This window comes from Sorghum bicolor, chromosome 1 (genome assembly GCF_000003195.3).
Source record: "Sorghum bicolor cultivar BTx623 chromosome 1, Sorghum_bicolor_NCBIv3, whole genome shotgun sequence".
NCBI lineage: Eukaryota > Viridiplantae > Streptophyta > Magnoliopsida > Poales > Poaceae > Sorghum > Sorghum bicolor.
The window spans coordinates 20652920-20759293 of NC_012870.2; the positions used below are offsets into that span (position 1 = coordinate 20652920).

Genomic DNA, 106374 nt, shown 5'->3' on the forward strand with positions numbered 1-106374 from the left:
GTAGGCGACCGGTCCAAAGAGGTCCATATGTATCAACTCCAATGGTTGAGTGGTCGTCATGATACTCTTTGGTGGGTGTAGTACACCTACTTGTTTCCCGGCTTGGCAAGCACTACATATCCTATCTTTCTCAAATTCAACATTTGTTAGTCCAATGATGTGGTTGTCCTTTTGGAGTTTGGCCAAGTTCCTCATGCCAACATGTGCTAGACGGCGATGCCATAACCAGCCCATGCTAGATTTTGCCATTAAACAAGTCTCAAGCTTGGCCTTACCTTTGTTGAAATCAACTAGGTAAAGCTTGCCCTTCAAGTGACCCGTAAAGACAATAGAGGAATCCTCCCTCTTAAATACTTCCACACCTTTCTCCGTAAAGAGACAATTGTAACCAGCCTCACACAATTGTGAAACTGATAACAAGTTGTATCCCAACGGATCCACATGCAAGACATTGGAAATGGAAGAATTTGTTGTGATAGCAACCTTACCAAGACCGACAACTTCCCCCTTGGAGTTATCACCAAATATGATAGATTCTTTTGAATTTGTAGTTGGGGAATATGTTGAGAACATACTCTTCTCTCCGGTCATATGATTTGTACAGCCGTTGTCAAGCACCCAACTTGACCCACCGGAGGAGTATGCCTGCAAAACAAGTTTAGTTCCTTGGTTTAGGTCCCCAATCTTTCTTGGGGCCTTGCATGTTAGTCACAAAAATTTTAGGAACCCAAATGGAAGTGTTAAGATACACATTTCTGCCCTTGCCAACATATTTGGCAATCACTTCCCCTTTGCTGTTATTTTTCAACACAAAGGAAGTATTCACAATTGGGCTTTGTGTCTTTGCCTTTGTTTGATAAAAACTTTTCTTTGGAGTCCCCCTGTTCTGCTTTCTGAGTTGCTGGGACTCCCCCTGAGGCTGGCATACCTTCTTTTGTGCTTTCACAGGCTTAGGTTTGAGGTTGGTAGCCTTCCCTTCTCTGGGGAGGGCGGCACTGCCGCCCTTCAGGGCCTCACTGCCGCCCTTGGCTGGACAGTGGGCTCGGGACAGCTTTTGTGCCCCCTTCTGTGCAGGCTGCTCTACACCAACCTTGCCTTTACTCGTGAATTTAACACACTCAATGCCATTCACCAGGTCTCTTCCATTTGTCTTTCCTCCTTTTGTGTGGCCAAGTCCATCCTTGACTTTGGGATTTCTCCCATCCTTGTAGTTTGGCCTATTTTGCTGAACTTCTTTACCTTGTGGTTTGTTCTCATACTTGGTGTTCAACAGATGTGTGAGCCTCGTGATCTCCTTTTTCATAGCCTCCATGTTTGCAAGATTTGTGGAATACATGTTTAAGTCAAGATTATTGCATTTTCCACAACTTTCACTAATGGAGGGAGTACTAGTCTCATTTGACTTAGAGGACTGTGAGGTACTCTCCCAAAGAAGATTATATTGCTGCTCAAGACCTTTATGCTTTTCATCTAAGCCATAATACTTTTGCTTGAGTGCATCTACTTCCTTCTTTGTGAGAGTGTGGCTTTCTTTTTCTTTCTTTATACTTTTCTTTAGTGCAGCCACCTCACTTTCCAATGAGTCAATCTCTTTAATTTGAGCCAGATTTTTCTTAGCTTGCTGCTTGATGTCATCATTTCTTAAATCAATTTCATTATTGAGATCTAGTACTTCCTTCATTAGCCTAGAGATGTAGACTTTAGTTTTATGATCACATTTTTTAGTCATTTCATTAAATTCATCATCACTAGAGTCATCATCACTAGAGGAGTCACTTAGTTCACTACTAGAGATTTCTTTGGGGATTGGAGAAGATTTGGATTTGGTTTGTACCTTCCCACCCTTTGCCATAAGACAAATGTGGGAGCTGCCATCTTGCTCATCATCGGTCATGTTGTCGAAGAGCCTTGGTGAAGATGTTGATTTGAGGACAGCCATGGTAGCCACCTTCTCATCTCCACTTGAGGTCTCTTGAGTTGAGTCCCATTCATGCCCGATGTGTGCTTCTCCAACCCTCTTGTAATTTCTCTTGTTGTCATGCCTTTGTTCCTTCTTTTTCTTTGCCTCTGGACATTCTGCAACAAGATGCTCGGTGCTGCCACAGTTAAAGCACAATCTCTTCTTCTTGTTTTGGAACTTCCTTGGAGTGAACTTGAATCCATGTTGTTTCAGCCCCCGTCTATGCTTGCTTATGAAGAGGGCAATATTATCTATCTTCTCATAATCACCATCATCACCATCACTATCACTAGAGGATGAAGATGGATCACATTCTTGAACTTGCTTTGCTTTCTTGGGCTGACTTGTTGATACTTGCTTGCTGCTCTTGGATTTGCTGCAGCCACCTTGCTTGTTTGATTGCTTTGCCTTGAGTGCTATATCATTGACCTTCATGCCTTCTAACTTGGCTTGCAGCTCGCCAAGCTTTCTTCTCTCATTAGCCTCTTCTCTTTGCATGTCAAATGTCAACAATCTTCCAAGCACATCACTTGGGGTGAAATGCTCGAAATTCTTCTTGTCTCTAATGAGAGTGACCACGGTCTCATTCCTTGGTGAGTATGCTTCCAACATTACTTTCACAACTCTATGGTCATCAAGGTCACCACCATAGCCTCTAATTTTTCCAACTAGCACCATCAACCTATCAAACATTTCTTGTGGCCCTTCATCACCAATAATCACAAACCTATTGAGCTTGGCCATCATCAAATCAATTTTGGCCTTCCTCACTTTGTCAACACCTTCATGAGCTAAAACCAAAGTATCCCAAATCTGCTTGGCCACATTCACATTCATCACCCGATTGTACTCATTTCCATTGAGAGCACTAAGGAGAATGCTTGTGGCTTGATTATTGAAGTGGACAGCAATCATTTCTTCATTTGTTGGATTCTCTGGATCTGCAGGTTCCTGAAATCCATCACAAACAACATCCCAAAGACCGGGGTGAAGAGCTCCAAGATAGCGACTCATCAAATGCTTCCACTTAGCAAAGTCGGTCCCATCGAAATGAGGCAACTTGCCAGCGGGCACGTTGACAAGACACTTCTTGTCTCGGTTAGACAAATAAGAATAGTTAAAGGATACAGCGGAGTATTTCTTTTTGTTGTTGTTGTCCTCCTTTGTTGATTTGCCCTTCTTGTCCTTCTTGGAGCGGTTATATGATTCATCATCATCACCATCATCCGTACTAGATGATAGCTCACTTGATGATGCATCATACACCTCCTTTTCTTTCTTCTTCTCTTCTTCTTTCTTTGCTGCCCTTCTTTTGGCTCGCTCTTCTCGTTTGGCTTTTCTTTCTTCTTTTCTCTTTTTCTTGGCAGCTAGCTTTTCATCTTCTTTTCTTTTTGCTTTAGCTTCTCTTCTTGCTTGCCTTCTCTCGGGGTCGGTAGTCATACCACCATCAGGCTTGAGGGTGGAGTTGCTGGCTGTTGAGACTGATAGCTCACTGCTATCACTCTCAACCAGCACATCCTCAGCTTGTGTAGCTGGAATGGACTTATCCTTTGCCCCCGAGCTTCCCGCAACTTCCATACTTCACGCGGTGAAGCGTATACGAAGCAACTCAGCTCTGATACCACTTGTAGGATCTCTGGATGTACAGGAAGTGGCCTAGAGGGGGGTGAATAGGCCTGTTCAAACTTTTTCAGCAAAGTTTATCAGTCACACAGGCAAGGGCGGCAGTGAGGCCCTCCCAGGGCGGCACTGACGGCCTCAACAAAAAAACAGACAGAAGCTTAATTGAATTGATTCAAAGTTTACCCAGGGAAATTTAGATCGACTAAATTTCCAAGCTTCCTGCAAGATGTTAGAGCACAGGTACGTGGCTAGAATGTGCTGGAGCCTCTCCACCAAGTAGATCGGCCTCAAATCCTAACACAAACTCATACGCAAGTGAAAGCACACAAGACACACGATTTTTACCGTGGTTCAGCAGTTGCCACAACAAGGCTTGGCCTACTCCACGTTGTTGAGGTGCCCACACTAGGACCGGCTTAGCCACACAGGCTTACCTTCTCCTCGTTCTCAAAGCAAGGATTTTACCCCTTGCAAAGAGTAAAGAATGTATTAGCTGCAAGGGTAACCTTGCAAACCTTCCCTTGGCTGCCACACAAGTTGGCAAGCTCTAGGGCGACGCCTAGCCGGCTAGGAGCAAGCTCCAAGAGTAACAAACTCAAGGCTGCCGGCCAAACGTGAACCAAAAGCTCTTTTTGACACTGGGAATCAATGGATCTGCTCTCCAATCGAAGTTTGCTGCCTTTTCCCTCAAGTTTTGATGGTTGGAATCAAGGATTGGCTTGGGGGCTTGAGGAGCAACAATGGAGGGAGAGAGAGGTGAGCTCTGGTCTGTTTGCAACGGTTGGGAGCGAGGAAGAAGAGCAGGTTACCGTTTGAGACGGTCTGGAAGGGTATTTATACCCAGCTCTCCAACTGTCATAGGGTAGGGCGGCAGTGCCGCCCTTAGAGGGCGGCAGTGCCGCCCTTGCCTGAACCAGCCTGAAAACACCAAAGTGTAGAGAGAAAGATATGCTGGCTAGGCTTGGGTCTGAGGATGTTGATGAGCTTTTGAGCCTTTGGTTCACAATTTGATCCACAACCTTGGAGTCCCTCTTTATAGTACGGCTTTTCCTATACTCAAATTCAAACCGAAAATGAATTAAACCTCCTTTGGAGCTAGGAAAGCCATCCTTTAGAAATGGGGGATCCTCCATGGTATTCAACAACCTCTTTGTTATATTCCCTGCTTGTCATCTCAGCAAAACTCATTAGTTCCCTAATTCGGTGGTCATCAACGCCAAAACCCACAATAGGCTTGATTGCACTTACAACCCATGACACGAACGTACGAGCTCGATGGCATCCGCCACGGCCGTCGGCCAGTAGAAGCCTTGTCGAAAAGCGTTCCCTACATGGGTCCGCGGAGCAGCATGGTGGCCGCAAGCCCCCGAGTGTAGGTCCTCGAGGAGTTTTCGGCCTTCTTCCACGGTGATGCAACGCTGTAAGACCCCCGTCGGGCTTCGTCGATATAGCTCATTGTCTTCGCCATAGATCACATATGATTTGGCCCGTCGAGCGATACGACGGGCCTCTGACCGATCTTCTGGCAGCTCGCAGCGGATTAGGCAGTCGAGGAATGGTGTGCGCCAGTCGAACAGTCGACCGGGTCGCTGTTCCACCTCCATCACCTCTGCTGAGGTCAGCAGCGTGTCGACGTTGTCGGTTGGCTGGGCGGGAGCGGCGTCGACGCCAGCCCCCGAGCCCAAGTCGACGGATGGCTCGTGGAGATCTCTCGAGAGCGCGTCAGGTGGTACCGTGCCTCGGGTCGACGCGATTTTGGCAAGTTCGTCAGCTGCTTCGTTGTAGCGTCGGGCGATGTGCACGAGCTCGAGGCCATGGAACTTGTCCTCGAGTCGACGAACTTCTTTGCAGTACGCCTCCATTTTCGGGTTGTGGCAGCTCGAAGTTTTCATTACCTGGTCGATGACGAGTTGGGAGTCACCTGGGACGTCGAGGCGTCGGACTCCTAGCTCGATGGCAATCTTGAGACCGTTGACGAGGGCCTCGTATTCCGTGACGTTGTTGGATGCGGCAAAGTGAATCCTGATGACATACCTCATATGGACGCCCAAGGGTGAGATGAACAACAGACCAGCCCCGGCCCCCGTTTTCATGAGTGACCCGTCGAAATACATCGTCCACAGTTCCGCCTGGACCTGGGTCGGGGGGAGCTGGGAGTCTGTCCATTCCGCGATGAAGTCCACCAGAGCTTGCGATTTGATGGCCTTGCGAGGCGCGTAAGTGAGAGTCTCACTCATGAGTTCGACTGACCACTTAGCTATTCTTCCCGTGGCCTCCTTGCTCCGGATTATCTCGCCCAAAGGGAAAGACGAGACCACCGTGATGGGGTGGCCGAGAAAGTAATGCTGCAGCTTGCGGCGGGCAAGGATTACGGCGTAGATCAGCTTCTGGATTTGGGGGTAACGCGCCTTGGTCTCCGAAAGCACCTCGCTGACGAAATAGACTGGCCTTTGGACCGGCAGCGTATGACGCTCCTCCTGTCTTTCAACCACCACTGTCGCACTGACGACCTGGGTCGTCGATGCAACGTAGAGGAGTAGCGGCTCTGCAGGTTGAGGTGGGACCAGGACTGGTGCCGAGGTCAGCGTTTTCTTTAGTCTTTCTAGAGCTTCCTCAGCCTCGGGGGTCCAAGAAAAGCGCTCGACCTTCTTCAGGAGTCGGTACAGCGGTAACGCCTTTTCTCCTAGTCTCGAGATGAAACGGCTCAGAGCCGCCAGGCATCCCGTGACTCTCTGCACACCCTTGATGTCTCGGATCGGCCCCATTCTTGTAATGGCCGAGACTTTCTCGGGGTTAGCCTCGATGCCGCGCTGCGAAATGATGTATCCTAGGAGCATGCCTCGAGGCACGCCGAAAACGCATTTCTCAGGATTGAGCTTGATCTGGTTGGTGCGCAAGCAGCTAAAAGCGATCTCGAGATCCTGGATCAGGTCCCCTCGCCGTTTTGACTTGACGACAATGTCGTCGACGTAGGCCTCGACCGTTGACCCTATGTGTTCGCCAAATACGTGGAGCATGCAACGTTGGTACGTGGCTCCCGCATTTCGAAGCCCAAATGGCATGGTCACGTAGCAATACATCCCAAAAGGTGTGATGAAAGAGGTCGCGAGCTGGTCGGACTCTTTCATTTTTATTTGATGATAACCAGAATATGCATCAAGGAAAGAAAGGGTTTCACATCCCGCGGTAGAATCGACAATATGATCAATACGTGGCAAAGGAAAAGGAACTTTCGGACATGCTTTATTTAGACTAGTATAATCGACACACATCCTCATTTTCCCATTCTTTTTCTTGACTAACACAGGGTTTGCTAACCAGTCGGGATGATGAACCTCCTTGATGAATCCGGCCGTCAAAAGCTTGTGGATCTCCTCGCCAATGATCTTGCGCTTCTCCTCGTCGAATCGGCGCAACCGTTGCTTCACTGGCTTGGAACCGGCTCGAATCTCCAAGGAGTGCTCGGCGACTTCCCTCGGTATGCCTGGCATGTCCGAAGGACTCCATGCAAACATGTCGGCATTTGCACGGAGAAAGTCGACGAGCACAGCTTCCTATTTGGGGTCGAGGTCGGCGCTGATCGTCAGCACCTTACCGTCGGAGTTGTTGGGGTCGAGTGGGATCTTCTTGGTTCCTTCTGCTGCCTTGAAGCTGCCCGCGTGGCGCTTGGGCTCTGGGGCCTCAGCGGCCAGGGCCTCGAGCTTCGCGACGAGCTCGGTGGAGTTTTCGACCGCCTCCCCATACTCGACGCACTCGATGTCGCACTCGTACGCGTGCTCGAAGGAGGAGCTGACGGTGATGACGCCTTTGGGGCCGGGCATCTTCAGCTTCAAGTAGGTGTAGTTGGGTATAGCCATGAATTTGGCGTAGCCCGGGCGCCCGATGTTGGCGTGGTATGTGCCACGGAATCCGACCACCTCAAAAGTGAGGGTCTCCTTCCTGAAGTTGGCCGCCGTGCCAAAGCAGACTGGTAGGTCGATTCGACCTACTGGCAGCGCCTTTTTACCTGGCACGACGCCATGGAAACCTCCGGCGCTTGGCTGGAGGCGTCCCCTATCGATGCCGAGGAGGTCGAGGGTCTCGAGGTAGATGATGTTGAGGCTGCTGCCTCCGTCCATTAGCACCTTGGAGAGCCGGGTGTTGATGATGATTGGGTCGACGACGAGCGGGTAGACGCCTGGGGCGACTACCTTGTTGGGGTGGTCCTCTCGATCGAAGGTAATGGGGGTGTTCGACCAGTTGAGGTACTGGGGCACCGCCATTCTTGCCGCGAAGACCTCTCGACGTTCCCTTTTGCGCTGCCTCGTGGTCAATTGTGTCGAAGGCCCACCATAGATCATGTAGCAGTCGTGGATGGCGGGGAAGCCGTCGTCGTCCTTGTTGCCCTCTTTGTCACCGCCCTTGTCCTTCTTCGAGTCGTCACGCTCATCCCTTTTGAGCCCTAGACTGTCGAAATGCCTTTTCAGCATTCGACAGTCCTTGAGCTTGTGGTTGGCGCCTCCCTTATGGTAAGGGCACGGTTCTTCGAGCATCTTGTCGAAGATACCTCCGTCTGGGGGGCCTCTAGGCTTCTTCCGCTCCATGGCAGCGACGAGATCGTCGTCGAAGTTCTCCTGCTTGTACTGCCGCACTTTCTGCTTCTTCTTGTTCTTCTTGAGCCCCCGACTGGGGGTTCCATCTTCATCGACGGGCCGCTTGCCTTTCCCCCCTTCACAGCTGAAGAAGGCGCCGACTGCCTCCTCCCCTGCCGCGTAGTTTGCTACTAAGTCCATCAGCTCATCGACGGTCTGAGGGCGATTTCGGCCCAGTTCCCGCACTAAGTCTCGACTGGTGGTACCAGAGACAAAAGCCAGGATGACGTCATGGTCAGGAATGTGCAGAAGCTCAGTGTGCTGCTTCGAGAAGCGTCGAGCGTACTCTCGAAGAGTTTCTCCTGACTTCTGCTTGCATTTGCTGAGGTCCCACGAGTTCCCGGGCCGTATGTAGGTCCCTTTGAAATTTCCCTCGAAAACTTTTACCAAGTCGACCCAGTCGTGAATCTGATTTGCTGGAAGTTCTTCGAGCCATTGGCGGGCGGTGTCGGAGAGGAAGAGGGGTAGCTGTCTGATGATGGCTCGATCATCACCTCGACCGCCACCTAGCTGACAGGCCAGCCTAAAATCGGCCAGCCATAACTCTGGTTTGGTCTCTCCATTGTATTTCGCGATGCTGGTCGGGGGTTGGAATGGACTGGGCAGGGGCGTGCTGCGGATCGCCCTGCTGAACACCCGTGGGCCCAGTGGCTCGGGGGCCACCCGGTCCTCGTCGCTGTCGTACCTCCCGCCGCGATGCGCGCTGTAACCGCGCTCTTCCGCGTCTCCGTGCTGGCGGCGTCGATTTTCTTCGATGTCATGCCGTGCGTCGTGTCGACGCTGATTGTCGATGGGGAGAACAAGAGTGGTCTTTCTGCCTTGAGGTGGAGGCTGTTGATGGACTGATACCTCCTTTTCATTTCGAGGTTGCTCGTCGTGCTTTTCTGTGGCAGCCCCTCGCCGTCGAGAAGCTGAGCTTTTGGCCTGTTGAACTGCCGCCACCTGGAGCAGTGTCTGTACCTCGTCTCGAATGCGTCGAGCCTGGGAGTTCGACGGCTCTGGCATGTTGCGCAGCAGCATCGTCGCCGCCACTACGTTTTGGCCTGCTCGAGGGAAGCGGCTGACGGGCTGCTCTGGCTCTGCGTCTCCGACGATCTGTCGATGTACCTCTCAAGCTCGTCTGCGAACACTTCCGCCTGGCGGGTACGGCAAGTCTTGCTCAAGGATTTGCTCAAGCAGAACGAGGCGCTCTCGGTCTTCGTCGAGCTTCATCTTGAGCTCTCGCAGCTGCGCTAGCTGTGCAGCCTTGTCTTCCTGTGGAGGGGGGTCGACCTGTCCGTCATTCCCTGGCGTTCTGGGGTCTTCTCACGCGGCGGGGGCTCGACCGCCCGCAGCAACATCCCGTGTCTCGTCGGTAGTTTCTACTGCCCCGTCGATGTGATAGCACTCCCTCGTAGGGTCGTAGCTATCAGTCTCGGAGTCGGAGTCTGGCTCGGCAGTGTAGAAGCATCCGCGTCCCTCCTCCAGCAGTCGTTGCCTGAGTGAGGTGATCGTGTATCGCCCAGGGCCTAAGCGGCGGAGGCCTCGCACCCGGGAGAGATCCGGCAGTTCGGACGTCGGCCGTAGTGTCTCAGAGTCACGAGGGAGGACCATTGGTCTCTCTACGTACGTCTGAGCATTTGGGCATATTGTTCTGGCGAGCGATGCCGCGGCGTTGTCCAATCCGAATGGCAGTACCCTTCTTGGAGTGAACAACCCGTGTGGAAGTAGCTTAGCAGCGGTGGGAGAGGGTGCGCGAGACGCGTCCCCTCCCGTTGTCGCGCGGTGCTGAGCCGTCGTGTCCGCAGCTCCGGCACATGGTATCGCCGGCTCGCGGTCCGCCTCCTGCCTCGCGCGAGTTGCCGGTCGTGATGAGGCAGAGGGGCGGCGGTGGTGTTGCCCACGCCTCTTCTTGGGTGGGGAGGCGTGGTGGCGAGGGCGTCTCGGGGCCCTCAACCGTGCTGGCAGAACACGGGCTCCTCCCGGTCCTTTGACTGAGAGCAAGATCATGTCGTAGCCGGAGCCCGTGGACATGAACTCGAGACTCCCGAACCAAATCACCGTGGAGCGTGGAATCGGCGAAGCAAGAGCTGCCATCTGGAAAGGAGTGGGAAACCGATGAAAAACACGCAGGACCCGTACCTGGCGCGCCAACTGTCGGTGTTTTCCCACCGAGGGTCACACCAACGAGTAAATTTGTATGCGTGCTCCCTTTCCCAGATGGTGATGCAAGAAGACACAGAGATTTATCCTGGTTCGGGCAAGAGAAGGCCCTACATCCAGCGGGGGGAGAGAGTTTGTATTATCTTGCACCGAAGTGCTTGTACAGGGGTGAATACAAGCGTGGTATGAAGTGTGTGAGTTCTACTGCGTATGGGTGTCGTGTCTCCTTTTGATCTATTCCTGAGTCCCTCCTTTTATAGTGCCAAGGAGAGGCCCAAGGTACATGTATAGGCGTCAGAATAGGAGTTGATAGCAGTATGGAGCGCTGACCCACTCGATGCTTCCGTACCAGCATAGCCTCGAGCCGTCCCGTCTTAATAGCCCGGTGATGATTACACGTGCCTCTGCATTCTGCTCTGCGCGCCGTCTTGGATTGGCTCGACGGATGCATGCTTATACGATCCGGCGGCAAATCCGGAGGAGTGGTTGGGATGTAGTCAGTCGACGCCCAATCCGTCCCCTGGAAGGATCCCTGTCTGGTCGAGGGTCAGATGCCGTACATCATGCTGATATCCGGAGCGCTGACTTTAGACGTCTCGAGGGGGTCCCGATTAGACGTCCCATCCTTGTTTCCCGCGCCCTGTCATGCCCTGGGTCGTTCGGCGGGAAGGCTGCAAAAAGATCGATGGGACGGAAGCCTGTTCCTATCACGCCTCCCGTGACCTGTGTGTTAGATGGGGAAGCGTCAGGCGCATTTAATGCTCCGACCCGCGTGCGCGCGTCAGGCGGCGGGCGGCGTCCTTGCGCTCGACACCCCCCGATTCGCGTGAGCCTGTTCCATATTCGACGGTATCCGGCGCTCGACGCCAGATCGATTCGCTCGACGCTACTTCCGTCTTCGAGGTTGCGGCCGTTGATGGCGGCGCATACGTAAGACTAGAGCCTCGAATTGAGGGCCTCGACCTGCGTACGGGCAATCTCATAATGCGCATCGCTGAGGGTACCCCTTACTGATACCCTCGACAATTCTTGCTTGGCTTTGCCCTTGGATGTGGAGGCCTTGAATGCCACACTCTTCTTCTTTTCATCATCCTTCTTCTCACCATCCTTCTTCTTTTTCTTGATCAACTCATCCTTCTCATCATCTTCTCTATAAGCATCATCGGTCATCACTTCTTAGAAGACTTGTTGGGGAGTTGATTCACAAAGTGTTGTCTTGACTAGCACCGTGATCAAAGTGTCAAATCTCTTGGGCAAGCTTCTCAAGAACTTCATAGAGAATTGACTATCTTTTACTTCTTCCCCAAGTGCCTTGAGTTCATTCACAATGACTTGCAATCGGTGAAACATTTCCGGCACACTTTCATCTTCTTGCATCTTGAAGCTTGAGAACTTCTCTTGGAGGATGTATGCCTTGGCGGTCTTGGTACCTTTGGTGCCTTCAAATGTTTCATCTAATTTTGCCCATGCATCATGAGCAACCTCAATGTTCTTGATTTGCTCAAAGGTATTGTCATCAAGAGCTTCATGAAGAGCACTAATTGCAATGTCATTGCATTGAAGCTTCTTTTTTTCAACCGGTGTTGGTGCATTCTCATTTGCAACCTCAAACTTTGTTTCGGTCACCTTACAAACTTCTCTATTGATTGACTTGAGATGGGCGGTCATCTTGACCTTCCAATAAGCATAATTTGTGCCATCAAAGTAAGGTGCCTTCTTGGTGTTGTTGATATGCAAACTAAGAGCCATTTCTTCACCGTAGGTTGTTAAGCCTCAAATAAACGGTGCCTCGGCTCTGATACCACTTGAAAGGTCCAAATGGCTAGAGGGAGGGGTGAATAGCCTATTTAAAATTTCTACAAACTTCACTAAACAAGTGAGTTAGTAAAACAAATGGCGAAGCAATTCTAGCACTAGCTCAACTAAGCTATGCAAGCCACCTATACAAACTAGTTCAAAGCTAAACACTAAAGCACAACAACAAGAGAAGGCTAGTTACACTCCTAAACAAGAAGACTAAACTAAACATGCTAAACAACTAGCAAGGTATACAAGTAAGTAAGGAGTGGAGAGTGATTGTTATACCAATGTTGTAGAGTAGAGATATATCCAGTCAATCACTCACAATCACAAGAGAATCCACGACAAGAGATAACACGAGAATTTTTACCAAGGTTCACTTGCTTCCCGGCAAGCTAGTCCTCGTTGTGGCGATACACCCACTTGATGGATCACGAGCTAATTGGCAATCCAAAGTCAAACCCTTAGCGGGTGCCGCACATCCACTCACAAGATGGGGATTCTCCAAGCCACGAGCAATCCACTAGAGTAGCCAATTGCGATCTCCCGCGGGGAAGGCTCAAGAACCCCTCACAAATCACTTCGGTGAGGCTCAAAACAATCTCCAATCACGAGCTCAACACCACCGCTGCTCCAAGCTGTCTAGGGCGTCGGGAAACACCCAAGTGTAACAAGAAATCCGCAGCAAACTCAAGAATCAAGTGCCACTAAATGCAACTTTCAAAGCAATGCACTTGAATCTCACTCAATCTCACTAGAATTAGCAATCAAGCAAGGAGATGAGTGTAGGGAGTGTTCTCTAGCTCAATGTATGCCTCAAGTATTCAAATGTGCAAGAGAGAACCTCCCAAAGCCGGCCACCAACTATTTATAAGCTCCCTCAAAGAACTAGCCGTTGGCCACTTTTACTGGGCTGAAAACGGAGGCACAGGACTCACTGCAGGGAGCCACCGGACGCTGGAACAGTGCGTCCGGTGCTCTAGAAACAGTCACGTGTCCCCTACTTGAAACTCGCATGTTGATCTCTAACGGTCATATTTGAACCACCGGACGCGGTCAAGTAGAAACCGGACGCGTCCGGTGCACACGCAGAGAGTTTGTCAAAAACGCAGGATCACCGGACGCGACCACCGGACACGCCAAGTCGGCACCGGACGCTTACTCAGAGAACACCGTAAAAGCTCAGGGACACCGGACGCACGAATAGCGTTCAGCCAGCGTCTGGTGCTGATCATCCGGTGCACAGCTCTCACCTAAGCCAACAACCGAGAGCGCACCCGACTCTCCAAGGCAGCGTCCGGTGCCTCAGGACAGAGCGTCCGGTGTGAGTTTTCAGTCAGAAACTTTCTACTGGTGCACAGGAAACTTTCCACTGCCAAATAAGAAACTTTCCACCGGTATAAAAAAAACTTTCTACTAGCGCACAGGAAATTTTCCTCTGGTAAACAAGAAACTTTCCACCGGCATACAGGAAACTTTCCACTAGTGCACAAGAAACTTTCCACCGGCACAAGGGAAACTTTTTACCTCCTTCTTAAGGTGTGCCAACACCACCAAGTGTACCAACAAGTGCAAGGGTGTTAGCATTTTCACAGACAATTTCACCAAAGGAGTTAAGTTAGCACTTTACTAGATCCTAATGCATATGCTCAAGATATGGACCTAGTAGCACTTGATTCGAGAGATGACCGTGATTTCCCCTCTTGATAGTCGGCTATCTATCCTAAACCCGGTCAATCACTTCTCTACTCATCTTAGACCGGCAAAAGTAAAACCCTATGTTTATACCTTTGCCTTGATAACTTTTCTCCTCGTTTATCACCATGATCTTCACTTCATGCTTCATCCCTTTGTGATCATGTGGCCACCTTTCCATGCCACCAAGCACCTTCATCACATGTGTTGCTATGCCTATCTCAAATCACTTAAACACAAGGCATTAGCAACTTGGTGTCATTAATTACCAAAACCAAACTTGGGCTTTCACTTGGTAGTTATCCTTTTCCTTTCAATTATTTAAAATAGTTTGCTTAGTTAATTAGGTTCATATCATCTTGAAAAAAAATAAAAATGTTAAATATAGTAAGCCCCATGTGAGTATGCTCATGGCATAAAACCCATAAGTACATTCACTGTGGTGGCATAAAAATAAAATAAATATATTTTTGTTCTATAAAAATAAAAATATAAAAATAAATTTATGATCCTACCAAAGAGAGTAATATTTATTAGAGGAAGCTCAACATGATAACGGCTAAGAGATTTTATGCTAACACTTAACTAGTTCCACAAAGCTTTGTTGTCTATTTGAGCTCCACAGAATTCAAGGATGAAAGAAGACTAGCAGACGGAAGACATCCTAATCGCTGTCAGGGTGCTGCTGATATTCAAATACACCTCCACCACCTGCTAGCTACATCAGAAGAAATTGTGTCAAAATCTAGCTTGGGGGAGAGCACCCCCATTTATCCAGCTAAGTGTTCTACTCACGTTTATACTTTACTCAAATAATAAAAAGATGCATAATCATAAAAACCCAAATAAAGATTTTGTGCTTATATATATATATCTTTGCTTAGTTTGCTAAATAAATAAATAAATAAAGTTTGCTATGAACCCTCATGATAAGCTCTCACATGGAAATGATGAATAGTTGCTCTGCCATGACTAGTTCTCAAAATTGAAATCTCTCTCAAGTTTAAGCATGACTGTTATTAATTAAGATTTGCTCTAAACCTGAACTTGTGGGAAGAGTACTTGATCTAAAGTCTAAGTCGTTAACGGATACGATATGGGAAGGTTGAGCTGTTGTTTATCTGTTCCTTGAGATGCTAGAATTCTGGAGAATTTTATCTTTGAAAATCTGTAAAATATCACATTATGAGTTCCTGTATGATGAGAGTTTAAATTCCTACCATAGCCATATATATATGCTTGCTAGACTTTGAGCCACATATTTACTTTTTACTGCTTATGAGCATTCAGTGTGGTCAAGCTGTGTAGACCCTTAGGAGCTTGTCATGTGGTTAAATCAAGATTCACTTGCACGTTCACTCACACATGCTGCTTCTACTCCGGAAGTACGCATCCACATATATCCACCCATTTCCATCTCCAGAACCACCCAAAAATATTCTACTCCTAATCCGGGAGAGAATAGCCAAAAACATTCTCCTATTTCTTTTTTCCCCTGTGAAATAAATGCTCAAGTTATTTCAGTTACTACCACTTGCTACATTATTTAAAGAGGTGAGTGCTCTAAAAAAAGAAGATACGAGGAAATAAAAAGGGGCAAGTGCCCGAAACCTCGAAAGAAAAGAAAAAGTGAGACGAGAGGTAAAAATGGACAAGTGTCCGACAGTAGAATTAGGGGTACCAGATACCCACCTGAGAGAAAAGAAAAAGAAAATATAGAGCATCTCATTCTCCTCAAAAAGTTTCAAAAGAGCAAGAAAGGTATGTATCCCCTCAAAAGAGCACAAGTAGAATTAGACTTTCACCATTGTTATCACCATCATCACCATACACCATTCATTCGCCACGCATGCACATCTTGATTTGACTTATTGACTTGTTCTTCTAGATCCATAGTTTGACTATGCAATAAATGTCTTGTAAGTATGTATTAGCTGTCTCCCACCTATGAGCTCTAGATATCAAAACCTTATTAGAGTAGGGTGAGAGAGAAGGCAATGCCACTATGCCTCATACCAAAAATACCACATACTTTGAGAGAAGGCATACACCATTACTGCCTTGGTAAGGATCCAGAAATACCACAAAACAGAGACTAGAGAGAGTCATACAAGGAATCTCTGAGTTTTATTTGAAAATCTGCAAAAACTCCAGAGCTATAGTTAATCGAAGAACAAGAGACATGGCGTTTGACTAAGACTGTTCTATCTTTTAACTGCTCAAGACATAAGTGACGGTTGCAAGCCCCATGGTGGAAGGTAAAATGAGTAAGTTTAAATCTTAACAGTTTACCCTAACCCAGAGATGAGATCTTGTTTGAACGCATGTGTACCTTTAAGGCATGAAACCACTGCAGAAACTCTTGACTTCATCTTTGCTCAGGGACGAGCAAAGGTTAAGCTTGGAGGAGCTTGTTGACGGTCCTTAATGCTCACATTTAACCGTCAACTAATCATGGAATAGGATCCAAATGCAACTAACACTCAGACTTAGGGTTTTATCTGACAGAATTCCACGAGTTTTGGTGTTTATCTATTTCTGCAGGGGGTTATCAGAAAATATGGAAGAAAGGCCCACACGTCGGATTTACATAGAGATATTAATGTGTCGCGTAATTTTCTATCATCTAGAAGACTCCAGAAGCCACGGGAACGAAGCGGAGGCAGAACGGGGCCTGGCCTAGGGCGCCCGCCCACCTTCTGTGCCCAATCAGAGTCCTTTTCGGGGATCATGCTCCACCGACCTAAAGGATCAAGGATAACAGTTCAATCAATGTCGGTTTGATCCGACGGCCCAGATTCATCTGAAAAGACTATATAAGCAAGGACCCCTGGCCCCTGGAGAGCATACCTCTTCTACAGAATCAAAGCTAGGGTTTCAATTCTTCATCCAAGTAGAGAGGATCCCTCTAGTTCATCTAGTTCTAGTTCTAGTTCCTCTAGTTCTAGTTCTAGTTAGTTCTAGTTGTAATCTAGAAAATAGGGAGAGAGAAGAGGAGAGCGGAGGAGGAGCGGATCTGTCGGATCTTCCTCAACATTATTCTTTTGCAGCAACTGGTTCGTTCTTCATCGTTCTCCAAGTTCTTCAATTCATAATTCCTGAGTTCTTTAATTACTTTTATTTACATTCAAGTTATTTATTGGATTCCCGCTTGCATCAAGTGCTCTAGTCTTTATAATGCTAGAGTAGTAATTAATAGATTAGACGTGGTGTTTAGTCTTGCAATTATCTAGAATTGCACCCAATCCTACGGATTGTTGTGGTAGCCCTAGGGTAGTGACAGCCCTAACGGTCGACGTATTCCACCTCGTTCGGATCGGTGTTTGTAGGACCGTAGTCAGAGCTTCCTAGCCCCCTTCTCATCTCTTTCTGTGGTTAGTGTTCTGATGTCCCGAAATAAATAATCTTTGAAGTAATTCTTGATTCTAAGATCAACTAGAGAACTCTCAGGAAACTTCCTCTCTTCCCACCAAAAATAATTATATAGTTATCCTTGGGCGATCTTGATTCTTAATTAGTACACTCACGTTCTCCGTGGAAAATCGATACTCTGGAATACTCCCGGGTGAAGGCTACATCGGTATCCGTGCGCTTGCGGATTTTTCTGTTTGCGTTTAAAATACCCAACAAGAACCAAACTTTGTTTTGGAAAGTTTGCGATTCGATAAAGTTTTGGTGCTAAGACAGCACCGGACGCTAGCACCGGACGCAGCAGAGCCATTGTTGGCGTGTCCGGTGAGTGTTGACTTGGGTTAGTGTGTCAAAGTGCCTAGGGTTAGGCACCAGACTCATCGAGGTGCGTTCGGTCCCGTACCCAGAGAGGTCTGCATTCTGCCTCCTCACCGGATGCTGTCTCGACGGGGCACCGAACCCTGTGCTGTGCGTCCGGTGCTCGGTAGTTTGCAAGTACAACTAGCCGTTAATGGGGCACCAGACGCTTTGCGGAGCGTGTCCGGTGCAACATTGAGCGCGTCCGGTGCACCCGTTTTCTGTGGAATTCGAGTGCCCGACCCTTGGACTTGATGGGGAGTATTTATACTCTACCTCGTCCATAGGAGGTCTCTTGCCCATTTTTTCAACTGAGAAACACCTTGTGGTGCAAGAGAGAAGCAAGAGCCTAGAGAGGATTGAGAATTGAGAGATTTCTTGAGTGAATCCTTCTCTAATGGGTTCCAAGAGTTCAAGTGTGCATCCATCACTCTCTAGAGCCTTGTTTGGGTCAAGTGAGAGTTCTTTGCTTGTTACTCTTGGTGATCGCCATCACCTAGACAGTTTAGTGGTGATTGGAGGCATGAAGACCACCCGGAGTTCTTGTGGGTGGCTCGTGTCAAGCTTGTAAGCGGTTTTGGATGATTCACCGCGACGGAGTGTCGAAGAATCAGCCTGTGGAGAGCACTTGGTCCTTGCGCGGACCAAGGGGGAGCAAGACCCTTGCGTGGGTGCTCCAACGAGGACTAGTGGAGAGTGGCAACTCTTTGATACCTCGACAAAACATCACCGTGTCCTTCTTGCTGCCATCCTTTATATTCTAGAATTTACTTTCTTTACATTCCTAGAATTGCCATGCTAGTATAGGATTGAAACTAGGTTGCAAAACTTTTATCCGGTAGCTCTCTAGAACACACTTAGACACAAGGGGTTGAATTGGAGCTTATAGGTTGCTTAAATTTTTAGAGAAGCCCAATTCACCCCCCTCTTGGGCATCTTGATCCTTTCAAATCTAACTTGGTTTAAACTTTTGACAAGCTTCTTCACACATTCTTCAATGGTTATCTTGACAAATTTGAGTTAAACACTTGATTGCTCATTAGCTAGATCAAACACTAGGCTCACAAGCCAATAAACAAGTCATATGCCACCAGTAGATCATAACAAGCATAGAAGCAATAGTGGTACTGTATGCACTTCAAATTTATTTAGTTTGAAATGAATGACGTAGCTAGCACTAGATCATGTCTATATGCACTATGTCATGCTGGTAAGGTATGAATGCACATGCCAAGCAATTTTACCTTTGCTTTGTTGGAGGAGAGTCATGTCACATATATTCAACTCATGTTGGAGAAGTCAAGGATGTTCATCAATTCATTTCTTAGCTTGCAAAATCTTGCTTAATCAAGTGGGTTGATGAATATATCGAAAAGTTGATATTTAGTGTCCTCACTCTCAAATACAAACTAAAATACTACAGTAGCTAAATCCAAAAATTTTCAAGAAGCCCTAGTATTTTATTTGATTGGTTTCTGTTTAGCGTAGCTGGGCCTAAGCAAAACTCAGTCTCAGACTGTCAGCCCATGAAGCCCGACTAGTATCCTCTACAGACCACATGCCACAGTCCACACACGCACTTGTACAGTGCGATACGCTACCCGAAAAGGAAAAAGTCACTGAGCTCAGGCTCAGCCGAACTGACGCCATTAAAACCATGGCCACCGTGCCGTCGCCGCCGCCGTCCCCGTCGCCGCGTCCTCCCCCGCGCACCGCCTTCTCGCCTCGCTGCACCGCCCTTCAGAACCCATCGGCCTACATGTACCACTGCCAGCTTCTTAACGGCGCGCCCCAGGGGTATGCGTCGCCGCGCCACGCGCGCGCGCGGCCCCCTCGGGAGCGGGAGCTGGACCTCGCCGCTTCCTACGCGCGTGAGATCGGCGCCTGCGTCCGCGAGCGGCGCTGGGGCGCAGCGTGCGAGGCGTTTGCGTCCATGCGCACCGCGGGAGCCGCGCCAGACAGGTTCCTCCTCCCGCAGGTGCTCCGCGCTTGCGCCGGCCTTGGTGCGCCCCGCCTTGCGTCCGCCGCGCACGCGCTCGCCGCCAAGGGCGGGGCTGCGCTAGCGGGGGACCCCGTCGTCGGGAACGCGATCGTCGCCATGTATGCGGCGCTGGGGGACGTGGCCTCCGCGCGCGCCGCGTTCGCGTCGCTGCCCGACCGCGACGTCGTGGCGTGGACCGCACTCATCAGCGCGCACGCCGACGCTGGGGAGCTGGAAGAGGCCTTCGACCTGTTTGAAGAGATGCAAGAAAGCGGCGTTCGCCCGGACGTGATTTCATGGAACACGCTGGTGTCTGGATTTGCAAGAAGTGGTGACCTCGTTGCTGCTCTGCATCTGTTTGACGAGATGCGGCAAAGAGGTGTCGACCCGGGAGTCAATTCTTGGAACTGCATCATCTCGGGTTGTGTGCAGAATGCACTGTATGACGAGGCTTTGGAGTTTTTTCTGGAGATGTGTGAGAGTGAGAGGCCTGATGCGGTGACTGTGGCTAGTATTCTCCCTGCTTGTGCTGGCTTGCAGGCACTAGGCATTGGAAAGCAGCTGCATTCTTATGTTTTGCGGTGTGGAATCAAGATCAATGTTTATGTTGGAGCATCTCTGATTGCCTTGTACTCTGAGTGTGGAGAATTTGATGATGCGAGAGTTGTTTTTTCCACCATTCAGGAGAAGAATGTCAATGTGTGGAATGAGTTAGTTCAATCATATATCAGAGAGGGGAGCATGGACAAAGCTTGGGAGGCTTTTGACTTGATGCAGGAGGATGGATTGGAGCCTGACATTGTCACCTATAACAGTTTCATTGCTGCATATGCTAAAGTGGGTCAGAATGAACAAGCATATGAACTGTTTTCACGCATGGCTGATGTTGGCTTAAAGCCAAATGTGGTCTCAATGAATGCATTAATTTGTGGTTTGCATCGACATGGCCTTTACACAGATGCACTTGAAGCTTTTAGATACATGCAGCGTTCCAGTGACGGAAAATCAAAGGGTTGGGCATTTCTTGATAATTGTGACCCAATTCAACCAACTGGCACAACCATTACTGGTGTCCTTTCATTATTGGCAGACCTCAAGTTAGATCGTCTCGGGAAGGAAGTACACTGCTACGCTTTAAAGAATGGTTTGGCATCAAACATCTATATTTCAAGCAAACTAGTCGACCTTTATGGTAAGATTGGTGACATGACGTCTGCTGCTAATGTCTTCCAGAAAATTGGGAACAAGAATGTTGTCACATGGAACAGTCTGATGGCAGCCTACAAGCATAATAGGATGCCAGAAGTAACACTGAAGCTGCTCGGTGAAATGTTCCAGTCCAATTTGCATCCCAATTTGGTTACAGTACACATAGCTCTTATGTCGTGTGGTGTGACAATGGCATTGGGATACGGTAGAGAACTGCACAGCTACATCACAAAATGCTGGCCTGGTGGTTACCCAACTACTCTTGCAAGTGCTTTGATAAATATGTATGGCAAATGTGGTAATATTGAGGATGCCAGGTTGGTTTTCAAGTCCACGGTTCCAAAGGACATAGCAGTATGGAATGCAATGATGAGTTGCTACTTGCTTCATAGGATGCCTATGGATATTATAGATCTGTTCAATTATTTGGAACAGTCTGGTATTCAACCAGACCACATTACTTTCATTTTACTTCTTTCAGCTTGTAAGCAAGAAGGTCTGTTTGAGGAAGCTCAGAGCTATTTCTACAATATGGAAGATGTATATGGCATAAAACCATCTTTAAAACACTATACTTGCATGGTTGACATCATGGGATCAGCCGGGCTACTGGCGGAGTCACTGACACTTATCCAGAAGATGCCGCTGAAACCAGATGCATGCCTATGGTCTACTGTGCTTAAAGCTTGTAAGCTGCACTCAAATCTAGAGATTGGGGAAAAGGCAGCAAAAGCTCTTTTCGAGCTTGAACCACATAATCCTTCAAACTACATGGTGCTTTCGAATATATATGCAGACACAGGCTTGTTGGATGCCAGCGAGGCTGTGAGGGATGCCATGACAGAGCAAGGGTTACATGTTGATAGACAATGCAGCTGGTTATACAATGGTACAACTGTGCACTCTTTTGAGGCTGGAAATTTGTCACATCCTGCAATTGATGCAATTTTGAGTACATGGAAACATTTAACTGTCAGGATGGAGCAATCTAGGTACTCCACTGAAGATATTGGCCCCTATTACAATGTAGAAGTTGACCCACTGTCATGCCACCACACAGAGAAGATTGCGGTGTGTTATGGGCTCATCTCCACATATGATCACCAACCGATACGCATCTCAAAGAATTTTAGAATGTGCATGGAGTGCCATTCATCCATCAAGTTCATCTCAAGGGATATGAACCGGGAAATAATCGTTTCAGATGGTTGCACCTATCACCATTTTAAGGATGGTACATGCAGCTGCAGAGATGCATGGTAAAAGAAGGGAACTGACTAAAATTGTGGATCGTGTATGCCATGAAAATTGTGTTTAGGTACACCAATATCTGCCTGGTGACATTTGCACACTTGCACTATCAGTTATGGCCGGTATCAACAATCAATGTCACCATCTTGAACCATTCAACATTTCCGTGTATATCTAGTTTGCTCTCCTGGGAGCCAGGGCAACAGATATGACCAGCTTCATGTGAGAATCTGGAGCTTTTTACTGTGAAATACTGATTTTTGCAGTATATTTCCGCAAATTTGCAAGAGACAAAGGCTATAGTAACAATCTAACAATCAAGACTGGACAAGGTATACATCTTTCCCATGTTATTTAATGTTCTATAAGTTTCATTGTTGCATGTTTTGAGTATATTGATTTGCTAAGAAAACACTGATTTCAAATAAAATAGAGTATGCATCCTTCATATTAGAGACAACGGAAGATAAAAAAAACTACTGATACGTTTACAGATAGAAACTGCAATGAAGTTTTTTTTTGTGGAGAAATATTAAGACCTCCCCTCAGTTTTTTTTGTACTCTATAATTATTCTATAAACTAGGATTACAGGCAATAAGTACTGTTCTACTATGTTTCTTTCTGTCACCGTTCTAGAGGATTTGAGATACGGTTTATGTTCACCTTATATAGATAATACACCTCTTTCAGTTCCTACAGATTTAAGTGAAGCAACTCATGGGACACATTTTTTATTAATTTAAGTACCGACTTCAGTCTTGCCAATATTTTCTTTTCCAATTCATGCTTCTAAGAAAAGTTATTGATTTTTATAATGCAGGTTCCTCACGAGATCCAATCAGAGGCCAAGTATTAAAATTATTTCATATGTTAGCTATCAAGTAATTAATTTTACTAATATTTTGGGTGTAAATCAAGCTCAATGCCTCATTGATTAGAGTTATGCACTTGTAGTCAATTATCAACACATATATATTTGAAGGTTCCAGTTACCCTGTTGTAATACAAATGTATAAATAGGTTGTTCTAACAAGCTCTAAGTTCTATGACCTTGCATGCACATTTTAATTGGAATTTCAGTAAAATTTGGATTGTGATCACCCGCTTTTGGTACAAGATTCCTATTAAAGAGATTATCTGATAAATATTACAATATGCAACCTCAGACTGGTTGCACTATTTCTGAAAATAATGGTTACGACCATTTGTTCAGTTCCTCCTTAATTGATTTCTGCAATTTGTTTGAACATAGTGCCATTGAAACATTCTTTGCTCATTTATTGGCATTAATATGTAAATACATTTTTGCCTTTTTGCCGTTTCAGTTTTTTTTTGGTACCACATTTTCTTGGTGCTCTTCACTCCATTTATGATAAATGGGGCTTAACCTTTTTAGCGAACTTAGTCTTTATTAATACCTTTTTCAGTTGGATATTCACCAAAGTGCAGATGTTGCATGACCATTCTCCATGATTGGCCTAGGTAACATTGTAACACCTGGTTGGTAATAAATGTTTCTTGAAATGCATCTGCTACTTCGAATTGGTTATTGAATATTAGTCGAAGCATACTATCATCTCTCAAGCTTCCTTACCTACAAGAAATTTCAGAGTCCACCATTGTAATTACACAAGGGATCAGTAATTCAGGGTCACCCTGCTACAAACAAAAAGCAGCAGCACAGAGCACACCCACTACTAAGTGATTTACCCTTTTCTTTTGATTTCCTAATTGCACTTCACCCTGATGGTGCCTTGACAAAAATTGTGATCTCTTCGCTGATGCTATTGCCTTTTTGGTTATCATCTCCGTGACTTGGTACCTACCTGTGATGCATCTGAACCAACCGGCACAAGTGGCCTCCATTCAATACACCATAAAAAAGGATTAGGCGCCTCAGCTCTATTTTTTTTTTCCAGTTGTCCTTGCTAGTGAGCAACCAAGTACACTTGCAAGCTTAAAACTCCAGGAGTTTCCTAAATGAACTCCCAATTTAGATTTTTTGGCAAAAAGATAAAAAGATCTTTTCAACAGTTTGGTAAAAAATTACTCCTTAAAAGTAAGAACTTGGTAAATCGCCTCTCCAACTTGTAAGTTCCCTCAGTCGATAGGAACTCTATATCCGCTCCCCGGTGTTTTTATCAGAGTAAATTGGACATATGAGTAATTTAAGAAAGAAAAAGGTATTAGGTGAAAAAGCAGTAAGAAAAAGAAACTATTAAAGAAGGCTTGTTTGTTAGAAATAGTTCGAGTTCCCAATGCAAAATCGTTGGAAATCTAGTATAGTAAAGTTTTGAAAAGGGAAATAAATTGAGGTTGCTATTTATTTTTGTTAACTCGTTAAACTTATTAGTTTAGCAAGTTAATTATAGGAAACACCTATATTACTCTTAGAATAGAAAGGCAGGGAAATGCCTTTACACAAAACAACTTTCTTTATTCTTCTCTTCTCAGTTACACTTAGTTTATTCTTCTCTTCTCAGTTACACTTAGTTTATTTTTTTCACATTTCCTACGTCTCAAACGCCTGAGATTACGGAAAGCTTCAGGCGATGATGCCCACTCCCCATGCGCTCCTCCCCACGAGGCTCCTCCCTCGGGCCCCTCCGGTGGTGGCAACGCCAGCGAGGTAGGCGGTTTCTCCTCCTAGATCTTTGAGTTAGGGTTCCAACGAGCTTCTCCCCCCCCCCCCCTCTCTCTCAACTCCGGCGAGCTTCTCCTCTCTCTCCCAACTTTAGTGACCTCAGAAAAAGGAGGGCCCCTGGGAAGGTAGGCAAGCTAGACGGTGAGGATGGCGCCCGGGTGGTTTGATGCCCTAGCGGCGGTGGAGGTGGCCAAGCCAGGTCGTGACGGTGGGAGTCATGGCCGTTCGCCGGAGTTAGAGAAGAAAGCGGTGGCGGGAGGGGAGAAGGAAAGAGAGAGGCTGCCGCAAGCGCGGTAGGGTCTCTCAAATGGGCTGATGCCACACTGGTGGTCTCTTTATAAACTCACTCACGCATGCGGCTGACCCAACACATGTAAGCGCGCGACAATGCTGCACATGATTTTAGTGAATGCATTATAGCCTATAGGCTATAGGTGACAAGAACAAGTCTAGGTATTCTCCTGTAGTCTCGTGGCATCCTTAGTTGATGCCAATTCAGGAAGTCTTGTTTTCCAAAAAAAAAGACATAAAAAATCAGAAAGTGTTAAAGTTCTACACAAGCTTTAATGGGAACGATGATGAGAACATGGCCTTCTCAATAAAGCAATATTCGGCTGGCGAAGAACCAAAAGTTCAATTTTGATGGACTTCTACTTTGAGACATATTTGAATCTATCAAGTAATGACATGTACATGTGGAACCAAGTGAACTATACCAAAAATCACTATATAAATATATGAATGACTCATCTTATAATCAATAGTTATATCCGTAGGTATCATGTCAGGCTTACTGTAAAAAGGAAAGGTATGGACATGCATCTTACTAACTATGGCTCGTCCATAGTGTAGATACCGTCATGACTGAGACTCGAGACAGTTCTACTCTTCAGTTTCTACAGGTAGCAAGTAGTCTAGACGTGTTTATAGCTGCTTTTATTCAGCTAATTGGCCTTCTTTTACATAAGCATTGGCCTCACGTACACGTACACAATTGTACTACATCTGCCGTCAGTCTTGGTACGCTAGGTCACTGTTCTCTCACTTTGCTAGGTCACTGTTCTCTCACTTTGGCCTTGTTTAGTTCCTAAAAATTTTGCAAAATATAAATAGTACCACTTTCATTTGTATTTGACAAATATTATCCAATCATATACTAACTAGACTCAAAAGATTCGTCTCGTCAATTTCGACCAAACTGTGCAATTAGTTTTTATTTTCGTCTATATTTAATACTTCATGTATGCTTCTAAAGATTTAATGTGACGGAGAATCTTAAAAATTTTGCAAAATATTTTGGGAACTAAACAAGGCCTTTGTCAAAACTATTTTGTTTGTCTGAGAAGCCATGACAGAAAGTACTGTTGACTGATTTATTATAAAAGAAAAATAATGCTGAATGGCTAACAGATTCGGCTGATAAGCTCAAGCGAATAACAGAATATATCCTCCTTTTCCAGAACCTGTGGCGAATCTACTTACATTTGAGCGGTGCGGATGCTCTCACGGGAAAACGTATTAACAACAATTACTACCAAGGCCTTGTTTAGTTTCAAAATATTTTGCAAAATGGACACTGTAGCTTTTTTGTTTGTATTTGACAAATATTGTCCAATCATGGACTAACTAGGCTCAAAAGATTTATCTCGTCAATTCCGACCAAACTGTGCAATTAGTTTTTATTTTTGTCTATATTTAGTACTTCATACATGTGTCTAAAGATTTGACGTGACGAAAAATTTGAAAATTTTTGCAAAATTTTTTGGGAACTAAACAAGGCCCAATTCTTCAACATATATGTGTATGGCATAAATGATAAATCCATGCAACCACAGGACACCTTTATCCAATGTGCTCAACTTACCTGCTTACATTGAAGTGCTTCCCGGTTGAGATTTGCACGTGAGTAGTTTCGAGTTGAGGACCCGCAGCCTTAAGGCTCTAGGGCAAAACACATATCCCAAAATGTGCGTACAGTAGTTCTTTCAAGTAAACACCAAATATACTTACTACAGACTATACCAAATAAATAGACATGAAACACCTAAATGAGCCTCAAGATTAAAACGAAAAGAATGTTTATTTCCTAACCAAACTAGAGAACAGACTCCAATACCATATCTGTAGAGACAAAAAAAAGGCCTTGTTTTAATCCAAGCCTGCTACATATTTGCCGTATCCTCATAAATAATCTATCTTCATGTGGGCGGTAGGACTAGAAATAATGACTGGACTCTATCTCAGGAGCTATGGGTCGAATCATTTTGGATGGTGCAGCTGCGCGTCACTTCTCGGCTTCTGAGCAGCAGATGCTGGGAGAGGAACAGGGACTCGAACAAAAAGAATTACGTGCTGGAAACATGCGAGCCTGCTTCTGGTAGCCACAACTTCTTCCGGATGATCAAGATCATTTCGTTCTCCTCTGATTCTGGGTTGGGCTCAGCATCTACAACAGTTATTGCTTCCCAGTGAAGTGCGTGGAGGTATTTCTTGATGAATTCAATGATAGTGCTCTTGTCCCTCACGATGGCAAACCCAGTCGGCCTGAGGATACGATCCATTTCAAGGAGCAGGTCTTCGGCACTGCAACCTCTTTTATCAAGGTCAGAGAAGACTGCCCATGCGTGGAGAAGATCATATGTTCGAGGATAGGTTGAAAAGGCTTCACACCTGCAAACACATTATTGTATTTGAGTAAATTGTAAATGTGGAAGCACAATATTCCCGCTTCTATGGAAACTTGCCAATAATAACAATCTTCCTTGATTGCAAAACAATGCGGGCCTAATGATTAACATTTGCAATGGAAAGGCAACAAAACCTTCACTCAATCCAGAAAAACAGGAAATGTAACTCAAGAATATAGTTTCAGTTGCCCAACTCTGGATCTGCCTCTTTCTTATAGAGCTTTAGAGGCCTCAACCATAGGCTCAAGATCGCACTGCTAAACTTCATGCTAATTTTCACAACAAAGAGTACAGCATACAAGGCACATCACAACACTTTTTGAGAAGCTAAAGAATAGACACAACATAAGACTTATTGGATGGGAAACTGACCAATAGACATACAATGTTAGCATTACAGGCCAAATACCATTGCAGCAATCAAAACAGATTTCCTTTAACACAAGACACCCAGTATTTTGAGATGCATCAAGGGTAGAACAGTAGCAGAATGGTTCTAATGAGCTTCATCCTAAAGGTACTTGTTATGTCTAAAATACCAAGGATAAATTCTAACAAGGAAACACTCCTCACAAAGTATTGAAGGAATCACTCCCAAGTTATAGTTGCATAGGTCGGCACAGCCAATAAGTTCAACAGTGTTTCATCATAAAAATTCATCCGATCTTGTAAATTGTAACCTAAAGGTTGATCAGAATATAGCATTGAGATACAGCATTCACCATCAATATAAAGTTTTAATTTGCACTTTTAATTACACTAAAACATAAGGGCAAAAGTCATGGCAAAGTGGTACCGTGTTGATATCTCTTAGCTGTAGAAAATTCAATAATAACAATGGATAAATTTATAGGTGCTTAACACATACCAGTCGTGATTGCTGCCTATCAGCCCTCTATCATAGATTATCTTGAGGGTGCTTGGTCCATCATGTGGCACAACATTCATCACCCATACGTCTTTTTCCTTGAGTGCAGCAGCAAATGACCCAAAGTTTGCTTTCATGTCCATGATGTTTCTAATAGCATCTGATTTTACCTTTGGGCCCAACAAACTCCAATAATTTTCAACTCTTTGCTGCCACATTTCCTGCACAGCAAGAATTACATCAGTAATCTTTATGCAGTTCTTAAGACTCAAATAATAAAGTTCTGAATGTAAATGGTATGTCATGATCATAAAGACATTGTAAGGTCAACTAACCGTGTCCTTTTCAAATGTGTCTGCAGTAACATACAAATCAGCAAGACGGGGTGGCGGGGTTGTTAATCGAGCAGGCCAGGGAGCTAGCCCAGTTCCCCCATCTCTGTGCATTTCTGAAAACATAAAATAACTTATTCAGTATTCTTCTTGCATCCCAAGATTAGAGGAAGTGAAGTAATAGGGGCAGAGAGAATTTCTACCCTATGGCTAGATATTACTGACAAACATGAAAAGTATATATTGAAAAAAATACAGTTGTTTCCAGAATTGTTTATCTGCAAAAAAGGAATCATGCCTTGACCAAAAAAAAAACATAAGACCATGAATCAACAAAGAAACTAATTTAGTATTATATTCACATCCCAAAGTCAGAAATCATGCATGACAAATGAGAGAAGCAAAATGTCACGAGTACGTTCTTTTTTTTTTCTCAGGAAAAAGCTGGGTACACCCTTAGTATCAACTAGGTGGGAACAGGATAATTACTCACGTTCAGGATATGGAGTAATGCAAGCTTCCATTGGCACTCCCCATACTGAATCTGGATCATCACCACTTTTGCATAGAGGTGGCTTTGTACCATGTGCTCGTCTCTTGTAACAATCATTGTTCAGAGGTTTCACCCAAATAACAGTTTGGTTTCTTTTCTCTGCAATTTTCCAGCACATCCTTTCCACAAGGGCACTCATTTCTTTCCAGATTCGGAGATCCTCCTCATCCTGTGCATATGCTTCAGGAGAGGAGTAAGCAAAATAACCTCCAGGTCGTAGCAATCTGTCTAGTTCAAGCAGAAGAATTCCATCTCTTTGAAGCCAGTCGATCCTACAACGTGAACAATGGGCTAGTTCAAATGATCTACTTGGGTACGGAAGCCTTTTTGTTCCCAAAACACCAAGATATGCAGGGATCCCTCTTTCAAGTGCAAACTGAATCTGATTCTGATGCACATCGTTTGGTGCCAAAGACATTGCTATCACATTAGAAGAAAGTAGGTATCCTCCAAAACTAGCAACTCCACAACCAACATCAAGAACTGTACGAAGCATCCCCTCATTGTTTATATTGTTATCTTTGAAATTTAGCATCTGCCAAATAGTAGAGATGGGTCAGATAAAAGAATTTCAGGGCAACTTGCAAAGGAGTCAAGGCAGAAGGCTTACATTTGCAATATTTGATATATATTTGTCAGCTCCATGGTGAAAATGGGTCCCACCACCTGGAAACTTGATCTTTTCACCGGCTTCAACCATCCAATTCTGGTCTGACTTCTCTTTTGCAAGGTGAGTGTGTGGAATGTTTGCTTTCCACACTACATCACGACTTTTTGGCCATTTTATAGGAACCTGAAAAAAAATTGTGGATCTGATACAGCTCAGCAAGGATCCAATCAGACAGAACTAATTTCAGATAAGTATAGATTGGAAGGTCAGTGGCTCAGTGCACGTGTTATTGACAAGGAAAAAATATGAATAAACCAGAAAAGCACAGGGAAAACATATAACCATGTCCCTGAGACAATGAAGACAAAATCATCTTAGTCAACTTGCAAAAGAGCTTATATTATTGATTGAATGAAGCACATACTACTATACACAAGATGCAGTTGCTGCAATTATTACATTAAAAGGACTGGTTGAAAGCTTGAAATGGCCAGACTATGAACTCAACTACTCAAGTCAAGTGAGATATATCGCATGCAAGATCTAATTGGAATAAACGAACACTTTGAGAGAAGAGTTAGATCTGTAGTGACCTTATAGCCATGTGGTGGAGGAATCAAGCAATTAAAACGCCTTTCCGGTGGAGGGCAATGCCTCTCATAGTGCTCCATCAGGTTTAAATCCAGCTTCAGCCTCATTTGATATATCAAGTTCCTATCCAAGCAGGGGATCAGCTCAGAGTGCCGGTCATCACACACCTAAACACCCAAGAAAACAAACAATTAAAATCATGAACAGACAATCCACAAAAAAAAAAGGACTGATCACTTGTTGGGAACTTACAGGAAAGCTCTTGGGCTTGACATCATCTGCATCCCCAGTTCCAAAAATGGACTCTTCAGAGCCATCGTCTCCATCATCACTGCCCCATCCAAGTGACCTTGAGAATTTGGTCCCGTACTCAAATGCAGTGGTCCCAGCCTGTCCTTTGGAGCCCGAGAAATACAAGAAGAGGAGGCATAGGCACACAATCATCACACAGCACAGCACAACCGGCCTCTTGCTGTGCCCCGAGTCATTTCTCCCCCTCATTTCGGATCCCAACTTGCCTTGCCCTCCCTCTACTAAGCACAGGCCTCAGGATTCATAAAGAACTGACTTGAATTCCTCCCTTTTCAGTCACACTGATCTGTAAAGAAGAACACCAGTCCTTAGAAACAACCCTATCACTATCAACAACTATCAGTAAGCAGGAAACCCTACCACAAACACACAGCCTGCAGAACTGAAACCAAGATGGAAATCGTTGGGAAGAATTAAATTCTCCCACCAAACGCCCCAAGACTCGTACAAGATGCAATTAAGCGGGGAATTTCCTGTCCAAGTAAGCCAACCTTCAGTGCCCCAAGGTGAAAAAGAAACAGCAGCAGCAGTGAAGTTGGGGGACAGATCACAAAGAGGAAAGATCACCACCTCTTTAAATAAAGCTCCCTTTTGCGGCTTATTTTACTAGCGGATTCCGATCTCGGGGGCTCTGGTTGGAGGAAGCCGGCTTGGAATTCGGTTCACCCGCACCGAACTTTAAGAACTTGGATTAGGCGGCCAAGCATACACGGAAAAGAAAATTTGGATTTGACGCAATTTTTGGATTAGGCAGCCAGACACACAACAGACGCATAAAAGGCTTTGAATTTGACGCGGTTCAAATGCGCAACAGCGACGGGCACCACTGCGGCAGGGTGTGGCAGTGCGACGCGTGATGGGAGTGGAATACGTCCGGTCCGGCGCGAGAGCAGAAACAGAATAAAAAATCGCAAACTAACCACTTGAACGGGGCAGACTACTCCCAAAACAGACGAAACCAAACGAATCCTAAGAAACGAGAAAAACACCGACTGGAAAGCAATCGCAGCACGGGATAGACCACCGCCGCGACCGCTGCGCAGGTAGGGCAGCGGGCAGAAATCGCGCAAGCGAGCGCTCGTATCCACGGCGGCTGCTCCCTCGGGCGAACCCCGGCGGCTCCGAGGGCACGCCGGGCCGTGCGAACGGCGGCAACAGATCGAGCAAGCAAGGCCGCCCTGCCGCCGCCTGAGCCGAGGCGGGGGGACCCGCATTGCGGCGCGGGTGGAGAGGAGGGGAGGGATGGAGGGACAGAGCAACGCACCGTAGCGCCGGGTCGCAGCGCCGCCGCGGGGAGCGGTCGCCTCCGGTCGCAGGGCAGGGGCGGCGGGGCGGAGAGGCAACCGGTCGCGGAGCGAGCGAGAGCCAGCGGAAGGCCTCGACTTGCGGGGTAGAGCGAGCGAATGTGCAGAGGGGGGGGGGGGGGGGGGGGAGAGAGAGAGAGGTGCGTATTGGCCTATTGGGTAAAAGCTGGGCTCCGTTGAGTTAAGGTGGCAGGATGACGACGACGCGGGGATTAATTAATCGATAATGATATGACAATTAACTGACCACAGCAGATTTTCACTGCTCGCGGCTTGGTTGTTAAAGTAAAGTAGACCCAATGCAGAATTACAGCGTGCTGCCGTGAAGGGGAGGGAAGGGAACGCGTAGACCAACCGCGAGGACTTGGCCGCGGATGCGGAGAGGAACATACCAAATCTTAGATTAGCATCAGATTTAGCGGCGTTTGGTTGGGAATTTTGGATGGACGAAGATCTCTGTCGGCGTCCGTCTAATGGGGCCACTAGTAGAATAGTGACGCTACTGTTTGCCGGTGCGTCATCCAGTGTCGCTGCCGTGCCCTTGTCACGTGAGTCTCAGATTCCACTGTTCACGCTGTATCGTTTTTCAATTCTAAATTAAAAACGGTTAGTGTCTCCATTTCGACATGCTGGTATCAACCAAATCGCACGCCATTGCTACAAGAATCAGCGGGAGCATTTTGTTACAAGAACTGCAAACAATTGCGCAGAAATGGATCTTCGACAAGAGAGAACCGACCGAACAAACGCAGGCATGCGAATGGACGGCCAACCAATCGAATTCAAAGAGATTGGCCCCAGCACACACAGGCATGTACGATCTGAGATCTGGCCACAGCTTGTGCACGCAGGCACCGACGCACAGGCTGCCCAGTGGTGAGGTATGGACTGGACTGGAGTGCTGCTGAAGCCTAGAGATTCTGTATCACGCCGGTGCAGCTGTGATCCCACCGAGACATATGTGGTGCCCGCCAGTTTTGGCATGCCTCATACCTGTTGCCTGTATCTGCACTCGGTGTCATCATAACTCCAGGCCAAATTTGGTACATAAGATTGAAAACCTCTCGCAATCATACAGTTCAACATTTGGCTGCAAATACCCCAGCAAAGACGTCTTGAGAAAGAGTAATAAACCCATCTGGTAGTTACAGCAAGCAGTGACGCTTTCTCCTCCTGCGAATGAGACACGTCGAAGTCAAGCAGTATTTACATCAACTCAACATCTCGAGCTACCAAGCTACAACCAATTCTACCTTCTCCTGTTTGTGGGAAACTGCCGGACATAACAAAACGAGTCGCCACAACAAAATTCCCACCGTTTCTGTGTAGCACGTCTAACCAACACATTTACACGACGATCTCATGGCCAGAGACGCCTCCATATTGTCCAGCAAACGTGCTATGAATGCCAACCCTAAGAATAGCCCATCTCCCTATCTTTTCTGGTGACACTAGCCCTTCAAGATCTACTGGATCAAGACAGTTGTTGTTATGGCAGTCCTCGCTCTCGTCGATCCACCGCCATGTGGTGCCCACATGCACTCCTACCACAATGGTGAAGTGCTTACTCAGGGTTTAATTGACCGGTCAAACATCACTGGTTCCATGCCATCGCATCTACTTGATCTGCATGAAGCCTGAGACATCCACCAGGAAGCTAAGGAGGTTTTTCCTGAATCTCTGCCTGTTTGGCCGGTCGAGCGAGCTTGAGAGATTGTTTGAACTTGTGAGGTTATGGAACGCAGTTGCCAGCCTTGATTTCAAGGTAGGATTCTGCTGTTTCTCGAGCAACTCATGGACCAATCTCTGCAGATAAAATCAAGGTGAGGATATGTATCAGGTTTGTGCTCTATCTGATGACTATCAGTCCATTACAGAATAAAATGGATGTAATAGTTCTGAGTTTAGCATTAGCTTCCAATTTATTGATATAACATTTTCTTCAGGTTACTGAGATTACAATATGCATAATATAGTACTTATTTTTCAGATCGGAGGGGAAGGGGAGGGACCTGATATAACTCCTGTTCACAGAACAATAAAGGAAGCAAAGCATCTGCAGCATAACCTGCCAACTCCAATCTGCAAAAATAGCTTGACAGCTTAGAAGTTTAATTTATATAAAACTAGAGCTACTAAATAATTGGCAATTATGCCAAATAAAATTTACTTCACTTAAGATTCAAAGCAGTCAAAATCAAAATCAAATAACTGATACACAGAGCTCACCTGAAATCTTCAAAAAGAAATATTTGCAATAGAAGTCTCAAGAAGTGACTTGATATGCTTTCCTGCAGTTTGCCATTTGATCCTTCAGATTCCATGAGCTGCGAGTTCAGTCCTCCTCTCCCTCCTAATCTCTCTTTGAAATGGTATGAAGCAAGAGCATTTACTGCTGCCAGGCACCTCTCAACAACATCGCTATCCTGCAACAGACAAAAAGTCTGAACTATATCAGCTTGAAGAACAGAAATTCACACTAGAGGGTAAATGGTGTGGGACAGCAAACAATGAGCATATGACACACAGTTCAATTTATAAGAGACGCCAGAAGTGAATGGAGTATGGGGGTGAGCTGCATTTGACTGATAATATTAACATGAAACGCATGGTCATAATTCAAACAAAAGGTGACAAAAAGCATGAAAAATAACACCAAAATGTCCAAGGTTCCATTCGTTTTTTAAATATATGACATTCAGGGCAAGCTAATCTTTTTCATTTCTAAATGCCATTCAAAAACGAACCAGTTGTATCACTCACATAAATGGAAGGCCACAAACTAATTGTCTAGCCTTCCCTAGCACAACAGTCAAGTTTTGAAGTGAAACAAAGGATCAAGAGCTACCAACTCTTCTGTGGCTGCAATCAATATGCAGAAACTATACCATGATTACTGCAAGCTATGCTGCTGCAATCCGAAATCTTAGAACATATAGGAGTGATTTTTGTTCCGTTCAGAAAATTCCTGAACTTAGTGGTGCTAACCAAAAAAAAGAAAAAAGAAAAACTGAGTTCATGCAAATTTAGAAAGTGCACATGCCTGATTACGGAGCCCAAAGTCAAGACTTCCAATAATCCTCGTAAAAGCGTCTCTATTTAAGTGAGCAACCTTTTCCGGGTACACTTCCAACAAGTGTGACATAAGCACAAAATACTGCAAAGAAACCAGACTAAGATTAGCATTTGATTGCTATTATCCTCTATTACAAAAACTAAAGGAGAAAACTCAAAAGGACTTACATCACGACTAAGTTTAGGGTATTTCAGAAGGTCCAAAGATATCAAGGGGGTCACAATATCAAGGCCAACGTAGATAACCTGTGAAGGTAACATCTCAGTTATTATGTTTCAAATTAATTAATGTTAGTTCTCGATGCGAATAAATAGCAATACACTTGGCTAAATAAATAAGTTATATGACCTCAGTAAGTTTTTCTTCCCTGGATGGAAAATACAACAGCTAGCAGAATGCAACACCTTACGGTTTCAAAACAAGCAGAGTTTGACCCTTGCATTGGTTTGTCAATCTGTATCCTCAAGGTTTTTTTTTATTATGAACCCAAGTACAGAGGAGTTGGCTAAAAATGCCAAGGACGAATGAAGGCTCTGGTGTTTGCTGTGGGGATTACAAGTCTCAACAACCCGACACTCAACAGGAAAGATAGAAGGCCAGTAACTACATACTTTTTTTTGCAATAAACATCAGCTGCGTACCTCTGCAATATCAGGTGAACCTTCACCGTCGCAATCAGACAGAAAGCCAACCTGCACTTGACAACTGTGTCTATTAGTTATGCAGAACTTTTGGCCAAATTAAACAAACAGGGTGTAACAGAACAAAAGTTACCAAATCCTTCGAGCATATATTTGTCAGAAGACGAAGCAAAGCTCGCAAATCCTTATATTTTTCTGCTTGTGACTCACTACGCAGACTTGAAGAAAGAGAGAGCATTACCTAGAAAATAGAGACACCATAGGGTCAGTCCCTGAAGAAAATTATCTACAAGCACCACAAAAATGGTAGCATTGCTGTTGGGAAACTATACAAACTGCAAGCCATATTTAACCTTTTTAATGCAATATTGCTCACTCGGCACTCGCGTTAATTTCTTTAATTGCCTTTATTCAAGTTCAAGGCATGCCCTTAGTTATCAACATTAGATGACTAAATAAATCTGCACTAGTGTCACTTGAACATCTCCAGTTAGATCTTTTCCATGTCTAAGTAGATTAGCATTTCTGCAGAAATTAGCACACAAAGCACCAGAGGCCAAACAAAAATAAAAACAGGAAAATGTCTTTAGCTGACTTTATTTAAGGAGTGTCCTTACTTAAGTTATCAACATTAAATGACTATTTAAACCTGCACTAGCACCACTTGGACAGTCTCATTGGATCTTTTTCTATGAATAGAGTCCACTAAGGAGATCAGTATTTCTGCAGAAATTAACAAAAAAAAAAGCACAAGCACAAGCTTAAAATGTTTTTTGGCATAGGGAAGCTCTGAATGGTGAGATAGGGGTAACAACAGAAAAGAGAAGGAAAATGTAATTAGTATCATGAAGTTACTACAATGGCTGACATCATTTCTTTGAGAATAGTAATAGTCAGAGTCATCAGTCACATTGGCAAAAAAAAAGGAATATTACGATACAGAATAAAATAGAAGTACTCATATTCTGACCTTCCCAATGTTATGAGAGGAGTATATCTGGAGAAGTCGCAAGCAAAAGTTCACCAAAGCTGATGTTTCTTTAGAATCCAGGAATACAGCTTGACCATCAACAAAGTCCACCACAAACTTGAGTATCATGTATACGACTGAGGACTAAATGGATGGGGAAAAATTAGTTGCATGATCTTCAACGTTCACTTGTGGATTATAGTATAATGCTTGAAAAATAACATTACATGATTTTTGTAGACCTCCAGAAGAGTCAAAAGTGGGTTCATCACAGTACGACCCATCTCAAATAGAACTTTTTGAGTGCGGGGTTGAGTAGCTCTAGCAGCGCCTCTTAGTCGTTCCAATAGGCAACAGACCTACAACCATTGACCTATTTCCTTTATTCTTCTCTAAAAGAGCACAAAGCAAAGACCATACATACTTACCATGTAAACAACATCTGCTTGCTGTGCCACAGATTTTAGATCACTTCTGCTAGCATTTTCTACCAGGCACCCCGCCACTGGTCCCATTAGATCCCTCAGGTACCTTTAAAGGAATAAATACAGGCACTGTTAAACCTCTCATCTCTGTTTGTTAGAATAACAGCCAGAAGTAAACAATAGTCTTACTGTGCAGATGCTTCAGGATCTTTGATGCAGGAAGCAGCACAGGCAAGTGTTTCTGCTAGAGATCTCTGTAAAAAAATAGCAATAGAAGCATAAGATCTCCAAAAATATGAAGCCATAGGGTAGACCAACATGATTTGCACATGGTACATCACTTACTTGTAAACGTCCACTCAATGAAAGCAAAGAGCGTCCACTTGCAAAAGCTCTTGTAAGATCACGCCATGAATCCTAAAAGGGTACATGGAACACCACAAAGATTAGGAAAACAAAACAAAAAAGTTTTAGCAATCAATACAACATAGTATGTTTTTCTTGTTCAGACAGAAACAAGCAGTATGTACAAAGATATTCTAGGTAACACATTTAATGCAGTGCATGTGGAAATTGAAAGTCACAGCTTTGTGACCGTTACCAGCATAGTCCTTTCTTTACAATTATTACTATCTTCTTGGTCATTAATATTTTAGTTTTTTAAAAATATAGAAATTAGTATAAGAATCAATAATTCCTTCTAAATATAATGATACACAGCTCCCCCTTGTCTTAAAAAAAAGGTAAGAAACAATAACTGAACTGGAATGTGTTCACTAAAACATGCAATTACTGTACATCAGATGACATAAACGCTACCGAACTTTTGTGTGCTCAAACTAATGTGCATTGTACTATATGAAAATGCAAGCATCAGTAAGTTGTCATTGATTGTAGCAGTATATTTGGGCTTACCAGTTGAACAAGATAAGTGCATGTGTGTTTCCGGCGAACAACTGTAGCAAGTAGCTTCTGGCATGTCAGTGTCTGTGAACAGGAATCAAAGCAACATATAAGGGATAACCGAAACTTGGCATGTCAGTGTCTGTGAACAGGAATCAAAGCAACCGATAAGGGATAACCGAAACTTTTATCTTGTCTAACGCTAATGAAAACAATCTAGTGAGAAATCTTGAAAGTTGTGGGAGCTTGGTCAAGTTATGCAGTATTTGGTATTTTGGATCAATCGTATAGTATGATGGAATGATAAGGCTAAAGTCACATCAAAGATATCATGAAATCAAAAGATCAAGATGTTTCACAAGAGCAATTTTTGCATTAGGCACTGCAAATTGAACTGGGGCAAACATGTCTGGGCACTCTGCACAATTCCACCATGATTAATAAGTAAAAACGAAGCTTACCTGCAACTCAGTTTCTCCCTGATATGTAGTAAGTGCTAACATTGAAATGAGAACAACAAAATCAAGAACAAGCTCTCCTTGGTTATTTTCCCAAGCAAAACTGTTTAGCAGTTTTCTGGAATGTTGGGATCCATTTGTACCCTCACTATCAATTTCTCTGCTTACTTTTCCTCTACTCACATCAAGTGGCACTAAGTAGGTTGCAACCCATCTGGCCAAGAACCAGATGACAGCCTGCCAACATCAATAAAGAACATAAGACAACCTCTTTCTAAAATAAGTATAAAACAATGTCTAAGAACCATTCACAGAAAATAATGGTTAGCTTAGGTCCAGAGCAAAAGGGGCTTCTTTTACATAAAGAAAACGAGGACGATAGATAACAGTACAGAGAAATACCTCCATTAGTCGTGGACTGAAGTATTTTGCCCTAATTCCTGGATCTAGACACTGCCTGGAAAAATTTATTATAGACCTGCATTATCAAGAGACAAATATTCACATTATATTGATACAACAGTATTAATACTGTTAATACAGTCAAATGGGTTATCAGAGCTGCAACTGGCCCCAAAACTACAGGTCAACCAATTGTCTTCCCACTAAAAACAACTGGATTCCTGATTTCAATGAAATAAAAAGGGGAATAGATTGAGGTAAGATTTTCACCAGGAGAGTGTAACAACAGGATGCTGTGCTGCTTCAATCACATTAGGGAATCCAGCCTGTAATGCTTCAGGGATCTGTTCAAAATTAATTAACAACAGTGAGAACTTTTAACTTTAAGACATATTTCTTAGCTTATAGAAGTAATAAATGACACAAACCATAAAAGAATGCAATGCCAATATAGTTTGCAAAATTACGTGACAATTGGTGCATTATGTTAGTAAGTGGCAACTCAATGTATTCACAGGTCCAAAGGGATGTACATTGTACAAGTGTTACATATGTAGGAAAAAACCCTCCAACTAGAGGGGAAATACATCTGCATGTATAAATATAACCTCCCCACCCCACCCCTTCCCCCAACTCATGGTGGATCTACAACACTAAGTTTGGAGAGTAAAAGGCTATGATGTGCCCTCGTCTGTGCCTTTGTGAAGAAATCAGCTAATTGAACCTCTGAAGGCACATGGAGAGTCACAACCTGATCATGCACCTGCGATCTCATGTAGGAAGCATCAACTCCAATGCGCTTGGTGAGTTCATGCTTCACAGGATCTTGAGCAATATTGATGGCACCAGTGCCGTGAAAAGAGAGACTTGGTGCAGTAACAGGCACACTGAAATCCTTGAGAAACCATCGTAGTCATGTCACCTCCGTACTCACAGTTGCCATAGAACGGAGATCAACCTTAACACTCGAACAGGAAACAGCGGTCTGCTTTTTGGTTTTCCAGACAATCGAGACATACAATAAGCCAAGAGGAAGCGATGATCAGAGTGATCACTATCCATTTTCACATCAGAGTAACCTGGAGTGAGGAAAGAGAAGGCGGCGAGAGTTAGTTCCACGAAGGTGTCACAGAACCCGAAGAACGTGAGCATAGTGGAGCTGGGTAGGAGCTCAGACAAACTGGATATGAAGAGTGAGAAATGTCAGGATGAGTGATCCCAATATAGATGAGGCTCCCAACTAGCTGATAATAGTGAGTTGCATCATTCAGTGGTTCAGCATCAGTGGGTTGTGGAAGAAAAGAGGTGAAGGGGCCTTATCTTGAGTAAAGGTGAAGCGCCCTCGAGAGCTTGGAGGATTGGGCATCTCAGATCTGAAAAGCTTAGGACGGGCACTCTGAATGCGCTGGTTATGGCTGGAAAAAACTGAGTCACACTGGCCATGGGGCATGTTTCCAATCCAGGTAGGGGATGGAAAGCACACTTTTTTGGAAGATAGATGGTTACATGGGCAGCATATCATAGACATCGCTCCTTGCACTCCGTGGTGGTCAAGAGAAATATCAAGAAAAGAACGGTGGCAGAAGCTCTCAATGAATACCTATGGATTTCAGATGCATGAGGAGCTTCGTCAATTGGAGCTCTAATGGAGTACCTTGGTCTTTGGGATCTCATCATGGATTTCTCGCTGCAGACTGATGTAAAAGACATGCACAAATGGCGCTTATCCTCCTTTGGTCAATATTCAACAAACTTGGCATATGATATGAGTATCTTTTTCAAAGAGCAATTCAGTTTAGGCCATGGGAATGAATTCGGAGAAGTTGGGGTCCTGGCAAGTGCAAGTTTTTCTCTGTGGCTTGTAGCTCATGATAGATGTTGGACAGCTGATCAGCTTGCGCTCATGGTCTGTGCCATCCTGAGCAATGCCTCTTACGTGACCAGGAACAGAAGACAATAAAAAAACTCGACCTGTAGGGGGTAAGATAGCCCCCGGATTGGTCGAGGTTGTATGTACTAGGAGGGTTTAACCCCCCCCCCCAATTATGTACCTTTTCTTTTTAATGAAATGATACACAGCTCTCCTGCATTGTTCGAGAGGAGGGGGGAGACAGCCCCTGGGCATTGCATTAAAAGGATCTTCTCATGCAGATCGAGAAAACTCCTGAACCCCTAAACCATTTCCTAGTATCATGCCCCTTTGCAAGGCAGCACTGGTACTCCATCCTTCGTCATGTCGGGTTACAACAAATTGCACCTCAGCCAGCTGATACGGAGTTTGATGATTGATGGGATAGATCTTGGCACATAATTCCAGAACACCAAAAGAAAGGGATTAATTCTCTGGTCACGCTAGGGGCTTGGATTATCTAGACACATTGTAATGCTTGCGCATTCGATGGAGCGACTCCTAGCATGTCAAGAGCTCTCAGTGCTACTAGTGATGAACAGCATATTTGGGAGATAACAGGCACACATAGCCTCTCTTCTTTGACTGGTGCGTCTCATGAAGGTGTGTTGGTCGCTTGTTTCAGTCTTAACAGGCACGCATGTAATCACGAGACTTTTGCCATTATAAAAGTTCGAAATTCCATGTGAGCCACTGAAAAAGTTTGGGCGACTCTAGTGACATTCGTGAAAACTTTGCCCTCCATGCCGCTTCCGTCACATTTGCCACGTACCGGAACTTGGGCAGGAGCGACTCGATCAGTTTGGCCTCATGGGGACACACATGCCGAGTCCGACAAGGAAGGCAGGAGCGGCTCATGGGGCGAGGGTGTCGTCTCCAATAAGAAGCTGTCCGAGGGTGTCGAGGGCGCTGAGGAGCCATTGTCTATGATATCCATCGCACCATCTGCTTGGGGACGAAGTGCATCTTGATCGGAGGAACAACATCTGCTTGAGGACGGGACGAAGCTTTTCAGTTACTGGCTAGAGGTACTCAGCATTTACATGCATCAAATTCTATGTACTTTAACCCAAAATACTGCTTAAATGCAAGCAGTTTTTGGTGCCAAAAACTTTTGCATCATTCTGTGTACTTCGTAAGCAGGTTTTTGGCACCAAAATAGCCGACCGGCTAGTGGCACCGGAGGGACCCAGAAACTTTTGCACGGCATTAAGACCTGAGGGCATTTTGGATTTTTCCCACCACATTACCACAGTTTGACACCATTAGAGGCAAATGTGACGGAAGCGGCATGGAGGGCAACAAAGTTTTCATGAATGTCACTTGAGTCACCCAAACCTTTTTAGTGGCTCATATGGAATTTGAACTTTTATAATGGCACACAAGGAAAAACAATAGAGTGGTGTGTGTGGGTGTTCATGTTTGTTTGTGGTTGTGTTTGTCTGTGTCCATTCACATGGGTTCTTGTCCTATTTTTCTTCTTAATATATTGATACACAGCTCTCCTGTGTCCGAGAAAAAAAAATAGTGGGTTGTAGGTGAACACCAAGCTCCATAGGAGTATCGACAGTGGGTGATCATTGAGAGCAGCACGAGAAAGGTGTTCTGAACAGATGTGGAAGAGACCTCAAGACCAAGGAAGTAGCTGAGGAGATCCAAATCAGACATCAAGAACTTATCACCGAGGCGCTGCTTCACAAAATCAATATACCGAAAATCATCATGTGTGATGAGCATGTCATCAACATAGAGAAGAAGTGTGCGACCATGAGGGGAAGTGTGGACAAAGAGAGCACGGGCAAGGGCAGGGGCAGGCGCAGGCGGAAGCGGGGCGTGCACACGGGCCCGTGGGAGGTAGCGTGCGGCGATGGCCAGTGCCATGCACGGCGTGCACGGGGGCAGTGGGCAGGCAGCCACAAGTGTGGGTGCACGGGTAGGCACATGTTGACGTGGGGCCACAGGGAGCACAGCAGATGCAGGTGGAGTTGCTGGCTGGCAACGCTCACTGGCAGCGCGACCACAACAAGGTGTGAATCTACCTAACTCTAGGCTGTGATACCATGTTAGGAAATGGCAACTCAATGTACTATTCACAGGCCCAAAGAGCTAGATGTACAAGTGTTACAAATGCAGAAAACCACTCCAACTAGAAGGAAAATGTGTGTGCGTGTATATATCTAACACATGAAACCATGTGAAATAAATCAAACTGAGCTACAGAAATAATGAAAAGATGATATGAAGAACAATGAGGGCATTCATGATATGCTAATAAAGAAAGAGAAACATGAGTACAGAAAGGGCTTTGTAAATGCTAGTAAAGAAAGAGAAGCTTTAGAGTAGTTACAAGTAGTGTTTCTCCTTCGCCTGAGTCAGTTAGGACATGACTAGTAACCAACAACAGCCAATAGAGCTCTTCCAGTGTTTGAGTAGGATCACTTTCACCATTTCTCTGCTAAGAAAAATCTATTAAATGTTAACTACAAAAACAGCACCACTTTAAAACAATAGAATGTACAAGGCTACAGTAGCAGAGTAGCGTAGTAGCTTCTCCTTTCTTAATAAATGAGGTAAATTACAAGATAACAAGACGACCTGATTTAGCCGGGCAAATCGTTCTGAAAACAACTGTGCAAGAAATGGAATAGTAGTGTCTGCAGCAGCACGTGCTATTAGAGCATACAAGGCTAACTGCTCATCACGTTCTGGAAGAAGTACTTCATTAGTATGATGAATCCAAAAGAGTTAAAGAGATACTAGAACAGATGAACTGTCTGTGGAATTTAAGCATACTTGAAACAGAAACATGAAAATATTCAGTATCATCAGTATCCTCGAACGCAGAATCAGCAGCAGCTACGTCAAAGAAAATAAGAGTAATCAGTATGCAGGATGTAAACAAGATAGAAAATCTTTTACAACATCTGTAACATTCTTCAAATCTGAGGTTACATTTAAATGAAATATAAAGAGATTTGTACCCTTCAAGTGTGACTCCACAATGATCTTAAACAAACTTGAAGCTGCAAGTGCTCCATCAACTGAGATTGGACTTTTGTCGGCATCTACGTCCTGCCAAAACAAAAACTTTATGTTGTAGTTCATGGTGATGTAATAAACAAAGGGATGAATGAGCTTTACAAACAAAAAGGATGAAACCCAATGAACAAAGTGCAATATAAACTACTCCCTCCATTCCAAATTATAAGACGTTTTAGCATTTCTAGATACATAACTTTTGTTATGCACTTAGATATACACTATGTCTAGATACAGTCATATAATCCAATAAAAGAGTAAAAATGTGACCAATAGTTATTACATGCTAATTACTACCAAAGCTTATGAGAAAAAACAGAGGCAACAATCATATCACACTGGAATTTTGAACTGATTATTGCAAATAAGTGTTTAATTAAGTTGTGTAAAAAGGCAATGACACAAACATATTTCAAATTTGGTGCAAAGGTCAAGGGAAGTACCCCCAGAATCACATTCCATGTTTCTAACAAAATATCAAGGGAATCTATGCCCCATGTTTCCTCTTCACTCTGGTTATTCAGAACGGACTTGACAGCTTCTGACGTCAAAGCAGAAAGCAGATTAACTGTACCGTAAGGCCTGCAAACATGTCCATGTTAAACAAAAGAGAATAGCAATCTCAGTCTACCTGATATTGTAATAATAAATGGCACGAAGTGTACAAAATATTCTGAATATACTCAAAACTAGAAGAATACCCCGCACGTTGCTGCGGGAATGCAGATTAGTGGATTGCGTGGCATGATGACATGGACAAACAAAATACTTATGTGTCTTGCTGACATCGACATTACAATTGTATGGCTAGTGGATTTTAGTTGTGTGATAGTGCATTGCTTAGTTGCAAGCTTGTATGTTGAGAGAAATATAGTGACTTTGCTGACGTGGACATTACAATTGCATGGGCTAGTGGATTTTTAATTGTATGTGATAGCGGGTTGCTTAATTGGACAACTTGCATGTTGAGAGAAATAGGTAGTGGGGTTTAGCTTAGAAATATAGTGACTTTGTTGACGTAGACACTACAATTGCATGAGCTAGTGGATTTTTTATGTGATAGTGGGTTGCTTAGTTGGACAACTTGCATGTTAAGAGAAATAGGTAGTGGGTTTTAGCTTTATAGGAGTACTAGGAGTATACCCCGCGCGTTGCTGCGGGAATTGCGGATTAGTGATTGTGTAGTATGGTGATGTGGACTATACTTATTTGTCTTGCTGACATGGACATTATAGTTGTCATGTATGCTATTGGATTTTAATTGTATATGTGGTAGTGCATTGTATGTTGAGATAAATAGTTATTGAGGTTTTACTTAGTGGATTTTAATTGAATATGATAGCGCATTGCTTAGGTGGATAGCTTGCATGCTTAGAGAAATAGTTAGTGGGATTTAGGATTATAACTTTATAAGAGTCATAGATAAGATAAGATATGCATTTTCACTATTACAAAAAGAGCCAGATACATTAAGGAAAATGAGAGATGTAGCTATAGTATCTTGGTTATGACACCATCTTACAGATTGGACAGACTAGTGTCACATCGAGGACCAATTGACTAATATGTAGGAGTACAAGGGATGAATTAAGTCACCAAAGTTGCAATGTGGAACTAGACAATGTACAAGAAACTGACCTTACTGACTTTAGAAGGTTGTCAAAAAGTGAGCCAGTAGTTAAAGACGCCATTGAAAGAAGGGCGTGGCAACCATCTATGAACTCACTGCAAAACAGTGAATATCTCGCATCAGCATTTCTCAAGTTTTTCCTCAGGTTAAATCAAGATTGCAAAGATGGATCCTGAGAGAACCTTTCACTTCCCCCATTTCGGATCGATGCTGCAATTACATCAGGAGGTTCAATCCATAGAACAACAGCAGATAATATCAGCATAAGGTGTTTAATCTGTGCATCCCCATTATCTGGCAATAGAAAGAAAAGAGGAAATATTACATAAAAGAGATCACATGTAAATCATTAACATGCTTTCCAGTGATACATTGAATATGTAAATTCTAAAAGAAAAGATTCAGCTTCCAACCTTGAACACTAACCTCCGTTCTTCAAACCCAAACTCAGAAACAGTCTAGTTTGCAACCTCAAACTATTAGAATCAACCACTCCCTCCCATCCCCACCCACCACACATGCAACCACCCAAGGTGTTTCTGTCTGACAATAGCACCAAACTGGGCAGTTGTGGGCATAAATTCTACTTCCTTCAATCAAAAATTTAAGTCCATCTTGGTTAACCCTAAGTCAAACTTCTTTTAAATTTTGATAATCAATATCTAACAATTTATATAGGTTGACAACAAACGATTGACATCAATAGATTTATTATGAAACCATTTTTTTATAATATACGATTCTTTTCATTAAGATGATATATTTTCATAAATATTGTGAATCAAAGTTAGAGAAGTTTGACTTAGACAAACCTAGATGGATTAATGTTTGCAATTGGAGGAAGTAGCATGTCCATATTTTTATTTCCTCATTGTATGAGGAACCACGCCTGCATATTTCTGTATACACTCCCCCAAACCTCATAATGTGTATGCAGGTGCTGCTGGTAATGGTGGTCTAACTAGGATACCATCTGTGATAAAAATATATATATAAGAAACTACGGAGGTCTAGTATTAGGATTGTGTTTCATAGTAGTCTGAGGTTGTAGTAAACAGTATTGGTATCAGGTAAAAATCAAGCTGATGCCAGAATTTATGGATGGAAAGGGAACATTTCACAGATCTTCAATAAATAATGATTGTTTGGAATAAGTATGTACCATTAGGAAACACTGAGCCTGCCAAGGAGCACAACTGCACTATAAGCTGTCTGCAAGAGACAGCAATTGGAGAATCACCCCACAATGTATCATATGAGTACTTTTGGCGCAAGGTGGTGTAAAAGTTCAAAACCCAGGTAGGGTGTCCGTTTGATATTAGAATCTCTCTCCACATAGACCCTGGCTACAATAGAAAATGCAAACATTATAAACTGAAATGGAGCAAACATGCAAGTAATTAGGATATACCTTCACCAACGAACGTTCAAACTTCTTCAGATTTATCGTATCAATCCTCAAGCCAGAATTTATCTTAGCATCTGAACTCTCATGCTCCACAGTATGCTTGAAATTCCAGCTTAGTATCTGAAACATCAGGCGCAATGCTGCTGAACATGCTCTCTCGTCAGGTATTGTTACAGTTGAATTCAAGATTTTGTCAGCAGTATTGAACACAGCAGCTTGTGCCCAGCAGTAAAAATCCTTGCAAAAGACAATAGCGTGTCATAATGATAACCGAGGGTTCAAGACTTCAAGTGACATAACACAGCTGTAGTATTTTCATGTAAGGATGCCTGCCAAAACTTCTACGTAATGGGAAGATCAATACCTTCAAAAACTGCACTTCGAGTGAGTATTCACATTGTTCATGAAATTCCTTAGGCAGGCTCATAGCAGAAGCAGTTGAAGGAGAAAATTCTGAAACCTAGGTCATACATAAAATGTAGTATGAGATCAGTTGGAAAAGGATAGAGAAAAATGTTAGAACCAATCACATCGGCCTCAAGAAATTGGCATACCAAGGTTTCCAGGAAATTGATTGCAGCAAACTGTCGATTAGGCCCATGAATACCCCGGATGGATTGCTCAACCTGAAAACATTATCAGACATACAAATACAGTGTTATACAGGAATTTAGTGTGCGACTTGATTGATTAAAATTCCAATACAAAGGACAATTTGAAAGAAAAAAAAACAAAAAGAAACAGTGATGAAGTTGGAGGTGCTATGTTTGCTAAAATGTTCAAGAGTTCCAAAAAAATAATATAAGAATAAAAACATCTTATCCATCAAGTTGATCCACTTATAGTTATAGCAACTTGGATTTCTTCATGCTACATTTTTTTATTGTTGTCTTATTAAGTGTTACCAATGAAGAAACAAGGGATGAAGTATACCAATGTTGCATAAAGATCCACAACCAAAAATATTAGGCTAATCCTGATTTGTAAGGCTGTAGCTGCCATCTGACAGAGAAGTACATACCTCAAAGAAGATAGCTGCTTTCTCTTGGTCTGAAAACTCAACCCTGTGGACATATTCCGTGTCAAAACAAATATAAATTGAACATAAAAATCTTTAACAACCAAAGTACTGGAGCAATCAATCGCCTTCAAGTGCACTGGCTAAAACACAGATAGTTTATTTCATGATCGGGATTCAGGGAAAGATGTCTCCTATTGTGTATATCATCTTGGACAATCATGTGCAAACAACCCAGCCAAACACCATATCCAACCTCTGTCCAGTCTGAGATAAGCAGGAATTAACGAATAAATAGATTACTAAAATAACAAATCAGCCCATTACTATGTGAACTCATCTTAAGGAAAGATTGTGTGCATGAGTTGCAAAACACTCCATGAACGAAACCACATCCAAATCAGCAACCCAAGCAATGAAAAAATATATAAGTATGAATATGAATGCAGCATGCCCATCATTTTCATACCCATGTCACATAAACTCAGGGAACAAAGGGCAAATAAAAAAATATGAGTAAATTGAAGCTAGCGAACATGTTATGATAAGACATAACAGATGTATTAGACATTACACTTCTAAAGTAGGTAGAAACATAGAAACTAACCAGCCTCTTTTCAGTAATCTAGCTGCCACGGCAGAAACTTTCGATTGCACATAGCCATCAGGAGAACTTGCATGCTCCATAACATAGTTTAAACAATATCTACAAATGATAGAAAAAGTTATAGTAAACGCTAAAAACGTGATGATCCCACATTAATTGCAAGTTTTCACCCTCAAAAAGAAAAACTCACATTATTAGGCTTCTTTTGTTGTCATCTGTAAGGATTCCCCACTCCCTTACTGCAGCATCACCAATTGCACCAGCAGCTTGGAATCTCGCATTAGGCATTTGCGATGTCTCTGGGAGAATATAATGTTTTCAGCTCTTTTCGAGTATCTTAACACTAGAAGAGAGAGGCTTAACTATTTTTTATGAGAAAAATAACAGAATAATTATTTTTTTCAGCACAAAAGCCCCAAAATAACAAATAATAAATGGGGTAAATTATTATTACTTGCAGTCTGCGGAACAACAATTCGGACAAACAAATAAAAATGTATCTCCCTTCAAAATGGAAACAACATGTACACAGGTTATATGGAAACAACATAACTAATACATATTGCGATATGTTTCTGCTAGTAAGTCCTAACCTTAGTCAGTTATAAGCTTAAAAATGGATATATCTGCTCTGTTGAGAAAGAGTTCTAGTTCATCCTAGGTACATAGCAAGAGAACAGCATACCAAGAATGAATCTGCATGCTTGATAAGGCATCAGAGACGAATGCAGCGAAGTTATCACCTTTTCCGCTTCAGATGGATTCATGTGCAGCTGCAAAATTACCCATTGTCAAAAAGGATAGATGCTAAATCAACACAGATGCAATAGATGGCATTCTACAAGAAAACTGGCATGTTCATTAGCACCATGACAGTTCCATATATTAAGCTAAACACAGATACCAGGAAGACACTCTGTAACAAAACTTCACATAATTTGGGCAGCTTGGTTAATGTTACGGAATAAACTAAGGATCCATGGTCAAAATAAAAGAATATAATCACACAAGAAGTGGAAAAAGTTGAGAACAGCTTGGGGATAGATTAATAAGGGTCAGCAAATGCTATTCCGACAGTGTCTTTCTCTGCACAGCACAGTTCTACTAGGCCCTCCTAATTCCTAAGTCCTAATAGATAGCTCAATTGCCACAAGCAGATTCCCAAATCTGAAATGAGGAACTTCAGGTTATCCAATGAATAAATGTGTCACAAAATATCACTAAAGCCACCCTGTAGAAACAGTACTATTCCCTAGCATAGAAATTACATGCTTTAGAAACGCAATGTCAAGACAAAAAACTTTTAATTAACCAGCATCTACGGGATTCATAGCCAACTTTCAAATGTACTAGAAGTCATTAAGGCGCTAACATAAAATGTGTTAGAACTCATTGAGGTACTAACACCTCACTCCTAAGCAATCAATTAACGTGCCCAAAACAAACAAATTAAGAAAACCATTAAAATTTTCAAATGTCCAACAAAACAACCAATCCGTGGCGAAACCTCATCTGACACGCATTCAAACGGGATCCCGTCACCAAATGCACAGAGAAGCACTGATCAACAGAGCACGCCACACACACTCAATCAAGTCCCCCAGGCAAACCATCAAAGTGCAGTAAAATCTGCATAACCTAGGCAAATCATCAACGGCGTGAGCACAATCAAGGCAAGCACAAGTCCGCGCGCGCTCTCCGAATCTAACAACACCGGGGCACCGAGAGCAAAGTGCTAAAAGCACGGAACACATGGAATTCAAGCTCTTCAACGAGGGTGTGGGCTGCGGAATGGGACCTGGATGAGGGAGCAGGCCTGCTCGATGGCGAGCATGGTGGCCTGGAGCTGCTGCGGATCGGGGGCGCCGCCGGGGAAGCCCTGCATGGTGGCGGCTGATCGCGCCTGAAGCGTGGTGGGCTCTCCGCGATCGCCTAGGGTTTGGCCGCCGGCTAGCGGCCACCCCGCCGGGCGTGGAGTAGCTGCGGAGGGCAGGGAGGCGGCGGAGGTGGAGAGCAGCAGGAGAGAAAGGGATGAATGGTGGCTGGATAGTTTTGCGGTTTTTGGTCTTCTGGGGGCCCTGGGTCCGGGTGCGGAGGTGGAAGTGGAACAGAGACGACGCAGCCGGCGTGCTTTGCTGGCGCTGTGAGCGCTGTGTAATCATCGATCCAAGTGCCAGCGAATTTCCTTTTTTTTTAATGCTCCCACTGTTGGCTTTGGTCTTGTTTAATTTTAAAAATTTTACAAAATAGACATGGTACTCCCTCTGTTTCAAATTATAAGTCATTCCAAGAATCTTGAAGAGTCAAAGTATTTTCAAGTTTGACCAAAAATATAGAGAGAAATATAAAGATTTATGTCATAAAATAGGTATACTATGAAAATATAACTAACAAAGAATATAATGATACTTGGTTGGTACCAAAAATGTTATTATTTTGCTATATAAATTTGGTCAAACTTAAAAAACTTTGACTCTCCAAGATTCTTGGAATGACTTATAATTTGGGACGGAGGGAGTAGCACTTTCATTTGTATTTGATAATATATATTATTTAATTATAAACTAACAGATAAATCGTAGAATTAGATATTTTTTAACTATATTTAATGTTTCACGCTGCAAAATTCGATGTGACGTACAATCTAATTTTTTTTGTAAAATTTTTGGGAACTAAACAAGGCCTTAATACGATGCTTTGACAGTTTTTGTAAAAATACACTGTTTGATTATGTGTGATGAAAGTATTGCAGACATCAAGCATATATTATCCATCTATATAACTTTTTTATATATAATTTACGTTTTCGAAGGTGCTTTATATAGACCTTGTTTAGTTCGAAATTTTGTTGCAAAATGAATATTATAGCATTTTCGGTTATATTTGACAAATATTGTCCAATCATGTGTTCAAAAGATTCGTCTCGTAAATTACAGTCAAACTGTGCAATTAGTTATTTTGTTATCTATATTTAATATTCTATGCATGTATCACAAGATTTGATGTGATGGAGAATCTAAAAATTTTTGCAAAAAAAATTAGAACTAAACAAGGCCACAAAGGTAGTGTGTGAGCTTATGTACCGCTACCGTGGTTGAGAAAGGTTAAACAAATTTTGACTCAAAGGAGACAAACCATATTTGAAACCAAAAGGAGTATTTGTTTTTAGGTTTTATTTTATTACTCTATTCACTTTGTAGGTTTTGTATGAATCTACTGACACACCTAGCTCTTGCAAATGCACATGTCCCTCTCAAGGGGGTGACAAAGATTTAATACGCTAAGATTTTATCTCAAACAAGAAAGGGTTCAAAGGCTAAACAATAGAGGGCAACATTAAGAATAAAAAAATAAAGAGGACATTAAGTGTTAGTAGATTGTCTAGGCCATGGCTACATTGAAATCATTGTAGCGATGACCTGCGCCAGCCACAGCTATAATATCGAGCATTCGAGCACATCCACTATATCCAAAGAGATAAAATGGCGCCAGCTCAGCTTTGTACATTTGCACTAAATTATGCATCTCCTACCAAATAAATCAACAAAAAAAAAATTGTATAAAGATGATATTTCAGCTGTCCAAATAGTTCAAGGCAAACCATCAAATCAGTCGTCTGTGATCGGAAGGATTTCCGTTTGATAAATTACCTCCAAACCTGACAAATCGCATTTAACATATTGTCTCCAAGAAAGAGTCGTCCCAAAAGCAAACCAAAGGTTACCGCAAAAGAAAGCGGAAAAAAAAAGTGAAGCCAAAACTTTCATGTTTCAAGGAGAAAACTCAGAAAAGGCGAGGACCAGACACAAAAGCTGGAGTGCTCCAGCAGGATGCGGCTCAAAAGCCGGGAAAGCCAAGCGCAGTGGCAACCTGTCGGCCCATATAGCCAGCACGTCATATTCTTGGGCTGGCAGCGCGCAAACGGAAAGCCCAACCCGACTCGTGTTCCCTGGGCCATGGCCACCCTGGGCCGAGCCCCTCGAGAGCGCAGCCGACACGCGCGCGGCGCGCAGGCCGGCCCACTCCCCCCCCCCACCCGATATTCGCTTCCACTGGTGGGCGACAGTGCGACACGCCGCTGCGCCACCTCCGGGCGGCCGCGCCAGTCCAACTCCACCACCACCGCTTCTCTCGCTTCTCCGGCGTCCCCCGCACTTCTCAGACGAAAACCTCGCTTCGTGTGCTTGCTTCCGGCCCGCAACGCCACCTTCCGCCGCGCCGCCACTTCTCCTGCCCGGGAGCTCGTCCTTGCACGAAGAATCTCAGATCTTCGGGCCGTCCTCCGCGTGAAACTCCGTTCCAAGCGTTGTGCCGTTTGTGCACCAGCGTCGCAGGTGTTCCCGCTGTAATCCGCTAGAGCTCCTAAGCATCTGTGGAGGCTGTCTTTTTACCTTTCCTTCCTCGCATTTCATAGTTTTTGTGCCAACACTGGTGTACCCCCTTGTCAAAGAGATTTTACACGCTTGTCCGGGCGAAATTAGTTGGGTTTATTTGCTGCTTGGTTGTGCTTAGGGCGTGTTTTCCCTTGATTCGGCGCTAATTTCGCCTTATCTACTCTGTGCAGGAAGGAATTTGAGGGATTGCTTGGGGAACTCCTCTAGTTCGAGCGAGTTATATGAAGAGCGGAGTGCGTTGTTTCTCAAATTAAATTCCGTGCAATTAGATCTTGCCATGGTTGGTTGTTCCACAAGGAAATGGCACATTTTGTGGATATAAGCTGCTGCGGATGCGGTATTTGGTCTGCTCCAGTAACCGTAAACGCGTCTGCGCGCTCTTTGCGGATAAGAGCACATGCTGTCTCTTTGGATTATCCCAGTAGGACTGAGCAGAAGAATGAGACTAAGCTAGCGGTGGTACGACCAGACCGAAGATTGCGGGATGTTTTTGTCGATGCAAGTGCAGACCATGGAAGTGGCAGAGCAACTGCAGATTTCAAGAAGGTTGTTCCATCCTTGGATGCTAACCCGAGAAGGCTGTTGAATGAGCAACTAAAACCAAGAAGGCCCTTGGATCATAACTCGGACAAGGCGACAAATGGGGCATACTTTTCAAAGCATAAAGCCGAGTGCTATGCTGACAGCCTCCGCAGGCACTGCAACAATGGGAAGCTCATTCAAGCTTGCCGCGTCATCGATGAGATGGTCTTACATGGCCAGGTTCCAGATTCAAAGTGCTGTGTTAGATTAATTCGTGGCCTTGTGAGAACTGGTAAGACAAACAAAGCTAGGCATGTTCTTGAGGTCATGGTGCTTTCAGGTGGGGTTCCTGACACCATCACCTGCAACATGTTGATTGCACGACTTTGCTGTGAAGGGCAGCTGAGTTCTGCGATGAAAGTATTGGAGGATATGAGGTTTACTGGTTGCTCTCCTAGTGGCATCACTTTCAATACTTTGATTAGGTGCATGTGCAGCCATCATATGTATGACAGGGCAATATCCTTTTGGAAAGAGCAGCTAAAATTAGGTTGGCCACCATATGAGATGACAAGCACCTTACTTGTTGACCTTATATGCAAAAAATGTGGTCCTATGCGGGCTCTGGAAGTATTAGATGAACTTGGTTTGGAGGGATGTCAACCAGATGTTGTCAGCTACAACACTCTTATCAGTGTGTCATGCAAAGCAGGCTGTTTGAAGAATGCAAAGTTGATATTAACTCATCTTTCAGCTGAAGGCCTTGAGCCAAATGGTACAACCTATTGCATCTTACTTCATTCCCTTTGTGACAAGAGAAGATGGTCTGAAGTGGGTGATTTGCTTGCACACATGAAGCAGGCAAATCATAAGCCTGATGTTACTGCCTACAATATCTTTATAAACTACTTTTGTAGGTATGGATATCTGGATCAGGCAATTGATGTTCTAGAGGTGATGGTGAACGAGAAATGCTTTCCTGATATAGTGACATACAACACACTTCTGAATGCCATCTCTAAAAGGGGAATGGTTGAAGAAGCTCTTGGGATTTTTCATTCCATCAGAGAAAATGGATGCCAGGTAGTTCGCATTACATACAACACCCTCATAGATGCTTTAGCAAAGAAGGGTGAGGTTATTAATGCTATGACTCTATTCGATGAAATGACTGTTGATGGGATCAGTCCTGATGATGTCACTTATGGTTCACTTGTTATGGGTTTCTGTAAGAAGAACATGGCCAAAGAAGCACTGGAGCTTTTGAATCAGATGCTTGCTCTCGGCTTTGAGGTTAAAGCAACTACATTTTCCATGATGATCCAATCATTGTGCAAAGGTTGTAACACTGAAGCTGCTGCTGAAATACTAAGAGTAATGGTATCAAGAAATGTCAACCACAGGAGTGCATTTTATCTGTCTATAGTCACAAGGGTTGCCAAGTCAGGTCGGGTTAAAGAGGCTCAAATTCTACACCAGGAGCTAGTACAGAGCAAGGTTCTTAAAGAGGCTTCCCAATTTATTTTGAGCAGCTAGTTGCTGGATTGCAAGATCCTCATGTCAGAGTCATGGAAGTGATAGAACACACGAGTCAGCTGACATAGCAGATAATTCCTGGAAGTTTTGCAGCACACAATCTGCATAATGTCTTCGGTAAGGTACATTGCTCCTGTTATTTTTGTTTTGGTGGTTTTTTGTATTGCAAACATAATGGGTATGGATGGAACGGTAGTCGTGACATGGTTCCTGCCTTTTCAGTCTCATATGAGACTTCTTAGCATTCCTTTATAAACATTTTCTAGAACCTCATGTGCTATGAGTGACTAGGCTTGGATGGTCGGTTCTATACAATAGCACACTTTCCTTTATCTGTATCATCAGCGCATGTCTCACTTCTGTTTTCAACATTAGAATATGTGAATCAAACTTACAAGACAATTTGCATGGTGGGGTATCATTTTTTGTAAATATATTTATTTCTCAACCACATTGTGTATTGTGTTCATTGTCACTAGAACTGAGTTATTATATTTAGTCAGGCTAAGCCATATTTGTTACCATGCAATATCTAAATCTGTTGCATTGCATGCACCGCTGCACTATATTCTTTTTTAGATGGCTGTATTTCTCGCTGGATTTGAGTTACATGTGACTATGTATGTATATGTGAAACATCAAGACCTTACGAATGCTTTAGCTCTCAAGTCTCAAAGTAATAATTCATGCCTGTCATTTTTCTCTGTTAAAGTAAAGTCAGCTAAGATCGTGTTCCAGAAAGAATAAGCTGCATTCTTGATACTTAGAAAAAAAAAGAGGACGGGCTTCCTGATAGCTTCGACACTTCTGTACCATAATACTCCATGATCCCTTTTAGAAAAAAAAAAGCCGGTACATATGTTCATACAGGGTCACAGACTATCGTGCTGTTGTTTTCAGGTCCATATTTTTGAAGATGTTGGCCAGAACCAGACCATGATGCATTTCTTGATGGTTCATGCCTTCATGGCATAGAGTGGAGGTCATGCTCCGCATTTCTTTTTGTCTCACCAGCAGCAGCATTGTTCAGATACCGAGGTTCCGTGCTATAGTTCTGCATGCCACTAAACATGGTTATTGGCTGATGATGGATTGCAGAGTAAATTCCCTGAATGCCATTAGAATTTATATGGCTTCCCCCACTGCCATCGAAGTTCTTTTTTATGCTCGTTGAGCAACCTCAACTGAACCTTGATTCTCTAAATAAAGATGGCCGCCTCCTGTGTTTCTAGAGGATTGGCAGTCAGTGCTTCTTGCAAAACTGTATAGGGTAGTCACTAGTCAGGTTGTCCTCGCGTTGTACCTATAGCCTTCCTCCTAAAATGTTAGATCTTGCAAATTGATGCCCAAACATCTGCCTTACCTGTCTCCACTGCACAAATTTGTCATAAAGATCTGCTGCAATTGCACCTCCGTGTCCAGATTCATTTTTATCTTCGCCCAAAAATTAGTTGCTGGAATATCCAACGACTGAGGGTCTATTTTATCATAGCTTATTGTTCGCTGATTTGTTATGATAGAAAAAACACTATTGAATGACTGACAGGTTCGGTAAATAAGCTCAAGAGAACAAGACTATTAATAAACTTCCTAAATACAAGATGTTTTGACTTTTCTATTACTATATATCGATATAATGTATTTTCTCTATACCCATAAAGAAAGTCGTTTTGGACAAAGTTTTGGTCAAATATTGGGAATATAAATCATGAATAATTTTTAAGTTGTTGAATTTGGAAATATGAAAATCATATGAATAGATTTGTCTTAAAAAATACTTTTATAAAAGTATACATATATTATTTTTTGATAAATATTTTTTATAAAAATAAGGAGTCAAAGTTAGGCTTTGGAGACCGTGTCATTGTCCTAAATGATTTTTTTTACGAGTATAGAGAGAGTATATCTATAAAAGCTAAAACGTCTTATATATTTAGAATAGAATAGAGGAAGTATGAAGTAGTATCAGCTAGCGAAGTTGCTACCGATTAGTTTATTGATGAAGGCGTACTACTACAGCAATAGTCCAAACATGCACCTTCTATCAACTATCTAACCACCTAGTAGATCTGAATGTCCTGCTAATAATTAGTTACTAGCTTCAACAGTTTTGCAAATAGGTTTGACATTCTTGTTTTTTACTAAAACTCTCAAAATCTTCTATTTTGGCAATTGGGCTTGACATTTATAGCAAGTTGATAAATTTTCCTCCTTTCTTGGCATTTATGTACGCCTCGAATAGGCTAGGCATACTGTATGCGCGCGCTTTTATAGCAAGCTATCTCCAATAGTTTGACATTTTTCTTTGCCATTTGTTGAAGTTTGTCAACTCTGAAAAGCAAATGAGAAGGAGAAAAACAAGATATCTCCAAGAGTTTTGCAAAATCTAACTTGTCATTTACCAAAATGTGGACCCAACTGTCGAAACTTTTCAGCGCGCGCGGTCTCGATCCGTTCGTGGACTTTCTTCGTGTGTCAGGAAGTCTGCTGCCACTCGCGTTGAAAAGGTCCGCCGCCAGTTACTTCGTCCTATGGCTCGGTAGCTGCTCCATCGGTAAGTCTACAGTCGGTCGCTGTAAGAAGTGGCTAGAGATCGGCAAACAGTGCAAGTTCCACTTCGATCAGCTAGGGATTTGCCGGTTAAGCAAAAGCACGTCACAAGCAGAAACCTAAGAGCAGCCGCAGTGTACGCGTCGAAGGCGGTCCTATACATTTAATGCGGCTATCGTACCCAGTACGATACACTGTGGCCTCGTTTCGATGGAGAAGCAGCTCCCAGCCATAGAACCAACCGCTGTGCAATAAAAAAATATATTACTGTAACATATGGCATGGCTCCAACGGCTCCAACTGCCATGAGCAGATGAGCATTCAGATTTCAACGGTCCTTTGCAATACACGAAGTCAAGTGAAATGCAGGTCACTTGACCGTTGCCTTGAAAAAAAAAGTGTTCGTTGTTGCTTCCTACAACACAACGCTTCTTCAAAAGGAGCCCCAGCAGCTTGCTTCCTTCCTCCGAGCAATCCTCTACTGCCTCCTTGTTCCCAGCAGCCTCCTCCTCTGCTTCCAGCAATCTTTCCCTGCCTCCTCGTTCCAACAGCCTACAAAAAAATAGAGAAGCAAACTCAAAACAACTCAGTACTCATATTCTTAGTTCATATGGAGCCCTCAGAGGGAAGTTTTGGTAGGTTGCTCGCCACTTATCCTAGAAATCCAAGAGCAGATAACACAAACTTCTTCCAGCACATGCCAAATTTCGCACCCAACACTTTCAACAAGACTCAATTCCCCACCCCACCACCACCATTCAATCACTCCCATTATCCCCAACATAGTCAACCTACTTATGGCATGCACAACTTGAATCCCTTTGGTGGTGTAGGCAACCTCCAACAGTATGCCCAGTTTTCACCAAGTTATCAAGGTTTTCAACCATTACCCAACTTTGGCTTTCCAAGTGGAATGGTTGTAGGTGCTGCTGGTGGTGCATCTTCACATGGCTCAGATTCCTCAACCCCGCAATCACAAATAAGAGAGCCGGAGCAAGATGAAGAAAAAGAATATTCAAGCGCCAGCAGCCCCGATGAAGGAAGGAGGGCTGTGAGAATTAATTACACTGAGGACGATAACCTACGCCTCGTAAGTCTCTGGATTAAGCATTCAGTAGATCCAATTCGTGGCACAGATCAGAGCAGAGAGGCCTACTGGAGCAAGATAGCAGAAGCATTCAACTCGGGCCTGGCTGAAGGTGCAAGAAGAAGGTCAAAGGGACAACTCAAAAGTCATTGGGTAAGAATTAATGCAGCTGTAAACAAGTTCAATGGAGTCTATGGTCGAATGACCTATTGTAGTGGGGAATCTGATACATGCTGATGGACAAAGCACATGCTGCATTCAAAAGAGAAAACAAGAAAAAGCCATTTACACTTGAGTATGTCTGGAAGATTCTGAGAAAGGAACCCAAATGGTTCAGAAGTATACCTAGTATGGATTGTTCAGAAAAGAATAAAAGGACAAAAGTAGATGAATCTGGAGCATACACTTCATCTTCCAACCAAGACACAGACGAGGGGGAGAAATTCAAAGAAGTGCGGCCTGAGGGGCAGAAGAAAGCAAAAGCTAGGATGAGAGGGAAGGGGAAAGGAAAGGCCATACCACAATCTCCCCTAGGCTTGCAGCCAGATGAAGACATGGTTTTGTTTCATGATGCTATGTTGAAGAGAGCTAGTGCACTGGAGAAAACAGCAGAAGCATCAAAGGAGCAGGTTAGAATGGAGAAGATAAAAAACTACATGCAACAGTTTGATAAGGATACTTCGAACATGAGTCCAGCAATACTGAAGCTGCACGAACAACTCTTACAGAATCTAGCCAAGGAACTATTTCCATCTCCAGAAAACTAAGCAGATCATTATGTATTAGTGAGGACAGTGTATGTGGCACTACCTTTATGTATTAGTGTGTGGAATTTATGTTATAGTAATTGTATGTGGCACTACCTTTATGTATTAGTGTGTGGAATTTATGTTGTAGTAATTGTATGTGACACTACTATTGTGTACTATTTTTAATTATTGAAAATATCAATATTGGTTTCTGCCTGTTTCTGCAATGTGCCACCTGCTCTCCTTGTTCTCAATACCTGAAAAAAAGAGACATGAAACTCAGAACTAGCTGGTGGAAAAATATTTAATGTTGTTGGAGAAACTAGCTGTTGGATAAACTAGTTGTTGGAGAAACTAGCTGTTGGAGAATCTATCTGTTGGAAAAACTAGCCGTTGGGAAAACTAGCTGTTGGAGAAGGCAGCTGCTAGAGAAGCCATCTATAAATATTGTGAGCGACAGGAAACACACAACTCATTCATTCTCATATGCTACAATTCCTTGTACTCTATTGACCAAACTAGACATCTACCAACAAATGGCTGAAGACTCTGAAAACCAGTCCATCACTAGTGAGGACCTCCAAAAACTCATGTTGGAGGAAATCAATGACCCAATGGTGGCTCAAGTTGAGGCAAAAATGCAAGCTCGGATTGAAGCTAAACTTCAAGCACGGTCAGGCAGCAGCGTCAACTCGCGAAGGTACATTAATAGGGATCATGAAGCTGGCCATGCAAAATTAGTTGTTGAATACTTTGCTGAGAATCCTTTGTACACTGAGTACCAATTTCGTAGAAGGTTTCGGATGAGAAAGCACATATTTTTGCAAATTGTGAACGCATTAGAAAATTGGTCCCCGTATTTTCAGTTAAGGAGAGATGCATTTGGTAAGGTGGGTCTTTCACCGCTGCAGAAATGCACGGCTGCCCTCCGAATGTTAGCTTATGGATCACCAGCAGACCTTATGGATGAAGCATTTGGAATTGCTGAAACTACAGCTTTAGAGTGTCTAATCAAGTTTGTTCAAGGTATTAGACACATATATGGGGAGAAATATCTTAGAAGACCTAATGATGAGGATATCCAACGGTTACTCCAAGTTGGAGAGGCACGAGGGTTTCCAGGGATGTTGGGAAGTCTAGATTGCATGCATTGGCGATGGGGAAATTGCCCAGTTGCATGGAAGGGACAATTTACCCGTGGTGACTACAAGGTACCCACTATCATGCTCGAAGTTGTTGCCTCCTATGACCGCTGGATTTGGCATGCCTTTTTTGGCACACCTGGTTCCAACAATGATCTAAATGTGTTGAACCAATCTCCATTGTTCACACAAGTGCTACAAGGGAGAGCCCCAGAAGTTAAATTTACAATTAATGGTTCAGAGTACAATATGGGTTACTACCTAGCTGATGGAATTTATCCTGAGTGGGCAACATTTGTGAAAACAATTACTTTACCTCTAACTGAAAAGGACTCACTCTTTGCTCAGCATCAAGAGGCAGGAAGAAAAGATGTGGAGTGTGCTTTTGGGATTCTACAAAAACGATGGGCCATTATACGTCATCCAGCACGTCTATGGGATAGGCAAGAGCTAGAAGATATTATGATGGCATGTATTATTCTGCATAATATGATAGTTGAGGATGAGAGGGACTCCTATCAGTTGCATCTAGACACCACATATGAAGAGGGTCGAGCTACCCGACCAATTGAAGGACTAGACCATGGACCAATTAATGGATTTACTAGAATTCTAGAGATCAATGATATGATTCATGACAGAGAGACTCATAAACGACTGCGCGCAGATCTAGTGTAACATATATGGCAAAAGTTTAGTGGTCGACAACCATAGAACATGTAACCTGTAGATGTCCTTTACATGTATCTTTTGTTATTTTTAGTTTTTCTATTATTGTTGTAAACATAAATCTATGAAAAAGTACTGCTTAATAGATTACACAAAAAGATTCATTCATCGATGTCAAGGTCTGCAACTCTGCATCCATGTCCATGGCTTCCCTAACAACTGAAAGAAAATCATCAAGTTCTTACCCTGATTAGTGTGCTATCATCGCTGTCTTCACTTCAATCGTGGCCGTCAGTCCCTAGGACGACGGAAGAGGTCACCGTGTCGTCCTCCCTCCTCGCAGCTCGCCAACGCCTCCGCGGCCTCCTCCACACGGTCGCACTGGCTGATGCCGTCGCCTCATGGACTGCAGCAGGCGGCCATGCCCTTCGTCAACGAGAACCATCTGCTGTCGCCGAGGTCTCCCATGGGCACCATCGCGCGCCGCCCCGCGGTACACAAGGAGGATGGGGAAGTGGCGGAGGGCGGATGGGGACGAGGCAGCGGCGGATGGGAAGTGCAGCGGCGGCGGATGGGGAAGTGCAGGAGGGCGCCGCACGAGGCTTGGATTGGCCGGATTTGGCGGATCGACGAACTTGGATGGGAGCCGCAGCGAATCGGCGAAACGGAGAGCGAATATGAAGAATGGGGAAAGAAGGCTGACGGAGATATTGCGCGAAAGAAACGCTTCGTGTCCTTTTTTTCTATGTGTGGGTCCCGCTATCGAGCCGGATTCGGTTCTATACATTGTGAGCTGAGTACCAGGACCCGTTAAATCATTGGTGGAGCCCTCTATCGAACCGAACCCGGTGCTTCCCACTACGGCTGCTCTAACGTCCACCAGCAGCAGACCGAGGCGACAGCAGGTCTGCAACAAACAGGCAACACACCGGCATCAGCGAGGAAGGATCTCTACCATAATCTTTTCTGTCCAATCAGATCAGGACCTTGAAGCACACCGGCAGCAGAGAGGAGTTTCCGATCGCGCGTGGGAGTCACGGTCGCGCGCGGGAGTCACGGCACATCGATGTTTGCCAAGTCACGAACGGACTTGCATAAATGCTAAGCCTCTCTGGAATTTGCCAAGTTTCCAAAAATGCAAGACCAATATGCAAAACTGTTGAAGATGTGTTTTTGTAAATTTTAGCAAAAAACAAGAATGCAAAAGCAATATGCAAAACTGTTAGAGATGCTCAACAACGTGTTGCTTCTTCGTTGATCTCCGGAATCAACAGATTTTTTTTTTGCCAAGTTAAAATTGTCAAAAACTTGGAGATGCCTTTTTGTTTCCTCCCCACATCGTTTTGGGAGTTGACAAATAGCAACATTTGTCAAATAAATTTTGCAAAATTGTTGAAGTTGCTCGGTAACTATTAGCACTAAATGGATCCAAATAAGCCCTTTTATGCTGCACGTGTATTTAACCAGCTGTGGGTTTTATATTAATGCGCATACAAGGCTAATGTCTGTGTCAAGTTTTGGACAGGTTATCTCTATCTATACAACTAAAAATACTAAGGCCTTGCTCAGTTCGCAAAAAAATTTTAAGTTTAAGCATTGTAGCACTTTTTTTTATTTGACAAACATTATCCAATCATGGAGTAACAAGGCTTAAAAGATTCGTCTCGCGATTTATAGATGAACTGTGCAATTAATTTTTGTTTTCATGTATATTTAATGCACTATACATGTGTTGTAAGATTCGATGTGATTGGAAATCTTGAAAAAAATTTAAACTAAACAAGGCCTAAGATGTCATTGTCTGCTCGGAGTCGGAGCTAAACATTTCGGTAGAATCCCACCCCCTACCTAAAGATTTCCAAACATGCCGGCACGGCACTACACGGCCCTAGCCCGGCTGGGCACGACCCGGCTGGTGAAAGGTCCTAGTATGGCTAGAGGGGGGGGGGGTGAATAGCCTATTTACAAATTCTACAAACTCACTAGAGCAAGAGGTTAGTAAATAACAAAGCGAAGCTTTTTGCTCTAGCTCTAATGGGGTGTTTGCAAGCCACCTATCCAACAATTCTAGTTGATATAATCACTAGGCACACAAAAGCTATGTCACTACTTACACTAGAAAGCTACCTAAAGTTTCTATACAAGTAAGTAAGCTACTCTAGTTTGCGGGAATGTAAAAGAGATGGTTTGAACTTTATACCGCCGCGTAGAGGGGATGAACCAATCAATAATATGAAGTTCAATCACCGGGAGAAATCCAATGAACAATCACAATGGAGACACACAATTTTTCTCCCGAGGTTCACGTGCTTGCCAGCACGCTACGTCCCCGTTGTGTCAACCAACACTTGGTGGTTCGGTGGCTAAGAGGTGTAGCACGAACCTCGTCCTCACTAGGACACCACAAGAACCTACCCACAAGTGAGGTAACTCAATGACACGAGCAATCTACTAGAGTTACCTTTCGGCACTCCGCCGGGGAAGGTACAAGACCCCTCACAATCACCGGGAGATGGCCACGAACAATCACCAACTCGTGCCAATCCTCCTCCGCTGCTCCAAGCCGTCTAGGTGGCGGCAACCACCAAGAGTAACAAGAAAACCGCAGCTAGAACGATCCCCAAGTGCCACTAGATGCAATCACTCAAGCAAATGCACTTGGAATCACTCCCAATCTCACAAAGATGTATAATCTATGAAGGAGATGAGTGGGAGGTGTTTGCTTAGGCTCACAAGGATGTCAAGTATGTTAGAATGCCAAGAGAGTCAGCCCTAAGCCGGCCAAACACGTATTTATAGCCCCTCAAGCAAGTAGAGCCGTTGGCTCTTTTCACTGGGCAAACTGCGGGGTCACCGGACGCTCTTAAAGGGGCACCGGACGCTCAGACTCAGCGTCCGGTGCTCCAACGTCAGCCACGTGTCGCCTTTTGAAACTCTCGTGTCAGAATCTAACGGTCACCTGCAGTGCACCGGATGCTGAGCAAGTTAGCACCGGACGCGTCTGGTGCACACCGGACTCATGCGCAGAGAGATCCGCAAACCTGCGGGTCACCGGACACTAAGCACCGGTAGCGTCCGGTGCTCACCGGACCCATGCGCAGAGAGGGTCGCAAAACGCCCGCACACCGGACGCGCACAACCGGACGCTCAAGCCAGCGTCCGGTGCCTATCGTCCGGTGCCTTACCCTAGCTGGGCCAGGCACTGTCTGCACCGGACGCTCAGACTTAGCGTTCGGTGCCTCAGTGGCCAGCGTCCGGTGAGTGTTTCTCTACGAGGAACACTCCCGTGTCTTCTCCAAATTTCCCACCGGCGCAATAGAAAATATGCACTTCATTTTCTCGAAAAGCGCCGAATATGCACTAGGTTCTAAATGCATGCACATGAACAATGACACCTAGTGGCACTTGATAACCGTTTAGCAAAAGAATTCCCCTCTTTATAGTACGGCTATCTATCCTAAATATGATCACACCCTCTATGGTGTCTTGATCACCAAAACCAAAACCCTAAGTAATACATTTGCCTTGATCTCCATAGGGTTTTATTTTTCTCTTTCTTCTTTTCCAAGTTGAGCACTTAATCATCTTGTGGTCATCACCATCATCACCATGATCATCACTTGCTCCATCACTTGGCATGTACCAACCTCATTAAGTCTACACACACTTAGTATAGAGGTTAGTACTAGGGTTTCATCAATTATCCAAAATCAAACTAGGGCTTTCAGCTGGGCACGGCACGGTAGGCACGGTAAAGGAAGTGTGTCGTGCCGTGCCGTGTCACCGTGCCGGAAACCAGGCACTAGCACGGCCCTAAAATCCCTGGACCGTGCCAAACGTGCAGTGCCAGCACGCCGGGTCAACGTGCCCCGTGCCGGCCCTGGCACTAAAACTTCACTAGTATATATTCATTCAACTTGAAATTTCACAGTGCAAATTTAAAATATTAGTAAACTACCAGAAAAGAACAGAAATTGCACAGAAAAGCAAAGAATAGACACACAAATTTGAAACTAAAACTAATTAAAGTAGGAGCTGTGCAATGGCTGCCTCATTAAAAACCTGTTAGGTAAAACTCATCCTTGTGAGAAACCCTAACAGGAAAAGAGTACAACCAGCTCCTAATAGTTCATAAGTTCATTACATCTATCCAGGCATCGAGCCACCAAAATGTTCAAGTCCCAAGCTATTACATAACTGTTACAAAAATGGAGAACTTAATCAACATCAAGATAAAGAGCTTCAAAGGCCTCCTCAAGGTCCTTGTCCTCCACCATGTGCTGCAGTCTTGCTTCAGCATTCTCCCAGTCCTTGATGCAGGTAAGTGCCTCCACAGTCTCAGGGTTCAGCCTCCGGTGACGCTCCTCGATGATCCTGCCAGTAGTGCTAAAGGTAGATTCTGAAGAAATGGTTGACACAGGCACAGTAAAGATATCTTTTGCAAGAACAGAAAGCACAGGATAAGTAAGCTTGTGCTCATGCCACCACTGCATGAGGTCAAATTCATCATCTAACTGGATGACTGTGTCAGAGTCCAGGTAGGATGCAAGCTCACTAGAGTTAGAAGCAGAAGCTGCATGTAGTAAAGAGGTGGCAGAAACACCCCTGGACTCATCAAGGTTAGAAGGGAGGGAAGAACAACTAGCTCCAATGTCAAGCTCATCATCATCATAAATGTCAGCCCAAGCTGTTCTTTTCTTACCAGAAAGGGATGTAGGTACAACCCTTTTGAGCCTAACAGAGCCATACATTGCATCATACCTGTTGTACATCCTGAAAAGAAGAGCTCTAGTGTCCAGCAGCGTGTTAGTGTAACCAACATTAAAAAGAGAATTCAACTTTCTTAGGACTTTGTTAAAGCCCTTAATCTTAGCTCTTGGATGCAGTATGAATGCAATGGAGTAAAGATCAGGTATGTTCTTCCAGTATTTGTGATACTTGTCAATCATGGACTACACAACAGATCTCAGATGCTCATCATGCTGATATTTATGCAGATGAATAGCAATTTTGACAATATGATGGATCATAAGTGGAGAAGTAGGATAGTACACACCAGATAATGCAACAGTAGAGTCATAAAATAGTTCCAGAAATTGTAACATCTTCTCAGCCATTTCCCAGTGATCATCAGTCAACAGGAAAGGACCACCAGGTGCTCTAGGATAATTAGCCTCAATAAAAGTACTAAAAGTACTCCTATGAGGTAACAATGTTTTCAGCATAAGGTAGGTGGAGTTCCACCTCACATCCATGTCTAGTGAGAACTTCCTAGGTCTAACAGATGAAGCAATGCAATAACTCTTGTATGCAGCAATTCTTTGATTAGATGAGTTCAAAAAAGAGATTGCAGTTCTAAAATTGTCAATGAGAGGACTAACAGCCACCAATGCTTCCTTAACAATCATGTTAATAATATGACAAGCACATCTTTGATGCAAAAATAGATCAGCACCTAAATACTCTTTCAGTATAGGTTTCAATTTATCCATTGCATTTTTATTGGCAGATGCATTATCCAAAGTCACAGAGAAAACCTTGTTGAGTATACCATGCTCAGCAAGGACAGTTTTAACACGCTCAGCAATGTTATCAGCATTATGTGAGACATCAATCAACCTTAAACCAAGCACTCTTTTCTCTAGTTGCCAATCAGCATTAATGAAATGAGCCACAACAGACAGATAATCTTCTTTGGCCTTTCCAGACCAAATGTCAGAGGTAACAGCAACAGATGACACAACATTATCTTGCAAACAAGCAATCAACTTTTCACGTTGGGCATTAAAGTACTTAAACAGATCTCTACCAGTTGTTTGCTTAGACACAGGATTAAAAGCAGGATTATGAGCCTTTTTAATGAATTCTTTAAATGCTTCTGTTTCACCAATCATTAAGGGCAAATCTAGCCTAGCAAGCATACGAACAAGCTCCACACGAGCAAGATCAGGATTGTAACTCCAGCTTCTAACAGTTCCATCAGGATTAAAACCAATATGGGTTTGAGACAGGCGACACTTCTCACAACGCTTAACACATACCTTAATATGTCGAGTAAGATGACCAGTTCCATTAGCAGAATAAGCAGAGTATCGTCTCTTGCAGTGTTTGCAAATAGCAGCATACCTGACGGGGTTTTTTTACCTGGCACCTTCTTGAAAAGCTTCTCAAAATCATCCCAGACAGCAGAGGTAGAAGGCCGATTGGAGCCTGCTACCTCGCTTTCACCACCGTCGCCCTCGGGATCAACTGCAGCTGCAGCCGCATCCACCGGGATGCCATCATCATCACGGGGATGGGGATCAGCAGCAGACCGCCCAAAGGCCGCAACAACGTCGTCTTAGACATTGTCGTCCTCATCATCCCCGGTCATCCCGCACATCCGTAGCTCATCGTTCTGCGAGTGATCAAACTCACATTCATCGTCGCCTAGGGCCATCCTTACCGTCTCCGGTACCTCAACGGCTGCAGCAATGAACAAGGGAACAGAACAAGTAGTTAGGATTAGGGATTAGGGTTAGGGATTACAGTTAGGGATTACCTGTACAGCCGGAGCACCAGAGACGACGGGAAGGACCGTGAGCACACCCCCGGTACCTCAATGGAGACCGGAGCCCCGGAGGGTGCGCTAGCCGGTGATGAGAACGACAGACAAAAGACGGGGAGCAGTCGGGGAGGAATCGCCTCTCAGGCTCAGGGATCAAGAACAAGGGAGCAGATGCAGATTGAGGGCGAGAACCACCAAATCTGATAGAAAAGAGGGGGAGATTGAGGGCAGAGAGGAGGGGAGAGGGTCAAGATTGAGGACGAAACCCACCAGATGTGACCTCTTACCCGCCGGAGTTCGCCATGGATACGGCGGAGCAGGGAACGGCGACGAGGGAGAGAGCGAGAGGGCGACGAGCGAGCTGCGAGATGCGAATGGGCGCGTGGAGCGGCGTGAGGGAGAAGAATGAGAGGATCTAGGGTTTAGAGAGGGAGCGGCCGCAGCCGCTGGCTTATATATGGCCAGCCCCGTCGCCCTAAATCGAACGGCTTTGCTCCCTCCTACCCTCATCCAACGGCTATGTCGTGCCGCAGTCGTGCCACCCGTTGGAGCGGGCCGTGCCCGGGCCGGCACTACGGGCCGACTTCGCGGCCCAGGCACGGGCACAGCATCGGGCCGGGCTAGGCACGGGCGCGGCTAGACCGGGCTAGGGCTGGGCTAGGGCCGGGCTTTTTCGCACCGGACTCGGGCCAGCCCGTTTTACGCGGCCCGTTTGGAAATCTTCACCCCTACCCGGTTAGGTGATTCGCCTTTCTCATGTGCATCCCATGCCACGACCCCGTGCCCTCCCCAAATCCTGGCGAGCTCCACCAACATGCCAACAAGTTGTGTGCCTCCCTACCCTGCTCTGGTGATGCCGTTTGCCTGGTGATGTCTCTGTCTCAGGTGTCGCTCATTCTCCCACACATCAGCCTCAAGAATGCCGTGAAGGACAAGACCCGACCGACCAAGGATGCCATGACACCGTCATGCCTAACCAATGGTAGCGTCGGCACCACGAGTATGAGATCTGTCGAGGTCAGCCACGCCTTTGTTGAGTTTTGTCAGCGGCACCTTTGAGATTCTGCCATGCTTTCTCGAGATCCCTTTCTTCGATCAAGGTAGGCCATGCTGCCCATGCACCGCTCCTAACCTGAGCCTGGCAACTTAATCCAGCTACTACCCATGCAAACTAATTCCTGAGAGATGTTAAATAATTTGCTGCTCTCACATCTTTCTTTGTCAACTGCTCCCAAATCACAAAAGTACAAGGATATATAAGATTCCAAGGAATCTACTACTACATGTTTCATTTTGCATAATCTTTCACATAAAGGCTCTGAGGCGAGTGTCATTTTTGTCCACCAAGGTTATTCTGGGCCGGCTGCAGCCGGCCAGACAACTGCCACTGTTAATCATTAACCGTGGCGGGCAGTGTAAAGTAACTGTCATAATTAATAACTATAAACTGTGGCAAGCCTTGTAAGCTAACCGCCATGGTTAATCATTAACTGTGGCGGCTGGATCTGGTGGTCATGAGGGAGCATCTGGTGGCGGGGAGACTAGACCTAGCGGCGAGCGACGACGGCGGCGGCAACCCATGATGGGCTCGGTGGGCCTATAGATGGGCTCGTTGGGTTTGTCCATGGATTTTTTTTGTTTTTTTATTTTATTTATCGTGGCGAGCATGACAACTGTCTCAGTAAATCGTTGATTTATCGTGACCTTTCGACCGAGGCGGTTGCAAAAACACCTCGATTAATGCCTTTTGCCCGCCACGATTAAGTTTTTTAGTAGCGATCAAAACCTTCTTGCCAGATAGGCTGTTGTAGAATCAGAGTCCTCCACTTTGAATTCTTCTTTCTGTTGCTCATATTATGATCATGTAACTTCATATTATCAAAGCTTTCATTGTCACGGTAAGTCTCACAATCATCCATATATTTACCTTTAGTTTATCTATCATTTGTTACTATTTTATTTATTACCTATAGTCCACTAAAAAAGCCACAAAAATTCTATAGCCCTTTAACTGTTGAAAGCCCTAGTTTGATTTTGGATGATGAAACTCTAGTACTAACCTCTATGCTAAGTGTGTAGACTTAATGAGGTTGGTACATACCAAGTGATGGAGCAAGAGATGATCATGGTGATAATGATGGTGATGACCACAAGATGATCTAAGTGCTCAACTTGGAAAAGAAGAAAGAGAAAAACAAAACCCTATGGAGATCAAGGCAAAGGTATTGCTTAGGGTTTTAAATTTGGTGATCAAGACACCATAGAGAGTGTGATCACATTTAGGATAGATGGTCGTACTATAAAGAGGGGAATTCTTTGGCTAAGCGGTTATCAAGTGCCACTAGGTGTCATTGTTCATGTGCATACATTTAGAACCTAGTGAGCTAACTTAACTCCTTCGAAGAAAATGATTGTGAAAATGCTAACACACTTGCACATGTTGGTACACACTTGGTGGTGTTGGCACACTTTGAGAAGGAGGTGGAGTTTGAAGGGTAGAGAGGGGTTTGGGTTCCTCTCTCTCTCCCGCCAAGCTTGCGAGGCGAGATTTGGCGCTTTTGAGAAAATAAAATGCATATTTTCTATTGCGTCGGTGAAAAGTTTGAAGAAGTTGCCAGAGTGTTTCTCACTAAAAAACACTAACCGAATGCTTTGACAGCAGGCACTGTCAGTCTTTGGCAAAGTTAACAGCGAGCAATGGACGCTAAGCACCGGACGCGGGCTAGACCCTGTTCATGCGTCCGGTGTGGCATGACATCAGCAGGTGCTTCTAACTGAGAGCACCGGACGCTTAGGGAGCGTCCGGTGGTATGAGTCTGGTGATCCTGTGCGTTTGACAACCTCTCTGCGTACGAGTCCGATGAGTACTAGACGCGTCCGGTGCTCACTTGACTGCGTTCGGTAGTTTGAATATGACCGTTAGAGATGGACGCATGAGATTCAGATCGTGGACACGTGGCTGTGTTCTAAGCACCAGACACAAGTGTTGAGCGTCCGGTGGTCCCGATTTCGGTCCAGTGAAAGAGCCAACGGCTCTATTCGTTTGAGGGGCTATAAATAGTTGTTGGTCGGCTTGGGGCTTACACTCTTGGCATTCTTGACTACTAGACATTCTTGTGAGCCTAAGCAAATACCTCTCACTCATCTCCTTTATAGATTAACCATCTTTGTGAGATTGGGAGTGATTCCAAGTGCATTTGCTTGAGTGATTGCATCTAGTGGCACTTGGGGATCGATTTGGCTGTGGTTTTCTTGTTACTCTTGGTGGTTGCCACCACCTAGACAGCTTGGAGAAGTGGAGAAACATTGCCACGAGTTGGTGATTGTTCGTGGCCATCTCCTGGTGATTGTGAGGGGATTTGTACCTTCCCGGTGAAGAGCCAAAAGATAACTCTAGTGGATTGCTCATGTCATTGAGCTACCTCACTTGTGGGTAGGTTCTTGCGGTGTCCTAGTGAGGACGAGGTTCATGCTACACCTCTTAGTCGCCGAACCACCAAGTGTTGGTCGACACATCAGGGACGTAGCGTACCAGCAAGCACGTGGACCTCAGGAAAAATGGTATGTCTCCATTGTGATTGTTCATTGGATTTCTCCCGGTGATTGGACTTCATATTATTGTGATTGGTTCATCCCCTCTACATGGCTGTATAAAGATCAAACCTTCTCTTTTATATTCTCGCAAACTAGAGTAGCTTACTTACTTGTATAAAAACTTTAGGTAGCTCTCTAGTGTAGTAGAGATATAGTTCTTGTGTGCCTAGTGATTATAGCAACTAGAATTATTGGTTAGATGGCTTGCAAACACCCCATTAGAGCTAGAGCAAAAAGCTTCGCTTTGTAATTCACTAACCTCTTGTTCTAGTGAGTTTGTTGAATTTTTAAATAGGCTATTCACCCCCCTCTAGCCATATTAAGACCTTTCACCGAGTTGCATACCGCACAAACCAAGAGAAAACAAAAGAAATTCAGCAGCAAGTGGAAGAATTGATGAGAAAAGGGTATATGCAAAAAAGTCTTTCACCTTGTGTAGTCCCTATTCTTTTAGTTCCTAAGAAAGATAGCTCATGAAGAATGTGTGTTGATTATAGAGCTATTAATAACATCACAGTAAGATATAGGCATCCCATTCCTAGACTTGATGATATGCTTGATGAACTTAGTGGTGCAATAATTTTCACTAAAATTGACTTGAGAAGTGACTATCACCAAATAAGAATGAGAGAAGAAGATGAGTAGAAAATAACTTTTAAAACCAAGTTTGGGTTGTATGAATGGTTGGTAATGCCTTTTGGATTGACTAATGCACCAAGTACCTTTATGAGATTGATGAATCATGTGCTTAGATCTTTTATTGGTAAGTTTTTTGTGATTTACTTTGATGATATATTAATTTTTAGCATGTCTCTTGATGAACATGTTGAGCATATTCAAAGTATGCTTGCTGTCCTACGTGAGCAAAAATTGTATGCTAACCTTGACAAGTGCATATTTCGCACCGACAAGGTAGTCTTTCTTGGCTTTGTTGTTTCAGGTCAAGGTGTGAAGGTGGATGAGGAAAAGATCAAAGTTGTTCGTGAGTGGGTGTCTCCACAAAATGTGAGTACAAACTTCAATGTCACTGATTTATCCCTTTTCTTCAGATTGGAAGAGTCAAGGATGACCCCTTTTCAAGAGGGGAAGGATGATGAGGACATCCCAGCTATGCACACTTATTCAAGTCCAAATGCTACAAATCAAGGTCCATCTACAAGAAGCCGTGCTAAGAAGCTACAAAAGCAGGTGAATTCTTTCCTTAATAATTGTAATTTTCACACTTCTAAGAATGTTATACTACCTAAGTGCTCTACATTAGTTCTACATAGGAATATATTTAAAGAGTAGGAAAAGTCATTGCTACAGAATGGCGACATTAGAAAAGTAACACGCATGAAGGCTTAGATGTCCGAAAGTGATCTCATGAATGTTCGGACGTCAGAAAAAAGCAGTCATAACTCAAACTCTGTGAAGCTTTGGAGGTCCATGAGGACATTTTGGAAAGCTCATCAAGTCCACTTTCTAATGCCTCAATCCCCACTTCATTTGTACGTTGCAATCCAAACTTATGTTTGGATTAGTTTAAGACTGCTCAGAAGGTCAACAATCTATTGTGATAGAATGTTGGTTCAACTTGATGTGCAAAACTGTACCAATCTATAATGTTTCATGGTGCATGCCACACGTTGCTGGAAAGCTCTTGGAGTCTACTTTCACACCTAAGAAACGGTTCGTTATTTGAACTTTCCAACAAGGAGTTATTGTCAGTTTATTGGAAACTGCTCTGGAGGCCAACAGTCACGCGAAACCACTTCGAAAATCCATCCTGAGGGGGCCTTTTACATGGCCTTCTCTCAGAAACTCCATTTTATTTTCATACCTATCTAGGAGGGTTGTTCCTAGTATAAATATTTCCTACCTCTAAGCTATTAGAAACTTTTGATCATTTGATAAACTAAATGATATTGCAGCCGCGCTGCTGAGTACCTTACTTAACCTTTGTTCTTTCTTGTTCTTCTTAGACTTGTGAAGTGATTCCTTAGGAATCCTCTACTTCGTGCTTTTACGGCTTCCGTTCGGCTATGCCGTATTGTGTGGATTAGTTCTGGATTGTGGTTCTACAGTCGTTCGAAGATCGAATCGAAGTCTTCGCGGTTTCGGTGCCTCTCTTCCTGTCGCTTGATTGCATCCAACCTTTGTCAGGTATAAAGCTAATTACCCGTTGTTCAGCAAGTTATCTTTGTTCTTTCGATCTACTATCGTAAAGATCAGGCCACCCTCATGCCGATTCATATCGGTACCTATCAGTAACAATGGATAATGTAAGATCTTATCAGCTTATTGCTGCTGAAATAAAGTTGTTTTGTTTGTTAAAAAACAGTAGTTGGGAGTATGGCTATAGTGTCGTATAGTAGGTAGTATGACTAGTGCTAAATAACGAGAAGTACGAACGACTTCTGTAATTTAGATTTCATACAAAGGAAGCAATGCCGGCCCTAGGGAGAGAGCATAGGTGCGACGGGCAAGGGCTCAGGCGAAGGAGGGCCAAGTCCAGGTATACAACCTATAGTCCATTAGGCATTATCAGCAAAACTAATAAGAAGACAGAAGAGAAGCAGATAACTACTCAGGCAGCCCAAGAAAATAACTCGGCCTTTCTTTCCTAGGCAGAGAGGAGAGCCATGTCGCACACTCTGTTCAGGACTCGTGAGATTGTGACTCGTGAGTTCGCGATACGCCGATGCACGCACATGGAGCCAGCGAGCTGCGGAGAGCTGGACGAGACACAGACATGGCGCGACTGCGACAACTAGGTTTTACCCGTATGCCATTATGAAAGATTGACCAAATCATGATGCCATTAAAAAGTTATTTCGCACCGCTGTGCCCAACTTCATCTTCGACTGTACCCGTGTGCCATTCCGTCCGTTTTCTTCCGTTTAAGGGGTTTGACATGTGGGTCCTGGGTAGCACAATGTCCTTTTTGCCCTTATACCATGAGTCTTGAGTCGGGGACCTGGGTGGGCGATGTCCCTGAGGGCGCTGACGGTGTCTGTGGCGATGAGGTAGGGCGAGATCTCGTCGTCTGAGGCGGAGCTCCTACCGGCTGCCGCCCTACTGCTCGTCTCCCCCCTCGGCAGCGGAAGCGTGGTGCTGGGCGAAGGAGGGGCAGTCTAGGTCTACGGCGGAGGAGTTGAAAGAGGGCACCGTGAGAGAGCCGGCGGAGGAGCGAGGCCTGGAGGTCCTCGGTAGCGAGCGGTGGCGCCCCGCGGACGAGCAAGTGGCGGAACTCGTCCTCGAGCCGTGCCATGGCGACCTGCAGCGCAGCATCGGCGCGCGGGCCCGGCGCGCCCGCGAGGCAGGCGACCGCGGCGAGGTACTCCTCGACATCCTCACGCGAAACCCACAGCCGCCACGCCGCCGGGGCTCCCGGCTCCGACCCCGACAGCACGTCCTCCGCCGCATTCCCACCGCTCCTGTCCCTCTCGGCGGCATCGGGGTCGCAGCCGCCCGTGCCGACCTCGTCCTCTGAGCCTGAGTCGTTCCCGGCGTCGGAGAGGCAGCCGAAGCCCTGGGCGTCGAGGATGGCGAGCACCTCCGCGGCCGCCCGCTCTGCCTTGCGCCGCTGCGCCGTCACCGTCCGGAGCTGCTCCTCCAGCTCCACCACCTGCAGCGACGGGCTCGGTGACTAAGCCGCCGGGAATGCGAAGAGGAAGGAAGGAAGCCAGCCGACGAAATGCGTGCGCGCGCACTTACCCGCTTGGCAAGATGGTCGGCCCGCTCCTTGGCCGCGACCCGCGAGAGAGACGGATTGTCAATGTCGATGGCCAAGCCATTGGCAGCAATGTAATCAATATAATATCCCTAGATTGCCGGTTCCAGATGAAATCGCTAGCAGTAGCAGCACATTCTGCTTGCAATAGCATATAGGAAACATAATTTTTAGTTTTAGGTACTGTAACTTTTTTGTTTGTATTAGGTACTCTGCTTTGCTTTTGATTCGGTCTCTGAAGTTTGCTCTCTGTTGTGACTTATGAGCTGCGGATCCACCAAAATTGGTAGTCAGTGGCATTTGAGACAAGAAAATTTTGTTGTTGAGACCAAATAGTTCAGAGGCATTCAAGTCTATTGCCAGGCCATTTAACTGCCGTTAGGCTTTAAAATGGACGAAATGGCACACGGGTATAGCCGAAGATGAAGTTGGACACAACGGTGCGAAACAACTTTTTAGTGGCTTTCTGGTTTTGTCGATCTTTTATAATGGCATTCAGCTAAAAGGCTCCAACTAGGCAGGGGCTCCATGACAATGACATCTTGATTCTTGTCTTCTTACGAGTTGTGATCGTTGATTAGTTATTTCAGTTCATGTAGGTTCTAGGTATTTTTTTTCTTGTACATTTTTAATCCAAACTAATTATTTATATAGCATTCCAGACTACTACTAGTATTTTGTACTCATATAATCGTATTTTCTTCTAATTTGGGTGTTAGATTAAAAATATATTATTATATTGTTTTACTTTACAAGTAAAATTAGCATGTAGATATTATAAGATTTTAGAGAATCATGGCGACGAGTTCGCAAGAGGGCCCCTTAAAATTCTACGATCTGCACCAGAAGGAAGTGGCTTTCTGCAACCACGAACAGTTCAGTAGCCCATTCACGTGTTTATGTGTGTGTTCTAATCTCCTCTTCTTCATACTTGTGTGTGAGAGAGAGTGAGGAGTATGGCAATAGACACCCATGTGACAAAGCTGGCCAACAAGTAGTATTAGGCCTTGTTTAGTTCTGAAAATTTTTTGATTTTGGGTAATATACCATTTTTATTTTTATTTGATAATTATTGCTTAATGATGGACTAACTAGGCTCAAAAGATTCATCTCGCGATTTATAAATAAACTGTACAATTATTTATTTTGTTTTCGTCTATATTTAATGCTCCATGTATGTGCTTAGTTTTTGGCTAAACAAGGCCTTAGAGCCATGGTTGGCGATCATCAGCGATATCACGAGGAGGAGGGCATTCCCTGCCCTTGGGCCACCATGAGCATCGAATGTAGACATAGAGAATTTAAACAGGTTTGAAATAAAAAAATGTAAAAGAAAACGTTGACATTTCCCCTGCTAACTTTGGTCGAAAAAAAATCTTATTTGATTAATTAGATGCTAATTCTTATGTATCGCTTAGCATAATTATGCATTGCGATGCTAATTCTTATCCCTCTCCCCAATCCTATTTCATTAATTATATGATAAATTCTTATCCCCTCCCTAATCTTAGTTGATTAATTAGATGCTAATTCCTTATTTGGTTAATTAGATGCTAATTCATCTTATTTGATTAATTAGATGCTAATTTTCATCCCTCTCCCTAATCTTATTTGATTAATTAGATACTAACTCTTATGTATCGCTTAGCAAGACGGTGTACTTAGAGCACTCTCAATACAGAAATCATCATAGTTTCTATAGATATTAATTGTAGTGTCACCTAAGCATTTTGCTGATGTGGCAATGTAATTATTGAAGAGAGAGCAAAAATCATAGAAACCGGATCTAAGTTAGAAACCATGTCTACACGAAATCCAAAATATGAAGTGATATGGTTGGTTGACAATGAAGAAAGAATGAATGTGATTGGATAAAAAAATATTCTGTAAAAACTATCCATTAGGACCATGGTTTCTATATATAATATTTATAGAAATTAATAAGTATAGAAACTACATGTAATTTCTAATGTTGGGACTAGCCTTATGTATCAAGGCCTTTTTTAGTTCAAAAATTTTTAGGGAAAACGACACTGTAGCACTTTCATTTTTATTTGACAAACATTGTCCAATCATGGAGTAACTAGACTTAAAAGATTCATCTCGCGATTTACAGACAAACTGTGTAATTAGTTTTTATCTTCATCTATATTTAATACTCCATACATGTGCCGTAAGATTCGATGTGACGAGAAATCTTCAAAAGTTTTTAGTTTTTGGGTAAACTAAACAAGGCCCCAAGTAGCAAGACGCCGTGAAAAAACGGAACGTCGAAAAATGTTTTGCTTACCGAGACGGCATTAAAAAAACGGAACGTCCAAAAATGTTTCCCGTGAGACGACGGCCAGTACTAGTTAACGCGATGTGGACATTTTAATTAATACTCATTTTTTTTAGTTTCGTGGAAGTCAAGTTTATCATGTACGGGAGTTTGTTAGAAGATCCAAGTATATCTTTAGCGGTAATTACGATAAAACAAGTTTTAGTTTAGATAAAATTACAGGTCCAAACAACCCTAAAGACTGTTGGAAAATGCTGGTAGGAAAGTGTTTAGTTTAGGGAGTGTTTGGTGACGTGATGTAGTCCATTATCATCCTTGTTTAGCTTGAAAGATGAGACAAGTCAATCTATCACCGCGTAAACTAGTAATTGATACTAATATAAGAAATAAAATTATTTCGAGGAAGACTCATAATGCATCACTCAATCTAGAATCAGTTGATTTTCTAAACCAAACATTCCACTAAGTGTCGTTCCTTCGCAAGTGCAAATGTTACTGTGTGCGTATGGAGAGGCGCAAAATTATTGCCCAAACTGAGCCGACAAATGGAAAATATAGCCAAGCAAACATTATATCTAAAAGGAAAGAGAGCAAGAATACACGTACGAGTCAAGTTTCAACACATCACGAAATAAGTAGCTCAACAGGCAAAGCACTTTCAAGGAAGAGATCGAACCTAACGAATAGTACTTGCGACCTAAAACATTCTCTGAATTTACACCTTAACAAAAATTGAATTGCCAATGTTATCTACCTTTGTGTTACTATGCACCCAATCCACAGCTTCTCGGTAATGTTACAAAATGACAACAGTATCCAACGCTCCAAGTTCTCAGATCATTCCTCCCAAGATGCACCAAGAACGGCAACAAACCAGGAACTACAAAACACCATGCTGATGAGAAAGCAGAACCTGAAAGCTACATGCCACGATCTTAGTTGTGATGGAATTGCTAGGCCGCACTTCCAAGATTAACAAAGAAAATGGCAGCCAAACATTAACAGTTCAGCTCCAAAATTTGCACAACAATTGAATTAACTGATATCCCCCTAAGGACCAATCAGAACACAAATGGAACTAGCCGACCAGGAAGGGTCCTTCACTATAGTATCATTTGTGACTGCCGAGGTTGTTGCCTTGAAACTGCAGGGCGCCCACCAACCTCCCTCCCCAATTTTCCAGCCAAGCAAAAATGTTTGCACAACAGGATAACTGACAAATATCGAATCAGATCTGCACAGTAAAACTTGTAAGTAGTCTTTGGTGTTACTGAATCTGCTGTGAGACTACAATGGCCTCCACAGGGTAGCCACCAACTTTACAATTCTTCCACTTCACAACCATAATCATCCATGTCCAACCAGATTCAAGCAGCAAGACCTGTAAACAGGAAATTCAAAAAATATAACAAAAAACCTAGTAGGAGCACGACCACAAGTATATTTATACTTAAAGAATATCTCAGATTTGTATTCCACCAGCAAACTATTGGGTGAAAGTTCTGGTTTTAAACCCCCAAAACTCCATGCTATTTCTGGTCTTAAACCCTATAATTGTGAAGTCTAAGGTGTACAGAAGACATGAACAGGTCAGGGTTTAATTGCAAGAAAAAGTAAGATAGCAATATTTCCTCCATTGCTCAAAAGATATATGCCAATTACACAAAAGAAATAAGTCTGTCCTCTATACTCTGCAAAATTTCATGGTGTAGCTTACAAAACTAATTTAGCTATCTTATCATGTTGGGTTACTAGATTCATTGGACAATATTAGTAAACACTTACACCATTCAGAATGGAGCCTCAAGTGATTCATCCCACACATCACCACTTCCATTTGAAGCATCCTCACCATCTTCTTCCATGGACAATCTAATATATTCTCTATGCGCAAACCGATCCCACTCAGTTAGAGTTGGATTTTCACGTTCCTACAATTAAACATTACCCAATTATTTAACTTAAAATTTGACGGCAAATCTAAAGTTTATTAAGGGTTATAATCACCTGGCGAATGAGGAATGGATCACGAGTTTCAAACGCCATGAACTTGTTGAGATTGAAAAGAATATTGAATATATTCCCTGAGAGTTTACACCGTTTTAAGTCCCGTAGAGTGAAATAGCTCTCATTCTGTAGAAAGAAAAATATTTATCAGACCCAGATAAAATGTTTGTGGAATATGTATGAGAATCTACCTCTGGTCCAATCATATCAATCATCTGGCATAGTATGTCCTCAAAAAGCACAGGCTCCTGTGCCATGCACTCCATTCGGTGTAATTGCTCCTCGTAGAAAAATTGCATTTCATTGGAAGTTAAAATACCATTACCATCAAGATCGATGCACTTAAACCTGTGAAAGTTGTTTACCATATTTCAATAACAATTACAGTATTTCAATAAAATTACGACTATAACCTGAGTTAGGATACAGCAAAGATAGAAAGTTGTTTCCCTGCAATACCAAATATATATATGTCCATTCAGCCATCTCTCAAATGCATCATGCAACAAATATAAGTCCATGATAACTCCGATGCACCTTTTTGCTTCATTCTTCCATGTCTACCCCTACCTTAAATGCACATTGATCAATGCGATACACTTGATACTCATCTTAGGTGCTGTTTGGTTGTACGATAGGTAATGCAAACATAAGGGAATCAAGTTGCAGCAGTATCCGAAATGGAACAAGTGATTACATGATTTGTTTGGTTCACTCCACATCTGTAGCATTATCTGATCCTGCTGGATGGGGAGTGTAGTCATGATTCTACTAAGCCAGTATTAGTTTGACGGAACCTGATACCAGCACATCACAAGCAAACACGACCTAACGTGATTTGTTGACACTGTGATCGAACCCCAGGCCAAACCAGTACAACCAAACAGCACCTTAAAGTCTACCAATGATACAAAGTCTAATGGGCAACGTAAGTCTAAATGTACTTACATTTGCGATTGAAGGGAGTGCAAAATAATGTATATGCAGTATGTGTGTGTATATAAAAGAAAACAAGATATTATACAAAAGCAATGTCTTCCTAAAGAAGTTACAAGAAGCTGAATCTTATCTTGTTTTTTATTAAAAAAAAAAAGAAAGGAAACAGAAGTACATGTTTGACAACTTCCAAGTAACATCTGTCAAGATTACACAAAAAAATGTGGGAGTCCACCAGACCAACATTAATTATGAGTTTTCGGTGGGGCATGGACATGAAAAATAAAATATGCTGGGTGCCCCAGCCTTGGGAAAAGGATTGCATTCTTCCACTACACATTACTATATTGTGTTTGGTTTTGAGAACCACCTCATACTACACGAGTTGGTGCATCATGAGTTCATCCCATGAATTTTGGTGGAATCAACCCATTCCTCATGCATATACTAATTATTAGTTTGTGAGGAATGAGGCGGTGATGGATCAACCATTCTATTACACAAACCAAACAAAAAAGTAAGGAGTGACATGATAATGGATCAACTCATTCCTCAAACCAAACACACCCTAAGATTATAAATTGTAAGGTGGAATTATCTCATCACATTAAGACAAAAGGAACAGTTCTACAAAAAAATACAGACAACTATTCAGACCACAGCTACCACTTACCAGTATTCAAGGCTAGGCTCAGATGATTTGTCTTCCTCTGATAATATGAAGTAAACAAAGTCTTCATAACCCATCTTTCCTTCTGACATGCTTGTGAATTTCCTTGGGATCTAATAACAGTAAAAGAGTCAATAAGGACACAAGGCACAACATTTTAGTAATAAAGAACTAAGGTTTGAATGCCAAAATGGAATAGACTAACCTGTGTGAAAATTCTATCAACTATTCTATAGGTCAACGAATGATTTCCATATCTGATGAGATTTTCCTTATCAATCAAAAAATCGTGATCTGTATCCAGCTCCCAGAATTTACAGTAGATAACATAGAAGTGCTCATATGAGAAGTATCTGCATCAAATCATGAGCCAAGATTATCAACTTGGGAAACATTATACAAAGGATACTGTTAAGACTATATAAAGAAAACACAGTGTGAACAAATGTAATCCACATAAAAACAAATGGAAGCACAGGAAAGGTACTCCCTCCGTTCCAAACTGTAAGTTGTTTTGGCTTTCCTGGGTACATAGCTTTTGCTATGCAAAAAAACATATGCACTGTGTCTATATGCATAGTAAAAACTATGTATTTAAGAAAGCCAAAACGACTTACAATTTGGAACAGATGGAGTACAAAAATGCATGTATGCAACTGCAAAATGATAAATAGTCTGATAAAAACCTCAGTTCTGCTCAGAACTCGTATGGTAATACATAATGAATAGACAGTGGCGATATGTTAGGATGTCATATATAATTACCTCAACACTTTGTTGATATCTTCTTCCTCATCTAACTGCTGAAGTGCAGCAATTAAATTTCCACGTTTGAGCTCTCTCAGAGTCAGATGGCCATTCCCAGATCTATTTATGGAGTAAAAGATTCTGTATATCACAGTCTCCGCTGAAGAAAACAAGAAATGAATATGACACAGCAAACATTAGCAACAGTCCAAACATTCAGCAAATCTGATCTTAAAAACAAAATGGATAGTTGAGTTAGTTAGTTTTAGTGATGGTTGGTAATGCTCCAGATTTCATGCAACCAACACTTGTTGCCTACCAGCATTTTCCAATAGCTAAGGGAAAGAATTCAAATCAGGGTGCCATCATTGCCCATAAATTCCTATGGCAAGAACCACAAAGTGAAAGACAAGGCTGTCAGGCTACACTAGAACTACTTTAAATGAAAAGGTATCATATTATGTGTCCATGTCTATGTGACAGACAAGCTTACTGCAAAAACATATAAAAGCCCACAAAAATCATATTTAAAATATGTCTACAAAAGACCGATCGACTGTGAACACCTACCACTGTAAGGATGCTGCTCTACCACCAAGTAAAGGGTTTGCCATTCATATGTGCATTTATCAAGGAATAGAAGAACAAAAAAGCATGGAAAAGGACATCTATGAAGTATAAATTGGACTATTGGAGTGAATTAATTCTCAAGTCTGCTAATTCACTTGGACTTTGGATAGCAGGAATTACCATATCTCTCCTGAAATTCGGGGGTCCCTTGTAAAAACTCTAAGCCAGGGTGAGTTGCCAGTAGTTCTTTCAGGACAGGCTTGAAGTCATCCTGCACATATTACATCGAATATATTTTTTCCCCAACAGTATAAAATTAGTCACAGAATGAAAGAACTAAAATCTCTCCTAGATTCATCTTTGCCCTTGTTAACACTGAGAACATTAAGAAAATAACTGACCTGAGTGAGATATGTGTAACCCGGCTTTCTTAATATTTCAAATATTTGACTAGCCATATCCATTGTAATCTTATTGTCATTGATCCAGTACTCAACAAATGCATCCCTGTGTTTAGATAGAGTTAGACTACCATACTTAAATCTGATATGCAATATCAATGTTCTTCAGAATAATCAGTGTTGGTAAAACAGACTGCCATTTTACATAGAATCACTAGTACAATTTGTCACATGTAGAGATGCAAGTTTGATGAAAGGCAGGTCAACCCAAAACCCACTCTTCCATACTGAACTCTACCTCCACCTAATAGTGTTTTGTTTTTTCTTTTTTTTTTCTAGGATTTACAGACCAGATGAAGTACTGTGCGTCATTGGGTTAATTAACACATTTTTTTCCTAATTGTTCAAACATAGTAATGAAAACATTATTAAAAATAGATCACATTCCCAACTAATAATTGAGAAACTATGAAACAAAAGCAGAAGTTGAGTGACGCCAAATTGTACCATCAAAGCTATAGTGCATGTTACATGATCTGACACATTAGCAGGCGAAAGGTAAGCTAGAAGCTGCAACACTTCTCTTAATGAACAAATTCAGCAGATCATGAAGCCTGCAACCCAAAAGGTTCCAAACCAGTGGCTAAGGTACGATCTAGCATTACAGGTATGAACGAAATCAAAGAAAAGCTAGCATCAGTGATTCAAGGAGGAAGCAGGATAACAGAAACCACTTTTGTATGTATCAATGTTTTTGCAATGGCAACTTTGCTAGACCTTGTAACCACTAACCAGTAACCTATATAATTCCTTTGAAGAGAAATATACATATGAATGCAGCTTTCAACCAAAACGTTGAAGCCATTTGTGTGATAGAGAACGTATCACTTAACCTTGAAATGCCATGCCCAGTAGTCCAGGTACTAGTCAAACATGATACACCACTAGAACTGTAAGCACTTGCATGAACAAGATAAAACTAACTGACCAATATACTCCCTCCATTCCAAAATGTCAGATGCTTTAATTTTGTCGAGTCAAAATTCTCTAACTTTGAAATATTTATGGAAAGTATATTATCACCCACCCCCAAAAGAAAAGAAAAAAGTACAAAATGTAGGGGTTTTTTAGCCCTCTCAACTATTCTCAAAATGCAAGTCAACCTAGAACTTCTATGCACCTTTTACCTTTTTCTTCCATACACTTAATAAATGCCAATACTCTCACAGATGAATGAGCTCTCTTTCCCAATGCAGAATAATGAAGGGCAACAAGGTCATTTGACCTACTTTCTTAATCCTTGTGCACAAATCTTAAACAATAAGAGGGGTTTAGCACCTACTGTACCAAATAAATGCACTATCATGGCGGACTTGATGAAACAAATTTGATGCTGTGGATGTTGGTGCACTTTTTTATAAACTTGGGCAAAGCGAAGTTTGGCTAAGGTCAAAACAAAAAACACCTTAGATTTTGGTGGTTGTTTTTTAACTCATAATTATCTTAATGATCTTTTTAGTAGTTGAACAGCCCACAGTCGATTAAAGCATCATGTGGTGGCTTAAAACGAATGGTCAACATGTGATATCCAACTAAAGTGCTGAAAACCAATTATAAGTTGTGGCAAAAGCAAAGATTAATGTTTGTCTTCAAGTGACAAAGGAGGTAAAAGGCATAAAAATATATTATCGCAATCAAGTAGAACTGGCATTTAGCATGTTTACAAGCTTAAACGAGGACATAGAATAAACCAACACCCCAAAGAATAAAGAACAAACTGAAATAGGATAAGGAGACACTGGCCCGACATCTAAAAGTAACTATAGTTCCTCAACTGGATCTTTACATCATTACATGGGCGTCACCATAGACCTAGGGTTCAGATGTCGAACATCATACCTTGAGACAGTTCCAGTGCATGCAACATCAATTTTCTTGAAAAGAACACTAGAGAAGAATGAAGGAAGTTTACATATGTCCTTTGTGACCGATCTGAATTCTGGTATGGACAAGTAAAAGTATATGAGCTTCAGAAGTTATTGCAATGGCAGAAAGGAAGCCGTGAAGCCATACTCACCTTGAATCTGAAGTCCCTCCCCACCAAAAAATAGATGATCTGTTCTTGATAAGCACTGCTCCTTCAAATCTTTTGTAGGAGGACGCCCATTCTTGAAGTAAAACTATAGAACATATTGGTCCAGGAAATTTTATGCTTAAACAATGACTGTAGCAACAAAAACTTCAATAATAGTTACAAGGGCAATTGTGAAATACCTGAGGTATAACTTCTCTCACTGGTTCACTAACTAATTTTAATGGAGAACCCAAGGACGATGGTCCAGCTCCAGATCCTCGTCTCATAACACGGGGGGACCCAGAAGTGCTCCTAGGAGAAAGTGGTGGAGCACTACCAGCAGGAAACATCGACGGTAGGGAACTGCTTGAAGCAGCATTTGTGCTAGCAGAGCTTCCAACAACATTAAGCACGGCACCAGTCTTTGCATCCTCAATCAAAGACTTTACCTAAGGTACATGAAAATAAACACTGTAAGAAACTGCACATCTGACTTCCTACCTACTCCCTCCGTTCCAAACTGTAATTCGTTTTGGCTTTTCTAGATACATAGCTTTTGCTATGCATCTAGATATACACAGTCTAGATACATAATAAAATCTATGAATCTAGAAAAGACAAAATGACTAACAATTTGAGACAGAGGGAGTACACTGCAGAGTTTCAGATCACTCACATAAACACAGAAAGAAAAACTAAACAATTTACAATAATGAAAGTTATTACAAAAGATCTGCATTTGCTGGAGAGGATACCTATAGATAATCACACACAAGGAAAAAATCACACAGCAGATGTGCAAATACAGCTCTAACAGTGGTAGTGGTCGCAAAGGAAGGAGAATATTGTAGTACCATTGGATAAAGTAGCAGTATCCTCATAATTCATAAAAAAGCCTAAATCTGTAGGGAACACTACTGTAGGTTTCATAAAGCATCATATTGCCAATGCAAATTTTCCATTTTCACCCCTAGGTATCATGCATTTATTCAATCAATTCAAGCCTTAAACCCATCCACTTATATCTGCAATTGGCCATCCTTATTTCCCGATGGAAAATCTTAAGGGCAAACAGATATATTTAGAAACCAAAACATACCAGGCCACAGAAAGAGTTATAGCTTCCAATATATCTATGTTAAGTACATATCAAGGCCCATTCTATAGGCCCATATGGCCCATGAGGCTCTCTATATAATGTCATCTCCACTAATGGAGTCATTGTCTTCTGAAATCTTTGAGATTAGTAACATGGTATCAAAGTCATGGATTAGCGGTGGGGTTAGTGCTAATCCAATGTTTTAACTTTCAACCCAACCATGATCCACTCTTCCTTCCGGTGTCTTCATCCTCCGTTCAGCCGGTGCATTGTTCGTCTGCTCGCTGTTGTGCTATAGAAAAAATAACCTACTGTAGTGGTAGCACCAGTGGTCGTTACATGGTCTATTGCTGCAGCACCGCAAACGGATACTGTTTTGAATTTTGAAACAACAATAAGGTTCATATATATAATACCTAAACAAACATGCATAAACTAAGCTACCAAGGAGCACTTGAGAGCAGTCAAAGGAACAGCGCACACTCTCTCAACTCAAAAGTCATTGAACTCAGCGTCAAATATAAATAGATGCAGTTGTTCACAAAAAGCTACCGGCGACAAACCAGAAATGAGCTAAGAGTCAAAATCAGCATCACTGTTGGAAAGTTAAAATATAGCACAGCTAATTAAAAATATTCTGCATGCCTCTACCGTAATGCTATTGCAAAGAGAAAACCTCAAGTCCAAAATTTCATGTCCATGAAAAGGTAGAATCAATATATGTACTAGGCCCCCAATAAGCACTTTGCAAAACTGATGGACAACACAACCTAACTCAAATTGGAGACAGGCATAGCTAACCATCTTAAGCTAGTGTTCTTATAGTGCAGCACCAAAATAATGGCATCAATAGGAATGTACATGTTTGCATACCCAACAGATACGACCTGCCCATAAAGCTCAGACCACCTCACTAGTATCAACCGCCAGCTACTCTCTTAAACTCTACTTATACAGCAATCAGGCCCGTCCTTAGGGGCGTGAGGCCGGTGCGACCAAATTGAGGGCCCCAAGGTGACACTAATCAGATCACTGTATATGGCACATATCTCCTACAAATATGATACATGCTCATGTCACCAAGTTACTAAAATTCAGAAAACAATGGTAGCGTAGATAACAATAAAGTAATTCAATGAAGATAAAGATCACTACCAGACTCTCAGCCATAAGTTGCTTATAAATGATTCAATGTGGTATTAAAACCTTGATATCAGAAAAAAAAAAGAATAATCCATCCAACAGAGATGGCATCTACCAAATTAATGAGTTTCCAGAGACAGTCATAGAACTGTCAGACAGCACAACAGCATGAGGAAAAAAAATGTTTAGCAACATGAATCCTTTGCACTAACTGTATATGCATTTTAAGCAGTCTTCTATGGTTGTCACTTAAATCGACAAATTAACAAGTCTGATCGAATAATTAACTAAGAAAGGGCACCCCAACCTTCCAGGTTCACTAAACTACAGAGCTTGGGAGTGCAGAGTTTAAAATAATCAAAGCTCAGATGAAGACCCAGAGATAATCACAGGAAGCAGAGACAAATGCTATATCCATGCTGCCCAGTTACACTGAAATTTACATTGGCGAGTTTCCAAGAACAAGATCATATAGACCAAGAAACATAAGTACGAAGAAAGACAAGCCAAGCCACTAAATGAACCCTGCAGTTTGGCCTACCAAACTCAATCATCATACTTCATCGAAGTCACAAGCTCGTAAATGCGATATACGAAGTAACAACCTAACCAGTACGCGCCGCAGCACAAAGGACGCCAACCAAAACGTTCGAACGATGGTTCTAACTTGTCTGAGCCTAAGATCAGAGTCCATAGAAATTTAAGCACAGAGCAAAGCAGCAAGCGAGGAAAGCGAGAGGGCGCGTTGAAGGGATACCAGTTTGGCCGTCTCGGGTAGCACGAGCCACTGCGAGTAGAGCGCATCAGCTATTATGGAGTTCTCACGAAGCGCGCCCGGCGCGAGCTCCGCCAGCTGCAGCAGCTCCGGGTCCAGCGCTGCCGCGTCCCTCCTCGCCGGCTCCACCTCCATTACTCCAAAGCTCTAGAGGCCTTCTCATACACCAAGCGGGCCACCAAAACCCAGATCTGCCTCCGCGCGTCCGGACGCTGTTCCGGCGGGGAGGAAGGGCGCAAATCGGAGCTCAGCGGGATCAGCGAGGAGCAACGAAGAAGGATCGAGTGCCGGCAGCAGCGGGATCTGAAGCGACGGCTGGAGGCGCGGGGCGGGAGTAGGCGAAACCCTAGGCAAGCAGCCGAGCGAGGAGGAGGAGGAGACGGGAAGACGGCGATGTGGTAATGGTGGGCGTCGATATAACAGCGGAGGGCAAAATAAACTTGTCTTTCGGATGCCACTTTCGGTTTGGGCTACTAAGGCGCTGTTTAGATTAGAAATAAAAATTTTTTTTGTGTCACATCGGATGTGTCGGAAGGATGTCGAGAGGAGTTTTTAGAAACTAATAAAAAAACAAATTACATAACTCGTCAGGAAACTGCAAGACAAATCTATTAAGCATAATTAATCTATCATTAGCACATGTGGGTTACTGTAGCACTTAAGGCTAATCATGGAGTAACTAGGCTTAAAAAATTCGTCTCGCGATTTTTAACCAAACTGTGTAATTAGTTTATTTTTTTATGTACATTTAATGTTCCATGCATGTGTCTAAAGATTCGATGGGATAGATGAAAAAATTTTGGGTGGGGAACTAAACAGGGCTTAAGCTAGAATTGAGCAAAATAAATTTGTCTTTCCGAGTAGATCTAGGCCTTGTTTAGTTTTAAAAAATTTTACAAAATTTTTCAGATTCCCCGGCACATTAAATCTTTAGACGCATATATGAAATATTAAATAAAAATAAAAATAAAAACTAATTGCACAGTTTGGTCGGAATTGATGAGACAAATCTTTTAAGTCTAGTTAGTCCATAATTAGATAATATTTGTCAAATACAAACGAAAGTAATACTATTCCTATTTTGCAAAAATTTTTGGAACTAAACAAGGCCCTATGCATACACCAATGCACGTCTCTTTGAACTTCCAATTCCAAAATCTAAAAACAGCGTAGAAATATAACGTTATACTGTAACATGTTAGCTCGTATGGATTATACACACAAAAAAAATTGTAAGACTGAGGAGGTGTTTAATTCTCCTTTCATCCAAAAAATTATGGGTTTTGTTCCATCATTTTTTGCATAATAGAACTAAACACTATATAAATTTTTTAACAAAATGATTGTCATTCTTTATTTTGAAATTTTGTCTCAAGGGTAAAAAAAGCCTAAAAGAGCCTCACGAGACCATAACGAGGACAATAAATTCTGTATTTTGAATTGATATAAACATAACTCTAAAATTTTAGTATTTCGTATTTCATCATTCCAAAGTAGTTGTTATTTTGCATTTTGTATTCCATGAGGAACTAAACAGGCCGTGAATGCCTAGATGAAGTACAAACAAAAGACAGAGATTGGATAGGAGGAGGTGATACAACTATGAAATTTAGTATCGTGATAGAATTTCTCCAAATTTCTATGAAACAAGGCATTCTACGTGAGTTTTAGAGGATTGATTCTCTTTTTTAGAGGATTTCATTAGAAAATAGTGAATTGTGTCATGCATTTTAAATTTTCCCCCACTTCTCATATAGAGGTCTATGAATCCTTTTTCTCATCTAAGACCATAAACTTTGTCCATGTTCTACTGTTCTAGTCGTCATCCAAAACAGGCAACATAGAACTCTATCACTAGTGAATTTGATGTGGTGCCATGTGCTCTTTTTTTTCATAAACTTAAACTTTGGAAATCATAGAAAAAATAAAGAGAAAGAAATAAGTGATGCTACATTATGCATGTTCAGCGGAGTGTTTGTTTGGTGCATGGACTAAACTGTTGAAATGCTTTGACCCGTTTGTACATAGACACTACTCATTGTTGCGTATGAGTTTAGTACCACACTACTTACACAGAAATTACACAGAAATGTAAGAAGGTGCACCAGAAGACTAGAGGATAGCTATATAGAAGCAACACAACAATTATATGTTGACGCAAAACCACACTACTTTATTGACAATGAGACTTAAAATAGAGATTTGATCAATACAAAAATATTTAATTTAAATTAAAGCATGGAGTACAGAAACTGCCTGGGTCATCTAACTTGGGGGGTCTCTTATTTTGAATGAATGCGCTGCATTCCTTAGTAAGAGTAACCACTTCTGGCTTGTTAATGTTTCGAGGTAGGAAAGCTGACACTCTCTAGGTTGTTTTGCGACCAAGTGGTGTAGAAAAAGAAGAAACCATTGGACTACCTTCTCAGGAAAACCAGTGGGAGGTCACTTTAATCATTAATTAAACTAAAATGTTGTTTATCAAAAAAAATAAACTAAAGTGTTTTTATTCGGATGTTGTCTAGATTTTTATTTTGTTATATCCGAGTTAAAATATTGAACATTAGTATTTGATGCTTATAAGCCATCGTATCCGATAAAGAATTTTAAAGTATTTATTATCAAGTATAAATATTTAAATTTGTATCTAATATTTGAAAATTTGTCTAGATAACCAAGAAAAATATTTGTACTATTTGCATTCTTAGGTGTGTGTGTCTATTACGGGTACAATATCCAGATTCAAGTGGCATGAGCTAGATATAGAATTAAATGTGTTACCTATCAAGAGGGATGCAAGATTGAGTGTATTGATAAGTCATAGTGCTCAAATTAATCTAACCAAGTGCCAACTAGAGAGAAAACTTGTCACAACACTTTCGCATGATGATCTTGAAACTTGTATTTTAGTTGTGATGGATAACCCTCTACTAAGCTTTTCATAGAGTCAAGATCAATAATTAAGAGTTTAGAAAGAGAAGTTATGCCTGTTTTAGTTGGCATGTGGTAGGGAATCCAGGTTTGGCCAAAATTTTTCAACTAAGGTAAAAATTTCTAAGGGAATATTAGCTTTACAAGTCTCAGAATTTCCGATCCTGACTAAAGTTACTGATCCTATGCAGAAAGCTTTTAGGGGTTGGTTATTTATACCCTCTCTCGCCTTCTCTCCATAGAGCTCCTCAACCATGAAAAACATCACTCCATAGGCCAGAGAAACTCTCCCATATCTCTTTGTGAGGATTGATTAATTCTTGTGAAATATAGAGAGTTGGTTGAGAAATTGGGTGATTGAGAGTAAGAGAGAGAGCAATACCACCCTTAAACAGTTGTAGACTTCGTCGAACATTTTGGTGAAGTGTTTGTTACTCTTAGATACGAGGCCTCCTAGATGACAAAAGAGTTGCATGGTGAGCTTCCATGCTTGTGGTGAGTTGTGAGGAGTTTTTGAATACCCTAATTTTGCCTCCACGAGAAAAAAACTAAAATAATAAAGTGAAGAAAGTGGTTGAACGAGGCTCGACTTTCTTGGGAGCTCCTCAACGGAGACGTAGAGTAAATCCAAACTTCGTAAACAAACTAGGTGTCTTTTCTACTTGTTCTTGTGTTCTTGTTCTTCAAGATTTAATTTTGGCGATTTGCCACGTTCCACTTTTTCTTGTATTCTGGTTCTTCAAGATTCATCATTGGTGATTTGCCCCTATATCCACTTGTTTCATGTGTTTCTTGTTGTAGATTTTGGGAGGAATTAACTCACTACATGGTCAACAACTCTCGATAACAAGCAGAATTGATTAAATACGTCCAAACTTTGTCGATTATGATTTCAAATTACTTTGTGTGACCAGAATTCCGATCTTGTTATCCAAAGTTTTATATTTTCAGGAACGTCTATTCACCCCCCTAAGGTTAGTGTCAGTATGGATTCTAAGACTTTTATATGTTGGAAACATTGTAGACAAGTTTTCTCTCTATGAAACTCATTCCATCCTTATAAAGTTTCGTCATCTCTCTTTTCATTTATATCATATCATGTAGCTTATTCAATACCTATAGAACTCCAATAAATTCTCCACTAAGTGACTTTCATATATTAACCCATAATTATTAATGGATTCAAGTTGCTTGAAGGGTCTGTTTGGTTCAATCGTGAGCTATAAAAAAAAGCTAATGTGAGCTACGGTCTATGAAAATTGATGTTAGATATATGTTGTGGAAATATTGTAAGTTGTTTAACTAAAACAACTATGAAACATGCTCTCTATTTATCTCCTTTGAAATATCCATAAAACATCTCTATACTTCCATCCATTTGAAAAAGCTGGAAGCCGAAAGTAGAGTCAAGGTGCAACAAAAATTATACTACATGAAAAATTCTCCTTAAAATGGTAATTTTAGGTTTCATTCATTTATAGCGGGTTTGATAGGGATCCAGACTCTCCAACGTTTCAATACCATATTTTCTTTAAAACATTTATCTGTTGAATCATAATCACTTGATATAACTATTTACCTATTCGTTGGATTCTTGAAACTAAAACTAGAATAAGTCAGAGCCTGACTTTAGGTGTTCAATCTATACTGATAGAAAACAAAAATCAGTTTGAAATAATTCACGTAAAATAGGGCCTAAAACGTCTCACGCTGCTAAACACACACCTTTTTGTTAAGGTTCTCAAATTTTTTCAAGATTCCTCGTCACATCGAATCTTACGGTATATACATGAAGTATTAAATATAATTAAGAAAGATAGCTAATTGCACAGTTTACCTATAATTTATGAGAAATCTTTTAAGCCTAACTAATCTATAATTTGAATAATAATGGTCAAATAAAGCCAAAAATACTATAGTAGCGAAACCCAAATTTTTTCGCGGATTAAACAAGGCATAATGCTTTTTTTTGGTAGCAGCTTAAACTTCCACTCAGGAGAAAGCAACGAGGCTGCCACATGCCACGAAAAGTAAAAACACACCCAGGCCTTGTTTAGTTCCAAAATTTTTACAAAATAGAAATAGTAGTACTTTTATTTATATTTGACAAATATTGTCCAATCATGAACTAACTAGACTTAAAAGATTCGTCTCATTAATTCCAACCAAACTATTCAATTAATTTTTATTTTCATCTATATCTAATACTTCATGCATGTGTTTAAAGATTTGATGTGACAAAAAATCTGAAAAATTTTACAAAATTTTTTGGTAACTACACAAGGCCCCACACGGCCACACCACACGCGTACGCGGCATTCTCCTCGGTGCGTGTTCCTCTCGAGTCTCGAGTCTCGGCGACGACGAAACGAACACACCTAGTCGAGTCAGCGATGAATCCCTTCGCGAAGAAACCAACTCCGCGAGGTATGATCCATCCCCAATCCCCCTCCCCCGCTTCTCGACCGGAATTCGATCGAATTCGGCTTTAGTTGCGCGATCCCCACCGCGATCGTGCTTGAGTTCGGTTGGTCACAGGTCACCGGTCGCCGCTGCGTGCCTTGAATCTGAATAAATCCGTTTGCTCGGGAGGGGAGTAGGCGGGGAGCTTGGGGCTCTGCGCACCCTGGCTAACGCGGTCGTCCAGTTCTGGACTTCCGGATTCTAATTTTGGCTCTGGTTATTATGCAGAGGTGATGCGGAGCAGCAAGCGGGACCTGACGAATGCTACGCGAGGTAATTGGTCCCGTCTCTGGTGGCGCGCTTATCACAGATAAATGAGAATTGTTTCTGCCTTGCTTACTTAGAGCATCCAGTGTTACATGTAATGAGTTCACTTTGCATCTAACACAATTATGTGAGCTGGGCAGAAACGCCTGTTCCTGCTGCTACAATTGTTTACATCAACAGTAATGTTGTGATGAAACTTTCATGGCTCTTATTTTGAGAAAACTAGATATTTGTTCTATTTTTATTAACGTTATACATGTATATACCGAAAATGTCCAATCCCTTAATCTTTTTTCATTGAGTTTATTTATTTGAAACTGTACCTGTGAGGACTTGAGAGTCAGCTTGAATCATGAAACATGAAGGAATATATCAGCCTGTATCTAGGCTTAGTCTGTGGTTACATGTAGTTTTTTTTGTTTAACGTAATCGCAGGATCTCTGCCTTTCAATTAAGAAGAGAGGAGGTTTATATATAGAATTGGCAAGGGCCAACTCTTCCGCGAGCAACTCGCAGGATGGGAAAGGAAAAAAACACGTAGCTCACAAAAATAATGACTGAATGTTTATTTAATGCCTGGGATGTCTCATCTGCAGGGATCGAGAGGGACATTGCGTCATTACAGCAAGAGGTATGATAACTCAGTCACATTACTAGTGTGGTTCATAAACAAAATATCCTTATATATATTGGTGATTTAGAATTTTCCTTGAATGACCTTACTTCATATTCAACTGATGCTTAGGAAGCTCTGTATGTTCTGTTGCTTAAATTATGTCTGCATCATATTGGATCTATAAATATGTGATAACTTTAAAGTCGCCGCCTTTCCATTATGTGGTTCCACTATTCAATTTTGTTGTTGATGCAGTTGAATTGAGCAATAACAGCAGGTTTTTAATTTTTTTTTTCAACTACAGGAGAAGAAACTCGTTGCTGAAATTAAAAGGACAGCAAAAACTGGCAATGAGGTTTCTACTCTTATATTATATTCAGTTTCATCTCCTTTTTTTTATCTAGATCATACAGTATGTTTTTCCTTTGCTTCCACAGGCAGCAACAAAAATTCTAGCCCGTCAGCTGATCAGGTTAAGGCAGCAGATTTCTAATTTGCAAGGTAGCCGAGCTCAGATTCGGGGGATTGCGACACATACTCAGGTGAAATGTTGTTCCTTCTTTTGCTTTATTCCACGTGGATTATCAGGTTAGTTTTTTTATTTTGTGGTAAATCATGTCCTTAGGCAATGCATGCCAACACTTCTGTGGCTACTGGTTTACAAAGTGCAAGCAAAGCAATGGGAGCTTTGAATAAGGTAATATTCTACTGAACTTTTGCGCATGTGTCATTTCATATATATGTTTTTTGAAAAATCATGTTTGGATTTTATACAGGAACTAGCAGGGTGTATTTTACTTGTAACTTCTATTACACAGAATACACTTTTTAAGAATCAAATACATATGTATTACTGAATGCGTACTTATCTATTTTGCAGCAAATGGAACCTACCAAGCAGATGAAAATAATGAAAGAATTCCAAAAGCAGTCAGCACAAATGGATATGACTGTACGCAAACTTCTCCAAAGCTTAGTAGAATGATTTCTGGCAATTATATACATTTTACCTTTTGTTATTCTAGGGATGTTCTAATGAATGTGATGTGTGCTTACTGTTTGCGTATTAATATTAAATGATGCATGTGAGGGTACACACTGATTAATCTTTTGCATCGTGCAGAATGAGATGATGTCTGATTCAATTGATGATGTCTTAGATGATGACCAGGCCGAGGAAGAAACTGAAGAACTTGCTAATCAGGTCATTCGTTGTTTTTCTTTCCATTGTTCTTCAACAGGCCCTGTACTTTGCTTTTGATTATTCATTCTGTTTCTTGCCATTGCCTCTTAGGTTCTGGATGAGATTGGTGTAGACATTGCCTCACAGGTAGTTGAAGATGCTGATTCTTGTATTCCATATTTTATTCCTTTAATATAAACCTTTTCTATCTTTCCCCTTGTAGTTGTCATCGGCTCCCAAAGGAAAAATTGCTGGAAAGAAGGTTCAGGTTGATGAAAGGTTTGCTCTATCCTTCACCCACAACTCTACATTGTTTATTGTTTTTCAACTTCCCTCCCCTGTTTATATGGTTACTGTATTATTTTTCCACCTGAAATCACTACCAAAGCCCAGGATAAAAAATTAGCTCCCTCACTTATTTTTGCGTTCACTGAAATAATTAAGATATTTCTAAGGCTCTACCCCTGTATTTAGGGGTCTTCAAATGTGGGTTGGGCAAAACCGCTGGATGCCTAAAATTAGATTAATTTGTGACATGGATATTGCTTTGATTGCTTAGCTTTCATCTCAGACAGTTTCTAATGGTATGGAAAAAACATGGCTATTGTCTGCATTTCTTGGAAATAGCAAGCACAGGTCTGATGTAGGATTTCACATTCTTTACTTGTATTGACTTTTGAGCATTATTGGTGACATGCTGAGACATCTAGGCAACTTTCACTCATAAAATGACTGCACAAACGTTTCTATGCTGTTTTTTATGCATCTGATTACCTTACCATTGTTTTTCTAACTAATAATAAGACTAGGATAAGCATACAAGCTGTATACCAACTATTCCTCATGCCGTCTAGTGCCAGCAAGTGCACTATTTACTAAACTGCGTACAACGTGAATTGCTGGTAGCAAAGACCAACACCTTTGCCATGCTACTGAACATTGTGGTCCCTTTGGGTTAAAATAAAAAATGTTTTGCTTTTCTCATCTGCAGTTCGGAGTTGGAGGAACTAGAGAAGAGACTGGCTGCTCTCAAAAATCCATAAGATCTGTTTGCAATCCTCTCTCTGTGCACATAGCAAGCCTGCCGTGTACCTAGATTCCAAACATTCATTAGACACGCAAAGTCACTGCTATTTGTATATATCAAACGGAAGATGGTGCAAACCCCAAGTTTTTCGGCCAATCGATGTTGCTGCAGTCCGTACACACTATCGCGCAGAAGATGGGGCTGTGCTACCTTGTTAGTGACATGATTCAGAGCAAGGGATTCCATAGTTTGTAAAGAAATTCGACTATTTTACCTGAAAGCCTTTTGTTTTTGGTCGTTCGTTACATGACAGCGTTTTGTTTTTGAGCATTGTGGAACTCACAGTAACTATGGCTGCACGCCAATTTTTTTAAGTGTTAATGTTCACGTAAACAATGCGTCTCCATTAACCCACGCTTTCCTTGAATTGCTTGCTTTCAGCTTTGCTGGGCATTTCGAGATAACATTAGGACATCGCCATATGTTTTGGGTATGGCCGTATGGGAGCCGGTGTCCGTCATACTCAGGGGCTCACCAAAACCCAATTGTGTTTGCTATCTTCCATGCCAATGAATACTGCATACAGCCCTGTTCGCTTGAACTTATCAACACTATTTTTAAGCACCCGACAAAAGAATCTCTGACTTCATAAACTCAGATAATAGCCTTGACACTTGTGCCTTATACAAAATGATCAAGGCTAGGGGCCAACCTTCAGACCCCAGGGCAGTCTTCATCTGGAAATCCTTGGCACCGCCTCAGGTTAAGCTATTCATGTGGCTGCTGCTGCAAAAAAGAATCCAATGCAGGGCGGTCTTGTTCAAGAAACACATAGTGGATTCTGCAACCTGTGAAATCTGCAATGCCACAGATGAGACGCCAGAACACATCATTCACGGCTGCTCGGTTGGAAGGGAAGTCTGGATGAGACTCAACTTGCAGTCCATGATCTCCATGGACATGGGTCAACTGCACACGTTTATGAACACCACATCGACCGCGATCCCTGAGCTTTCCACTTTCATTGCGCTGGTCAGCTGGCAGGTTTGGAAGGCTAGAAATGCGAAGGTCTTCAGGAACGAAGACCATTCTGTCGACCGCGTACTTTTGGACTGCAAAGCGGCAGCCGAACTTTGGCAATTCAGAATACCAAGAGCAAAGAGGCAATCTGTAACTCACTGGTGCACCATCCTGCAGATGGCTAGGCAGGGCCAAGGCTAGGCTAGATCCTCCCTCTTTCTTTTCTTTGAATCTACTTGCAGCATAAGGATGCTGCTCTGTATCTTGTATACATGTGTAAACTCTACCCATTCGGCCGTTTCGGGCCTAATATAATTTTCCAGGTGGGGAACGCCTCCCCCCGTTGACCCTCAAAAAACACTATTTTTAAGCAGTAATGGTAAGATTCAAAATAAGTGAGTAGTAATGGTAATTCTCACAACTTCGAAAATTTTAACGGTACCAATACAAATAACCCTTCTTCGGACCCACAAAGAAAATGTGTAGTGAGAAAGTGACAGATCACTCCATTCTTCGATCCAAATGCCCCATAAATAAAATTAATTCAGGTGCTTATATACGTTTTCTTAAAAAAATTTATGGTCAAATGGAGGGATTCTGCAATAACACTTTACAAACTAGTACCAGAACGGCAGAATCAGAAAGTGAACAACAGTGAAAGCTTGCCGTGAAGCAGGATTGCATTGTACTTCAGAGTTATCTTGCCTCTTGGAGTTTGGAGAAAGCGTTATACGTTGAGGTTTGGAGAAAGCATTTTCATGGCACCCTTGTAACGAGGTCCATACTCGAGGTCATTGTGCTGCAATCCCATCCATCCATCCATTTGCCGATTTGCTTCAGCTGCAGAGAACAACGATCCCGCAAAAGTTCTCAGCCTAGTAACTGCCTTCCACTCTCAGAATTTGTCGGCGTGGTCCTCGGCAGCTCACTTCCTCCTGCTGGTGGTGATGGAGAGGCGCTCGAGGCTCCGGAACGTCGTGTTGTCCCGCGAGCCGGAGCCTCCTCTCCCAGCCGCGTTCCGGGCCACGGGAGAGCGCGGGGACGACCTGCTGTTCTCGGCGCCTCCCGAGTGGTGGAGCCTCTGCGCGGTGGACGGGCGCCCGCTGCCGCCACTGCTGCCAGAGACCCACCGGCGGTTCTGGTCACTGCAGTCCCCCGAAGAGGTCGGCCGGCCGGACGAATTAGCCGCGGGCATTTTCGACGAGCTCCCTCCCCGGGACAAGATGCGCGTTTTCTCTGAGTCGGCAGCGACCTGGTGCATGCCAGATAGATAGTTAGTAGTATTCTGTTTCCATCAAAAAAAAAATAAATTGGTGCCTTACAATGAGAAACATATATACCCAGCTCTATTTTTTTTTTTATGTTTTGCAAACAACAAAAAGGTAGTGTCCATCTATGCGGAGCGTTCTCAGCTGATTAGTATCCTCAAGTGTATGTGATAATCAAATGAGATGAGAATGGACAGTAGTGGGCTCATTGGTAGAACCAATACAGTATACAACATCGTGCCAAGTTTCTGTGAAAAGATTATCATACACTTCCTAACAACTGACCTGAGTTAGCAGAAAGATTTTCAGCAAAATACTAAGTACATGGAAAGAGGAAGTGCCTTTTCTTTTCCATTTACTAGACTCATCTTCAATTTACTGGATTTGACACTTAGTACATATTTTCGTTTAAAAAGTGTATATCTCCATTCATGTTTACTAGCTACCACAGCTAAATAGGATACTTTTTTGTTGTTGTTGAGAAGAGCTAAATCGGATACTTACTGCTTCGTTGGATGTTCCAAAGGAATCTGCAAGGCTTTTGTGCCTGGAATGATCTCCATGGCGGCCAGAGCCTGGATTTCTTCTGGCGAATGCCTCAACAGCACCAGTGAATCTTTCCCGGATCTCTTGTCCCACTGGCAAAACCGCAACTAATTAGGTAATTTGATCAGTTTTTTCACATAGCAATGGACCAGATGCAACTAACTACCACGAGACATACCAGAAGCTTTGTCTGTTCTCTCAACTGATGGTCCAACTCCAGCCATTCTTGCACTTGGTTGCTGGATGAAAAACATAATGACGTTTTTTTTCATGAAATGAAAAGACAATAGTAATTCACCAAGAATGTAGACCAAACAAGACATAGATATAAGATTGAAGACATACTTGAACAAGCTTGTTGTTGGAACCCATTTGAGGGTACTTGAGTGCAGTCCAGTCAAATACATAATCAAATTGGTATCCTACAGTGTTAATCTATAATGAGACCCAGTTTCTTAACACCAGATCATAGAATGGGCAAGAACAGCGGTCACATTAGCCACTCAAAAGAAAGGTGTGTACCTTCCCGGATAAATACATCACGAAAGAGTTTCTTCAGAAAAGAGTAATCTGGCCTGTCTTCAAATCGCAGGGAGCGACAATAGTGGAAATATGAGATGAATTCCGATGGGTAAGATTTGCACAGGACCTGGTTAAAATAATATTAGTTCAAACAGTGCCTGCAAAAACTACCATGACAGGATTACAATGTTCATGTTGGCAAAAATAAGTACCTCTGCTGAGGTAAGCATTTTCTTTTCACTAATTTTGTCATACTTTTGTTTCTTAGTGCCAGCTTTAAGACCCTGCCATGGGAGGCTAAGCATAACGAAAAAGCATGTCAAGTATAATACTGATAAAAGAGGAAATATAGTAAAATAGACAGATTCAGGACAAACCTTCCTCTTAAAAAATATAGCAGAAGATAGCCAACAGACTCCAGATCATCTCTCCTGCTTTGTTCTGGATGAAATAAATAAAGGTACATGAAAAACAACTACAATGTGTTTCCCTCCTTTTAAAAGCTTTAGATCAAGTAGCTTCTCCTTTCTCAGGTTAGGTTCATTTCATGATCAAGCATCCAAGAATCAAAATGTGTATGATTTTATTACAATTGGAGACACATGGTAACATATTTGATTTGCTCATTGTGCTCACCTATTCCAAGATGAGTATTCACACTAGCATAGCGTGCTGTTCCAGTCAGATTTTTGTTCTCTCTGTGCAGAAAAAAATAATTAATCAGTTACCCTAAAAAACAACTAGTCACAAAATAAAAAGGTTCACTTTATGTCTAATCTATCAATTAAATTTGAGCCAAGCACCCTAGTTTGCAAATGTCGCAGAAAAGGCATTACATATTTGTATGTAATGTGACACTAGAATACTTTTGACCTTGGTGCCAAAACTTATTCTTGAACCTTGAAGAAGATAGTAATACACAACATCATGAAGCAATTGGACAGGCAAACTTTGAGTAATTTGTCATTTTATGTCTGAAAATTTACATGTAAATAACGCAAGATCAAACAATCCACTCAGGTGGCCTCTCTGTACCATGATGTGATACTATATTAAATCCACTAGACCTCAGTTGGAGTGCCCAACAGTGTACCATTAGCCAGTGTCTCTCGAGACAATGTGCAGACATGCAGTATAGAGGCTGTGCGAATTCTCACATCCCAGTTTCTGCTTATGAACTTGCAGTTTAACAGAATAATTGTTTGGCACAACAAAGTCCAGGCTCAGTTCTAAGTGAAAACTTCATTAATATGCTTCACCTGTATGGGATGTGTTTATGAGTCTGAAGGTCCTTGTATTTCTTAGCAAGGCCATAATCAATGATATAGACCTGCAGAATAAAAAGGATATGTCTTTACATATTGTTCATTGATGAGCAAGAATCTTGGGGATTATTACCAGATATTATTAATATTAGAGAAGTAACTACCATGTTCTGTTTATACCGAAAACAACAAAAGCAGATGACATTGGAGGGGTTAAGTCGAACCTGATTAGCTTTCCGACCTAAGCCCATAAGGAAGTTGTCTGGCTTGATGTCACGGTGAATAAATCCCTTGGAATGCATGTATTCCACTCGGTTTATCTAAAAATGAAAGAGTCAATAATGTAAGTCCAAGCAAAAAAAAAGTCTTCAAAGAAAACTAATAGGATGATAATAAACTCTCGCTCTCCCTCCCTTGCCCACTGAGAAAAAAAAGAACAAACTTAAAATAGTTACAATCTTGCAAAGCTTGGCTGACATACACTCAGAAGAATTAAAACCCACAAGATAAGGCAACACTTATGGTAGAATGCTCATGAAACGTCTGAACATGTAACTCCTAACAAATAGCTGATATCAAATTCCAGAAAGTTGTCTTGCTTCCTAACTGTTGCGGGGCAGTGTAAGTGTTGAATATGGAATGAATAAACTCACCAGTTGATCAGCAAGCATAAGCACTGTTTTCATAGAAAATTTCCTGTTGCAGCAATTAAACAAATCTTCCAAACTTGGGCCAAGAAGATCAATCACCATAACATTGTACTCCCCTTCGACACCATACCACTTGAGGTGTGGGATACCGTCTATGTTTCAAAAATGAGTGATTAAATAAGCAACCAGAAGGTGTGGGCACAGATTACTGTAAATAAACATATAACATATAAAGTACAATCCACTTACTTCCACCCTGCAGTAGCATATAAACTTTAGATTCATAGTGCAGCTGTGGATGTTTTGTTTTCACAGGCTCCTGACAGATCAAACCAAAGAAAAGGTGAGACCTTGAACCAAACACTTCAGCTCTAAGTTTAAAAGGGTACATCCAGATTCTATAGAAGAGAAACGTTATAGTACACTAAATGCAAACATATATACGTTATAGCCAGGTTTTTTTTTTGCACATACCAACTTTATTCCTACTTCCTCTCCATTCTGTATATTAACACCTGGATCAAGAAAAGCCACACTAGAAAGAATAAAAAATTTATTTCTGGGGTTAATGAAACACAATATGCATAAAATACATAGAATGTACCGAGATATAGCTCCCCGAAGGATCCGCTCCCAATCTTCCTCCCAAGCTTATACTTCCCTCCAATCACATGCTCCATGATCACTCTCCTCTTTGATTTCTCTCTCTGCCTCTCTCTCTCTCCTGCGAATGGATTTCTGCTGCTGAAAAACACCAATGGAAGGAAAAATGATGTAACCACGTTCAACCTGAATTTCCCAATTTCCCTTGAAGGCCAGAGACTTTTTATTTACCGGTTCAGTTCAACTGCCTATTGCCCCAATGCCTCCTTAGAGAAGCAGCACTACTGTCTGCCATCAAACAGTAATGCCAAGGCACGCAAAATCTCTCCCTGAAAACCACAGAGACCACAGAGAAAATGAAACCTGAATCAGCTACCTTAGCACAAACAGAGCAACATTCCCTGTAACGCTTTCTTTATATTTAATAAATTCCTCCTGTAGGGGCTCCGGCCCCTCCACTTTTTCGTTAAAAAAAAAGAGCAACATTGCCCAGCGGGGGGCCAGGATCGCACTCAAATAGTCAAATGTGGATGACAACAAGAAGAGAACGTCCGTGGCGTGAAGCGCGTACCCGAGGGATGAGGAACCAGCAGGAAACTCGCACAGGCCGCGACGCCGCAGCGGTTCCAGCGGCGGAGAGGAGCCTCCCCCCAATTGCAGACCTCCGCACCGGACGCGAGGCCGCGGTCGAATCGCATCGGTGCTGATCCTGCAATTGGAGGGAGGGAGAGAGCGAGAGGTTGGGGAGGTGCGGGAAAGCGAGCGGTTGGTGGCGGTCCTTTTTTGGCTCTGGATTGCCGGAAAACCAGGTTTCGTTTGGTTACCAGCCAGTCAGCCACACTAGACAAGTTTCAATATCGAGCTGTTGATCGTTTAGTTGGCAATTAAATTTAGGTGGGGTTTGGACACGAGGATATAGGACCATAGGAGGTGGGATAGGAAACGAGTTGCCATGTTTGGATAATGAGAAAGGGAAATGAAGTTGGCTTAGGAAGTTCAGATGGGAAATATGGTTGTAGGACCTAGTAAGCTAAATCCGATGGGAAGAATAAATTTCGATTGAAAAATAAAACTGGAGAATAAAGATGTAGCTATACATGGAGGCGCTATTCATCTCACCGGACGTGCTACTAGTGGCCACATCCCTTGGCTCACATGTGCCGCGGCGCCGTTGGAGCACTCGCTTGCCTAAGACGTGCCGCACCGCTGGAGTAGCAGCGCGCGCCGCTGAAGATGTCGCGTGTCGAAGCCGCCGCTCACCTCACATAGGCCTAACTCGAAGCCACTTGGCATATGCGCCTTGCTGCTGGAGCGGCAACGCTCGTCTCGGATGCGCCGCCCCACTCAGCAGGCAAGCAGGGCAAGGGATGACAACGCAAGATGGCAGGAGCAAAAGTAACTAAGTTAGGCAGGCCATGGATGCATGTCTCCGGTTAGATTGGCACATAGAGATGGAGACTGAGAACCATTGAGTCCAGAACATAGGACAGACCATTTTTTTGTCAGTCAATCCACAAGGACACTCGATTTCTTCTCCCTCTACCGTATTGTACATCTTTCTTGCTCTCCTGGTTCGTCAGCTCTGACGAACCCTAGCATGCCCACAACGATGGCCTTCTTCCCTTCCCCATCCTCTTCCCACCCCCACTTTCTTCCCCGACCCCGGCGAGATCGATCGTTGCCATCTTCTCTAACTCCCGTGACACTCTCCTCCTCGATCTGTCCTGGCCGCTACTACAATTGCTAGGGCCCCTAAACTGCTTGGACACCACCCCTACCGCCTACCTGCCTGCCTTCCCCCGGTCGACCCCTTCTATAGCTGCCGGAGTTAGAGAAGAAAGAGGGGGAGAGACTCACCAAAACCCTAGCCAGTGCCGATGTTGCCCTTGTCTCCGGCGAGCACAGATCTAGAAGAAGGAGGTGGTGGTGGAGGAGGAGGAGGAGGAGGAGGAGGAGCTCCCTGCTCCCCTACCTCGTCGCGCCAGTGCCGCCGCCGCCGAAGGGGAGAGAGGGAGGATCTGTGTGGGGGCGCAGACACAGGCGTCGAGGGAGCGTTGGGGCAAAAATCAGGTTCTGAGCGAGGCTGAAACACAAGAGTGTGGTATAGCATTTATGTTTTTTTATTAGCAAACTAGTGAGTGGGTCCCATATTGTGGTGTTATCCCAAAACCAATTTGCCAAACAAGGGAATAGGAGATAGGGATATCATAATCAGACCATAACCCACCTATTTCCTTACTCGTTTCCCAAATTGTATCCAAACACCACATTAGGCAATACTTTCTTGAAGTAAAATGTACAGCAAGATTTACTTAGATACAACAAAACATGACTTGAAAATTCCTACCACACTGGTTTAAAGTTAGTTGTGGCAAATTATAACTAGAAATTATACAATCTTAAGCCTTTTGCCAAACACTAGGAACCGAGCAACCTTGACCCTCCTCTCAAATATAGAGCCATGGGAGCATAGGGGGGCAAAGACACATAAATTAAAGATGTATGGATCCTTACAACCAAGATGAGTGGTGGATAACAGGCGAAAAAGAAAAAAATGACCATATTAGGTGGAAACAAGAGCAACATCAGGGTAATGGTGTAGGTAGGAAAATCTAATCGAAAGAAGGTTGCACCAACAAGAGAAGAGAGAAGAAATACTGAGAGAAGGTAGGAGCTCGCTAGCAATGAGTAGCTCCATGAGGGTGTGATCATATTATCATCCAATCTCCATTCTTCCCTAACTCATCAGAGTTACACTGTGTTTGGTTTAGAGATAAATTCCATTGCATATGGGCTGGTTCGCCACTAAAAGGAATCTGCTTGTTTGAGTTTTTTTTGAAACAACTTCATTCGTTAGCTCCTTGCTAGTCCATGAAACATCGCACATGGAACTGTTCCATGGTGAACGATTTGATGATGTGACACAAAACCATACTGCATATATCTTGGACTAAACAATTCTGATTAGGTTATTGACACAAACTAAAGATATTTTTAGGGATTTCAAGTTTGAGGATTAATAAGTTAAAAGGTCCTAATGGCTAGAGGGGGTGAATAGCCTAATAAAGTTTTCTACAACAACACTAAAAGCACTTGATTAGTATATAAGATGGCGAAGCAAATTTGGCACTAGCTCTACAAGGGTAATGCAAGCCTCCTATCCAATCTAGTTTCTATAGTCTCTAATAAAACACACCAAGACTATGTCACTACTTACCCCTAGGTGATACTAAGCTAAGCAAGAGAGCAACACAAACTAGTTAGCAAAGTAATGCAAAGAAGGGTTAGGATGAATATACCACCGTGTAGAGGAATGAGCCAATCAATCACAATAGATAATGCCAATGAAGATCAATCACCTCGAAAACAAATGTTGACACAATGATTTTTACCGAGGTTCACTTGCTTACCGGCAAGCTAGTCCTTATTATGGCGACACACTCACTTGGAGGTTCCCGGGCAAAATGGCCTCACACGCCAACCCTCACTAGGGTGCCCCTCAACCAACATAAGATGAAGATCACATAAGCCACGAGCAATCTACTAGAGTACCTTTTGGCTCTCCGCCGGAGAAAGGTCAAGAACCCCTCACAGTCACCACGATCGGAGCCGAAGACAACCTCCAGCCTCCGCTCGATGATCCTCACTGCACCAAACCGTCTAGGAGTCAGCAAACTCCAAGAGTAACAAGCAAATCTCGCAGCGAAACACGATCACCAAGTACCTCTAGATGCAACCACTCAAGCAATGCACTTGGATGCTCTCCTAATCTCACAAAGATGATCAAACAATGATGTAATTGAGTGGGAGTAAGTTGGCTCAGGGGCAGATGATGAAAAAATTCAAGGTGTGGCGAAGTCAATATAACATATTATATATAGCAAAGCAAGATCTATGTAGGACAAACAAAATCAATCAACCAATTCAATAATTAATTGGTAACTAGCAAATCAAACAAACAACCACGAAAAAAAGAGTTTCATGTTTGAGTTGAGCCTTACTGGACGACTGACGACAACTGTGACCCAGTTCAATTGCTTGGCGCATTGCCGTCGGCAGGCAAGGTGAATCAAAGTGGAATAGCAGAGCTACCAAGGGTTGCAGGGCCAGGCGCTAGGAGGTAGGGGTAAGCAGTTTGTCTCATCGCGTCGTCCTGCCGGCACTACAGCAGCGAACAAATGAACGACGATTTTATGATCGGAAGAAATAGGGACGAACTATGCCAGCACTACAATCTACAATTGGAAATATTTAAACTGAAGACCGATAGGTGCCAACCCAAAGTCACACACAAGGCCCAAAGTGGCGGTTCATCTCGAGTCACAGTTATCTTCCTCATCAAGAGCCAAGCCTCAGC

At 42.9% G+C, this 106374-nt stretch overlaps 9 protein-coding genes across 18 annotated transcripts; 5 read left to right on the forward strand and 4 right to left on the reverse strand.

Moving 5' to 3' along the window:
* LOC8070485 (pentatricopeptide repeat-containing protein At5g04780) lies at positions 19139-23206 on the forward strand. Its single transcript, XM_002464443.2, has 2 exons — positions 19139-22392; positions 22882-23206. Exon 1 carries the CDS (start codon positions 19178-19180, stop codon positions 22070-22072), a length of 2895 nt encoding a protein of 964 aa, XP_002464488.2. The 5' UTR covers positions 19139-19177; the 3' UTR covers positions 22073-22392; positions 22882-23206.
* LOC8070486 (probable methyltransferase PMT3) lies at positions 26522-32073 on the reverse strand. 3 transcript variants are annotated; one of them, XM_021450737.1, is made up of 9 exons: positions 31229-31526; positions 31019-31131; positions 30599-30944; positions 30349-30513; positions 29756-29938; positions 29086-29680; positions 28596-28708; positions 28261-28481; positions 26616-27375 (listed from the first exon to the last, which is right to left on the reverse strand). In XM_021450737.1, exons 3-9 carry the CDS (start codon positions 30845-30847, stop codon positions 27051-27053), a joined length of 1851 nt encoding a protein of 616 aa, XP_021306412.1. In that variant the 5' UTR covers positions 30848-30944; positions 31019-31131; positions 31229-31526; the 3' UTR covers positions 26616-27050. The 3 variants fall into 3 exon arrangements, with proteins under 3 accessions (XP_021306410.1, XP_021306412.1, XP_021306411.1); XM_021450735.1 differs by lacking the exons at positions 31019-31131; positions 31229-31526 and adding an exon at positions 31923-32073 and having other exon boundaries at positions 26522-27375; XM_021450736.1 differs by having other exon boundaries at positions 31019-31526.
* On the reverse strand, positions 33002-50556 carry LOC8067421 (exportin-4). 3 transcript variants are annotated; one of them, XM_002467038.2, is made up of 32 exons: positions 50247-50546; positions 49134-49221; positions 48639-48747; positions 48449-48547; positions 47845-47887; positions 47378-47449; positions 47188-47283; positions 46827-47060; positions 46578-46761; positions 45598-45709; positions 45424-45510; positions 44229-44367; positions 43728-43818; positions 43540-43602; positions 43342-43451; positions 43094-43198; positions 39108-39181; positions 38838-38913; positions 38439-38672; positions 37990-38061; positions 37420-37491; positions 37264-37328; positions 37078-37180; positions 36877-37008; positions 36650-36793; positions 35813-35920; positions 35680-35730; positions 35206-35283; positions 35006-35119; positions 34192-34388; positions 33975-34044; positions 33002-33768 (listed from the first exon to the last, which is right to left on the reverse strand). In XM_002467038.2, exons 1-32 carry the CDS (start codon positions 50331-50333, stop codon positions 33580-33582), a joined length of 3498 nt encoding a protein of 1165 aa, XP_002467083.1. In that variant the 5' UTR covers positions 50334-50546; the 3' UTR covers positions 33002-33579. The 3 variants fall into 3 exon arrangements, with proteins under 3 accessions (XP_002467083.1, XP_021306408.1, XP_021306409.1); XM_021450733.1 differs by lacking the exons at positions 33002-33768; positions 33975-34044; positions 34192-34388; ... (7 more) ...; positions 37264-37328; positions 37420-37491 and having other exon boundaries at positions 38014-38119; positions 50247-50549; XM_021450734.1 differs by lacking the exons at positions 33002-33768; positions 33975-34044; positions 34192-34388; ... (18 more) ...; positions 45424-45510; positions 45598-45709 and having other exon boundaries at positions 46584-46757; positions 50247-50556.
* LOC8067422 (pentatricopeptide repeat-containing protein At1g08610) lies at positions 52509-56327 on the forward strand. Of its 3 annotated transcripts, none has more exons than XR_002449049.1 (3): positions 52509-52782; positions 53013-55022; positions 55801-56327. XR_002449049.1 is itself a non-coding variant. In XM_021450834.1 (2 exons), the coding sequence occupies exon 2, from the start codon at positions 53143-53145 to the stop codon at positions 54898-54900; it is 1758 nt and encodes a 585-aa protein (XP_021306509.1). In that variant the 5' UTR covers positions 52509-52782; positions 53013-53142; the 3' UTR covers positions 54901-55448. The 3 variants fall into 3 exon arrangements, 1 of the variants encoding a protein (XP_021306509.1); XR_002449048.1 differs by having other exon boundaries at positions 53013-55017; XM_021450834.1 differs by lacking the exon at positions 55801-56327 and having other exon boundaries at positions 53013-55448.
* On the forward strand, positions 58768-59304 carry LOC8070487. Its single transcript, XM_021450802.1, has one exon. It carries the CDS (start codon positions 58768-58770, stop codon positions 59302-59304), a length of 537 nt encoding a protein of 178 aa, XP_021306477.1.
* Positions 59823-61106, forward strand: LOC8070488 (protein ALP1-like). Its single transcript, XM_021450814.1, has one exon. It carries the CDS (start codon positions 59823-59825, stop codon positions 61104-61106), a length of 1284 nt encoding a protein of 427 aa, XP_021306489.1.
* Positions 77838-88092, reverse strand: LOC8067423 (probable serine/threonine protein phosphatase 2A regulatory subunit B''delta). The gene is made up of 13 exons (XM_002467040.2): positions 87639-88092; positions 84840-85088; positions 84643-84745; positions 84465-84564; positions 82566-82671; positions 82345-82435; positions 81613-81754; positions 81053-81200; positions 80851-80960; positions 79433-79589; positions 79242-79367; positions 79020-79165; positions 77838-78615 (listed from the first exon to the last, which is right to left on the reverse strand). Exons 1-12 carry the CDS (start codon positions 87789-87791, stop codon positions 79025-79027), a joined length of 1626 nt encoding a protein of 541 aa, XP_002467085.1. The 5' UTR covers positions 87792-88092; the 3' UTR covers positions 77838-78615; positions 79020-79024.
* On the forward strand, positions 92882-96536 carry LOC8067424 (vacuolar protein sorting-associated protein 2 homolog 3). The gene is made up of 11 exons (XM_002464447.2): positions 92882-93014; positions 93279-93323; positions 93914-93948; positions 94238-94288; positions 94371-94475; positions 94559-94630; positions 94814-94885; positions 95057-95137; positions 95228-95263; positions 95340-95395; positions 96108-96536. The coding sequence occupies exons 1-11, from the start codon at positions 92981-92983 to the stop codon at positions 96157-96159; spliced, it is 639 nt and encodes a 212-aa protein (XP_002464492.1). The 5' UTR covers positions 92882-92980; the 3' UTR covers positions 96160-96536.
* On the reverse strand, positions 97647-102872 carry LOC8070490 (casein kinase 1). Of its 4 annotated transcripts, none has more exons than XM_021446206.1 (16): positions 102589-102872; positions 102249-102346; positions 102019-102138; positions 101889-101929; positions 101664-101733; positions 101418-101566; positions 100989-101084; positions 100759-100829; positions 100136-100197; positions 99877-99940; positions 99712-99796; positions 99500-99626; positions 99323-99399; positions 99156-99216; positions 98936-99084; positions 97647-98415 (listed from the first exon to the last, which is right to left on the reverse strand). In XM_021446206.1, exons 3-16 carry the CDS (start codon positions 102092-102094, stop codon positions 98089-98091), a joined length of 1455 nt encoding a protein of 484 aa, XP_021301881.1. In that variant the 5' UTR covers positions 102095-102138; positions 102249-102346; positions 102589-102872; the 3' UTR covers positions 97647-98088. The 4 variants fall into 4 exon arrangements, with proteins under 4 accessions (XP_021301881.1, XP_021301878.1, XP_021301873.1 ...); XM_021446203.1 differs by having other exon boundaries at positions 102019-102155; positions 102589-102871; XM_021446198.1 differs by having other exon boundaries at positions 102019-102158; positions 102589-102870.

Excerpts from the sequence above, each read along its gene's own strand:
- LOC8070487 (XM_021450802.1), top strand. The coding sequence starts at position 58,768 with ATGCTGATGGACAAAGCACATGCTGCATTCAAAAGAGAAAACAAGAAA.
- LOC8070485 (XM_002464443.2), top strand. The coding sequence starts at position 19,178 with ATGCCACAGTCCACACACGCACTTGTACAGTGCGATACGCTACCCGAA.
- LOC8070488 (XM_021450814.1), top strand. The coding sequence starts at position 59,823 with ATGGCTGAAGACTCTGAAAACCAGTCCATCACTAGTGAGGACCTCCAA.
- LOC8070490 (XM_021446206.1), bottom strand. The coding sequence starts at position 102,094 with ATGGAGCATGTGATTGGAGGGAAGTATAAGCTTGGGAGGAAGATTGGG. Across the intron at positions 101,734-101,888 it reads AGGAAGTAGGAATAAAGTTG|GAGCCTGTGAAAACAAAACA; the intron begins GTATGTGCAAAA and ends TTGATCTGTCAG. Across the intron at positions 98,416-98,935 it reads TTGGAACATCCAACGAAGCA|GTCGCTGCCGACTCAGAGAA; the intron begins GTAAGTATCCGA and ends GGCATGCACCAG.
- LOC8070486 (XM_021450735.1), bottom strand. The coding sequence starts at position 30,847 with ATGAGGGGGAGAAATGACTCGGGGCACAGCAAGAGGCCGGTTGTGCTG. Across the intron at positions 30,514-30,598 it reads TCAAGCCCAAGAGCTTTCCT|GTGTGTGATGACCGGCACTC; the intron begins GTAAGTTCCCAA and ends TTGGGTGTTTAG. Across the intron at positions 29,681-29,755 it reads ATATATCAAATATTGCAAAT|ATGCTAAATTTCAAAGATAA; the intron begins GTAAGCCTTCTG and ends ACTATTTGGCAG.
- LOC8067423 (XM_002467040.2), bottom strand. The coding sequence starts at position 87,791 with ATGGAGGTGGAGCCGGCGAGGAGGGACGCGGCAGCGCTGGACCCGGAG. Across the intron at positions 84,746-84,839 it reads TGAGAGAAGTTATACCTCAG|TTTTACTTCAAGAATGGGCG; the intron begins GTATTTCACAAT and ends TATGTTCTATAG. Across the intron at positions 82,436-82,565 it reads GTTACACATATCTCACTCAG|GATGACTTCAAGCCTGTCCT; the intron begins GTCAGTTATTTT and ends TAATATGTGCAG.
- LOC8067424 (XM_002464447.2), top strand. The coding sequence starts at position 92,981 with ATGAATCCCTTCGCGAAGAAACCAACTCCGCGAG. Across the intron at positions 94,289-94,370 it reads CAGCAAAAACTGGCAATGAG|GCAGCAACAAAAATTCTAGC; the intron begins GTTTCTACTCTT and ends TTGCTTCCACAG. Across the intron at positions 95,264-95,339 it reads GTGTAGACATTGCCTCACAG|TTGTCATCGGCTCCCAAAGG; the intron begins GTAGTTGAAGAT and ends TTCCCCTTGTAG.
- LOC8067421 (XM_002467038.2), bottom strand. The coding sequence starts at position 50,333 with ATGCAGGGCTTCCCCGGCGGCGCCCCCGATCCGCAGCAGCTCCAGGCC. Across the intron at positions 43,452-43,539 it reads TTTTCATGTTTCTGTTTCAA|AACGTGATGAGCAGTTAGCC; the intron begins GTATGCTTAAAT and ends TACTTCTTCCAG. Across the intron at positions 36,794-36,876 it reads TGGAGGTCTACAAAAATCAT|TCCTCAGTCGTATACATGAT; the intron begins GTAATGTTATTT and ends CCATCCATTTAG.
- LOC8067422 (XM_021450834.1), top strand. The coding sequence starts at position 53,143 with ATGGCACATTTTGTGGATATAAGCTGCTGCGGATGCGGTATTTGGTCT.